Source organism: Neovison vison, chromosome 1 (assembly GCF_020171115.1).
Source record: "Neovison vison isolate M4711 chromosome 1, ASM_NN_V1, whole genome shotgun sequence".
Taxonomy (NCBI): Eukaryota; Metazoa; Chordata; class Mammalia; order Carnivora; family Mustelidae; genus Neogale; species Neogale vison.
The window spans coordinates 67,291,680-67,435,858 of NC_058091.1; the positions used below are offsets into that span (position 1 = coordinate 67,291,680).

At 40.4% G+C, this 144,179-nt stretch overlaps 3 protein-coding genes across 8 annotated transcripts; 1 reads left to right on the top strand and 2 right to left on the bottom strand.

Annotated features, from left to right (window-relative positions):
- The first annotated feature begins 1,888 nt into the window (after positions 1–1,888).
- SLC2A12 (solute carrier family 2 member 12) lies at positions 1,889–55,278 on the top strand. 5 transcript variants are annotated; one of them, XM_044248486.1, is made up of 5 exons: positions 1,889–2,157; positions 20,596–21,927; positions 40,348–40,470; positions 44,275–44,407; positions 54,262–55,278. In XM_044248486.1, exons 1-5 carry the CDS (start codon positions 2,043–2,045, stop codon positions 54,362–54,364), a joined length of 1,806 nt encoding a protein of 601 aa, XP_044104421.1. In that variant the 5' UTR covers positions 1,889–2,042; the 3' UTR covers positions 54,365–55,278. The 5 variants fall into 5 exon arrangements, with proteins under 5 accessions (XP_044104421.1, XP_044104403.1, XP_044104430.1 ...); XM_044248468.1 differs by having other exon boundaries at positions 53,087–54,341; XM_044248495.1 differs by lacking the exon at positions 54,262–55,278 and adding an exon at positions 47,177–48,537.
- Positions 55,279–57,072: 1,794 nt separating this feature from the next.
- On the bottom strand, positions 57,073–92,047 carry TBPL1 (TATA-box binding protein like 1). 2 transcript variants are annotated; one of them, XM_044248525.1, is made up of 8 exons: positions 91,718–92,047; positions 86,347–86,429; positions 66,305–66,483; positions 63,802–63,884; positions 63,584–63,647; positions 59,795–59,898; positions 59,594–59,688; positions 57,073–57,603 (listed from the first exon to the last, which is right to left on the bottom strand). In XM_044248525.1, exons 3-8 carry the CDS (start codon positions 66,437–66,439, stop codon positions 57,524–57,526), a joined length of 561 nt encoding a protein of 186 aa, XP_044104460.1. In that variant the 5' UTR covers positions 66,440–66,483; positions 86,347–86,429; positions 91,718–92,047; the 3' UTR covers positions 57,073–57,523. The 2 variants fall into 2 exon arrangements, with proteins under 2 accessions (XP_044104460.1, XP_044104451.1); XM_044248516.1 differs by lacking the exon at positions 86,347–86,429.
- Positions 92,048–139,176: 47,129 nt separating this feature from the next.
- Positions 139,177–142,263, bottom strand: TCF21 (transcription factor 21). Its single transcript, XM_044236712.1, has 2 exons — positions 141,530–142,263; positions 139,177–139,740 (listed from the first exon to the last, which is right to left on the bottom strand). The coding sequence occupies exons 1-2, from the start codon at positions 141,977–141,979 to the stop codon at positions 139,651–139,653; spliced, it is 540 nt and encodes a 179-aa protein (XP_044092647.1). The 5' UTR covers positions 141,980–142,263; the 3' UTR covers positions 139,177–139,650.
- Between the last annotated feature and the right edge of the window lie 1,916 nt (positions 142,264–144,179).

Here is a 144,179-nt window from a genome sequence, read left to right on the forward strand (position 1 = left end):
AACCTGCTGGAGGAGACACAGGGTCTGGGATCCTTAAATGAAGCAATTACACGATTGACCTACTGCAAGGACATTTTCCCTGCACCCCAGCTGAGATCACTGGCTCTGAGCAGAAAAGGTAGCAGCAAAGAGAACATGAAGAACTGATGAAAGGTATATGTGTGTCACAAAAATTGCTGCTCCTACAATCATAAAACATTCTGGGAGCAAATAAACACTAAAACATCGTCACACTATACATTCTTCTGTGGGGACAGGCTGATCTAGGGGATTCCGAACCACTCATCTCTGAACCAGGAAGGGGCTGGGCTATGTTTGCAGAACTTCCCTTTCCCAGCACCATCCACAGACATACAACAGGTGCGCAACCAATACTAGTTGAATTACTCTAGGTTTCTTTGCATTTGCTCCCCGATTTCCTGGACGGAAAAGAAAAATATAGAAGTACCCAGGATGAGCAAAGGAAATGTACAAATGATACGTTCATTTAGAGCTGTGTTTTGATCCAGCCAAGAAGTCAAAATAGGTCCTGAATGGTTCAGGTTCTGCCTACAGTGCAAATCTGCCTCTCTGTCCAGGGAAATGACTAGGACGGAAGGGCATGTTTCATGGCATCCTCTTAAAATCAAGAAGGGCTGAACGGGAACAAAGTCAAGAAAATCAAAGAAGAACAAGGCTGGGAAGTTAGGCTGTAGGAGAGCTATGGCATTAGACTGCCTTAGCTTCACACTCTCATCCCCTCCACTAACTGCCAAGCTATGACACTTAGGCAAGCTACTCAGCCTCCATGGTCTCTTCTGTATTATGGGAACCTGCTCACAAGTGGTTTTTGTTTGTTTGTTTGTTTGTTTTTGTTTTTGTTTTTAATGCCGAAGAATCATCTTTTTAAAAAAATCATCTGAGTTACTGCCCTCAGCACAATTTCTGGCACATAATAAGTACTCCATAAATTTTAGTTTTCACTCCTAATGATTTTCTAAAATAATTTCAACTTCCTCTCTAAGGTTTTTCACTAAACATGATTTGTTAACTATATAACTAGAGGTAAAAATGTCACAAATCTCAAAGAGCTTTTGTATAAATATATTCACAAATCGGGGGAAAAAATTCTATTTCTCACTCCCTGATTTGTGAATATCTAGGGGCCCTCACGCCCACATAATGGGGTCATTAGTCTGGTCTCTCTGAGTTGGAAGTAGCCTCCTCCCAAAGGCTATCAGGCTATCGTACACCCTGACAGTAGTTTGAGACAACAATGCACAGATAAACTGGATTACTTTGCTGTAAAAAGCCAAAGAATCTCATCTGTCTGGGGCTGTGCATGCTTGGTTTCTGGCCTGGATTGGTCCGCCAGGCCTTGCAGAGAGAGAGGGAGGAAGAAAGAGAGAGAGAGAGAGAGGACAGACCTCATCCACCTAAAACAAATCAGGCTGACACAGGAAAGATGGCTTATGCTTTGTTTAAAGGCAAGTGGAATAAAGACTTTTGGAATAACAGTCGTGCTGAAAAACTGACACACTTTTCCTCCTGGTATGGCTTTGCATAAATTGTTCCCCTCGCTGCAGGAGTAACCGATACCATCTGTGAGCGTTCTGGACCCGTCACTCTCCTGATTCCCTTTCAAGCTGCATGTTTCTCTTCTCTGCCTCTTTTCAAAGGTGTAGTTACACAAGAGTGTCCCCCGCCACCCCAACCCCCCACCCCCTACCCCCAGCTCTCGGCCAAACACTGGATCTGAGCGCCTTCCCCAAGCCTTTTAACCCCTTGCCTCCAGCCCGGCATCTGAAGGCGAAAACAGTCCCCGGAGCCCGGCCCTCCCACTGCCTGTGATAGGCTGCCTGAAATAGCAACAGCCCGTGTCACCGAAAAGGGCAAAGCCTTCGGAAATAGAAACAAAGTTGGTTACAAATCACACTGGTGGTTATTTTTTTTTTTTTTCACCCTTCTTTAGCAGGCGACCATGGGGAAAGTGACCACTGCCGTCAGAGCGGGCAGCCCGGGTGGCTCGGGGCCGCGGGGGCGCCTGTAACTTCTCCGCGACCATGGTACCTGTTGAAAACAGCGAGGGCCCCGGGCTGCTGAGCCCCGGGAGGACGGCGGCGGAGACCGAGGGCAGCGGCGCAGCCAGCGGCAGCCGGCATCCTCCCTGGGCCAGAGGTAAAGGGAGGCACGGGCCGGCGGCGGTACTCGGCTCTCGCGTGCGTGTGTGTGTGTGTGTGTGTGTGTTTGTGTGTGTACACACGTGAGCCGGCGAGGTGCGTGGAGAGAAGGGGACAGGATCCGGTGGGAGCAGGAATGACAAGGAGTTGAAGTGTGAAGATCCAGGTCCCACTCCTGGCGGGATGGGTCCATCGGTTGTATTGGCGGAGTGGAGAACTCTTACATTTTGGGAAAACTGACCAACCAGAGAGTCCCGTGTGTAAACACACACACACGCACACACTTTTTCATTTATTGGCCCAAATGGGCAATCTGTAACAAGTGGACATTTAGAAACCCCATGTTTTACATCAGTGTTTTCAGGAGGCTTCTGAGAAGTATTAGTTACGTAATTAATGAACACAACTTTCTTTTTTACATTCCCAGCCTCCGTTTGTTAAGAAGACTTTGTAATGAATTCAAGCCTGAAACCGCTGCTTGATTTGCTCCTGCTCTCTTTCCAACAGGCCTTTCAAACTGAGGTGCCTTTAATACTCTTTCCTTTCTGAGGTGAAATCTGAAAAAGTTTTAATTCATTTCAGTGATCTTGGCTCTGCGGAATGCTGTTCTTCACCTCCACGTTGACAAATCCCACAAACACGCTGCAAGCTCTTGGCTGTCCTTTCCTACTCTTCCAGTTGGTTCCCAAAGGAATAGAAACCAATCATGATAGGAATAGAAGCAAACACAAATAATTCTCTCTCTAAGGTTTTCCTCAGCTCTTCTCCCCTTCACCATGCGATAGGTTCCCAGGCCAGACATTGGAATTTCATGAATAATCCAGAACACTAAACGATACAAAAAGCATGTACCTTTCACCTTGCAATGGATCTATAAAGTTATGCTTGCATCCTGGGTTAGTCTGATCTTGGATTTGAATCCACCACCCCTCTGTTGGAGGCGTGGATTGGGTCCTCGGCAATGAGAAGCTACCGGCCTTCCCTTCCCTGCTCCCTGCTCAGCTTTTCTCCTGCTTTCCCACTTCTGGTCAAGAATGAAGGTCTGGGGTCGTCCTTCAGGATGGCTGAGTCCCTCTCTGAAGCAGAGCTGCCCCTTCCTCCACATGTGTTCTCTGGCTCATTAGACTCAGAGCAGCCCAGGGAAGCTTGTATTTGAGGGTTCAGGGAAAGAATCGCAATGTTCTCTCCGAGTTTCTGAAAGATTGAGCTGCAGTGTTTGCTGAGGTGGCCAAATCAACAAAAGAGTTCACTAAATAGTCCGTGATAATGTCACAAAGAAGAAAAGAAACTTTGTCCTGAGGGGGCCTCGGCAGCAACAATTTAAAGAAATGCACTATTTAATTTTGATACTGCTTTGAAAGCACGGTGTACTCTTAATAGGTTAAATTGTGCAAGTATCCTGAAATAAGGTCACAAGTATGTGTGTTTGGAAAGATTGAATATATTCACAAAATGAATTTAAAGTACAACTGTTTGTGTTCTAAAGAAATGATAAGTGGATAAGTACCATAAGTTATTTTTTAAATTTAATTCTAAATGAATCTTTGTTATATAGAAAAGGAAGCCGAAATGTTTCCCCCAAATCTTAAATAAATACAACTGATTTGTGCTATAGTTTACATTTAGATGAATACATATATTTTAGTGTCACTTGTAAATTTACCCAAGTTGTCTGATACATCTCTTGGTCCCCAAAGGCAATTATATGTCTACCGAATTCCTAATGCAGGCTCGCTGTGTGGTTTGGGATGATACTTTAGTCTGTTTTATGAAGATGTTGAGGCGTCATACAATAATGCTTGCAAAATACCTCTTTTGACATCTTTATATTTCAAACTTTCATAGTTTCATTCAGGAAACTCAGAGTATTTAAATATGATCAATAATGATCATTCTAATCCTACCTTTGACTATTGAAGTTTTTGTATATTCCTAGATGGGAAAATTAAAGCACAAGGAGGAACTAGTCATACAACCCAGGGGAAGATAATTAAGTCATTCGAGAGACCGAAAAACAAATCAAAACAAAAATTCCCATGGTTGCACATCCAAATGCTTTTCTGCCCAATGAAGAGTGTTAACCGATCTTGTTTGGCCATCCCTCCTTCAGCTGGTAAGAATGCTTTGTTCCAGTGATTAGATTCATTTTCAAGAAGTTATGACACAAAGTGCATATATTTTCAGTAAATTTTTTAGTTTATTTATCTACAGACATGTTATAATTGACCTCATAGGAAGGGTTGAGCTCAATCCTGGTGCCGACCCTAACATACATGATATTAGAAAAGTGCAGTACAGAACATCTCACACAAGAGAGCGAAGATGTGCAGTTGGCTTGAGTTCACTCAGTGCTGGTGCACAACTGAGTGTGGTGTTTCTGGCTCAGGAGGCCAGATGCCTGCTCTTCCATCTCAGGAGATGGGTCTCCCAGGCTCTTCTAATTTCATGTTTTGAATGAATGGCTGAGGGGATGGTTTCCTTAAGGCCCCCTCTACCCCAGCAGCAACTGCCCCAATATTCCGAAACCAAGAACAATATTCATTATATGAATGCAGGTTCTCAGCACGTTAGATCCAGCTGTCGAATGCGCTGGAATTCAGGTCACTAGACCTGGACTCACTGACCCAGCTGAAAGGTCTGGGCTCCATCCTCCTAAGACCCTTCTCAATCCAAAATGCCACAGCCTGAGACATAAGAAATGCATACTTGGGCTAATCAGATGAGTGTCCGAAGGCAGTTTTCTCAAACTTGTTTAAATCTGTGAAACTCCTTTTGATAAAGGAGAAGCTGAAGAGGTGATCGATATGTAAGAGGAGTCATCATGTTGCTTCTCTAGAGATAAGAAGGGAGGTAGAGAAAGGAAAAACTTGAGGCCGGTGGCTCCCTGCTCCCTTCCCACCCCTTGTACCCCCGAGCAGACTCCTGGGTGGGACCACATTAGCAAACCACAAGTCCATCACCTCTCTGCTCATGCAGGCCATGCTTAAAGAGGTCAGGGCATTCTTACTACGCTCCCACTGAGTCTTGGAGTCCCATGGTTAACCTAAACCAGGCCTCCTTAAATTCAGTCAGGCCTAGTTTTCTCAGGCTTCTTTACACAGCCCCATAGGAAGTCCACTTTTCAGAGAGCTGAGGAGACTTTTAGAAGCAAGCTTATCCCCAGGGAAGAGTAAGTCAGACCAACCAGCTTGACCTCATAACAGAGCCTTGGTTGTGAGAGGAACAGTTCTAACAATGAACCAGTCATTTTGGGAAGACCCAGAGCCTTAGCCATTACCATTCCTCCAGGCCTTCCATGTATCAAAGAATGACAAAACCTCTGACAAAAATTATTGTGTTTTAAAAACACACGTATTTAATAAATTAATGGCTGATAACAACAAAAAGTTATTGTATGAAGCTTGATATTGCCAAGGGAGGGCCAGGATTTACAGACATGTGAATCTATGAGGTGCTGTAGACTCTTTTGTCTGAAAATAAGACCAGATTTAAAGATAACCACCTCTCTTTTCACTTCAGTCAACTTTTCTCTATGATTGTGTATAACACATCACTTGGAAATGACATCAAAAGCTTAATTTGAGGCTTTTTGTGACTGTGAGGCTCCAGCAGGGGGCTTCTCCAAGATCTAGAAAGAGAGAAGGCTCTAAACAAACATGGCGGCATGGTGTTTCACCACAAACACTGGGTGGTGTGTCGCTCACACAGCAGGGCTCTTGTTTCCTCTGGTGATCAGTCTGACCTAGAGAGGGCAGAGAGGTTGCCACTTGCAACAGACTAGCTCCCAGGGGCCACTGTGCAGCAGACACACATTGGTGGGAGTCGGTGGGTGGCAAGGCCTGACAGTCACCGACAGAGCCTTTATGCAATGTGGCTGACCTGGGGGGACTGAAATTAATCAGTAGGCACCAGTGTGCCCGAGCTGGTTTTACAGCTCATGACTGTTCCAATAGGTCAGTGCCCCTTTCCCAGCTGTTAAATATTTGTAATATCACCCTTCCTTCTGGTAGGACTGCTGTCGGGAGCCAAGGTCTCTGAGATCCCTGGAACAGGTCTAGTGGTAGCCCTTCACTTACGATGTTTGTGAATTTTCAACGGGGTACTTTTTAGTGGGCTGGATCTTCTATTAGCTGGTTAAACAAGCAAAAAGAACAACCAGTCCCAACAAAGAATGACTCCACCCTGGAGCTGCCTAAGGAAACTCCAACTGACATGTGGAAATCAAAGGTGATTTGGCCAATATTAAAATGTTATTTTTAATTGCTGTAGATATGTGGGATTCTATTTTTCATTCAAAAATAGTTCTTGAATATGGTTTTGTAGGTAGCATTTTTTCAATAGTAGGAACCTAGGTAATACTTAGCCTAAGGGTGTAAAACGTTCTAAGAGCTCCCAGTGGCCCTCCATTAGTGTGCAGTTGGCTTGTGCCTCTAAGCATTGAAATGGCTCTTTACTCAGACTGGGTGGGAAAGCACCGGTTGTATGCGATTCTTAAAGATTCAGAGTTGGGGCTCCCTAGTTCGTTTTTCTTCTCATGCACAGTCTTCCCCAAGAAAATGAATTATTGAATAAAATAGGGGATGAAAGCCACGTAAAAAGACACCGAGTTTTGGTGGGGAGGAAGGGGGAAAGTCGACATAGACTTCTTCCCAAGGAGCTATTTGACCAAACTCCAAATAAAGATGTTTTCTCATCCATCTTCCTTCAGAAAGTACCCAGTCTCTGTTAAAGGCAAAACTTGAAATCACCCCAGATATTTCCCAGCTGAAACTTGGAGTCAAATACATAATCTTTGTAGTAAATCATGAATTCATAGGGTTCTTTTCAATTTATGTTTGGTTTGTTTTGGCTCATTGGTATCATTTTAACCTCCTATGTCACAAGAACAGTCATTTATGCATTTGCTAAACGGCTATGCCTTGGTGATATACGAATATTTTATACAATTTAGTAGAAGTAATAAGATGACTCAGATAAATGATCACATAATTTTAGTTTTAGTAGCATTCATTCTTTTTTGAACAATTTCTCACATTATAGTGTTCTGCCAAAATACGAGGGAGAAAAATGCCATCCTTTGTTTGACTTTTAGGAGTATTTTTTTTTTCAAAGATTTTATTTATTTATTTGACAGACAGAGATCGCAAGTAGGCAGAGAGGCAGGCAGAGAGAGAGAGGAAGAGAAGCAGGTTTCCCGCTGAGCAGAGAGCCCGGTGTGGGGCTCCATCCCAGGACCCTGGGATTATGACCTGAGCTGAAGGCAGAGGCTTTAACCCACTGAACCATCCAGGCACCCCAGGAGTATTTTTTACCTGGAGTAAATCAAGTGTAACTCACCTTGAAGCTGTTATCTGGTGCTTCCCCTGGAAGTAATTGTTTCTCAGGAACACTCATGACTCAGGTCTGCCTGGCATAATGAGGGTCTGGGGGCTGTTGGTTACATCCATATTATTTGCTTCAAAATGTTATGCTCCTGCCTGCACCTGCTTCCACACTTTGTGGAAGTCGGAGTTGGTAGCAATGTGCAGTGCTAATTTAGAAACCTGCCCAAAATGATATTTCAGCCTCAGATGTGCAAGACTTTTACGAATGGAGAGAAAAGTTGTGATTAAGATCAATTTGTAAAGTGAGAGAGCATTCCCAAACTAATGAAATATTTCAATTCCACTGGGAAACAAAATTGTTGAAACCCCAAGGCAAAACTACGGGAAGAATTTTTCACGGTACTGCCAAAAAAGAAGGGATTCAAGAATTTATGGAAAGGCATAACTGTTATGCTGGGATCAAGGTATCATTTTACTTCCTGCACTATCGGTAAGGGAGACTGTTTCCAAGTTTTACTTCCGTGTTATGGCGATTTTACCCCACAGATTCAGGCTAAACAAATCTTTATTGAACGATTATTGTGGGTCAAAGGCTTCTATTACAATTATCGCTTCTTGTCTTTGCAACAACCTCAATGAGGTATTATCCTCAGTTCACAGATAAGCAAACTGAGGCTAAGAGAATAACAGCAAACATTACCATGCCCAATGCAGTTTTCATTCTCATGGATTCTCGTAACAACTTTATCAAGTTGGTAATGTTATTATCTACATCTTGGGAGTGAGGACACAGAGGAACAGAAAGGTTAAGGGACATGTCACAAGCTAGCTGGTAACTTGTCAGGCACTCTGACTCCTGACTGTACCTTCACCGTTCGGCCCGGCACCTCCTAGGGGGAAGAAAGGGATGCTCTCCAGGAAGCATGGGTAACGTGTGCCAGAGTCTCAGTATCGTAAGATCCAGTCCAGGGCTTTGCCCGCCTGACCATTAATACCATCCAGCACTGATGTCTCTACTTCCTGCTCTGTTCTATGATCTGATCTGGGATTTGGGGTCTCTGTTACACTCATTTCAGAACTTTATTGCTTTTTTATTATAGCTACTTCCCTAATTTTCCATGCAACATGTCTTTGGCTATAAGGTTATGGGTTTCTGGGTAAAATATATATTCTGGTACCTATCAGAGTTCTGATTGCAGGTACTGTGAGCTTGGGCAACTCATGAGAAGTAGGAACTACGTCTTTCCTCTGTATTTCCATCAGGGGTCACAAGCATGTAGGACAAGGAAGCACCATCTTGAGCCATCAAATCCAGACATAAGGTAGGAAATCTCCCAGCGCAGTGCTCGCGGTGACCACCGTGCCGATCGCACTATTTATCCAGATGAACCTCTCTCCATCTGTGCCCAACACAGTGCCGGCCTGTGGTCCATCCTTCATCGTTACATGGGTAAATGAATTAAGGGTTTGTTCAGCTAAACTAAAGAACATTTTCCTTCAGCAAGACTAATTGAGCTGGATACTTCAGAGTGAAAAAGGACACAGAAAACCTTACCCATGGTTACAGATTTTTCCAACTCATCAGAAAGATAAGAATCTAAGTAATTACAAGATGATTGCTTAGTCAATGTTGAGTCCACTAAAACTCAGATATGATGCTAGACCCTGGGTCCAGTGGTGAATAAGAGACAATCATGTGATGTAGATGCTTATTACCAACTGGTGGAGAGAGAAAAGAGATCGGGGAGCCCAAGATGGAGAAGGTAGCCGGATGAATGATACTCTGCTAGGACCCAGGTGGGGGGCGGGGTGGGCAGCTCTACCAGCTTTTAACGGATTCTGGGAGATAGGAGAGCGAAGCTGAGTTAAGAAAGCATAACTGAGGTCAATGCATTTGCAGAGAGCATTAGAAGCAGAGAAAATAGCTTGTGCGCCAGTTCTCAGAAGAGAGAATGGCACATTCAGGGACCTACGGATATTTCTGTATGACGAGAACACAGAGTTCATCCAAGGGCCAGAGTATGGCAGAGGAATCTGAAGATGTAAGCAGGGACCATATCAGGAAACCTTCGTGCTAAGCACCACGAGAGGAAGGATTCTTTGGAAGAGGCTCTATCAGTTTAGAGAAACCAAGCCAGTCTCCGCACGTGATCACAGTGGGGACAGCATTAGGGAGCCCCCAGAGAGCCTCACCTGCATGTTGAAATCCGCTTCCTGGGGTCACCGTTCTTTTAATATTTCAACAGACAGAGCTCCAGCCCCTCTAAGGTTAGATCCACATGCCTCCTTGCTCCCCACCCCTCTCTGCCCATCCTCAAACTCACACTGTCTCCCTTAGGAGCCTTGTGGTCCTTCTGATCACTTTTTATGCCAACTTCCCGCCTCTACTGATTGTTAACTTTCACCTTGTGCAGCGAGTCCTTTCCTCATGTCCTTGCTCTGATCCACGTGTGGATCACCACCCCTTTTCCTTCCCATTCTCAAATCCCATTCATAGGAGCTCTTTGTGGATCGCTATAGGACAATTAAATATTTGATGGGCCCATTAAAATTCTCCTGTCAAATCCACCGTAGGAAATTTCTTGTAAACTGACATATGTAAAACACATATGCCTGTGACCCTGTTGTTTCCTTATGTGGCTTTACAGCCTCCCAGTCCCCAAAACCCGACAACGTGTCCGTTCTTTTTCTTCCATTTTTCCTCTTTCTGGACATTCTTCTCCATTCTTTCTTGAGCTGTCTTTCTCTTGCTCTCTCTGTTTCTTTCTGTCTGTCTGTCTGTCTGTCTCTCTCTCACACACACACATCAGAATTTGTCCTTTATATTATATGAAACCTCTTGACTATTTTTTTGTTCTCTCCCTTTCCCATAGTCCACCTGTGTATCATTGACGTGTCCCATGCTCCTCTCCCTTAACACCAAGGGAGCCATCCAGGTATTTACGTTTGGTAAATAAAGTGCCCTTCCTCAGAGTTTTGCATCCATAGGGTTTACAATCTTATTTGTTTCTTCCCATTGTATTTCCCTAATTTAAAAATTTTAGATGCACTAAGGGTTATTTGCTGTCATTTTCAAGTACGTAGACTCCTTTAACAACTTCTTCAACAACTTTAAATACTCACATCATAGTCTTTGAAGTTTTATATTTATTGATTTGAAAATATGGGCTGACGGAAACTTACTGTGAAATCAGGGGAACTTTGCTTTTTTTTATTTTTAATTTTTCATCATATCTGCATACATCTGAAATCTTAAAGTTCAGGTACGTGTGTTACTATTTTCTTTCCAACATCCACTAATCATTGATGGGATGAAGACCCTTTTTAAACATTTTATTAATCCTCCAAGGTCCCTAGCTCACCCCAGCTTGCACACGTTGAGAGCCCCACCCAGGAAGCCTCAGAGGTCTCTAGGTAAGATTGTCTGCTGGTTTGTTTTCCTCATTCATCCCCCCACCCCAACTGTCTGTTAAAAATATCCATAAAAACATGGAAAAGATGGAAAGAGATGCAAAATCACAAAAGCATGAAAGCCAGATATAGTCTCAGTTAGTTAGGATTTAACCCTAAATAAGATGCAGGCATGGGCTTAATTCATAAAAGGCAGTGAAATTTTAGCTTTGCACAAACTCCCACGAGCCATCCCTAATTGAAAGACTGTGTCAGGAACCAGCTAAAGGGCAGTCATCTCCACAGACCCCTGCAGCTGTGCTGGCAGAGGGTCGAAGTTTTTCTCCACAGCTTGATCTTCCCAGCCATCTTGTTACCGTTCCTTCTCTTTCTCTCTCAGGAACTACAGCTTCCAAGATGTCCACACCTCCAGTCAGGTAGGAAGGACAGTGGCTGATTGAATTCAGGGACATGAAATCAGTGTTAAGAAGGGACAAAGCCCGGAGGAGCCACTGGAATGGTGCCTTTCAGAAGTTGTAGTTTGGCAGGTACTTGTTTTGACAAGCGAAGGACTATGGGCCTCTTTAAACCAAGCAGGAATGATACCTCTTATTTCTAGTCAGGGGCCCAAAAACTGGAAGCAAAAAAAATTCCTTTCTCAATCCAATGGAGTCACACCAGAAGAATAACTAACAGATATCAGAAATTTGGCTAGCAGCTACAATGTAGTTTTGAATGTTGGTGAGGTCCAGAGTTGACAGCCAAGAAAGAGTTCTTGAGACATCTTTGGTGTAAAAAGGTGGTTTTATTAAAGCACGGGGACAGGACCCAGGGGCAGAAAGAGCTGCTGCATCTGGGTCATGAGGGGTGACCGATTGTATACTTGGGAGTTGGGGATGCAAAGAAAAGGGTGGTTTTCTAACAAACTTTTGTATGCTGAAGATGACCTACAAGACACTGGAGGCCTTGCCATTGTCAAGTTAAGCATTAACTTGAAGATAGTTGGGAGTTTCCTTCTGGAAGTTAGGTTATGGATAAGAATACAGTTTTCTTGTAAATCACAAGGACACTTTGAAAATTGATAGAGGCTTCTGTCTTTTTTGACTATGATCTTTAGTAGTTAACATTTGGGTTTTTTTTTTTTTTTTTCCTTCCTTCCCTTAGTTTTAGGGCAGCCAGGAGTGTCTGAGGAATGTCACATAGATCCCATCTGGGGCCATGGGGTGTCAGTTCATGCTTGGCCCTCAGCTGGCCTTCTGCTCCCCCATCAACATTGCGCCTCCTGGCCTAGCTAAGAGGGAAGTAGTGGCTAAAATGAGGTGCGTCAGACACTAAAAACCCACTCATTCTCACTCTCTTCTCATTTTCGGCCTTTCCTAGCTGCGGAACTAAAATATTCCAATGCTTGCATCTCATTCTCTCTTGCCAAGATGGACCATGGAACCCACTGGTTCTGGCCAATGAGACATTTGGGTGAGTCTTCAGCTGGGTCTGAAAATGAAGCTGCCAGAGACAGATTAGAGAGAAAAGCATCCAAATGTATTTAATGTAGGTTCTGCATGTCATGGGAACCTTCACTAGGAAATAAAAACTGTAAGAAACGGCTAAGTGTGTGTACGCTCGGTCTGATGATGAGTGGACAGGCATGGAGTAACATGGCAGGTCAAGCTGTATGAGGTTAAGCATAGGAAGCTAGGGGACGCTTGGCAAGGCCTGTTTGTTCAGATCCTTCGTGGCCTCTCTGTGTCTTCAGAGATAAGATTGCTCCCTTCCTCTGGGTGTAGGGAGGGCATCTCTCATGTGAGGGTTTGCTACCTGCTTCCAGGGAGAAGGGCAAGCGGAAGGTCAGAGGGATCTTCCTGCTTCTGCTATTTTCTCAAACTCCTTCAGATTAAAATACTCAATAAACCAAGGTACCATTTAGGGGTAGCATATCCTGAAATCCATCATCTTCCGTGGTGCTTCTAGACAGTTTCCTCCCTGATAAAAGCAAAACGGCCTTGCCCCATGCCTTCTTCCATTGTCACCTGCCTTTGACTTTGGCTTTTTATGTGTGGAGCTGCGGCAGCCATCTTGCACATATGGTGGCAAATCGGGGACAAAAGCCAATCCTCTGAGGAGGCAGGAACAGAAGGATGGATAGAGTGTGAATCCTTGGAAACACCAAACTCAACTTGGTCTTCTCACTAATTAAACAGTAAATGCCATAATGTTTTTAATCCTTGTTTTTTAGGTTTTGGTTTCTCACAGTCAAAAATATCATAACTGATCTGGGGGCTGGGTAAAGAGAAGGCAGCAAATCTGGCCATTGGCAAGTCGATTCTAAAAACAAAGGCAAGGAAGGGATGCATTTTGAGATTTCTTTTTTAAGGGACCATTTGTAAGTTTTGGAAAGCATCTGATTTCTGTTCTCTGTAATTTTGTAAAAGCGGACTCTGAAAAAAGAGATTAGGACAATGTCTGACAATGAGAATAAATTGAGGTGATGACGGCGCTGAGGTTGGAGGTGCAGACAGACCCTTCTGAAACTGTAACGAGTGTGAGGACGAGAAAAACCGCAGGCGTAGAATCATCTGGAATCTGTGACATGGAGGATAAATGGGAGATACTTCTCTAGGTGTACATAGAGAGCACAAGAAGATGGAGACCGGAAATGAGATGAATATATACAATGAACACCTACATAATTATCACTAAACAAATAAGGGAAGCAAGAGCCAGGGACAGACGAAGAAGCCCACGTAAGCAGTGTCCCCTCTGTGCACCTGCCCAGACCACAGAAGTCAGAGAAGATTGGTTTCAGGAAAGCGTGTCCGTACAAGTCCTACTGAATCAAACCTGAGATTTGAAAAATGAAAAAGAAAGCAAAGTTCCTATCTTTCTGTTTTAGAAAGGTCAGACCCTAGCAGGTGTAGAGGGAGGCCAAATTTTCCACTGGGCTGAGTCTCATTGTATGCTAAAGAGGATTAGGGGGCCGAGCAGGGGGTGAGGGGTTAGAAGAAGGCTAGGGTTTGCCACCACAGGGGGGCCCTCACATGGCCTGGGGCTGAGAGGCAGCATCTGGGACCTTTTTGGAACCAGCTCAGCTCTCATGGGTCTGCGGGAGCTCTCTGGTCAAGCTAGTGCTCCTCCATGCGACATCCAGTAAGCCTAACGAGCTCTCGTGTCAGGCCCTGGGTGGGTCTCTTGAGGGTGATACTCCTACTCTCAAGGCACTCCGGATCCAAAGTGACTGGCATAACTGAATGAAATGCAGGGTACTGTGAGGCCACAGGAGGAAAGGCGAGGGAGAGGAGAGAGAGCAATGCTAACCAAAGAGAGGCCGTCTGGAAAGGTTTTACAGAGAAGGGGAGTTTCAGACTGTATCTTCAGAGATGACTCAGATCTCCCTAAGCTCCGAAGTTAGGGGAGAGACATGCCATGGGGGGGAGCAGCTCCAAGAGAAGCACAAGCCCGGGAATGTGCATGGCGTTTTCCAGAAACAGCAAGTGGTGGGGTTGGGCTGAAGAGCTGGTGCCTGGAGACCACTGTGGGGCCTGCAAAACTGAGTCCTGGATGGGGCTGCTGCATACAGTCTGAACATCTAGAGAACAAGGCCGTGCACAGGGCTGCCATTTCATAAAGCAGAAAGATATGAGCGATAATGAAACAATTTATGGTCTCTACCGCGGTGCTGTATTAACAGGCTAGTAACAGTGCTGAAAGCTTTCTAGAAATGCTAATGCTGTGCTGCTCAGATGCTAAGTATTTGTGTAAATACAGAGTTGTATATGCTCACTGTTCCAGAATATTGCGCATTCATCTTTTAGTCTACTGATGGGAACTTGGGGGGAGAGGACCAAGGATCCGTATTCTGGAGTGCTGTTATCATTCATTCATTTATTCAGTCACTCAAGGAACATTCACTGAGTATTTATGTACCTTGTGCCAAAGACCAGAGATGAGAATACAGAGATAAAGAAAGCTGAGTTCTTGGCTTTAAGGCCTTTCAGTTGAACAGAAGACAAATGAATAAATAAATGAGCCCCTTGAATGACAAGGCGCCCTAGAAACACATTCTTTGGACAGGAGGACCACCCAGGGCTTAAGGGTGAGGCTGCAGAATAAGGCAGAGCTGGGTGACTTTACTGGGAGAGATGGCACTTGAGATGACTCTTGAAAGACGAGTTGGGATGAAAGATATTCAGAAGGAGTGGAGAAAGGGGGAGACCACATCTGCAAGGCCATTTGGGGGTCACTGCAAGTTTTTCTTGAGCAAGCCATGAAGTAGGGGGTCTTCTCCATTTCTGAGACCTTAGCACGGGGCCAAGTGGTCTAATCCCTTGGCTGCCTGCCAGGAGGACTTGCGTGCCCATGCTCTGCCGGGTGTGGTAGGGCTTGGTGAGCGGGCAGGTGTTCACTGTGTGTCCATTATGTGCATAGGCTGTAGTCGGCGTACGGGAAGAAAGGAAAGCAGAGAGCCGGCAGCAACTCAAATATTATGGAAAACTGAGTGTCTCGTGTGCGAGCCAGTTAGAACGTGGCTTCCTGTGAGTCACCGTGAACAGCAGACAATGCAGCCTTTGTGACCTCACCAAGGCAGCAGAGGTTCCTGCCCTCTGTGTCTTCCGTGTGGGTCTCGGGCGTTCGTGTGAAGCACCTTGCTTGTGAGTGCCTCTCCTGTGAGCGGTTTTACCTTCTTACCTTGTTATAGAATCCTCATGACACCAGAAGGCACACAGCTGGTTTTCCGGCAAAGCAGCCAGACGCAGGGGGAGGCACGAGCCAAGGGATGGCGGGTGCCTCTTGCATGTGGTTTCTGTGATGTCTGAAAAAGGCAGAGACGTCTCTGTGGCCCTTTTGGGGAAAATGAATGAAGGAAGGACCCCTGTGAAGCAAGGCCATGAACAAAACGGATAGAGATGCTCAATTTCACCAAGAACGTAAAGTGCAAAGTGTTTGACTTCATGGCTGGATGTTCTTTGAAAAGACATTCATTGGAATTCCTTGTCCTGCCCTCTCCTTTAGCTCTGGCTGCTTTTTCTGGGCACAGCGAGCTGCCTAAATTCTCCCATCAGTGTTCAGGCAAACATAAAGCCCACCTTCCTGCCACATGTTCTTTCATTGTTCGTGCCCAGATCTCTTGGAAAAGCGATTTCTGCTTTCTGATGCCCATAGGATAATGCCTTGCTTTTATCATCATCAACCAAAAGTAGGTAGGGGGCAAAAGGCCCACTTTTTATGTTTCTCTTCATTGTCTTTATATGATCAAATAACTCCAGGAAATTGTCCTGTGGTGGAAGTCCCACAGTGGCACAGGGCCACAATCCTAGGAGCATTAGGCACTAACCTTCTACAGGCTGCTGGAATTCAAAATCCCAAATGGGCATCGTTAAACTTGTACAGGAACATCAGCAGTACTAAGTAGCAGTATCGAGATAAGTGGAAGTTGTTTTGGTCGGTATCCCTTAAAGCATATCACAAGGAAGACAAACCCCTCAAATAAGATGCAGACAGTGAAGACCTTAGCCTAATTCTGTGGCATATAACACATGTTGGTAGGCCCCTCGTGTGGGAATAAGGCCACAGAATGTCTTAGTGTACATTTTTAGGCTTTTAAAAGCCAACTCCCTAGATAGATGATACGTAGATCGATCGATCAATCGATAGATGTGTTATGTAAAATTATTTTAGAACTTGTAATTTTATTAAAATAATTTTTAGTAATTCATATAGAAATAACTTTATTTTTTTTTAATTTTATTATATTTTAAAAGAATTTTTATTATCATATTTTTAAAGGTTCTCATCCTTGTGCATGATAGTTTATTATCATATTTTTAAAACTCTTAGCTGCTGGGTCTCCAGAGGGACATTGACAAACCACGATGGGTTCCAGACCCTTTGCACACATCCCAATTCGTCAGTGTCCTGTGAACACTGACAGAAAGAACAAGGCATATGAACCTGAGTCCAGGAAATGGACAAAGAAGCAGGGTCTCTCCCCTGTCAGGAGCATGTCCCCCACAATACAAGAAGCAGGCTTGTGACTTGCCCCTCGCCTCACACCCACTCCTCCTTAATTCACTACCTCAGACTCTGTCTGAAGTAGAATGATAGAGCATCAAAGGAAGGGATTCTTGTATCTCAACGGGTCTTTCTTTTGGTAGGGAAACCCTATTTCCCACCCAGCAAAGTGGGAAAACTAGGAAGGTGAAGGAGAAGGGCAGAGTGGCAAGGACAGTCTTCTGCTATTCAAGCGGCCCCAGCATCTGTTCTGCCATGTTCTTGACTCCGTATCCCCATGCTGCCCTGTGTCACTCAAAATCCCCTCCTGGGTTGCCTCCCTTTAAACTACCTTTTAGGGGCGCCTGGGTGGCTCAGTGGGTTAAGCCGCTGCCTTCGGCTCAGGTCATGATCTCAGGGTCCTGGGATCGAGTCCCACATCGGGCTCTCTGCTCAGCAGGGAGCCTGCTTCCTCCTCTCTCTCTCTGCCTGCCTCTCTGCCTACTTGTGATCTCTGTCTGTCAAATAAATAAATAAAATCTTTAAAAAAAAAAAAATAAATAAACTACCTTTTAAGTGTTTCATTCTCCAATGTTACTTATTTCTTTAATCTGAATATCGGTGACCAGTTGCCCAAACACATAGAAGCTAATCAATATGGCAGACAGAGATAAAATGAATGACAAGTAGAGATACAAAGTAATAGGATATTCTTATCCAAATGTGAGAATTTGACCCGAGTCTCCTTGTGGTAGAGAAATATGTTGTTTTAGCACTAATTTTGGTGTGTGTGTCTATGTGTGTTTGTGTATAGTGAAATATGAGGATATTAAGACCACAATGGGGAAAATATGTGGAAATTTAGGACATGAATGAACCTGTAAGAGAGTGCTTTCAAGTCATTTTACAAGTAAAGATTAAAGCAGTGCATAATAAATGATAGATAATAGAGATATCACCAGAATGTTAAGTTTCTTGGGGGGCAACTACTAACTACATCTGGTTTCTTTCGTTGCTACAGATATGCCTCTCAGTACCTAGGAAAATGTCTGCTGTGTACTGGTACTAAATATTTGTTTTCTAATTCGCTAGATAAACCACTGATTTAATTTTCATTTAATGGTTTGTGTTCACTATGCTCATGAATTAAATCCTATATTATTGTGGATTCTCGCATTTTTATTTGTTCCTCCCTCTAAATAGTCGATCTTTTTTAGATTATTTTTTTGAAGTCACCTATGTCCCAGGATCCTGGAAATGTAAAATGCGTTGGATATTTCTTATGGGAGGAAATTCAGACCAACTTTACTTGACCTGCTCTTTTTCCTAACCCTCTACAATGGCAGGGTTAAATGGCCCTTGCTCAGCCTATGATAAAAATGTGTCTGCATACATGTCTAGTCCAGTCTATACACATCTCAGGTCTTTTCTTCTCCATCTCCCTTGCTGTTTTCTCCTCTTGTAAATGTTGGCATTCCCTAGGTCCCAGTCCTAGTCCTGCTTCTCCTGCTCCTGATCCTCTGTTTATTCTCCTTAAGTGATCTCATTCATTCCCATGATTTTAAATCCCAGATGCGTGCTGCTGAATCCCAAATACGTATCTCCAGCCTGGACTTTTAAACTCCAAATCTGTATATTAGTCTGAATTGACATTTTTAAAAAGATTTTATTTATTTATTTGACAGAGAGATAGAGAACACAAGCAGGGAGAGGGAGAGGGAGAAGCAGGCTCTCCACTGAGCAGAGAGCCTGATATGGGGCTCGATCCCAGGACTCTGGGATCATGACCTAAGCCGAAGGCAGCTGCTTGACTGACTAACCCACCCAGGCACCATGAATTGACATTTTTTTTTAAAGATTTTATTTATTTATTTATTTGACAGACAGAGATCACAAGTAGGCAGAGAGGCAGGCAGAGAGAGAGAGAGGAGGAGGAAGCAGGCTCTCTGCTCTGCAGAGCAGAGAGCCCGATGCGGGACTCGATCCCAGGACCCCGAGATCATGACCTGAGCTGCAGGCAGAGGCTTTAACCCACTGAACCACCCAGGTGCCCCTGAATTGACATTTTAAACTGAAGGTCTTATAGATAAAACAACTAAAACATTTCAGTAAATCTAAAACAGAGATCTTCTGATTTCTACTCCTTCTTTTACCCCCACTTAGAACCACTTGCTCAGTCTTCCTTTGGTCAGTATATTTCCCTGAACAATATATAGGCCCGTACATAGGGTATTGAATGTTGTAAAATCACCCAGCCAACAGCTCAAACCTTGGAGGCATCTTAGGTTCTGACCCACCTCTTTACATTCTAACTCCAATGCATGAACAAGTGTAGTCATTTTTACCTCCAAATTCCCTTGAATCTGTCTACTGTCTCCAGGTCTACTCTGAACATCCAAGTCTAAGCTACCATCATCTCTTGTTAACTTTAAGGCAACATACTACTCTTTGTTATCAGTCTTGCTCCTGGAAGAACCAGTCTGCAGCCAGCAGCAAGGAACTCTGAAGTCAATGCCCCCATACCGCTCAGTGTGCATCAACCCCTTTATACTTGGAAAACCATAAAAAGTTGTCACTGTGACTTGCAGAACCCTGTCTGAAGCATCCCCTCTGCACCTCTCCAAATGTAGTGGATCCTATTTACCTCTCCAAGCAGCTGTGCCCCACATATGATGTGCTGGCTGTCCAACAGTTCCAGAAACATGCTTTCCTGTGTTACACCTTGCAAACTATTGTTTCCTGTTGCCGCAATGCTCTTCTGTTGGTTAGTTTTTGTTTCGTTTTGTTTCTTTCTTGACAAGTTACAAATATATAACAGACATCCACATACCTCTTTCTGAAAATTAATGACTGTCTACCTTTTGTTATTTTTCCTCAGTTTTTAACATTAAATTATAAAACAATATGAAGTCCCTTTTGTTCTTCTTCCCCCTAAGTTCCATTCCCCTGCCTCCTTATTCAGAGCAAGTAATGGGTGCTATTAGTTCCCTCCCTTGCATCCATTTCTTTCTTCTTTCTGGTGCAACTTTAACTTTGTTAAGTCACACACGCATGCACACACAACCAATATCCTCATATGTTTAACAAGAGCCAACTGTGGCCGGATGTGGCCAAGGAGATATGAGGTCAGGTTTCCTGGAGGCTCTGCTTCATTTTTCCCCAGGTTATACCAGGGGACACCTGTAGCACTTCTTGAGGGTCCTACCCTCTCTACTCTGCCTCAGAGGTTTGCCTTTAGAGGACAGCCTGCAGCAGGGCCTGAGGAATTGGGCTGTCTGAATTTCTGATCCAACGCCAAAGCAGGAAATAAACAGTGTTCTTGTTTGCTCAGTCTTCATATCTGTCATCTGCTTATCTTGTGCAGTTCTCTACTAGTAACTAAAAACAGCATCAGCAACACGAACAGAAGGAAGTGACTTCCTAAATGTATCCCCTCTCCTCCCAAAAATGAAAGAAAAGGATTTTTCTTTTTACATCTGATCATTTTTGTTAATATATTATTTTATTATACCATGTTTTAATACATTCCTTATATATTTATTATTTTATTATTATATATTTATTATTTTGATATACTTTAATATATTTATCTTATTTTTATTATATATATTTATGTGTGTGTTTCTACTCAGTGCTCCGAGAAACTTCCTTATATAAGGTTAAGTCTCCATTCAGACATAAAGTGTTTAAAATAACAGTGCAGAACTGACCTCTCTGTCTCTCCTCTCTGCCTGTAGGTTGCGGCATGTTTACTCTCCTGTCATCTGCCACAGCTGCTGTCAGTGGCCTCCTGGTGGGTTATGAACTTGGGCTCATCTCTGGGGCCCTTCTTCAGATAAGAACCTTATTAAACCTAACCTGCCATGAGCAGGAGATGGTTGTGAGCTCCCTCCTCATCGGGGCCCTTCTGGCTTCCCTCACTGGAGGGGTCCTGATTGACAGGTCTGGAAGAAAGGCTGCCATCATCTTGTCATCCTGCCTCCTTGGCCTCGGAAGCCTAGTCTTGATCCTGAGTTTATCTTACACAGTTCTCATAGTAGGCCGCATTGCTATAGGGGTTTCCATTTCACTCTCTTCGATCGCCACGTGTGTTTACATCGCAGAGATTGCTCCACAACACAGAAGAGGTTTTCTCGTGTCCCTGAATGAGCTGATGATTGTCACTGGCATACTTTTCGCCTACATTTCAAACTACGTGTTTGCCAGTGTTACCCATGGATGGAAATACATGTTTGGCCTTGTTATTCCCTTGGGAGTTTTGCAGGCAATTGCAATGTATTTTCTTCCTCCAAGTCCCCGGTTTCTGGTGATGAAAGGACACGAGGAAGCTGCTAGCAAGGTTCTCAGAAAGTTGAGAGGCGTCTCGGATGCAACGGAGGAACTCACTATAATAAAATCTTCCCTGAAAGATGAGCATCAGTATAGATTTAGGGATCTGTTTCGATCAAAGGACAACATGAGGACCCGGATAATGATAGGCTTGACACTGGTATTTTTTGTGCAAGTCACTGGTCAGCCAAACATACTATTCTATGCATCAACTGTTTTGAAGTCTGTTGGTTTCCAAAGCAATGAGGCAGCCAGTCTCGCCTCCACAGGGGTTGGAATCGTCAAGGTCATCAGCACCATTCCTGCCACTGTCCTTGTAGACCACATTGGGAGCAAAACCTTCCTCTGTATCGGCTCCTCGGTGATGGTAGCTTCACTGGTGACCATGGGCATCGTGAATCTCAACATCCCCATAAACTTCACCAGTATCTGTAGAAGCCATAGCCCTATCAACAAGTCCCTGGATGAGTCTGTGTTTTATGGGCCAGGAAATCTGTCAGCCCGTGATGACTCTCTTAGAGAACTCTTTAAGGGGATGACTGCCCACACCAGAAACTCCCTAATGCCCACAAAAAATGATGTGGATAAGAGAGGGGTGACGACCTTTCCAAGTGCTGGACTGAGCCAAGCTGAATACCAGACAGTCACAGACCCTGCGGACGTCCCAGCTTTCTTGAAATGGCTTTCCTTAGCCAGCTTGCTTGTTTATGTTGCTGCTTTTTCAATTGGTCTAGGACCAAGTAAGTATTTTATTTTTTTATTCCTTCCTTCTTTGCCCTTATGAATGTTAACAGATTGCTTTTGACCATCAGAGCATCTTACGGCTATGGTACATTTTACATAAAACTACTAGAAGTAAGATGGGGATAATACTGGCCACCTGATGTTTCTACTAATGTGGAAAGTATGCTTGGCTCATACCTCCTTTGTGAAATGTGCAGGGCTGGTATTCAACACAAAGATTAGTTTTCCATTATCTGTCACATGAGGATAATTTAAGAGCAATTGATTGGAGTAAACCAGACCTCGAAAGATTCATATTGCCCAAGAGAATATATTGTTTTGTGGAAGCAGTTTACTGGGATAACATTTTCTTCTGTATCATTCCTGAGTTCTTTATAAATGGAAGAAAAAAATCCATCATTCAGATTTTCTTAAAGGCACAGTCCGGGAGGCATTCAGTAAAGAATGAGGAACAGGAAACAATGAGCTGGGAAGGAAGGTGGATTATTCCTTTAAGTACCATGTGTTTTATCACCAGAGTAACCTCCCTGAGCACTCTACTCATTAAGCAGGAGAATGGGCGTCAAGGTACTCCCATTCAATACAATATAAACAATTTACAGGGAGATAGCTACACTGTGGTCTTATTTTATACAGCGGTCTACTCCAATGACGAAGTTTAAACACTTCTCTTGCGCAAAGAGTTTGTTCTAGAGGGGCACGTGGGTGGCTCAGTGGGTTAAGCCGCTGCCTTCGGCTCAGGTCATGATCTCAGGGTCCTGGGATTGAGTCCCGCATCGGGCTCTCTGCTCAGCAGGGGGCCTGCTTCCCTCTCTCTCTCTCTCTCTGCCTGCCTCTCCACCTACTTGTGATTTCTCTCTGTCAAATAAATAAATAAAATCTTAAAAAAAAAAAAAGAGTTTGTTCTAGAGTTCTCTTGTTCTAGAGTTTTCTAGAACAGGTTGTTCAGTTCCTTGTCTCGCAGCCTCTTACCCAATCTAAAACTCTCTTTAGCGAAGGAAAGGAAAGTGCACCTCTTACACCTTTCCTTTATTCTCTCAGACTTCTCTCCCCTTCTCCCTTTCTTCCCTCCTCCCTCACACAAAGTCTTGTTGTTGTTTACGAGGATCAAGGACCAAACAAATGTGCTCAAATAAAAGGAAGTAGTGGAGCTTGGGAACATGAGAAGACATAGGTTATGCTGAAGGAGAAGGAATCTCACGGACAAATTTTGGTTTCTGGTGTTAGTGTTTCCAGAAAGAAGGTCACTTTCGGGCTTGCTCTGGTGATGGACGGTTAAGTCATTAACTCTTCATTCAGGTGATATGTATCAAGTGGCTAGTTTTTCCCAAGAACAAAGAACTATGCCAGATGTTGGGGAAATAGTAATGAACAGACAGACACTGTCCCTGTCTTCAAGGAGATTACACCTGACTTCCCTCAGCTATATTCCCTCTGTCTGCCGCTTTCTGGTCGGGGACTGGTGGGTTTGGCCTGCTTAATCTCAGTTAATGAATAACTGGATTTGCACAAGGCGGATCCAGCCTCTCCTGCAGCTCTGTTTCCTCACCATGCAGTGGGCTGTGAGATCAGCCTCTGGATATTGACTCTTTCAAATTCCAGAATGAGAGAAGGAATCTCATTGATTCTTCTCTTTGCTATGCAGAGTCATAATTGGTTGTTCAGGGACACCTCTAGGCCACATAGTCCGAACTATGCATGACCAGAGCTGGCCCTTCCTCTGGTATTAAGAATAGACGGGTCTGCTTACGAGACCTGTACATGGTGTACATGGACAGATAGAGTAAATACTACAATACCATCAGCTTCTCATCTCTCTGACTTGTTTCTGAACCCTGGCCCACCTTGTTAGGACTTAACAAAGATAAGTATTATTAATGAACAGTTTCCTAGAAACAGGTTTCTACTATATTTCAGGATTTAGTTATCTTGGGTGTGTACCTGGGAGACATTTGTCTTAATCAATTTGGGTTGCTATAACAAATCACCAAAGACCATGGCTTAGACAACAAAGATTTATTTCTCACAGTCTAGAGGCTGGCAAGTCCAAAATCAAGGTGCTGGCAGATTTGGTTGTTGGTGAGGGCCCCCCTCCTGGTTTGTAGCTGGCCATCACTTTCTTGGTGTGTCCTCACATGGCAGAGGGATGGAGAGAGAGAGAGACCTAGCTAGCTTTATTATGTCTCTTCTCATAAGGGCATTAACCCCATCATAGAGCTCTACTTGATGACCTAATGACCTTCTATAGGCCTTACCTCCAAATATCACATGGGGAATCAGGACAACAACATATGAGTTGGAGAGAGGACACAAACATGTAGTCCAGACAAATACTTATGTCGTTACTCTGGTACATGAAGCTAATGAACTTTGAAAAAGCATCTTATACTTTTATTTTTAGAAACTCTTTAAAGTCTACCAGAAGGGCAAGAAAGAAGTGTTAATTTGTACCAAGGAACAACTTAACCTTCTTTGTGAACTTTACTGTTTTAATAAGTACAGTCAGTTTTGCTCATATGATAAACATCAGGTGATATTGTCCTCACTGATTTCCTTTGCCAGCATCTTTTTTTCTATAGATTTATTATAAAACAAAATATTTTTACATCAATTTTCTTGATATGATTTTTTGAAATATCAAGAATCAACTAAGAATCTAAGGAAAGCTTAGCAAAAAGAAAAGGATGCTTTCTTTGTTTTAAGTCAGAGACGTTGATCTTAAACTTCAGAACCCACCCATTCATGGTCAGAGTTTTCCCCAGCTCATACTACCCTTCTCCCTTTAGTTTTTGGGTGACTTTGAAAAAATGCAGCAAATTCTCAGCACTAATGTATCATTTGATGCATGATTTTATTAGAACAAGAATTCCCCTTTTCAGGAAACTTAGTTTGATTTTGGAAAAAAATATTGGGGGCTGTTTGTTATGTGCCTTTTAGGATCCTTTAAATAGTATTCTATGCTAATTTTTTAAAATGTGATTTGGGCTTTAGATTTGACTAATATTTATTGACACTTCTTACATCAGATACATAAGAGGAAGGCTTTTCATGCTTTGGAGCATTTCATTTTACTTTCACCACAAGCCTGTGAAGAAAGAGTATTCACCAAATTTTATAAATGGTGGCACTCTATCTCAGAGAGGCTGAATAACTTTCTCAAATAATTGAAAATATCTCCTGTCTTCTGAAATTCAGTGGTAATGCCTCGTCGAGGACACGAATAGACAGTCCAGTGTTGGTCTTGTTAGTAAATGTTAATTCCTTTTAGTTCCCTCTGCCATGAAAATTCATTAGAAGTAAGAATGAATGGAAATAGTGAATCCCTGTCCACTGTGCTTTGGGCCACTCTGCATTTTATGCAAGAAAGAGAGATAGTCTCTCTTTTCTGAAAATCTGCTCTGTAAGCGAGCATGTCTGTTTATGAGGCTGAGCTATATTGGATAAGAGAGGGAGGATAATGGTAAGTTTTGATGTGTCTTCACTTGAATAACTGAACTTGATTCAGATAATGTTTTATGTGTATTTGGGTAGAATTCAAGCTCAGCCATAACAGAGACCAAAGTAACAGTGGGTGAACTAAGGTAGGAGTTTGTTTATCTCTCATTTAGCACCTGGGTAGTTCTGGGGGCTGTGGAGGCTTCCAGGGTCAAGTGCCAGAAGCCTATAGATGGTGTTCCCAAATCTCCCTGTAGCCAGTGCTTTCCTGTTGGTTCTCTATCATGATGACTACTTAGAAATACTAAGATGCATTTTAAAATTTCATCACCCTTTTCTGATGGCTAATGGGCCCTTGGGAATAAGCGAAAGGCAAGACGTACAGTCAGTGAAAGGGGGGCTGGGTGTAGAAGGGCCTGGATAATAAGGCACTGTGAGCAATTCCATCAGGGAAGCAGAACCACTGTGAGGGATGGGGGCAAGGAATTTCCTACTAGGGTTGCGCCTCACACTGGGGAAGATGAGAAGGGAAGACAAAGGGGACGGTGAGAGGAAAAGGAGAAGGTTGTTTCTCAGGGTCACAAAGGGAAACTGGTGAAGAAGCCTGTGGAAGCCTGTTGCCTCTGCCTCAGGCTGTGGCCTGAGGTCTCTGCAGGTCAGCAGGGTACAGGGAAGAAAAGCTGGACTCAAAGCCAGGACAAACTGGAATCTGTGAGAAGCAACTGGAGCCCATACCTGTCTCTCACCGCATCAACTCTGAGGACACTGGTCACCTTCAGAAAAACAAGTGTCCTTCTCCACAGAATCCTGACTGTGTGCCTGGTCTAGTAGTAGGAAAGGCTAGAGGAGGGGACCCATTCACTGGCGCTTCCCCAGACCAGCGAGGAGAGGCAGCATGTCACAGCAATGTGATAAACTGCCGTGATGTCTAGGACCCAGCACAAGGCTGATGTGTCACTTTGGCCTTCCAAGTTTCTTGTAAATATATTTTCCCACCAGCCCTCACCAAAAACTACACAGAGGAGGGAACTCTGGGAAATGTAGTTCCAGCTCTGCTAAATGGACACAGTGTAGAACCGCCCAAGTAAGAAACTCTGGACTCAGAAAGAATAGCTGTAAATATGGAAAAAAAATATTCCAGAAGGTCAACGGCCCTGAATTCTCTCTTCAAATGCTGTGATAGGTATTTATTTCTTTTAATTAAAACATTAATTGTTAAAATGGATGACTAGCTTCCATTCCATCTCTTTCTGAAAAGAGATGAGGTCATTAAATTAATGTCTCTTGGCTTTTGTTTCTCTAGCTATAAAACCAAAAAACACTCATTTGCTAATGCACTGTAAAAGCCTCCACATTTATTTTCTCAGGGGAGTTCATGATCTCCCTTGAGCTGATGACTCTCACTTATCTCTCCACTTCTATCGTGTCATATGGCTTCTAGTTCCTTTTCTCCTAATGAATACTGGATTTTTCTACTTTTATGCTTTACTATCAGCCCAAGGTGAGAAGCCCAAATGTTGAATTATTTTCTTCCTTATGCCAGGGGAATGTCCCTTGCTGTCCTTCAGTCTGGTGTCCTGGGCCTTTTCTCAATCCAGTCAATGACCAAATGTTCTTGCATTTCCCCTCACAAATAGCTCCTGTGTGTATCTTTTCCTTTCCATTTCTGCCAACCTAGTCTACCCCATATAAGCTCATGCCTAGATTCCTGGAAGACCCTTCCTGTAGTTCTCTAAACACTGCAGGTCCTTCCCATGTTCACCATGCTGCCATGGGGGAGCACCTTTGTTACCATGTTCCTCATGTCAGCACGGCTCTCGAATCTTCCATAGCCTCCTACTTTCTACCAAATCAGAGAAGTCAAATACCTTTCAAGATGAAACTAAGATGAGAAATGATCTAGCCCAACATATTCCTTTTGTAGAAAAGAAAGAAGTCCAAGAAAAAGAGGTGACACGGATTTAGGACTAGAACCCCAGGCATCTGGAGCCCCATTCCATCCTCTTTCTACAACTATCTGACCCATCTCTGAGGGAAAGATGGTGTGATTTTCAAGGCCCACCATCATCTTACTCAGCTCTGTCTGCATGCCTGCACATCTCTGGGGACACCATTTACCTTGTAGTCATTGGCTTTGTGCTCTGGGGCTACCATTCGTACAGAAGTACATGTCAGCGCCTCATGCCAGGAACTGCAAAGTGAGGGACGCTACCTGCCCATGTGCAGTGCTCTCTGTGCTTCTTTATCTCCACTGCTCCACACCCCAGTCAAGGTCAAGGGACACAGGCCCTGGTGGCCCTTCTCATTCCCTTCTACTCTACCCAAATCCTTCCTATCTTTAAGATTTAGTAGAAGTCTTGGGGCGCCTGGGTGGCTCAGTGGGTTGAGGCCTCTGCCTTCAGCTCAGGTCATGATCCCAGGGTTTAGGGTCCTGGGATCGAGCCCCGCATCAGGCTCTCTCCTCAGCAGGGAACCTGCTTCCTCCTCTCTCTGCCTGCTTCTCTCCCTACTTGTGATCTCTGTCTGTCAAATAAATAAATAAAATCTTAAAAAAAAAAAAAAGATTTAGTAGAAGTCTTAATCTCCTTTATGAATTCACCCTGTTTCTTAGAGATCTTTATTTGTATGAACTAGGAAGTATTTCTAGTGTAACGTAGTTCAAGTCTGGGAGACCAAGAGCCTGAATTTAGAATCAGAAAAGTTGGGTACAATTCCAGCCTTCCTGCCTACCGGCTGTGTGATCTTTAAGTTAGCTATCGTCTCTGAAGCTGTTTCACATCTATGAATTGTGCATAATAATGCTTGTTCCATCTCATGGGGTGTAGTGAGTGTCCTATGAGCTGAAGCACGGGTGTGTTGGGGTTGCTGTTGCATATGGTGGGAGTAGAAGTCACAACAGGTGTGATAACACGGCTTAGTCCTTCACGATGAAATATATTTCTTCTGTATGTTTGTTGTGGCTTATTAAACAAATATAGTTATTAGAATAAGCTCTTTAATAGAAGAAATGACATCTCATATGTTCTTCCTTCTCTGCCTCTAAGTGAGCATTGCCTAAGTCTGTTTGGAAACCACGAAGGAATACATTACTCTTTCTAAGAGGGAGGTTGGGGAAGAAGGGGTTTAAAAACAAGATACGAAAATAAGAAAGATCTCGAAGTGTGTTTTTACGTGAGTCAAGCTGTCCAGGGCAGGCCGAGTGCCACATCAGCTGGAAATGAGAAGTTTCTGCACACACTACTGTCCCTGCCAGTCACTGTCATGAGGCTTTGGCAGAAAAATCCATCACTTGGCCATAGTTCCAAAAATCTCTTTCTAGTTTTGCTCCAAAGATAAAATGTTGGGAAGTCAGGAGTGCTCAGAAATAGGGCTTTTCTTCATTAAGTTGTGAGGAGTTCTTTGGGAATTTCAGACTCAGAGTATCTAAATGTAGCTCTGGGTTTGTCTTGGATACCTCTGCTTTTTCCTGCTGTATGGACAGTTCTTTTTTGCAAATGAGATGGAGAATCTCATGGTTGAAGGAAGCTTGGGTATGGGAAAAAGAAATGACCCTTCATCTCATGGTTTCTCCAACTTATAACTGCAGTTCCAAGGACTGAGCTGGGTTACATGTAAGTAACAAGGTATGGGTTCAATTTTTTAGAAAAGGGAAAGCATAGACTTTGAAGCAGAGCACCTCCCAGAGTCGAATCTCAGCAATGCCACTTGCCAGCTGTGCAACCTTAGGGAAGTTAGTTAACTTCTCTGTGCCTTATCTTGCATCACTTATAAATGTGGTTACAATTCATGGTTATCTTATAGTATTGTGAGGAGTAAGTCAGCTCATAACAAAGTCCTTAAAGACTGGCCCTAAAAAGTGCCATATAAGCACTTGTTGAGTAAAATAAACAGGACTAAAGAGTTGTGTATTTACATGGGAGATGGGGAGGCATGAGTCGGAAACAGAATCCCAAATCTTCCCCTCTAAAGAGAACAAGCAATTATTTCGCACCCATAGTTTGGGGCTGTTGATTCTTCTAGAGTTTTTAGAAGGGATCTGGTAATTGTCCTTGTTTTTCTTGCCAAGAGTCAGTCGTTTATGTCCGTACTTATGCAGTTTTTCTATTGTAAAAGAAAACACATTTTGGGAATTCCAATCCAGTCACCAAAATTGTATTCTCGAGTATTGGTATAAACTGCACAAACTAGAGTTTAAAGAAGGTTTTTATTAGAAGCAAGGTTTTCATACCAGATCTTGGGTGCATTATAAAACTTATAAACCTGAAGTGATTATTGCCCAGGTATTTCATTTACAGCGTTTATTGCTTGTAACAGATGCAAATCCTTTGCATAAATAGTAGTATAAAGGGAGAAGTACTTGCTTTTCTAAAGTAAAATTGAAAGCAAGACTAAGACCATTTTTATTAAACCTTCTTAAATACAGGTTGGCTTAGAACAACATTCCTTCATCATATTAGATCACAACATAGTTTCTACAGCCAAAAAAAGTGTTTCTACTTTTAGGTTAAAGCCTATGTCCTACATCATTTTACTTTCTGGTCCTCTGGTTCCCTAACTGTAAAATAATAAGGTTGCTTTAGAATCTAAATCCAGGAGGAGCCATGAATTTGACTGGTACCAAGTAATCTCACATTATTTTATTTTATGCATTTAAAATGTTATTCAAAGGAATCCATAGTCTTCGCCAGCTTGCCGAAGGGTTCATGACCTAAGGAAGTTAAGAGCCTCTGCCCTCCATTTGTCAGTCACTAATACAAAAACTCCTCCATCAAGGGAAATCAAGACATAGACGCCATTGTTTTTATTAGAGACCTTCCTTTATTTGACTTTCCATACTTCCTTTTTCACTTTAAAATATGTTCAAAATCTTAACCTTACCCTCCACTGTGTTTCTGGGGGGCTCCTGATCATCAGTTAGCTCCTTTTACTAGCTAAATATTTGTCCATGATGGTTCAAACTTCAGGGTAGAACCAAAAATTCCTGACATTGTGGGTACATGGAGCTACACGAAGATTTCTCTTCTACTCATGCTTCAAAAGTAAGACACAGAGGAGCCCAAACCCAAGGCATGCAATTATTTTCTCATGAGTTCATCTGAGGTGATATTTGTGGAGAAACCCAGCCCTCCTTAAGTTAATCACTGTGACATAGAAAAAGTGTGTGGTTATTCTTTTCACAATAATTAGGGCTTTTCAAAATCCAAACATTCTTATGTTCATAAATTAATTAACCAACCTCCTCTTCCATCTCATGACTGGAATCTCTTCATGAAAGCAGATGGAAGGAATTTGTCCAACGTCACATGTCAAGTTCAGTAATGAGACCATGACGATTATCTTTTAACTACCTTTGTATTCACTCATTCAAGCAGAACCTCACCCTGGAGGCTGAGAGACAGGTACCACCAAATCACCTCCCTGAGTTCTTCTACCAAACAGACAGGAGTTCCAGCAAGAAAGCAATGTGGGGGGGGACCAACAGGAGAGGGAGGAAGTGGTGGGGATTTGTTCATTCACTCGTGTATGCAGCGTGTGTGTATTGCTGGCCCCAGTGCTCAGTGTAGCGATTCAGGGACAGGTGAGCGGGGTCCACAACTTGCCCTCATGGAGCCAGTGGTGAGAACAGGCAAGAAGCAAGAACATGAATACCTGTACAATACAGTGTCAGGAGGGGCGAAGTGTTCAAATCTAGGTGGAGGTAAGAGTGGTAAAGAAACAATGGAAGGATAAATGAAGGGGCACCTGTGGAGGAAGTCAAATGGTCACAGGCCTTTCTAGGGTGGTGACATTGGGCCATGGCTTGTATAGAGAAAGCAAAGTGAAGATCTGGGAGCAGGGAGTTTTAAGCAAGGGTGATGGCAGGTCAGGTGGCATTGAGGGGACATGAGCTTGAAAGTTTAGAGGCACAGTAAGAAAGCCCCTGTTGAGGCTGTGACACAGAATGCTTGAATTCTGATCAGGCTTTGGCATCTGGCTGCCTGGCCTTGAGTCCCAGCTCCAGTGTGTAGAACTTTGGGCAAGTGAATGCCTCTTTCGAGTTTTCAGTTTCCTTACTAGAAAATGGGGAAATCCTGTCCGCTTCACAGAATAATTGTGGGGACAAGTGAGGCAATCTGTATAAAACATTCCTAGTTCATTGCCTCGTGTGTGGTATGGACTCTGTTCAGTTAGTTATTAGTGCTAATAAATGTCAAACTTGAGTCTACACATGACATGAATAGTTCTGATAATGCCAACCCTGACCTCAGCAAGCATTTTGCTTAAGCCGTGTCTGGACACGTGGGAAGTGCTGCATGGCCCCAAGTTGAATTATGATGCCGTAGTCTTCCTCACCTCCTTCCCATACACTATTCCATACTTCCCATACACTATATCCAAAGAATAGATTTGTGCTTTGAAATATAGGCTAATTCTGGATTACTTACAGTCAGGAGATCTTCCTAGAAAATCAGACAGATTTTACAGAAAGCCCTGAGGCGTTGAGGAAGGATGAAAGGTGTCATATAGCTGAGAAACACTCTAATGTCCACCCTTCTAAGTTGGTGCAACTGGTTTAGTTGTCCTGTGTGTCCTATGTGCACACAAACTCTGCCTTTTTATTATTATTATTATTATTATTATTATAAACAGAGATCTCAAGTAGGCAGAGAGGCAGGCAAAGAAGAGAGAGGAGGAAACAGGTTCCCTGCTGAGCAGAGAGCCTGACTCGGGGCTCGATCCCAGGACCCTAGGATCATGACCTGAGCTGAAGGCAGAGGCTTTAACCCACTGAGCCACCCAGGTGCCCCCAAACTCTGCTTTTTTTTACTGCTGTTTCCTCCAGCCCAACCTAGAGCCTGGCCCACAACAGAGGCTCAATGGGTATGTGTTGGATGAGTCAAAAAAGTGTTTCTGGGACTCTCTCAGCTTCTTGACTAGTGATTGATATATCTTGATCCCCCGGTATATATCTGAGTCAGTATATAGGGAATTAGAGATAAATGTATGGTGTGGAGAACTCCATGTACATTTGACCAAAAGTTGTAGCTAATAAAGTTACTCCATTAAGGACACAAGGCTATCTCTAGTATTTGATGACCTAAAATTTGTGTGTTTTAAATTTCCTAAAATTAAAGCCATTTTTAAAAGTTTATAGTGTTAAACAAGATCCATTTCCAGATTTCTATTTTATTTCTCCAAATACAAAACCCAGCCCTTCCCTTGAACACAAAGATTAAGATTAGCAATATCATGGGTTAATTTTTCATCCCTTGGTTTAGTAATTAGATGTATTTGAACTGACTCTTTACAAAAGAAGACTTGAGACCATTTCTTCACAGTTTTCCTAAGAGAAATATGTGAAAATCTGAACCTGACATTTGGAGTTTGTTTTTGCTTATTTAATTAATATTAGAGTTTTAGAAATATTTCAGTGGATTATCTCAGGCTTACCAAGCCCATCAAATCCCTCAAATGTAAATGGGCACCCTGTAGTTAATAACGATAATAAAGGATCTTTGCAGGAAAATCATACCATAGCCACAAGTAATCAAACTCTCAAGAACTGCAAACTGGCTAATATTTTAGCTCACTTGCAAGCTAACAAGTTATCCTGTCATAGTTTTATGGATTTTGGAAAACAATAGAAGAGTTCTTGATCAGAGACAGAGAAAATTTATTACCCCCCAGAAGAGCAATGGCCAAAATATCAGCATTGCCCTGTACCAATAGGGCAACATGAAGGGAACCAGATGACATCTGCACATACACTGGGTCACTTTTGAGAAGAGGAGCCCCAAGTCTAGGGAACCCAAATGTTTTAAAATAGACACTAAGCCACCCTGATTTCCTCTGTGGAAGAAGATACTAATTTACTGGATAGTAAATAAGCCTTTGCTCCAGAGGAGAACTGTCTCTGTCTTCCAAGGCAGTTTGTTCTACAAACATCCTTAGAAAAAGAGCCCAGAAAAAAACAGTCCCTGTTTTTGTTCCTAAGACATGCAGAACTGCAGGAGAGCCATGGAGAATTGTCTCACAAGTTGAGCATCCTAAAAAGGTCACTCTTCCTATTTTAAATAAAAAACTAGCATTTTTTCAAGGCTCAAAAACTGTAGAATCTAACTTTTTGTTTGGTTTAGATTTATGGAATTTAGTCAGCTTTTTGGAGGATGGGTTATCAGTAGGAATCAGAAGACTCATCTGCCATAACATTTAAATTTAGATTTTATACCCAAATAATTCTAGCTCTTCAAAAAGAAACTGTTTGTGTGATGGTAGTACAGCTAAAGATTTTGACAATTCCCAGGGATGTGAAACAGCAGGTTCTAATTTAGAGGTTTACTTAGCTGCTTTACTCCAAGATATGCTGGGTTTACAACGGAGAAGCTTACAGACCAGAAGTACACCCAATGTTTCAAAAAAGATTTTGATATTCTCCATATTTTTTTCCTAGAATCTAGGTCTTTAATTTTAAGAATCATCACAGTTGAAGTCACTTTTTGTGATCATCGTTTTTACCCCCCTGCCATTCCTATGGGATAATTACATTCCTTTAGAGAAAAGGCATACTACATAAATTATTATGCTTTAAATATGAGAGTTTCAGTATAAACTGTAGCCATTAAACAATCACATTCATACACTGGTTTGTGTTAAGGATAAGTTAAGTGTGTAAGTTTAAGATCTTTCACATTTTTTCTTTTAAATTTTAGGTTTTAGTTATCACCCACATTCCCATCCATATTGTTTCTGTTTTCCAATTAATGAAGTTAAAATCCATTTTCATTGATTAAAGAGATGAGTTATTCAGTCCTCTGATGTTAACCATTAAAATAATGTGAAGTAAATAAAAATTAGTGTCTGAATAGTTTTACACTAAGTTTGTATCCAGGCAAAAAAGGAAAACTTAAAGACATATGTGCCCTTACCTAGCTAAATCCTCTTTTCCTCTTTTGAGTTAGATGATGGAGCCGGCCACTACCTAAGAGAACCAGTCTAAAAATTGCATTTTTGTATCCTGAGCACAACTCAACACACAGTGAAATGACACCATCAATTCTGTTACCATGGGCAACTGTTCACATAAAACAACAGTGTTGAACTTTCCTCTCAGTCCTGTGCCCTTGAGAACTGTGAATATCAGACAGTAAAGACATTAAAGAAACAGACAAAGGTTTAAAACACTATGGTAATAAACACAAGCATTCCTTTTTTACTTTATTGTTTTCCAGAACACAGTGTTAAGAATTTTTCCAGGGAACATTTCTAACACTAAAAATTGTAATACCTTTCTGATTAAAGTGAAACATCAATCATCAAAAAAGCACAACATAACATACCTGAAGCATGACATTCCAGTTATAGTTTAAATAAGAGAAGGTTAATTTCTTGGAAGACATTTATTTTTCCATTTTGAATCCAAGTTCAGTGGTCTGAAAATTCAGATATTTATGCTCCTGGGGTTGCAGAGTACTGCCTCAAGGATATGTCAAAGAAAATCAGCTTCTTGATTTTTAGGAAAAATCTGTTTCCTACAATTTCTTCTTCCTCATCTCCCTAGTGATAACTGTCCTTCCACTTAAAGTGGAAGAAAGCACACCTACTATCCATTAGAAAACTTACAATGATACATGTCCCAAATTATAAAAACCTCAGGAACAATAATCAAAAAGATAATTGGAAATATTAGTGTAGGTGTGGTATTGAAGAATGATTCTAATGACTAGATAATAATCCTTTCAGAGGCCTACATATTGCCAACAATTTGCTTTCAGCAAAATTAAAGGATGACCTAACCAAGTGATCAGCTGATAGATCATTACAAATAACTTTTTTTGTTAATTCAAAGAACTGAATGATTCTTGTATCATAAAATTTCTTCAACTCCCTGTCTTTTTTCATTATTCTTGAGAATAATAAATTTCATCTAAAGAGTAGAAATATATCCTGTTATTCTAGAAGTTACATTCCACCCACACATACATAATAAAGAAAAAACTCCCTGTCAAGAGAGGTTTCTTTCAATAAATTTCTCTTTTCATATCTCACAGTTAATTCCAAAGATTTATAATATATTTCTATAATTTTGACCCATTTTGTGTTAATTATTGTGTTAATAGTTGAGAAAAATTACCTAAAAGTTTTTATGGAACATTAAAAAAAACCCTAAAATTTCAGTTTATGTTAATTTTTGTCAGAGCACTTATGATGGAGTGATCAAAAGACTTTGAGTTTAAAAATGCATTGAAAAAGGATAAAATACTGAGTTCAAGTGAAAAACAATATAAAATCTACTTTAAATACCTTATTCCTGTATTTTTTAAATGGATGATGATGAATATCAGATAGGTATTGTGTTTCAATTCTACCGGAAATATTTAGAAGAGTGAAAAGTGCTCTCTTTTATATGTTAGAGCTTATAATAAAATAGAAATTGCATTATTTGATGTCATTTAAATTTACAGTGAGAAGAAAATTTGATGTTGACTTATAAATGAGAGAAAGTACTTAGTTTTTCAAATTATTTTAAAGCTACACAGTAAGAAAATTTAAAGACCAACACCAAAAGCTTTTACTTATTCCCAACAGGTACTTGTTCACAAAAGAGTTTCATGATCAATTCTGACATTTTTAAAAATTGAGAGTTATTCCATTGAGTTCAATTTTCCCTAAAATGTTTTCAAAAAATTATTTCAGTTAGTGTTAACTAGAAGTCATTAAGATAGAAAGACTGGGGAAGATTGAGGCTTTATTTTGTTGCTTTTCTTGGTTTATTTAAGTAATACAAGACAATATTGTTGAATGAAATATTTACTTTAGAAGGGGCCAGGCATGAGCCCAACTCAGAGTAATTGAGAGAAAGGGGAATATGAGAAATAAAAATAAGAACAAATGAAAGCTACCACATCATAGCTGATGTTGGAGATGGTGGTCCATGGTAGAGTGTCTTTTATTAAAGAGCATCCCTTTGCCACTTAGAGAACTTAATGAAGCCAGGATTTAAACATCTGTTTGGAAGGAAATGGGCCTATGTCCCTTTCATACTCACATTTAAAGGATCTCTTGGCAGACAGAGAGCTGGGTGTGCCGTGTACTGCTTGCCTAGGCAATAAAAGCCATGGGATTTGGCTTCACTTTGGCAAAGTATCGGAACACCGACTCCTCTTCAAATCAAGTTGCTGAAAATTCTTCCTCCAGAATTGCTAGGAATTCCCTGGCAAGAGTTTAAGACCGCCGTGAATCTTTCGTACTTGGAGCTAGCATGCCAGGAGGCTGAGGAAGACTTAAACCAAGGCAAGACAAGGGCTTAAGTGACAGCCTCAGTGGCTTATAAGGAGGGGCCGAGGATGAGCGTGGCATGTTACCTACCTGTTGACAGGCGAGGTCTTCTGCATGGATTGCCCCTACTAAAGCAAAGCCATGCCTTCCACATCACATGGAGACACCTCAACATATTTGTCCTTCACATCTTTTCGTGATGCTCTGTGTGTCTATAAGCGCTGTCTGCAGATTTGATCTGGATCAGGCAAGTTCTGACGGGTGGCCCTGGTGATTTAATACCATGTGAAGGAAAGTGCCAATATCTGTGGGCAACTTGTGTCCTGGCAAGTCCAAAATGTCCTCTATCCTTGCAGCACAGGGGAGGCCTTAACGACATGTGTGGACTCTGACATTTACAGAGGGGCATGCTGTTGAGCTCATTTTGGAGTGCCAAGGTAAAATGTGGAAGGATGGAGGTCAAGGGGCATTGTTCCAGGGCCAGCTAAACAGTTGTGGTGGCCCTCCCTGTAGAAGAGGTCACTGGGTCTCTGAATACTCCATGGATTCCTTACAAACAAATAGCGCAAGCATTCCCTGTGGGTCTGTCATCAGGGCAGCAGAGAACGAGGACACCCAGAGAGAGCCACCACTTCTTCACCGTGGCGGTGGAGATAGGTTGATTTTCTCTGGGGGAGAAATGAGACCACCTCATTGGAAAAACCCGCAGTAATTTGCAGAAGTCTTCCACTTGTCCCTGCAAATGTCAACATATGAAATCTCCATGTGATGGTTTCCATCTCTGTGCTCTTGACTTATGAGTTGAAAGAGAGCTGCTGCATTTTTTCTACATTGGACATTCCCAGCACCTTTCCAGGGACCATGGACGCCTGTCAGATTCTGGCCTCATCTTGTTCCTAAGACGGCCCTGGGAAGACTCTTTCAGTCAGTTTTATCTTGTTATCTTGTTGCAGGAGCCATTTCAGAACTTCATTTCACTTTCTGGATTTGGCAATCTGTGATTTGGGGCTGCTGAAATCATCGTTAAATAATATTCTCTTTATTTTTGACTTGACAAACTCCTTTTTGGGAGCTTGGACCATTCCCGTCAAAACCCTTGTCAACGGCTACAACACCCAGTTTGTCAATATTAGATAAACCAAAACATCAATTCTTGAATTCTTTCTATTAGATCAAGAAACAAGTAGAAGCTTTCAGCAATGATATATTATTTTTAGAAACATCAGGTGCAAGGTTTGCCTGACAATGTCTCATCAAAGATGGAGGGAAGTCTCTCTTTCGACGTCCAGCTCATGGCTCACTGGCTGGTTCGAGTGCCCAGTTGAATGCATGCCTAGGACGGGCTTTGAGTGTAGACTGTGGGTCCTTTTAGGCAAGACTTTGACAGTTCAAACTGAGTGCTTGTAACTCGAGATTTGTGATACAGTCCCATCTTCTTGTGGGTGAGCTCCACCACTTTCTGTGATGGTAAGATCAGCACATTCTCATCTGATGCCAACATGGGTCTCATGACCCCAGCAATGATTTTCCAAGATCCCACCAAGTAATTCCAAAAGGTGGTCACGGTGAAAGGTGGGGAAGGGAGAAAGAGGTTTAGGAGCTAATGAAGTGGGAATGGAAGTAGGTTAAGAAAACCTCTATGAACTCATCTAGAAAAGAAAGAGTGACACTTCCCCCACCTCCTCCTCATGGCTGCTAGAGTAAAAGGTGATGAGGGATTCCCCACAACACTGTGACAGACACCAATGGCAGAAAGGGGCACAGGGCACTGGTCAGTGGCATAGACTATTTAACTTCAAAACATTGGATTTACATAATTTTATCTTGCGTTTGTCCAATAGCAGGTCATTACAAAGTCTTCAACAGAACTATACGGCTGTCATTCTACTCAGACAGAACCAGATCCCCAGTTTCACAAAACTCAAAGACAAATTTACCTGAGCACTGCATGGGTCTCATTAAGAGCAAAGTGATCCTACCAAGGATATAATCTGCAAGAACCTAATATGGTTTGGGTGGTAGGAAGTGGAGCGGAGGGATACAGAATTTTCTTTTCTTTTTTTTTTTAAGATTTTATTTATTTGACAGAGAGAGATAACAAGAACGCAGAGAGGCAGACAGAGAGAGAGGGGGAAGCAGGCTCCCCGCTGATCAGAGAGCCTCATGCAGGGCTCAATCCCAAGACCCTGTGATCATGACCTGAGCCGAAGGCAGAGGCTTTAACCCACTGAGCCACCCAGGTGCCCCTGGGATACAGATTTTTCATTTTGAATTCCCTGTCAATTAGAATAGTAATAAACATGTTCCTTTTGTTACAGTTATCTTCCGTGCCCTAATGATAACCCTATGGTGGATTCACTTGGAAAAAGATAATCTAGAAAAAATGTTTATTCAACTCTCTGCTATAATTAATTTATTTTCCTTACTTTAAAAGAGCAAATTTAGTATGAGCAGATGTTTTCTGTCCGGAGTCTGGTCTTGTCAGGGGAGGTGAGTTGTTAAATTTGAGGCACATCTGACAGCCCCATACCCACAAAGGCCCATACCCACAAATGAGTGGTGGCTGGCATTGGGGGGGTCCTCCCCCACTGCCTCCGGTGGGCTAGGACACTGCAGCTGGTCTGTAACTGCTGGCTTTCCAGCACAAGGTGACTTCACCAGCAGTGAACGAGGGCTGGGACAGCTCCTACGTCCGTCCTTTCTGCAGAACCAAATGCTTATGTTCTGCATTTACTTATTCATTAACAAATATTTATTGAGCTACCACCAAGAGAGCACCATGATTAAAAAGCATGAGTTTCATGGACTGAGTGCCAGGACTCAGTGCCCCCTCAGCCACTTCCGAGCTCCGTTGACCTTGGCAAATGATTAACTCTTGAAGCCCGAGTTTCTTCTCCTCTAAAGAGGGATAATAATAGTTCCTGACTTGTAAGATTTGGGGAGGATCACTGAAGGTAAGGTTCATAAAACACTGTACCCCTTGTAAGAATGTGTAGCTCTTTTATTAGGGTGATTTGGGCTTGATGGGCTGGAAGCAGAAGACAAGTGAGTTCTTGATCCCATCGGGCAAGTCCTGTAATGTCCCCTGTCACTCTCCGATAATGAGAAGTGCTCTGATCAGTTTCGGTGCCAACGACAGTCTCCTTTCAGAAATTCAAACATTCCATCAAGTATCATAATCAAATTTTAGAGCTCTGTTTAATTCAGAGCTACAGTCCACTCAGCTTGACCCCCCAGGAAGACCAAGTGGGAGAAGAGAGAGCCGTGGGCCTCCTTCCCCCTGCCTTCCTGGCTCCATCTCCTACCCACTCATTAACTGTGATGTTGGACTTCTCCATGGGAAGGGTGGGGACACACAGCAGGGGGAGCCCTGGCCTGGTGTGGGCTCTGAGCCGGGCAGAGGTCCAGTGCTGCCCCTCTCGCTGCTCCCCAGCGGGTGACCCAGCCACCACAGAACTTGCATTCTCAGACCCGTGTCCCACACCCCGCCTTCCAGAATTATTGTCAGGCTCTGTCAGTGTCCCTCCCGAATCCTTTCTCACTGGGCTGGAGATGAGATGGAAGCACATTTCCTCTCCCCTCCTGCTGAGGAAGGACCCAGCCCGGCTCTCCAGCCACAAACCACGAAGGCCTGGGGCAGAGGGCGGAGGACAGAGGGCTGGCCCTTAGTTTCTACGGGTTTTTATCATTTTGCTGCCCCACACCCACTCTTTCCTTTCTTCTAGTGCACTGGCTGCTCCTGAGCGAGATTTTTCCCGGTGGAATTAGAGGACGAGCCATGGCTTTAACTTCTAGCATGAACTGGGGCATCAATCTTCTCATCTCTCTGACATTTTTGACTCTGACCGGTAAGGACTTGTTGTTTTCCTCTAACACCTTTTGTGCTCCTAGGACAAATATGAGGGAAGCAGACTCACCTAAAGATCATTTTACTGTGGACGAATTCAGAACATTCCAAAGTAAAAGAAGGTACCTGATGCACCGACCACCCAGTTTAAAGTTATGACTCTTAATTCATTTTTAACCGCACCTGTTCTTTCCCCAAATTATTTTGAGTCACATCTTGAATATGATGTCATCCCAAACATGATTTTGTCTATAAAATTTCCACATGGACGTCTGAAAGATAAGACATTTAAAAACTCTACCTGTCATATCATGATCAAGACCCAAAATATTAATAGTCATCCCTTGGTATCAAATATCCAATCTGTCTTCCCATTCTTCCAATTGTCTGATAATTATTTTTTTTTATACTTTGCTTGAATCATGATCCAAAAACGTAACTTACAATTGATTGTTTCTTATAATTTGTAGGTTTTGTCTTCATCTCTCCCTCTTCTTCCCCACCTTTATGTTTTTAATGAAAAAACAGAGTTATCTGTATCATAGAGTTTTTCCCATCCTGGGTTTTGCTGATTATAATCCTATCACATGACCTTCTGTCCTTTGTGTTTCCAGTGAACTACTATCTAGATCTGGAGGGTTGAACAGATTAAGATTTTCTCCCTTGCTTGTTTGTAAACTCCTTCACAGACGATGGCGTGCATCCTGCCCTAAGGACACAACCTCTCGGTCTGTCTCCCACTTTGTCATGTAGGCTTCCGTGAGGATCATCGCCCAGATCCGTTATTTTTATTCCATCATCACTTCTAAATTTTGATCATAGCTACTTCTTCTCCTTATTTATTTGCCTGACCTTGAAGTGTGAATCAAAGGAAAAAGGCAAGAAAATTGCTTGAAACTTTCTCTTTATTTTCTAGTTTTCCAAATAATGAGGTAGTTCCCCAGAAGTCTCCAAAATTGACTGATGAGCTCTTTCCTTTCTTTCCTCTTTCCTTCATATATGCATGTGATATGAATATTAAGTAATACATATAATATATAAATTAGGAAAAGTGGATATATACTCAAAAAGGTATAGTACTTCTGAATTTTATCAACCGCTTCTTCTTTTTTTTTTTTTAGTACATCTACTTTGGGAAATAAACTTTCAGAGTTATTAATTAAGTATGGCTTGGGTTCTTACATAAAATTTCAAATGTTTATGTCCTACATTTTTAGAAATAGACCCAGATTAAAGGAAATGAAGGAATTGGTTATTAGCACCAACCATACCGATATTACTGCGATCACATGCATAGACCTGTACATTTTACTCTCTCTTTCTCTCTCTCTCTCTCACACACACACACACCTTTATCTGCTCTTTGATATGGAAAAAGAGAAATATAAGAGAAAAAAATGGATGGAGCACAGCATAATGTATAAACCTGACAAATCTCTATGCTGTATATCTGAAGCCAACGTAACATTGTGTGTCAACTATGCTTAAAAAATTTTTTTAATTAAAAAATAGAAGAAAGAATGGAAATGATCAGGGGTGGAAAAAGAGGACACAAATCCCCAGGAAGGATCACTAATCTACAGGAGAGTTCATGCACATTGAAAAGCACTTCTGCGTTTAGAGCAAATTTTCAGAAAACACGTTCACCTAAAAATCCTGGAATGAACCTGTAGATGACATTTCACTAGACCAAACTTGAAATTCAGTACAGGTTTCTCTCATTGTCTGAAACTAGAGCGTGTCTAGGAAGCTTTTCAGAAGCCAAGAGGGTGTGATGCAGAGGAGCAACTACCACTTTCCGACAGCGAAAATCCTCTTGGGATTTCCCTCAGTTAGCAAAAACAGATACTAATGTGATCTTTGAGAAAAGCAAAGTGGCATAACGCAAACTTGCCGAGAGCAGGGAAACCTGTACTTACTTTCAAAAAATCAATTACCCAAGTAGAAGACGTGAGGCTTCTGCTTGGCAGCAAGCCTTTGGACACCAGCCTTTTCAGGGCAACTTCAGTCGTATCAATAAAAGCAGTGTGTTCTGGGGAAACTGACCCACTGGGTGGTGGTCAGGATGCAGCTGCATTACACTCAGCTCTGAGTAAACTATCCTAAGAGGATTGCTTAGAGATTTTCAGAGTGTTGCCCTGTGTCCACCATGGGGAGCGGGGGTGCACCTGAATGGGTGTGGGACCTGTGGTCTGTGCAGGGGTGGGGGGGTTTGCAAGAGTTCAGGGTGTTTGGCTGTGGGGAGAAGGTGCTCAGGGAAGGGAGCGGGGCAGGCAGGGATTTGCATGGCTGTGGGCTGTCCTGCTGTCATGAAGAAGGGATGGAGAGCAGACCCAAGTGCAAAGCAGAACCTCTGAGCTAAAGCTCCTGAAGGGGAGACTTGGGCTTCTGAATCAGGGAGGAGGACCTTTGTAAGAGGCGGGGCCAACCCACCATGCAGTGAGAATTTCCAAAGGGGTAAGCTCCTTGTTACTGAAAGTACTCAAATGGACCAGAGGGCAGGTTTGATGAGGTGAACTTTTGTTTTGTTTGGATTTTTTCTCTGTCTGTATCCTGGTTTCCTGTCCCAGAGAGGAAAGGAGGACCCTTTCTACAAGCACTTTATTAAGCACTCACTGGGGCAAAAACCTGTGCCCGCAACAAGAGAAGCACAGAGGGACGGGGCTTTCATTAAAACCACCCTAAGAGCTGTCCTGCAGTCCCTTCTTCCCGCTTTGCCTCACCTCAGCACAACTGACGGACAGGTGGCTAATATGCTTAGATATTTCCAGGCTGTATCTGCCATGCCGTCTCACTACAGACCTGCTCGGTCAGTTCTCCTGGCCTCCAGGGGGGATCGGTGGGTGCAGCTGTGAAGGGCTGTTTGCCCTGTTTCTGGCTGTGGTCAGTCAGAGTCTGTGCTTGTAAAGACCCGGCTTCTTCCCCGCTGCTCCCCCAGGCTTGGCTTCCTGCTCCTGAGCCCCCGGGGTGGGGCACCATGCACACGGCAGGCTCCCGGTGCACGGGGGCCTGGGAAGGGGGGTTACTTCTCGCCACTTCATGTGATTTGACCGGGGTCAGGAACCGCCAAGGGACTGTACCTGTCGCCAGCAGCGGTCAGAGGCCACTCTAGGCTGTCAGGCCAGATAGGACAGCACCTGAGGGTGTGACTGCTTGCAGATGGCTCTTAGCAAGTGAGTGCCTTTCCTTAGAACTGTTCCCACTTTTTCCTCAAACCAGGAGGAGGCACTAAAACCCACTGCCAGCTACTAAGAGGAAATACTGCCAACATGAAATGATTTATTTGAATAATAAGGGTAAAGAAGGGTGAGCTCATTTCAAGAAAAGTGCATCTGTATCAGTGTCTTTAAAAATATCCACCGCATAGAAACCCAATTGCCACAGTCGTTTCTCCTGAGAGGGGGACATGCGAGGGTAAGGAGCCAGAGGAGATATTTGACCTTCTGCTTTCGATGTTTCTGCATCCCTTGAGGTTATTTTATTTTTTTTATTTTATTTTATTTGTTTACAATGATCAGGCATATTACCATTTCGAAAAAGAAAGGCATGCTCACGAAGAAGATGATGTTGGGTTTAAATTGTGATCGTCACAAGGCTGTAAGAGAGAAAGCTGGGGTAGTCTGTAAAAAGGAAACTTACAGAGATTGGCTATATTTTCAGCTTGTGGTTGCTACTTCCCAGGATACTACTAGCATGTTTGAAAATACACGTGTTTTTATTTATACCCCAAGAAGCAGCTTGTCCACAAAATGGGGTCAAAGCAAGGCAAAGCACATTTTTAATCAGTCTCTCTTGTCCCTTATAGAGCTCATTGGCTTGCCGTGGGTTTGCTTTATATATGCAATCATGAGCCTCGCATGCCTGGCTTTTGTCGTTGTGTTTATCCCCGAGACAAAGGGACGCTCTTTGGAACAAATATCAGCGGAGCTGGCAAAAGCGTAAGTATTATGTTTATGCTCTCTGAACAATGCTCCAGTAAAAAAAAAAAAAAAAAAAAAAAAAAAATGAAGCTTTTATATACAACCAAATGATTACCCAACATCTGAAATTATTTCAGGATATTCCCTTTGGCCTGAAACCATATCTTAAAGCACAATTTCAGTTGTTTTTTTTTTTTTTTTAAGATTTTATTTATTTACTTGACAGAGATCACAAGGAGGCAGAAAGGCAGGCAAAGAGAGAGAGGAGGAAACAGGCTCCCTGCTGAGCAGGGACCCTGAGATCATGACCTGAGCCAAAGGCAGAGGCTTTAACCCACTGAGCCACTCAGGTGCCCCCACAATTTCAGTTTTTGTGCTGTGTGATGAATCTAGGTGACTAAGCTAAGGAATATGAATAACCAGTGTTTTCTAGCAGGTGTACCTTTCGAACTTCTTTTCAGTAAAGCCCGAAGAACTTCTTCTCATCTCCCTAGGTGCCCCACGAAGGAGGGGATTTTTTTGTTTGGGGTTTCAGGTAAATCTTGGAATGTCATGCCCCCCCACCCTCATGCCAGAACCATGGGCCTCCTTCCGCTCTCAAACGTGTAGGTCATCTTGAAGCCCTAACCACCTGTGAAGGCTGAGATGACCAGGAACACCCTTGGGTTCAAATGACTGCATTTATTCCAAATACGGCACAATCAAGATGAATTTCAGAAAGCTGAAGAGTTTCTCCTGCGGATGGCAGCTGGAAGATGGTTAATACATCTCACAGAGAGAGATTGTTTAAGCAGCTTAACTGTAGAAAACTCTTTCCTTTTGAGTAACAGAGCTCAGATCTCTAAGTGGTGAACTGCAGGGAAGGAGGGGATGCTCAGGGGCCCGGAATGAAGCAGAACTTGTTCTTCTTCCTAGCAATGAATCATTACACTCAGCAACGTAGGGATCCTTGTTCTTGGGTTTTAATGGGAGGGTGCTGTTTATCTACAGTTTGGGAATTTCTTCTAAAAACACTCTCAGTGGGCCCAACAGAAGTGATTGGTACGGGAATCTGATGGAAGAATGAACCTGCGAGGTGATTTCATGGTCACTCTACATGGACATATTTATTCAGAGTAGGATTTGGAAAACTTCTGCTTTGTATTTTATGCACTTAGACGTGGTTTGCATTTTTTAAATATTTCTCTTTAGCAGGCAGAAAGACCTCTCTTAATTCAAGCTGTGAGTTAAATATCAAATTGTAGAGTTAATTTTTAATATAGATAAAGCCCTGTTTTTTAAAAAATACAATGAAAATGAAAGTTATTCATTTATGGGGAAATCTAATTGTCAGAAGGCTGGCTAGACCCTTGGCCTGATCAGCACATTGCCTGGCTCTATGCAAGTTGAAGCCAACTGAGTTTCTTGGGGGAGCACAGCATCTGAACAAGACTATGAACTACTGATACACGATTCAAATAACTGAGAACCCCATTTCTTATGCATCCATTTGGGGCCTTGATTTAGATTCTAGGCCTTTCCCAGAATTAAGACGCCAGGACACTGAAAACTTCCAAACCTACTGGCCGGTCTTCATTTCTCATTCTGCTCTATCTGTGTTTCCCATCAGTTGTCTGTTGAAGTGTAGCACACCATCCCCACATGTCATGACTTAAAATATACTACTCCCATTTCCCAGGATGCTTTGGCTTGTCTGGGCAGTGCTCCTGCTCGTTTTCCTCCGGGGCGCCCTCATGGGTCGACATGGCAGGAGGGCCAATCAGTCTGGACGGTGTAAGAAAGCCTCACCAAGGTGGATGAGAGTGGGTGCTGATTCGCTGGGGTGGTTCTGTTGTCCTCCGCAGGGTCTCGCTCCCCAAAAGGCTGATATGGCTTCCTCACACGGCAGATTCTGGGCAACGTTCCAAGGCAGTGGAAGCAGGAGCTGTAAGGCCTGTGAAGTGTACATTCTAGAAGTCACACTGCAGCACTCCAATTTTTTTTCCAACACCCTACAAGTCCCGAGACCGGTCCAGAAGGAAGGGGTGTAGAAATTGACTTAAGCTTTTGGTGGGATAAAGGAAACAGAATTTTTTTTAAACCACATTAATCTACCACCCCTACTCTTTCTTGAAATTCTCTTTTCGCTCCCGTGAAACGATTTTCTTTCCAGGAATTTACCTCACACACACTTATCTCTCTATCTCTCCTTCTATTACGACATTCTGTATATCATTGACGATTTAACTCGACATCCTTATGCCTTAAAATACAACGCAAATCCTCGTCGTTGAAGTCCTGCATAAACTTAGCCCTGGAGCATATTTCTTTCTCCTGGATTTTTAATATTTTCTCGTTCCATTTTCTTCTCTACTGCCTTAGCTAAGACCCTGTCGGTTTCACCTCCTTAACGAAGTTGTAACATATTGCTTTCCAGGAATGGTTTCTGCTCATTATCCTTCCTATGAAACCTCTCTGTGCAGTGCCTAGTGTAATACTGATTCCTAGCAGAGGATCAAAAAGTATCCACTGACCAATTTGATAACTTGTAAACAAGGCCGGTGCTAAATTCCTTATTGGGGCGGGGGGGTGGGGGTGGGATTCCATCATGGATAACGGTGTAAAAGCACAACACATTTTGATCCAGTCTCAGGATATGAGTTAATCTATAGTCTAATATAGCCTGTGCAATGGGAGGAGGAAGAGGCATGTGGGCAGATTAAGTGAGACAGTCTGGCTTTTCCATACCTCTCCCTTCCCCTCCACTTCAGATATTGTTTAACCAGTTCTTTTTTGATCATGCGTTAGGCGCCCAGCACTGTACTAGGAAAGAATTGAGGACATAGGAGACGAGGAGTCCCCAGCTTCTTCCGTCGAGGAGGCAGGCAAGAAAATACAGAGCATCACAAATATTTCTCATTGTTGGCAAGCACAAAGGAAAATCACATATATTAGAGGATGTCATTTATAACATCTTCCTGAGAGAGAGAATACCGAAGCAGAATCCTGAAGGAGTGATCTGGGCCAAGAGGAGTACGTGGGAGTCAGAGGAGAATCGCACTCAGAGGCCAGTGTGCTCACTGGTGGGGTCTGAAGAGGACAAGTTCTGGGTTGGGGATCGAGAGATGAGTCCAGAGCACAGGGCAGAGAGGAGTCAGGAAGGGTCTCGTCCGTCTTGGTAAAGAATTTGAATTTCATGCTGAAGGCAGTGGGGTATATTTAAAACAATAGGGCAGGGGATAAAAAAGTTACCTGATTTTTTACGGAGGACTCTGGCAAAATACTGAGATTGGAAGGGGGCTGCTGAGTGAGGGAGACCAATGGGAGTCTTGTGAAGAAATGGGGTAGAAAACTATGGGGCTGGATGGTGTGCACGGATGAAATTAGATGACTTGGAGCTGGATTGGAAAAGACAGTTGAGGGAAAGGAGAAAATCAGGATCTTTCTCGAGAATAGAGAACTAACCCATTTGGGGACATCCACCGAAGTAAGACGAGGAGGAGGAAGAGCAGCTTGGGAGGCTGAAGTCTGGCGGGGGCTCCCATACCACACTGAGTTCAGTTTGTGCGTACTGTCTGTGGGTTCCTATAGGACACACGAGGGGAAGGAAGAAAAGAACAGTGTGCGTTGGAAGCTGGTCCTGGACATATCAGTGTTTAGAAAGAAGTGCGTATAAAATCCGGGGCAGACCCACATTTTGTGAAGCCTAAGCTTTTCAGGGCCTTGTTGAAGGAAAAAAAAGATACAAATTATGAATGTAAAATTAGGTATGACTGTGTGTGTCTTAGAAGAAAGAGGCTGTGAAGTGAGCGGCCCCGGGGTTGAAGTGTCATTGCCCTTATGGTAGGTCCATCTTGAGCCTTTCTAACTTTTGCACTTTTTAACTACCTGTTTATTAGCTGGGGGAGTGAAATAAAGGTTTGCTAAACAACACTAATTACAAAGTTGAGCTGGAGAGAAAGCTATTATGAATGAGCTGAACAAAAAAGGACCTACTTACTCTGCTATCACTCCCTATTACATTCTTTTTTTTAAAAAAAAAAGTCTAACTCGAAACTGGAATGAATAAATAATTTGGAATTAAGGTTAAGAAATTTTCAGGTCTATTTTTCATATGGGGTTGTTGGAATGTATCAAATTGCCAACCAAATAAAAATATGAGGACAAAACTTGAGAAAAGCCAATCTTTCTATCTAGTAGACCCCCAGAATAAGACATTCCTTAGCAACCTATCATTTGGCTACCTAAAAACGCAGCAAAACTTATTCAGAAATAGGGTGGGGAAGGACTCTGTCTAAATTCGTAAAACTCTGAGTTATGAAATGTTTTTGAAAGAATCACATTTCTGTGACTTTTGAGTCATGCGGTTACCCAAATTTAAATCCAAACCTTCAGTGATAAATTGCAAAGTAAGGGAAATCCGAAAGCCCAAATCCTGGTCACCCTAGATGTACCACACTGGTGCTAGGTGTTGAAGAATAAGAGTAGATACGAGGTCTGATATAGAGAATATATTATAAAGGGTAGGGGATGTAGAGTAATACTGCAGGTGAAATTCCCAGTGGCAGTGAAGGCATCTATCAGGGTGTGAATTGTGGAGCAGAGAGGAAACTGTTGCTCTCAGAAACCTTGTCTGACTCCTATTTCTGTAGTACTATAGAATACATTTTTTTTTTTTTTAGATTTTATTTGAGAGAGAGAGAAAGCATAAGTAGATAGAGGGCAGGGAGAGAAGGAGAAGCAGGCTCTCTGCTGAGGCTTGATTCCCAGGACCCTGATATCGTAACCAGAGCCGAAGGCAGACGCTTAACCCAGGTGCCCAGCAAATTTTTCTTTTAGATTGGAAATGTAAGTAGCCTGAATTTTGTCAGCTGCCTAAAGTACGTATGGAGTATGTATGTTAAACCCGGTTCCCAGCAGGAAAATGTCAGAGACAAAAATAAAAAGAAGATAAAATCCGTGATGGTATTGAGAAGTTATGTAATCAGCTCAGTGCACTCAGGTGGGCGGGAAGCCCAGGGAGCTCACTGGCAGGCGGGAGCTGAAGTGAGCTCAGAGACGTGCTAAGGGAGTCTTCTCAAATTTAGGAGTTAATGAAGAAAATGAGTCCAATTTTGTCACCAGGGAAAGAGAGTGTCCTGACATGTATAGCCCAACGAATCCCTAAGGAGGAAGAAAGGAAACGATTTCTAATGTGAAAATAACTTCAAAGGTGATATTACAGTGTTGCTTAACATTTTCCTTTCTCATTCAGTATTTTTATGGGGCATCTGGGTGGCTCAGTGCATTAAGCCTCTGCCTTCATCTCTGGTCATGATCTCGGGGTCCTGGGATCAAGCCCCGAATTGGGCTCTCTGCTCAGCGGGGAGCCTGCTTCCCCTCCTCCCTCTCTGCCTGCCTCTCTGCCTGCTTGTGATCTCTGTCTGTCAAATAAATAAATAAAATCTTAAAAAAAATTTTTTTTTCCTTTCTCCTATTTGGCGTTCAGTTCTTTTACTTCCATTTCTGCAAGGCTGAGAAAACAAATATTCTTCCAAGGTTATTAGGTTTCTTATAAAATAAACAGTGATTCAGCTGAGAGGTCAGAAAAGATTTCAGCAATAATGTAATTTGAAAGGATTTTATTCTGAACTTCTGCCCTGCCAGCGACCAACTCAAGATGGGGTGTTGGCTGTATTTGCTATTTCAGCTGTGACTTTTATGCTTTTCCTTAGTTTAAGTGGAAACAGAGAGAAAATTAACAAGTTGACGTTTTGGAAATATATTCATTCTGAGACTTGTTATTTTCCCTTCTAGCAAATTTATTGTATGTGGTCATTCTTTCCTTCATCCAAACTCACTTGTTCGAGAAATATTTACTGAGCATCTAATATGTGCCAGGCACTCGCTGTTCAAGGTGCCAGAGCACAGTACTCAGTGAGCAAAAATGCCTTGAGAATGAAAACATGTTGATAAGAGAGGGAGTGAGTGTGGGGCTACTTTTGATCCGGTGATCCGAGAAGGTTACCTGAGAGGTAACACTTAGGATAAAATCTGGGTGATGATGAGGAGTCGACAAAGAAAGGACAAAGGAGAACTGGAGCAGAGAGAACAGCTAGCACAAAGGCTAATCCGAACACACTTGACCTGTTCCAGGGACAGCAAGAAGGCCACGAGGTTGAAATTTGTGAGATTCATTTAGAAAGTCAGTGGAGCCCTGCAGGCCCAGCAAGTTTGGATTTCTTTTTTCTTTTCTTTTCTTTCTTTTTTTTTTAAAGATGTTTATTTACTTATTTGAGAGCACAGTAGCTGGGGTGGGGGGGGTGGGGACAGAAGGAGGGCAGGGGAGAAGGAGAGGGAGAAGCAGACTCCCCCAGGAGCAGGGAGCCTGGATCATGACCTGAGTGGAAGGCAGACGGTTAACCTTAACCGACTGAGCCACCCAGGTTCCCCTTGGATTTCATGCTAAGTGCCATGGGAAGGTACTAAAATATTTTCACGGGGTGATGTGAGCTGATTTACATTTTGAGGTGTGCCAACTGAGCCTCTGCGGTCACACAACTGAACATAGCTGAGAAAGCATGTAAACCCGGTGTTGGGTTTTTCTCACTTTAAATCATGATCCTCGGGGGTGCCTGGGTGGCTCAGTCAGTTAAGAGTCTGTCCTGGGCTCAGGTCATGATCCCAGGGGCCTGGCATCGGGTTCCTTGCTCGGTGGGGAGCCAGCTTCTCCTTCTCCCTGTGGCCCTCTCCACCTCCTGCTTATGCTTTCTCTCTCTGTCAAATAAGTTAATTAAAAAAAAATCACGATCATTGACCTCAAGTGGCCTTCAGTGCTGCCTGACAGTCACATATGTCCCAGGCCTATGGACTGGAAACCTCCCCACCTCCTTAGCCCTGTTCACTCCCACTGATGACCTTGTCTCTGACTTCACTGAAGAAGTGAACACAATCAGAAGGCAACTTCTGTACACAACAACCCACATAGTAGTGTTTGTATCTAAATACACCATCATCCTTCCGGTTTCTGTTAGTTCTGTCATTCCTGTGTGAGGCCAAGCACTTCACGCTCTCCTCCATCCCTTTTCCAGGACATTATCCAACAGTTGTCTCTGTTCAGTCTTGCATCATGAACATTTTACCTCTCGACTGGATCCGACTTCTCACCAGAAACTGTGTGATTTTTTTCCCCCTGTCTTAAAAAAATGGTCTTGATTCCATTTTCCTCTTTAGCTTGTGCTGTTCCTTTGAAACCATTTATAGCAAAGTTCTGGAATAGTCACTGACATCAATTTCTCTTTCTCCATTCTCTCATGAACCTGCCCCAATGAGCTTTTAAGGCTACCACCCTAGCGAAATTGCTCTAACATCCCAGTGACCTCTACATTGCTAAACCCGGTGATCAGTCTCATTCCTAGACGCTTAGGATTCATCCATGATCATCCTTACACCACACATCTGCCCTAAGTCTCGTTAAATCTGTTAACAAAACATACCGTGAACCTGACCCTTTCGATGAGTGCCATGCTGCATCCCAACCACCACCTTTTCCTTGGACTAGACTAACCTCTACACTGTCTTCCAGCCCCTGCCCTCCTCCGTCTATCCTCGAACCAGCAGTTTGATTGAACTTCTAAAGATGTCATTCCTCAGCTCAAAATTCTGTGGCTCAAATTCCATTTCAAATGAAATGCGCACTTCTGTGGCTGCCACCTACTTCTCTAAGCTCATCTCATCGTTCACGTACTGGCCATGCTCTGACCTTTCTGGAAACACAGTGCTTCCCGTTTTTCACAGGGTTTCCTCCTTACCTTGTCAGTTTCTGATCAAATGTCCCTTCTTTAGAGTGAGGCCAGCACTGTGATAGTCATCTCCCATCTGTTTCCATTTTTTTTCCTGTTTATTTTTCTCACTAACACTTTTACTACTCAAAATTATATGCTTATACACTTGTCTCCTTTATTAAAAGATAAGCTCCTTGAAAGCAGAAGTCTCTATCTGCTCAAGTAACTGGTTCAATGCACAGGGAAAGAGCTTGGAAAGAGGGTCAAAGGTGGCCTTTGTTTCTAAAAAACGTAAACTACCAGGGCATATTTTTATACTGGTGGGAATAATCCCGTAGAAGAGAACTTCTTAATGCAGGAGCAAGCACATAAGACAGAAGGCAGACAACACAGATGCCAATACAGGCATACTGGTAGAGTTTAAGAAGAGGAGGAAAAGAAAATAGGATCTGGGACACTATCTCCATTAGTTCTATGTAATACTATCCTTGGACTTCGCAGGTAGGAATGCCTTGATTTACTGGGAAGTCGCCTTCCCCACCTTACCTTTTGCATGAGCTTGACCAAAGCTTGGGGTAAATCTGAATTTTATGATACATCAAGGCTTTGCAGTAAAAACGTCTTTTCGGGCAGGCTAAAACCTTAAAGCCCCAGGGTGGTTTAAAAAAAAAAAATAATAGGGACGCCTGGGTGGCGCAGTTGGTTGGACGACTGCCTTCGGCTCAGGGCGTGATCCTGGAGTCCCGGGATCGAGTCCCACATCAGGCTCCCAGCTCCATGGGGAGTCTGCTTTGCTCTCTGACCTTCTCCTCGCTCATGCTCTCTCTCACTGTCTCTCTCAAATAAATAAATAAAATCTTTAAAAAAAAAAAAATAATAGCCTGTACTTTTTTTTTTTTTTTTCCCAAGTACTATAAACTACGAGTGACATTTCATTAGTGCCTTTCTCTTTCAGGAACTATGTGAAAAACAACATTTGTTTTATGAGTCATCATCAAGAGGAATTAGTGCCAAAACAGCTTCAAAAAAGAAAACCCCAAGAGCAGCTCTTGGAGTGTAAAAGTCTGTGTGGTAGGGGACAACCAAGGCAGCTTTCTCCAGAGACCTAATGGCCGCAAACCTTGCAAATGTTGGTAAAGTAGGACAACAATTAGAAGGGTGTCTTTGTACCAAGACACATTGGCCACTCCCATGTTTTCTCCCTGGTGTTGTGGAGGTAGTTTTAGAGACACCCTGAAATTATAAAGGCAAACTTTAACCTCCACCTCTTGAAAGGTAAAGGAGGGACAAGATCCCGTGATCCCTTTCTTACTCTGCCTAGGACTCCAGGTGAAACAGATCCTGGCTGGTTCAATACCTCACACCCTTTTCACAGAGCAGCCTTTGAGAAACCATGAACAAGTAATGCGATCAACTTTTGCCTTAAGGTTATGTGTGTGCAGAGGCCAGTTGCGGCTTCATGATCCAGACACCTCAGTGGCCTGAACACGAACTCACAGGTTTTGGCCCACTATGACAGTACTTGCACTGGGCCTTCTGTGAAAAAGAACCAGGACACAACGTGGAGAGTTGCACCTATGTTCTAGATTAGGAGAGGATCCTGGCTAGGATTTCAGTGATAATTCCTAATTATAGTTCAACAAGTACAAAGATAATGCAGCTTATTTTATGAACTACAGTGTAATACAAAATCCCTTCTATGAATTTTATGTATAAAATATTAAAAGAAACAATTCTGCAATAGTTGAGAAAAGTAAACATTTTTTCCATCCATTTGGAAAAACACGACTAGAAAGGGCTATTTCAAAATCCGGGGACCATTTTTACGTAGTTGTACCTGTTACTAAAACTTTAGAAAAGGGTCAGGCCATCAGGTGATTGATCCCAATCTTTATAATCAATTAGGTGTGAGTTATTAAGTCAAGCTTATGAAACTCTCTCCTTGGAAGGCTTTCATGATGACTTACTAGCTATCCATAGCTTCCTGCAATCCTCTGCGCTCCTCAGGACTATCACTACCTCAGGTGATGGCACACGAGCTGTAACCGATGCGGCCTTGCAGACAACGGCAGATGCAGTGAGTGACATTCAGACAGCAGGACAGTTCCCTCATCATGTTTTCTTCTCTAGGATGAAATGGAGGTCACCGACTGTAACAGGAACTTGGGTTCCCCCACACAACAGTGAACTGCTCTCTTCTGTATCTCTCCAGCTGAATATTGGGACTCGGTGAGGTGTTTTTCCCAACTTGGATATGATGACAGAAAATCTAATAAAGAATCTCGATCTATTTAAGTAGTGACCCATTACATTACTATTATAAGCTATGGGAGACACACGAAAATTTAAAGTATGAATAATCTAACTTGAAAAAGAATAAAACATGTATGGCCTGAAGAATAGAGAATCTTAAGAGCCAAAACCCATTTTGTTATTTAGACTGGAGTTTTCCTATTGGCCGCTAACAACCTGTGCCAGTTTGATGAGGGTACATGATCTAGGAACTCCCCTATAAAATTGAAAGACTATAAATCTATGTAAGTAACAGTGACACTGTATTAGCAGAGACTCAGAAGAATGACTTAAAAAGTCCTGATTCTGAAACGTATTACATAATGAGAATTGGCAGAGAGAGTTCTGAGGAAGGGAGATTTGAGATTTTACTTCTACCACAGCACATTTCCTATGCAAGTTGGAGCATGTTTTTTGTGTTTTATTTTGGAAAGAGAAAGAAAAGTGTGTTCTGTAAAGGATCAATTTAAGAAATTTATTATGAATCCTCAGTGGAATTATATGCGGAGATGATTTAAAAAAAATCAAGACAGGTAATTGATACGAATTTTTTTGTCAAGCACCCCAGATTGTAAGATATTTAACAAAACTGTTAAATGTTCTCTTCGAAGTTCAAAACTGTATATATACATTAGCAATTTCTTGTTTTAGCCATTCATCATAAATGGGTAGGAAACTGTTCATAAACTTAGGTTTATCACTAGTGATTTCAACTGCAGTATCTTAAACACTCCTGTATTCTTCTTTTACTGTCCTGAGTATGTAACTAAATAATTCTGTCTTCAAACAAATTTTTACCCAATACACCCTTAACCAGAGATTTTTGATTTCCAAAAATAAAAAAGGGGGAAAACTTATCATTTGTATGTATATATTCACAGTTTTTATTTATAAAAAAAATTTACAGCACTTGTGAAGAGCCAGCAGAAGACATCAGACGCGCTCATTCTTCCCAGCTTTGTTCAGTTTAGCGGGTTATCCATGACACTTCGCCAGGCGATGCTCACACGGCAGCCCTGACACCTGACCCAGTTAGATTGTCTTTCTTCCTTTTTTCTGAGAAAGCATTTTGATGAGCTACTGATTACCTATTTCTCAAGTTACTTGAATACTGAAAATATTATGGTATCTGGATCCGCACCTTGGCCATATAATCATGTCCCCCCCCACCCCCTTTTCTCTTTCTGTGAACATTACCAAACAAGTTACTTATTACTGTTAGTTAAAGCTAAGTGGAAAATCTCAATTTTTAAAGTAGTCTCCCAGAACCTGTGACTTCTTTACTGAATTGTATCTTCTATATTTCATGAGGTTTACCCTATCCTACTGGATCTTAAAATGAAGCAAAAAACACAATGTAAAAAAAAAAAAAAAAAAAAAAAAACCCAAAAAACAAAAAAAACACAAACAAAACAACAACAACAACAAACCAGGAGAGAGAGAGAATAAGAGAAGTTTGAAAATCACAATTAAGTTTTTCACAAGAAAGAAAATATAAAAGCTAGCCTTTGTCCCCTGACTTAAGAGTGAGAGGCACCGCAGGGGAGGGCATCGAGAGAAAAGGGGATAAAAAAATAAATGTAAAAATAAGGTATGTTTTTCAGTGCAGTATGTAAGCTAGGTTTGGAAGACTTTATAATATCGTAAGGAAAATGAACTAGAACATGGAGGATTAGATGTTGTGATTTTTCATGAAACTTCCAAAACATTTTGAAAACTCAGGTTTTAGTGGAAGATTGTGTTGGAATATTGTCTCTATTAAGTTACTACTAGGAAGTTAATTAGACTCTCCACTCAGCTTTATTTCTAAGTGAAATTACTGTTGGTTCTACTAAACTCCTAATCCCAAGTGGTGCTGCACGGGTGCAGCCTGATCGTGTACTACCCCAAGGCTCTTGGGTGAGCCAGAGGGCCAGTGTTTCACAAATGCATATTTATTTTAACTTTAAGAGTAGCAATCCCAAATACTGAATAGTCACTCTTCAGCTCCATTAAATAAGACACAGCAAGGGGAAAGACCTATCTTGTTAAATGGCTTTCAAGTTCAAGTTGAACTGTATTATAATTATACTGTGGCACAGAGGCAGCTTGTGGGCACTTCTTGTTAAAACAGCACAATGTATCAACTCCTGACAAGACTCTTAGTATAGCCTTCAGCACCAACCTAAGATTACTACTTTCCTACAACTAGAGGTGAGTCTTAACCAGAATAACACAAGTATATATGAGGTACAACCCATCACAGCTTCTTTCTCATATCCATCTTGTAGGTAAGAGGTTTTGCTTCTTAAAACTACACCTTTATAACTTTTAAAAGATATTTAACATTTTCTATCATATTAAATTAGCAACATAAAACATTATGCTTAATCTATAAATTTCTACTCCGGTTTGCTCCCTAGAGTTTATATACATACTTTTATTTCTAATCTGCAAGAAAAAAAAATCCTATTTAATATTTGGTAACAAGAGCAGTAAAAGATACTATACACATGTGGCATATATATATTTACAAAATACACTTCAAAAAGAAGCCAACACACTTTAGCAAAAGTCTAAGCTTGCATAGATTAAAAAGAAAAAAGAATTATGAATACAATTTTTGTTAAAATAGAAAATGGGGAGTAAAAGTTACAGAATGAAGAGAGATCTTTTCCAAACTTTTATTTGTGCACATTCAATTGAAAAAGATAACTTTTACAGGTTCTTTGGTGCCCATATTCAGCATACAAAAATGTAAAAGACTATTCACAAATAAAACACATTAGCTCAAACTGGGAAGAAATAATGACAATAACGAAACAATTTAAGGTAGTGCACACTGTGACAGCTCTGCTTACGGGGACATGAGAATTACTGCGAAAATAAATAGAATGTCCTTTTGTAAAAGCAGCAATGTCATGTCTTGTAAACTTCCTTTTTATATTACAGCAAGGTTTGAAATAAAATCCAAAGGGCTTGGAGCTTACACTGTAGCCGTGAATGAATAAAAGAGTCTATTTCCTCAATTACTGTTGGTCCAGTTTTCCTTTTGTTTTGAGTCCAATGTGCAGGTTTTAAAAGGTGCTCAGTTAGGAATTCTAACCAATTACATGATGAATTATAAAATTTCTTTCCTGCTTTCAAACACAAATGGGTAAATCTGTTCCACAGCAGTTGCAACAGCCTTTACGTTGGGCCCTGTAACGGAAAAGGGGGTGAAAGAGCGCTGGAACTTGCATTTCCCAGAAGGGAAGACATTCACATAGTTTAACTATCATAACTATCGGACTGACTGTTTAAAAAAAAGATCTGCACTTTACATAATTATACAGCCAGAACACAAGCCAACAGAATAACATTTTTTTCTGGACAATTCAAGGAAATCTGAAACACAAAATGCTGCTATTCACCTCGTTTTAGGGCAGTGTGAAGACAGTATATATAAAAATACAAAAATCTGACAGCGCTGTTAAATGCTGATTAAAAAAGAAATGATGAAAGGGACTGACATTTTGGTCACTATCCTCTTGGTCATTGTAGCCTGGCTTTTGGTTAGGATACTGCTGATGCTCACAGCTCGCAGGAGTACTGAGGAACCCAGTAAAGAAGACAAAGCTGCTTCCAAAGTATTGGGAAACCAGAGAGCTGTTATTAACTAAGTGGTCTAAACTGTCCCCCCACCCAGATTTACTAGTCCTCATTACCCACCACCTGTTTAATATTCATCTGGCCACTCATCGTCACAGCTTACTCAGTAAATTAGGGAAACACACATGCAGGAAGGAGGTGAGGGTATATGTGAATTAATCCATATAATGCTTGGGATAGCTTTTTAAAAAGGTAACCTTCCATTTAAATAGCTAAAAAGAAACATAAAAAGAGACAATGGAAATATTTTCATAAAACTTATTTTGAATAAAAGCAGTTTCACTAAAGTACACTTAATTCTTTTGAAAGATGCTGAAAACGTACATATTATACCCACTATGAACTCTCTGAAGGTACTGACCACGTGTTATCCAGGTCTGTTCCTTCCTGATTCCCCTCGCCTCCCCCACACAGGATGGTGCTTTCCCTGTGGGAACTACTCAGAATCTGTTCACTGACTTGTTAATGTTTCATAGGATGTTACAGATGTAAATATGTAATGTATACTAATTAATCCAATTATCCTCTTTGTTATTATATTAATTATCTATTAACTCAGTAAATATAGATTTATAGGTACTTATTGATAGACTTTGGGGCTTCTCCGAAGTCTGGGCTCCAAAAGAAAGAGAGAGTTGAAAGAAGGGGACACATGGATTTATTCCCTGTCACTCCATTTTAAGATTCAGATGCTGGCAGTAGGCTTTAAAAGTTTCCAAGGAAGATGTGAAAACCCACAGGATGAGTCAAAACTAAGCTTACCTGCTGAGAGTCTAAAGGTGTCAATAATGTGTATTTTCCTCTAAGGACTAAAGGAGTACAAAGAAAATTCAAGAACCCCAAAGAAAATGTCCTGAACTTATTTTAGCCAAAGATTGGGCCTGACTCCTAAGTGATGTTTCTATACCATTTATAAATACAGTACCTTTAAAGCCATCCTGTGTGCTAATGCTCTCTATGCCTAGTTGCTTGAAACCACCACTTCTAAATACTTAGACTCAAGAGATATAGAACAAAATACATATGAAACATGACAAACAGTTACCAATGATATTTGACTATTTTACTTACGTAAAACCTCTTCTCTATTAAGTTTATAAAATGGGTTTCTCTTGAATATTTTAAATGCAAGATACCACAAATCAAAAAAAAAAAAAATCACACTATGAAAATATATACTGAAATATTCTTAATAGCTCCAAACTGGGAACTATCCAAATGCTTATGGACAGTGTAATTCAGATCCTGGATACTACACGGTAATAAGAATGAATGATCTCTAACTATATAGAATAATATGGATGAATCTCACACTAAAATAATAATGAGTGGAAGAATACTGACCTAAAATAGCATCTATACAATTTTAAAACTGTATATAAAAGTAGGGAAAACTACAGTGTTAAAAGTTCAGAGACTGGTTTCCCTTGAGGAGCAGAAGTGACTGAAGGGGACAAACGAGACATTATTTCCATTTTGATATAGGCACCTCATTCAAACCATAACTGACCATAAGCTTGGGTTCAATATCATAAAATACCTGTTACTGTGATACTTCCTGTTGAAAAAATCTGTAATGTAGCTCTTAGAGATTTTATCCGATAGCACACAGCAGGATGAAGTTCAGGTTCATAACTATACCAAAAAAAAAAAAAAAAAAAAATCACAATGAATATAAATATTTGCAGGCTGACAAGTCATTACAAATTTGGTAAGTTGTCTTGACTCGGCAAAGACCCACCTGGCATGAGGTCTGTTGTTCTTCGTGAATTCCGGCAAACGGATTTCAAATGGCATGTTACACACCGCCAAAACATTCACAACCTTAAAATCTGTAAATATTACCTGCAGGAGAGAAGGACAACTCAATGAATTGTTTTGAAACAAACAAAAAAAATTATCAGGAAAAAAAAAAAACAAAAACCCCTGCTCATCAGGGCAACTATAAATAACTGCCTCAATCCTCTAGCTTCCTGCTCAGCAGGGAATAGGCTTCTCTCTCCTTCTAACCCTCCCCACCAGTAGTTCTGTCTCTCTCTCTCCAATAAATAACAAAATCTTAAAACAAAACAAAACAAAACAATTAGAGCACATGAATAAGTGCTCCACATCACTCCGCATCAGGGAAATACAAATCAAAACCACAGTGGGACACAACCTCACAACGGTCAGAATGGCTAAAGTTAACAAGTCAGGAAATGACAGATGTTGGCAAGGATGCAGAGAAAGGGGAACCCTCCTACATTGTTGGTGGGAATGCAAGGTGGTGCAGCTACTCTGGAAAACAGTGTGGAGATTCCTCAAAAAGTTGAAAATAGAACTACCCTACGACCTAGCAATCGCACTACTGGGTATTTATCCTAAAGATACAAACGTAGTGATCCGAGGGGGCACGTGCATCTGAATGTTTACAGCAGCAGTGTCCACAACAGCCAAACTATGGAAAGAACCTAGATGTCCATCAACAGATGAATGGATAAAGAAGATGTGGTATAGATATCTACAGTGGAATATTATGCAGCCATCAAAAAAAGAAACCTTGCCATTTGTGATATGGATGGAACTAGAGGGTGTTATGCTGAGTGAAATAAGTTAATCAGAGAAAGACAATTATCATATCTTAGTGATATGTGGAATTTGAGAAACAAGGCAGAGGATCATAGGGGAATGGAGGGAAAAATGAAACAAGATGAAACCAGAGAGGGAGACAAACCATAAGAGACTCTTAATCTTGGAAAACAAACTGAGGGCTGCTGGAGTGGAGGGTGTGGACTGGAGTGGAGTGGGGTGGCTGGGTGATGGACACTGGGGAGGGAATGTGCTATGCTGAGTGCTGTGAAGTGTGTAAGACTAATGAATCAGAGACCTGTATCCCTGAAACAAATAATACATTATATGTTAATAAATAAATAAATAAATATTAAAAGACAGTGGGGGGGAGAATTAGAGCACACAAGAAAGAACAAGCACATCTTAAACATCGATATGATATAGTATTTTAGATTACGAGTGATTTCTTAATGCCATGCAGTTGACTCTGAACAACAGAGGGATTAGTACCCCGACCAGTCAGAAGTCCACCTGTAACTTCTGACTCCCCCAAAACTCAACTACTCATAGCCTACAGTTGACTGGCAGACTTACCCATAAAACAATTAATACATACTTTGCATCTTATATTATATATTGTATTCTTACAATAAGGCTAGAGAAAATAAAATGGTATTAAAATTTTAAGGAATGGGGCGCCTGGGTGGCTCAGTAGGTTAAACCTCCGCCTTCGGCTCAGGTCGTGATCTCAGGGTCCTGGGATCGAGTCCCGCATTGGGCTCTCTGCACAGCAGGGAGCCTGCTTCCTCGTCTCTCTCTGCCTGCCTCTCTGCCTACTTGTGATCTCTCTCTCTGTGTTGAATAAATAAATACAATCTTTAAAAAATAATAAAATTGTAAGAAAGAGAACATATATTATACTATGTTTATGGAAAAACATCTGCATATATGTGGATACACATAGTTCAAGCCTGTGTTATTCAAGGGTCAACTGTAATTAAAGGGAAATAAAAGGCCAAAAACTTAATCAAAAAATTAAATGAAACCTGAGATAGCTGCATGATTAAAACACCTGGGTATCTGAATCTTATGTTTAATTTTTTTAATACTTTAGTATATGTGCTGCCGAAGCGAGCACTAATTTTTTTAATACTTTAAATGGGATATTTAATCTACAAGGATAGGATAAAGAAGAGTGATTAAAAATTTAAAGCAGAGTTCTCTTTCTAGAGTCAAAATGGAAAAGCTGCCACTCAAAAGTCAATAAATACTGAGTGTACTCTGAGCTCCAAAGGTCATTTTCTTATATGCAGTAGAATAGAATGATATTTCTATGAGTTTAGTTAGTTTATGTTTGTTTTTTTGGGGGGGGCAGGGTGAGAAAACTGTGTTTTTAACTGGGATTTTCCTCAACACTTCCAATGTTATGCTAAGACAAGAAGTTCCAAGGCTAAAAAGTAACTTCAGCCACTCCTACCAATAACTTGAATACCATAATATCCTACTATGTTTTGAAATGTTCCCAGTAAAACCACACTTCTGGATTAACTGTTCTCCAGCGGAGTACCTGCACAAGGCAGTTGATGAGTCACAAAACTGTCCAAAAGGGCACCACCATCAGTCAAGACTCTCAATATCATCACTTTCCTCAAGCACCAACCCTCCCCCTACCCACTAGAACTTTGGTACCTTTCTAGCACCTGCCACCTCAAGGAAGATTGAAGAAGTCAGACAGAAACTCAACTTTTCATCAGTGTTCATTCCATCCAGCCTGGACCCACCTCTTTGGGGACCACGGCTCATCTTTTTCTTTCATTTACTCATCACTTGCAAGCGATGTAAGAAGTCCATAATACGTACTAAGTTTACTCAAATTTATGCCTCCATAAAATTATATTTGATAAAGTTAACCTGCTAGCAACAGTCACTTTACATGTGAGAGCCCGCCAACCAGTGTGTACTTTTTGTGGATCAAACCACAGATTTGACACAGCAAGCCAATCTTATAAATGTCCTTTTTATACAATGTGCATTTTGTTTAGAATTTATGTCATTTTTAATACCTCTGATTTTTACAGAATGCAGGCTTTTCTGACTCCTTATATACAGGTGTATAGCTGGAATTAGTTATTCATGTGAATTCTTTTCAACTTATAATGTAGCTGTTTCTAAAGCACAGATTACTTAAGTTTGGCATATTTTAAATAATCACAATATCCTATTATAATGGTAATGTTCCTACTATAATGGTAATGTTCTCACTAACCATAATACAAGGAACACTTTACTCTTAGCCATCAAATGCCTAAATCTATGCAGGTTCCATTCTAGTATCTTTTTTCTTCTTTATAATTTATGTGATAGCTATCTACAAATAAAAACAAATACACTTTAACTTTTTACACATATGCCCTACTCTCTACTCTCACCATCCCGACATACCAGTCTTGAGATGATCAAAAACAAGATCTTTTTGGTGAGAAGTGAACAGCCTAGAAGAATTGAAAAGGCAGTTGATTTGTAAGGCAGTAAGTCTCTCAGTGAGCAAGGGGTTAGCGAAAATGCCAAGGTCCTTTACAAGTACTCACATGGTTTAGAGTTTGCTACTAAATTTTTGTACTGAAGGACAGTAAGAAAAAGGTCAATCATGAAAAGAGTTATCTGTGTGATTTCTTTTTTTTCCTTTAAAATTTTTATTTATTTGAGAGAGAGAGAGGGGAGAGTTGAGAGCATGCACAATCAGGGGGAGTGGCAGAGGTCTCAGAGGGAGAAGCAGGCCATCCCCAAGCAGGGAGCCCCGAGGCAGGGCTCAATCCCAGGACTCTGAGATCCCAAACTGAGCCAAAGTCAGACATTTAACTGACTGAGCCACCCAGGTCCCCATCTGTGTGATTTCCTTAGTCTATCAAATTAAAAAGTTTATCTCTATAAATTAAATCCTTTAATATTTGTAGTTTGGATTTTTTAAAAAAAATGTTACCTGAAAACCTAGTTTCTGAAGACTACGGGCTAAACGTCTGGCACCAAATTTAGCTTCTTCTTCACTATGGTTTTAAGGAAAGAAAAAGATTGTCAGTTACACAGGAAATAAATTTTATACTGACAAATATGACAAACTGTACACATGATTTCAAGTCTAGGAAAATATCCTTTCCATGAAGGAAAAATTTTAAAGTAAGATATCCAATTAAAATTTACCTTGTTGCTCCAGTGCAAATAATTTTTCCTGAGGACCAAATTGTAGCTGTAATTCTAGGTTTTCTCAGCTTCATTAATACTTTCTGCAAAAGAACAAAATAAAACACACGTTTACATACTAAGCATTAATTTTCACTTACGCTCCTGCTCCATATGGCCATTTCAATAAAAGTGTATCTAGTACTCGATGCTTACCCAAGACTGAAATAAGTAATTGCTCTCCAAATCACCCATTCTGAATTTAAGTACCACACTGAACACAAAGGACATATTAATTAAAAAAGAAAATTAATTAAAAATACAAGGTCTATATCAACCTCTTACTATATACTTGAAATCTTATACTACAAGCAGGCAAACTTTTCAACTCTCATTCCACCCTGGCCACGTAACTGGAATTTGCAATTTGCATGGATCCTTAAAGATGCCAAACGTATTCAAACCTCAGGGGTTTTGCAGTAATTGTTAATATTTTCATGTGGCATAGTCTTCCCTCAATATTCTCACTTTCATTCAAGTCTCTCATCAGATGTCAGATAAAGAGGTCTTCCCTGACCAACGAAGCACCCATCCCCTCACTGCTCTCACCTCGGACCCTACTTTATTCTGCTTCATGGTACTCATCATTGTATTGTATCTTACAGTTGAGAGGACTACTACAGATTCAAGTTCAATATACAAATCTTGAGCATAGGACAAATGTTGGAGCTAGAGATGTAATTTTCCTTAGATATGAAAGGCATCTGAAGGCTGTGGGTTTGAATGAAATCATCTACAGAGTGAGTATAAATCAATCAAGGACTAAGGTCCAAGAGAACAACGTGAATTTAAATTTTTATTACCATTTTTCATTTATGGAAAATATCATATGCCCATTATGCATAAGAGATAAATGTTTACTGAATACTGTAACATATAAATGAATTGGATAATTCTCCTTAAAACTTCTGTTACTTTTCAAGTTTCACCCTTTCTCTGTCATATGTCACATTATCAAATGAGAAAGCTATAATGTCTGGAAGGATAAAATTTAACAAAGAGCCAAATTAAACTTCAATTAAAAGATATTATCAAATTTCATACACAAGTGGCTGAGAAACACTAAACTGAGTTTATTCTGCATTTAACTGTCTTTCACCACCACCACCTTATCCATCAATTCAGCTTTTTCAATTAACCTCCTATGAAAAATGACTTCCCTATCACATGGCATGCTCAAGTTCCAAAGCAGTATTAGGCACTTTATTAACCTTCTTAGCAGGTATCTTCATTCCTTTATTTAGGTGACGATGGCAAGACTGATGAACTTGAAAATCTTTAATTGTAGGTCATTGCAATTTTTAATTGAATTTAATTCATCTTAACTTAGTTTCTAGAACTAAGAGCTAATGATAATTTACTGAGGTATACTGGCATCGAATTTTTAGAGCTTAGAGACTTCATATACATTCATAATTTTAATAATAAATGTATAAGATCTATATCTCAACATCATTTGGTTTATAAAAGCCAGTGAAAACACACTGTCCTTTGTAATATTAATCTCAATAAGGTTAAAAGCAAGTTATCAATGCTTCTATTTTAAATAATACAGGTCTAACAAAAACTAAAATTAATACTGTCCAGGTTGGGATATGAACCATATTATTTTCAGCAATTTATTCATAAAGAATACCAACTATTTTGGCTAAATAAAGAGGGGTATTAACATATATTACAAAAATCACAACATATATATTATAGCATCATACATGTCATACATCATTCATGTAACCAAGAAACTATATATATGAATATTTTTAAAGATTTATTTATTTATTTATTATTATTATTATTTTTAAAGATTTTATTTATTTACCTGACAGAGATCACAAGTAGGCAGAGAGGCAGGCAGAGAGAGAGGAGGAAGCAGGCTCCCCGCTGAGCAGAGAGCCCGACGCGGGACTCGATCCCAGAACCCCGAGATCACGACCCGAGCTGAAGGCAGCGGCCCAACCCACTGAGCCACCCAGGTATTCGAGAGAGAGAAAGTGAGAGAGAGTGGGGGGAGGGCTAAAGGGAGAGAGGAACTTAAGCAGACTCCAAGCTGAAAGCAGAGTCTGACGCGGGGCTCAATCTCAAGACCCTGAGACCATGACTTGAGCTGAAACCGAGAGTCTGACACTTAACCAAATGTGCCACCCAGCAGCCCCTAAAAAATTATATTTGAATAAGTATACACCAAGTATAAATGTCTCCTTCTTCATTTAAAATAAATTGAAAGAACAATCAAATTCTAGTAGCCTGTGAATTCTTTGCTGAGTCCTGGAGATGGGGAATATCCAAAAGCTGACACTTCAGGGGAGGAGGGGCCACTTCTACAAGGCTCAGGGTTGTATTCAGTACAACTGGCACATGGTAAGGTGCTCATAAACTATCTGTATAGAGAATATGTTTTAGTATATGATTCATAGCACTATAAAATTAGTCTATGCAGCATACATACCAAAATTTAGATACTTACTCCAACATCACGCTTATAAATTACATTTGCTCCCTCCAAAGCAATCTTCCTTAAGTTCAAATGACATCTTGTTCTAAAAACACAGACTACATTTGTAATTAGAATGTCCAATGCAACATCACTGTCTGCATCCATTGGGGTAGTTTAAAAACTTAGCTTCCCACCACGAAGATCACATCCTGAGAAATAAAACAAAATAAAGTAATTAAATATTCTGTTAATTTATTTTTCACAAATAATCCTGAAAATAAAAATATAAGAAATTATTTATTTTTTAAATGCTACTCAAAGCAAATCATGTTCCTTTTGTTCCCCATTAAAGTCATTTTTAAAAAGATAACAAACATGTCATATAAGATCTTTCAAAATTTGGGACTAACTTGTATTCCTTACAATTAATAAGGAACTTTTACATGCCAGGAGCCTACCAGACTCATCTCCTGCTCCTTGCCTTTACAACAACTATGTTTCAGGTGTAGCACATTTATGGCAATTCTCCAAATATACCAAGTTCAAGGGCTGGACTTTGTGGTCCCAATGTCCAATCATTAATGGTACTATAAACCACCTCATACAACTTGCAAGGGTTAAAAAAAAAAAAAAAAAAAAAAGGACCCACTTTTCCTCTATTTTAGGTAATTGGCTTACTTAAAGGAGAAATATTAATTACATTTGTTAACAGATTTTTCTCATTTACCAGTCATTCATTCATTATTTACTTATCAAATATCTTCCATACACCGAGGACACCAGAGGATGAAAACGAGTAAGACAAAATCTTTTGTCTTCAAGGAGCTCTGGCAAACAGCACAACACAATTTTTGTCAAGATTTCAGTCTTCCAAAATGTACCTTTCAAAACTATGAGATGAGCATTTCTATAAACAATCAAAAGTGAGCCATAGTTTTTACTAAGTATACGACCCTTATCCAGCTAAAAAACGCTCTTGGACTAGGATTCTATGTTTATTTATTTATTTGAGACAGTGTACATGCACGCACATGGGAGGGGCAGAGAGACAGAGAGGCAGAGTCTCAAGCAGATCCCGCAGAGCCTATGTGGGACTCAATCTCACAACACTGAGATCATGACCTAAGCCCAAACCAAGAGTCCAAAGCTCAAGTGACTGAGCCATGCAGGTGTCCTTGGTTTCCACTTCTTACAAAATAAAGTAACAGTAATTCAGCTTAACTAACACGCAAAGAGAAAACCGGAAAATACTAATATTACCATTATAATGACCTTTAAAGAGTCGTTGAAACTGCAATATGAAAAACCAGTATTCTTTATAAGGATTCAAATTATTATACGATGAAAATAATGCAGATGCCCAGAGTCCCAACGAAGAAAATTCAAGCTTGTTTTCCTGTCTTTTAGTATCTGATAGAACACAAGTCAGACCCAGCCTTCCAGCACCTCTCTGGGACGACGGAGCATTCAGCTCTGTGGACCACTTCTATCTAAGCCTTATCAGGTTCTCTCATGATTATGTTCCCTTCAATCTGCTTATCTTCTTATTTTGTTGTTTTCTGTGTGTCTGGGCAACCTCAAATAATTTTTATGTGCCAGGATGGGGCAGGGGTAGCAGTGGATAGCTAGATGGGTAGACAGATGCATAAAGAGGACAGAGTCAGTTATCAATACTGATCTTAAACCGTGGGATCAATAACTGACTCATCACTTAACCAGTTATGAGAACGCGACAAGTTATGCAATCTCTCCGGGCCTCGGTCTTCTCATTTGCGGCATGAAATACAGTGCCCTACCACAAAGTGTTGTAGGGATTACAGAGAAGGTATAAAAAGTACCTAGCGCACATATCTGATAACATTAACACAAAAGTGATGTTACTATAGATCAAGTAAGTTTAAATCAGCAGGCAGAGCAGAGATACCTTAGTATCGTTTCCCATTATTCTATTAGAACCCAGATATTGAGCCACCTAGACCTCACCATGTCTCCTATATTGCTATAAAAACTCTGCACTAACCGTGAGGTGAAGAAGCTCTTAGTTGCTCACCTCAACACCCATCCCATCCTTCCTTCACAGTGAACAGAACCCAACAGAATCTAGCTGGGTACACTGTGGGAGAAATGAATACTCAACATACTTCCAAGGCTCCCTGCTAACGGATATAGCCCAGAGGCCACATGGCGCTGTCATGGTTAATGAAATGTAAAATGAAATGGTTTTGTGTCTTTTGGGAAGAAAAGACTGCTTAGAGTGATCAAACTAAGCCAGCAAAGACCCCGTTGTGCTTTTCCACCCTTCTTCACTTTTATTGCCTGGAGTATGGATGTGAGAGGTGGAGCTCAAACAGGCATCTGGGATCATGAAACTATGTGATAAGGACAGTGGAACAGGAAGAAAGACAGAAGATGCCCGAATGGCCGATACAGTGAGACTCCTTATTATCACTGCACTTCCTAATTCCAGACTTGATGACTGTGAGAGAAAAATCAATTTCCATACCGCCCACCACACGTTAGACTTTTGTTATATGCTGCCAAACCTAATCCTAATGGATATACATCCCATGAGAGAGGCTACAGAAAGCACTACTTAAAGAGAAACTATGAAGACACTATGTCAAATTTACTGTTTCACACAGATTTTTTTTTTACATCAAACAGGTTAAAACAAATTAAGGGGAGAATACAAAGGCAATATATAGGGTAAAAATAAGACTGGGTATAAAACAAATCTTGGTGAATGCAAAGGAATCTCAAAATTAATACAAATAGAGGATTATGTCTATACTTTAGCAACTTAGATTCTAAAAATGAGGTTGCAGGCATAGTTCATCTTAAGCTGTTCAATGTTCATATTTTATGTGACTATAATCTGGCAAGAAGCCTCAGAAAATACTATTGCTCTCATAGGTTTTAAATCAAGGATATAACATGAAGTCAGTACTTAAAAAAAGAAAGCAACATCCTACATTTTTGAAGCATTACAAACAACTGAATGGTGAAAAGCTCAAAGCTTTCCCTCAGATCACTCTGAGATCAAGAATCAAGGATGCGTACTCTCACAACTTGTATTCAACACAGTATTGGAAATCCTAGCAAGAATAATTAGGCAAGAAAAAGAAAATGCATCCAAAATGGAAAGGAAAGAAGTAAAATTGTCACTTCTGGTGGATGACAGGATGTTAAATACAGAAAACCCTAAAAAGACTCCACCAAAACAGCTATAACTAATAAACGGATTCAATAAAGTTGCAAGACACAAAATCAATATATAAAATCTGTTCTGTTTCTATACGTTAGCAATAAGCTATCAGAAAGAGAAATTTTTAAAAACTCACTTTATAACTGCATCAAAAAGAATAAAATACCCAGGAATAAATTTAAGCAAGGAGGTGAAAGACCAATACACTGAAAACTGTAAGACACTGATGAAAGAAACTGAAAAATAAATAAGTAAATGGATATACCATACTCAATTGAAAGAATTAATATTATTAAAATGTCTATGCTGCCACAAATCAATCTACAGATTCAATGCAATCTCTATCAAAACTCTATTGGTATTTTTCAAAGAAATAGAACGAACAGTTCTAAAATTTGTATGGAGCCATAAAAGCAATCTTGAGAAAGAACAAAGCTGGAATCTGATTTCAAACTATATTACAAAGCTACAGTAATCAAAATAAAATGATACTGGCATAAAAACAACAAAACAAAATAGAGTTTGGAAATAAAACTCATGCCTATATAGTCCACTGATTTATGAAAAAGGAGATAAAAATATACAACGGGGAAAAGACAGTCTCTTCAATAAGTAGTGTTAGGAAAACTGGACAGCCATATTCAAAAGAATAAAACTACACTATCATATACCATACACAAAAATTAATTCAAAACGGATTAGAGACTTAAATGCAAAAGTGGGAATTATAATACTAGAGGAAAACAGGTGGTAAACTCCTTGATGCCAGTCTTTGCACTGAATTTTTGGATCTAACTTTATTATTTTAAGTTTATTTATTTATCTATTTACTTATTTGATAGAGCGGGAGAGAGACAGAGACTGTGCCCACAAGCTGGGGAAGGGGCAGAGCGAGTGGGAGAAGCAGACTCCCTCTGAGCAAGGAGCTGGGCCTGGGGCTCAATTCCAGGACCCCAAGATCAGGACCTGAGCCAAAGTCAAATGCTTAACCAACTGAGCCCCTGATTTTTGGATCTAACTTTATAAGCAAAGGCAACAAAAGCAAAAATAAACAAGTGGGAGATACACCAACCTAAAGAGCTTTTGCTTGCAAACAAAATGGAAAGGCAACCTACAGAATGGAAGAAAACTGTTGCAAATCATATACCCAATAAGAGGTCAATATCCAAAAAATATAAAGAACTCCTATAACTCAACAGTAAAAACCAGACAAAAATTTCATTTATATGAAATCTAAAAAAACAAAACAAATAACTAAAAAATACAGAGAAGAAACTGGTAGTTGTCAGAAGGGAAGGCAGGGGTTGGGATGGGTGATATGCAAGGGGATTAAAAGGTACAAACGTCCAGGTATAAAATAAATAATTCACTGGGGTTAAAAGTACAGCACAGAGAGTATTAGTCAATAATACTGCAGTAACTTTGTATGGTGACAGATGGTCACTACATTTATCATCATAAGCAATTTGTAATGCATATAAATGGGGAATCACTATGTTGTACACCTCAAACTAATATAATATTGTATATGTCAACTATACTGCAATTAAAGAGGAGGTTAAAAACAAGAAATACCTATTGGAAAATAAGAAAGAAAACATAAATGACTTAAGCATTTGATCCAAGAAATCAAGTAAATAACAATCACAAACATATAAGGAAGAAAATAATAAAACTAAAAAAGTAAACATGGTAGAAATAAAAATTCAACTCAAATCTCAAGATTCTAATAGTTTTTTAGAGTATTGATAATTTTCCATTTTTTGTACAGTGTAGTAAAACACATATATTAGTTACTATAAGAAAAATAAAGCTAATTCTATTTTGATTTCAATTATTATCAGTAACTTTCTCACTGCCCATTGTTTAATCAGGTGTTCTGTCCTGTGTCTCAGGTAAATGCCTACTATGAGTTGTCAAATATTTTCTTCTAATAAAAAGCAAAGTTCAAAACTGCACCTGTCTTAACTTCAGGAAATGTTATATTTTTAGCTTTTTATTAAATGCATTATAATTGTGGTCGAAAGTACAAACTTCTGGTAAATAAGTAAGTCCTGAGGATATAATGTACACCCTGGTGACTAGAGTTAATACTACTGTATCCTGTATTTAAAAGCTGATAAGAGATTTTAAAACTTCTCATGACAAGAAAACAAGTTTGCAAGTATGTGTGGTGATGGATGTTAATGACATAGTGTGGTGATTATTCTGCAACTCATACATACATAGAATCATTAAGTTGTATACCCGAAACATAATGTTACATGTCAATTGTATCTCAATAAAAACTTTTAAGTCAGTCTTAGAAAAAAATGCATCATAGAAGTGGAAGCAGCTTCCTCCTCACTCAACGATTTTAGGGATAAGAACAAATTTATGTTTTAGGTTTTCTGACTTTCAAGCGGTATTTAAAAACAGTACTCAGCGAACCATCACAAACTGCAACCTTAAAGCATTACTTGGAAAACACCGCCACCTCCTGGCTCTTAAGACAAAGTGCATCAAAGACTACAGGTACACCTTGCCAATATTGTGGATTCGGTTCCAGACCACCATAATAAAGTGAAGAACTCAATAAAAAAAGCCAAAAAAATTATCTGGTTCCTCAGTGTATATAAAAGTTGTGTTTGCACCATACTGTAGTCTATTAAGTGTGCAACAGCATTATGTTTACAAAAATCACTATATGTACCTTATTTAAAAAGTACTTTATTGCTAAAAAATGCTAACCATCATTTGAGCTTTTAGCAAGTCAATCTTTTTCCTGGTGGAGGGTCTTGCCTTGATGTTGAAGGCTGCTGACTGATCTGGTGGTGACTGCAGAAGGTTGGAGGTTGTGGCAATTTCTTAAAATAAGACACTAATGAAATTTGCCAGATGGATTGGATCTTGCTTTTACAAAGAGTTTCTCTATAGCATGGGATACTGTTAGACAGCACTGGGCCACTGTTAGAACTTCTTTCAAAATTGAGAGTCAATCCTCTCAATCTACAAACCTACTATTTCATCAACTAAGTATATGTAATATCCTAAGTCCTTTGCTGTCGCTTCAAAATCTTCATAGCCTCTTTGCCAGGTATAGACTGCATCTCAAGAAAACTTTTTTGCTCATCTGTAAGAAGCAACTCCTCATCCATTCAAGTTTGCTCATAAGGTTGCAGCAATTCAGTCCCATCTTCAGGCTCCACTTCTAATTCTCATTTCTCTGGCTTTTCCTACCACAGCTGCAATCACTTCCTCCATGGAAGTCCTGAGCCCCTTATCATCCATGAGGGTGGACAAACAGGGTCTTCCGAACTCCTGTTAATCTGGGTATTTTGATCTCTTCCCACAAATCACAAATGTTCTTAATGGCATCTAGAATGGTGAGTCCTTTCCAGAAGGTTTTCAATTTCGTTTGCCCAGATCTACCAGAGGGATCAGTATCTGTGGCAGCTTTAACCCTATGGAAATGTATTTCTTGAAAAGTAAGACGTGCAAGTTGAAATGAGTCCTTGATCCATGGTCTGCAGAACGGCTGCTGTGTTAGCAGGCATGAGAATAAAATTAATTTCATTGTATGTCTCCATCAGAACTCTTGGGTGACCAGGTGCATTGTCAATGAGCAGTAATATTTTGAAAGGGATCTTTCTTTCTGATTCCTCAACAGCGGGCATAAAATAGTCAGTAAACCATGTTGTAAATAGATGTGCTGTCAGCCAAGTTTTGCTGCTACATTTCTAGAGCACAGGCAGAGTAGCTTTAGCGTAATTCTTAAGGGCTCTCGGACAATCAGAATAGTGAATGAGCACTGGCTTCAACTTCAAGTCACTAGCTGCATTAGCCCCTAACAAAAGAGCCTGTTTTTTGAAGCCAGGCATGGACTTCTCCTCTCCAGCTATGAAAGCCTTAGATGGCATTTTCTTCAATCTAAAGCTGTTGTGTCTCTATTTAAAATCTGTTGTCCAGTACAGCCAGCCTCATGAGTGAGGTCAGCCGGATCTTCCGGGGAGCACGTTGAGCTTCTCCACCAGCACCTGCTGCTTCACCCTGCACTTCTCTGTCATGGAGACGGTGTCTTCCCTTAAACCTCATGCACTGACCTCTACGAGCTTCAGACTTCCTTCAGCAGCTTCCTCAGCTCTCTAGTCTTCACAGGCCTGAAGAGAGTTAGGGCCTTGCTCTGAATTAGTCTTTGGCTTAAGGGAATCTGGTGCCTGGTTTGATCTATCCAGACCACTTGAATTTTCTCCATATCAGAATGCACACATTCATTCCTGTGTTTACTGGAGTAGTACCCTTAATTTCCTTCAAGAACTTTTCCTTTGCATCCACAACTTGACTACCTGGCACAAGAGAACTAACTTTTGGCTTACCTCAGCTTTTGACATGCCTTTCTCACTAAGTGTAATCCTATCTGGCTTTTGATTTAAAGTGAGAGCTGTGTATTTCTTCCCTTCACTTGAACACTTAAAGGCCTAGTTTCAATATTGTTGTGTTTCAGGGAATGAGGGGTGTGAGGAGAGAGAGGAAAGACCAGTGGGTGGAACAGTCGGACATGCACAATATTTCCCAAGTCTGCTGTCTTACATGGGTACATTTTGTGGTGCCCCAAAACAATTATGGAGGGACATCCAAGATCACTGATCAACATAACAAATATAGTAATATTTGTTATGTTGATCAGTGATCTTGGATTAATAATGAGTTAAGTCTGAAATACTGAGAGACTTATCAGAGTGCTGGAAAGATGGTGCCACTAGATTTGCTTGGTGCAGGGCTGTCAGAGCCTTCCGCTTGCCAAACACACAGTATCTGTGAAGTGCAATAAATCCAGTTATGTCTGCACTACATTTTATATCTTCTACGCCAGGAAAGATATTTAAGCTGAAAAGGCTACAATAAACATTGTCATCAAAACAAGGCAAAAATACCCCTAAAATCCAGTAAAAAGCCAAAAGAACAAAACCAAATAAACCTGAGGATATAGAAAAGTAGATTCTAGCCACTTCAAGTGTATTCGAGTGGCATCTGAGGTTACTGAGGGAGGGGCCTCCAATGCTCTAACCACAAAATTACCATCCATGATTTGAGGAATGGCAGAAGTAGGGGAAGAATGAATATAGAGCAATTTGCAAACAACACGAACCCTCATGGTCTCCTGGAAATTGGTCTTTTCTACAAGCGAAGCATGCCATCCAAGTAATCTCTTATTCTTTATGAAGCTCTCAAAATAGCACATTAGGAAATAGATATTTTGTGCCCAGATTCAAACAGATTACTTGACAGTGTCTCAACACATGTCTGTGACCAAGCTAACATTTGCCTTCTAAAAGACTGTTTTTTCACATCTCTTTAATAGCACAGGAGATCCCTTAATTATTTTCCTCTTCTGGAAATCGGTGGTATCATTGCAACCTCTCAAGGTGCTTTTAGGATTAAATACAGTTATCTATGTCCAGTACATAGCATACAGTATATGTTCATTAAATGGTAGCTATTACTGTTTGATGGATTCACAGGTAGTTGAATTTTATGGTCAGATAGTATTATTTAATGAAGTGACACAAAACCTTAGAACAGTCAAATTAACAGATGGAAAGAGTTGAGATCTCAACAGATTAGGCAGGGATCAGCAAACTATGGCCAATGGGCCAGTGGCTATTTTGTAAAAAATAGTTTTATTGGAACATGCCATGCTCAAGTATTTACCTGATGGCTATGTGACACAGCTGAGCAGTTATGAGGAAGACCAAATGACCCGCAAGTCTAAAATAGATACTGTCTAGGCCTTAAAAAAAAAAAAAAAAAAAAAAAAAAAGTTTCTCAATTCCTGGGCTAGCACAATGAGGCAGTATCAATAAAATAAAATGTAACACTGACAAATTTTAAAGCCCACATTTTTATTAAGATAAACAAAATATCTGCTTGTCATGGTCCTTGACTGAAGGCTGGTTTGAACAAACCAGCTGGAAGAAATATCTGAGAGCAACCAGAATGGATCTGAGTGGTAGATGATATTGGGGCATTACTATTCACTTTGTTACATAGAATGATAGAGTGCTTATGGAGACAAATATGCTTATAATTTAAAGATGCATACTAAAATATTCATGGAAGCATGCCATGTATATAATTTACATTAAAATACAAGAATTTTTCATTGTCTGAACTATGAGTAACACTAGATTTGGGTATGGTTTCAGATGGCCCCCTAGATGTTGGCACCTTCCCACAGGAATCAAACAAATTGGGACGAACTACTCTGGGGTACAGAACATATATGGATAGTAGATATAATTGTATTTTAGGACCAAAAAATGCTGTGCTACTATTTAATCTCAACAATTATTAAAACTAGGGGATAGATATGGGGGTACCCGTTATAATATTCTCCCTACAATTCTATCTGAAAAGTCTTTAATAAAAATACTTTAAATCACACTAGGTCATACTAAGCCAACATGAAATTGTAATTACTTAGAAAACAAACAAATGAAAGAGGGGTTAGATAGGAGTGTCCAGAGCAAAGGACACGCGATAGCCTTTTTTTGGTGACTGAAACATCTACAATGTCCTAACATTATCATTTAAAGAGGGCAATGATAACCAGATATCCAGAGGAAAGTAGGATGGTATGAAATATAAAAATAGTGTGTGAGGGGGCACCTGGGTGGCTCAGTGGGTTAAGCCGCTGCCTTCGGCTCAGGTCATGATCTCAGGGTCCTGGGATCGAGTCCCGCATCGGCCTCTCTGCTCGGCAGGGGGCCTGCTTCCCTTCCTTTCTCTCTGCCTGCCTCTCTGTCTACTTGTGATCTCTCTCTGTCAAATAAATAAATAAAATCTTTAAAAAAAAAAAGTGTGTGAGGAAAGTCTCAGGACATTTAGCACAGGAAAGAAAAGACAGCAGTTGTTCTCAAATACCTGAATAAAAAGGAACCTGAGAGAACCAGTTAAAGTCACATAGAAGATCTATCAAAGCTACACCAATAAACAAGTACCTGCAAAGCAGTAGGCTCTGCAGAACAGAAGTGTCGAGAAAAGGGGCAATGGGGCTAGAGAATTAACCAACAGTTAGGAATGTTACAGGAGTCTTCCATTCAGTGGATGAAAAGATTAGGTGGTTTCTAAAATCCCATCTAATTTTAAAATCCCAGATTCTAACATCGTAGAAGCAGACATGCTATAGACACACTTAGGAATTATATACTAAATTCCGATTTTAGTTCTAAAGCTATTATGTTAGTTTAGTTAAATTAACATCCCAATTCTCAACTTACCATTTTCCCTTCAACATTCATTTGTGTTCAAAGGGGCACTAAGGAAGACAGGTGTTAGTTAGCAGCACTAAGGGGCAAAGCATAGGCACATGACCCAAACCCCAGTCCTTCACTCGTGTGGCAGCGTGCCATTCCATCAGAAGGACATCATCACGCATGGCACAAAAGCTTAGATTTTAGGGGGCCATCCTTAGGGTTGGCATTTTTGTGTTCTATCCGCAGGAAGAAAATTTTACTAACAGTAGTCCTGGCCTCAAAAACGCTTGTACTTTCCAAAGGAAAGGATTATGTATTACGCCACCTGTATTACATAAAACATTTAACAAATACTCAAGTATGAAACAAAAAGTATCTGATATACAAAACCATGATCACATTAAGTTAAACAGAGAGTTAAAGCATCTTCATTACTTTTGCCTCCACCTACTATCTATGTCTTAGTCTAAATACCAATTCTGAAGACCAGTAAGCAGGTAGCATTCATGTAAACAGCTTGCATCAAAATGAACTGTTAAAATTTTTTAAATCCATATTAAGAAAACTAAAAAAATACTGTTTTTTGTTTTTTTTTTCCTGGAAATTAACTAACAACAACTGGGGCTTTGTCAGCAACTATCTACTTTAAAAAATAGTTAAGGAAAAAATATTATGCTTCGGTCAACAAAAATATTTGTAATGGTGCCTAAAAGGTAGTGGAAGAAAATTTAAACAATGCTGATTTTCTGAATGAGTGCTTAGTAAAAGATATGCCAATGGTTTACATTCTTGTGAAAAAGTTTCAGTTAAAAGGATATTTTGTGATTTAAGAATACTGGGGCGTCTGGGTGGTGCAGTTGGTTAAGCGTCCAACCCTTTGGTTTCAGCTCAGGTCCTGATCTCAGGGTTGTAAGATCGAGCACCAAACTGGGTTCTACATTTAGTGCAGAGTCGGCTTGAGATTCTCTCCCCCTCACCCTCTACCCCTCCTGCTCATTCTCGCTCTCAGTCTCTAAAATATATACCATGATCCCAGGGTCCTGGGATGGAGCCCTGCTCAGTGGGGAGCCTGCTTCTCCCTCTTCCTCTGGCCCTCCCTCTGCTTGTGCAGTCTCTCTAATAAATAAAAACTTTAAAAAATATATATGTATATAAATACATCTTTAAAAAATAATCTAATATCCATCTCATATTAATGTTTAAACAGTAGCCTGCTGAATTTCACTATTTCATTATGTACTAAAACCTACTTATAAAGAAAACCTGGATCCTCGTGGAAGCTATGTGACAGTGGACTCGCTCTGAACTGTTCTACACTTATTTGTAAAATGTACACAACACCATTTACTCATCACATGATTGTTTTGAGGAATTAATGAGCACCTCGCAAATCATAATAAGCTCAATTAAAATAATGCCATGAGTCAATGCTAATATTAACTTATGTATTATTACAGAAAAGAAGAGAAATAATGTATTTTACTGAATACAACTTGAAATTTGGGGAATCAAACTCAAAAGATGAGATATCAGGTGCATCAATTCCTTATTTTAGATCCATTTCTTTCTTTCTTTCAGATTTATTTGAGAGAGAGAGAGAGAAAGAGAAAGAGAAAGGCATACAAGCAGGGGGAGAGGCGGGGGAGAGAATTCAAGACTCTCCACTGAGCGTGGAGCCCTACGGCAGGGCACTGGGCTCGAACTCAGGATCTGTGAGATCATGACCTGCACCCAAACTGAGTCAGATGCTTAACCGACTAAGCCACCCAGGCACCCACTGGAAAGATTTCTTAGTATTTCAAATAAATGGTCTTAATGCATGATTTTTAGGTAAGATAGCATGTCATTTTCTGATTACATAAAAAATACTCAAAGAAAAGTCATTCACCGTCCTACCAAAGTGATCATTTTTTTTTCCTATGCTCGTATAGGCACATTTCTAGGCTGCTGAATCCTTTTACTTATCTGCATATTAAACAAGATTGAGATCACATGTATATGTGGTCATGTCTACTGAACAAAGTATTTTGTCAAAGTCTTTGGCAATCTGAGATATGAGACAAAGCAAAATTAAATTAACTGGTGAGGGTGAACTTAAATACCAATGAGGATGAACTTATAAAGTATTGCTCCTCATATTTACTCTGTGTTAACTGTCTCGGATCCCTTGTTCATTTTCCTTCTGAGATTCCTTACTGATTTATGCAAGCTCTTACATGTTAAAGAATATTAACCTTTTGCCTGCTTATACGATTTCTTCTGCTAAAATTCTATTTGTTCTATAGCTCAGCATCACCTTCAATCAATTCTATAACAATGAACTAGAAATCTAAGCATTAGGTCTCCTGCTAGGGGACAGGGCTCCAGCAAGAAACAAGACCTTGTAGAGGGAATAGCAGGTATTCTCAGCTGTGAAGTGAGCTGAGAGTATGAACTATTCATACATGAAGAAAGGCCGGCATGGCTAGAGTGGAAAGTGTGGCACAAGATCAGGCTGCGAATGTAGGGAGGGGTCAAATCATGCCTTCTGGGCTATATTAAGGATTTTCACATTCATCCCAAGAGTAATGGGGAACTGGAAAGAAGCAAGAAATGACATGACGTATTTGCTTTTTAAAAATGTATCACTGGCACTTTTGTAATGGAAGAATGGACTGGATGATAAGAATGGGCAGGAAACTCAGTCAGGGTCTAGTGGAGCAGTCCTGCTGAGAGGACAGCAGTGGAGAACAGGATGGATGAAGATGAAAAGTAGACATAAGACTGACATTTTGGGAGATGAGGGAACAGAGCTTTGTGGCTGATATGGGGAAAAGGAAACGGGAAACGGAGGATGACTCCAGGTTTGTGGCCTAAGATACTATGTACTGAGACAGAAACATTAGAGGGAGAGTAGGCTGCAGGAGATGGGACAGGAGGAGGAGTAGGGATTCTTTTGAAGAAATGCTGAATTGAAGGAACCTATGAGACATTCAAAGGGAGGTCCAGAGCAGACAACCAGATAAGAGATCATCACTCAGGACAGTTCAGTCCAGATTACAGGTAAAAATTGGAAAACCCTAGTACAGAAGGTAATTAAAACCATGATGGGTAAAAAAAGAAATTAAAGGAACTAAGACATCTGATCCCTAAGACTAAGCGAGGATATCCCTACTCTGGAGTCCCATTACCATGTTGCTGTGTAAAACACTATCCCAGCATTTTCCCACACTACAATAAAATTTCTTATTTATTTATGTTTCCTTGATAGACAACAGACTCCTCAGAGACATGATCAAATCTCATTTATTTTTGTACCAAGCCTTAGCACAGGTCCTGAGATACTAAACACATTCCAAAAAATGTCTGTAAGAGCTTAACAGTTTGAGATCAAAAAGCAGTATACACACACTCACTCATTCTCTCTCTCTCTCTCACACACCCTAAAGTTTAAGAGCTTAGATTCTGCAGTAGATCACTTGGGTTAAATCCAGACTCTAACATTTACCAGTAGTGTCATGTTAGGCAAGTTATTTAATGCCTCTGTGCTTCAATGTCCTGATCTATAAAAAAGAGGTAGGTAATAGAACCTATCACAGAGTGTTGCAAAAGATGATGTTTCATGCATAACACTTAGTACAGTACTTGCACATGGTAAGCATTCATATTTAGCTATTCTCATTGCTACAATTATAATCTCCTTGCTTCATCTTCCATGAATAGAGAAATGCTCAAAAATGGAAAGGATTTCCAATTATTCGTTGTGGTCCTGAAGCTCTGGAACACAAAAACAGATCATGTTCCTTCAAGTCTAAAAGCAAGGGGATAAAAACAAGGAATATAATTTTGATGTTATCTAGTAAGCAAAATTAGTATTTCAAAAAATAAATTTAGCACTTTTTAAATCCCCAGTAATTACAAAACCATTTCAAACCAAGTGTTGACTGTGTGGGGTTTGGGGCAGAGGGAGAGGGATCAGGAGAGAAAGGGAATAGGAAGAGAGAGGGAAAAAGAAACTGACCAAGTTTATTATGTATAGGTAGGTCTAGCTGTTCCTTGTGTTAGCTAGGTACAGCAAAAACAGAAGAGTGATATTTAAAAATCAAATTGTAACACAACTGTTTATCATATTCATTCCTAAGTGTAAATTTATTATGTTCATTTCATTTTATTTGTAAGGCATCAATTTTCTCTAGCAGGTCTTATATGTCTGTATTTTCCTATATTATGGGCTATCATTTTAAAAACTAGTTTATCACTTTATAGAGAATCTTGATATTTGTCCTAACTCATACCCATAAATAGCTATAATTTCTGAGACTAATTAAGCCATTACCTGATAATAAGCTAATAAAAGTGCATACTTTTAAAAAGGTTATTTTTTTCTTTCTAACTGTACGTGTTAACTCACCAGGTAGCTAACAAACCAAATAACCCCTCTTTCGGCTTCTGGTTGGTATTAGGGTTGACAACACATCAAGTTCAAACTTCTCTGTATTCTGCTTTTTATTCAGGGGTGTGAATACAGGGTGCAAACTCGAATGCTGACAGCTCTTCAAGAATTTAATCAAGAGAAAGAACGGCAAGGTGAAAACACAACATGTAGAATTTTCTATTTTGGCAGTTTCCTTGCAACTGCTTTTACAGGTTTACCCCTCATGTAAACCATGTGCTCTTACGCAGACAACCTACTTAAGGTCTATGCCGTGCATGACCACCATTTTAAGAAAAGAAAGGTAAGTCAGCTGGTGGGAAAATAGTATACAGAGTGCAAACTTTCTGGCTAAAAAATAGTTTTTACTATTTAGTAAAAAAAAAAAAAGTAACATACTTATATAAAAGCAAACAGGATTAGAGAATGAATACTCATTTCACATGTAAGCACCATTAAGAATTCCTTATTTTTCTCAGAGCTGTCAGGTTTTGTTTTGTTTTGTTTTTCCTTAAATTTATTTGACAGACAGAGATCACAAGTAGGCAGAGAGGCAGGCAGAGAGAGAGGAAGGAAAGCAGGCTCCCTGCTGAACAGAGAGCACGATGCAGGGCTCGATCCTAGGACCCTGGGATCATGACCTGAGCCGAAAGCAGAGGCTTTAACCCACTGAGCCACCCAGGCATCCCAGCTGTCAGGTTTTTAATTAATGGGGGGCCGCATCACTCACAAACAGTATGGAGAATGGAGCTGAAGAGTAAAAGAAAATTCTAACTTTTTTAAACTGGAAATTAAGATCTTTGAGAAAGTAAAAAAAAATTTTGAAACAGCACAATAGTAAAGCTGAGTAATTAGATAACATACAAGTAAAAGAAAGGATTCTTATATAGAACATAAAACAAGAGTGATAACGAAGTTTTCTGATTGGAACACCAGTTCTTAACTATTAAGAAGAAGATAAAACAAACAAAATGAAAACTATGAAAAGCCTCAATCCCCTGAGATATTGTTTAACTAACCTTCATGGGGCTCTAATTTTTTAAAACATTTCTGAGTTGTTTTTAATGGGCAGCCAGTAGAGAGCCACTGGGCTGAAACGCCACAATAGGTCATCAAAATAATGGAATTTCCCTTTCAGCAGGTCCTTAAAATGGGCTCTATTCTCAGATCAGGACTGTTTATCATTAAAGAACATCAAGACTTCTGCACACTGTTTACCGTGCATTGTTTCCTTAACTGGATTCACGCATGAAACCTTTACAGTCTGCCTTGTCCTCTGCATGCTATGAGATGTTTACGAATGTGTGGCTCACCTCTGAATCTGATGTCACAGCTGAAACTCCCTCCTACTGGACCTCTCCAGAAAATAAAACACTGGGCACTCCTGATTCTCAAAATTCTCCTTCACCATCCCCTATTTTTTGGCTTCTGAGGCACCTTTCCTACATTCTCCTTCCATCTCAAATACTTCTGTCTCCTCCTTAAACTTGAAGACCTTAATTGAAATCCACGACAGTCCTGAAAAGCTCATCAACAGGTTCCAGAGGTGAGGAACCCCTTGAAATTGTATACATACAAATTTGGGTGCATATATGAGGAGGCCATTCCCCCCCCCCCATATTCTCAATGGGTTTAAGATCCCTGAAGGTTATAAACCACTCCCATAAATCCTTTTTTTCTTTAAGCTTTCCAGGCTTCAACTGCTATCTCTGAGCTTACTGCTCCTACATCAATCCTAACCTATCAGAGATCTGAATCCATATTTCTAACTGGCTGTTCAGCATATTCATTAAATTAAACCAACACATGCGAAATTAATCAGTCCCCTCAGAAATACCTGGGGTCTCTTAACTCCCACTTTCAGTCAATGGAGCCACCCTCCAACACTCACACACCTGAGTCAGAGATTTCAGAATCATCTTTCAGCTCTTCTTTTTCTCTTCCACCCCATCAATTTTTCATCTAGCTTCTTTTCTGCATCCAAAGCATTGGCACTTTATTTTAGGCTTTCTCATGTTCTTATGGCTACAGCCTTCTAACGGAGCTCTGCCTGCAATCCCCGTGATCCAGTCCATCTACCAAATAAGCTGCCAGAATTATCTTCCTAATTGTGCCACACCCCTGCTTAAAAAGTCTCTTGTTTCTCTTGCACGGACAAAACAGAACCTAGCTTGGTTGGCTTGGAATGCAGTGAGCTCCAAGTCCCCAATTTACATTTACAAAATTAATTACATTTTGTAATTAATCTTCCACTTCCAACACCCCTTAACAATCTCAACTTTCTACCATTTCTCCTGCAATAGCAGACCTTTTCCTAATGCCGATGCCCTTTCCTCACTGCTTCAACAGACTCATACTTTTAATTGGATTCACTGAACATGCAACTGATGTGAACCAAGCACCGTGGTTAGACACTGGAATTACAACTTGGAACAAAACGGTCAGGTAAGGCACCTTCACAGCAGCTGCAGAATCTGACAACAAACAGACACGCAACTAAAACAATGAGAGAATGTGATTTAAGTTATGAAAGAAATAAGATGACAAAAGAGAAACTCTATGGGGAATGATGCAGGCAGGCTTCTTACCTTACTCAGAGAAGACAAAATTATTAAAATGAGATCTTGCGGAATAAGGAGCCAGTCATGAAACTCTGAGAGAAGGAATCCAAGCAGAGGGTGCTGCAAAGGTACTGTCTGTATCATACACTGTGTGCAAGACTGTAGGCACCACTCTCCTTGAAGACAACCATTTAATACAAACATGTGTCCTTAGAATTTGGCTTCGCTGGCAAATGGTCATCGACTCAATAAAGAGTTGCTAAATTAAATGAATAAGAACAACTGAAAGAGAGAATGGTGGGGCTGGGGAATAAGTAGGAAGGGCAGACATCTTCCATGATTACAAGTAAGATCTTAGTCTCCCCCAAACCACTCCAGTTCTCTGGCAGCATCCTATTATTTCCTTATTTAACTTGTCGGTATGTTCTGCTTAGTGCTCATACAGCTAGCTAACAAGTTATTCTTGGTTTTCGTTTAGATCCCTAAATCCTGAAAGGTAATTGTGTTTTAGGAGCTTTTACAAATACAGGAACATGTTTCTGATGTTAAGGAAAGAATTGTTTTAATTGAAACATACATAAGGATCCGCAGCGCTTTTGATATATATATTCCCTTCCCTTTCACCCGAGAGTTACATTCTCCATTGTAACCCCAAGGGTCCTTACTCATCCGTATCCTAAATTCATTCCAGGATAGCTGGTCAGAGACTAGCTAACAGGTCAGTTACTTTAACACACATCAATTATCAATTGAATGGGTATGGGTATGATGATGAAGCCATCCTTCCTCTCTTTAGGAAGTGAGAGTAAGGATATGTAACACAAGACAACTTAAGAATGTAACTTCAGGGGCACCTGTGTAGCTCAGTGCGTTAAGCCTCTGCCTTAGTTAGGTCGTGATCTCAGGGACCTGGGATTGAGCCCCATATAGGGCTCTCTGCTCAGCAGGGAGTCTGCTTCTCCCCGCTCTCTGCCTACCTCTCTGCCTACTTGTGATCTCTGTTTGTCAAATAAATAAACAAAATCTTTTTAAAAAAAAGAATTAACTTCAAACATTTGATACTCTTTCAATTTAACAGGCCCCAAACAAAAAGACTAGGAAGAGTGAATTAAAAGGCACACTTTCTTAATGGACACACGAATTAAACAATTATCCAAGCAGTACTGTATTATGCACTAAAGCAGAAATTTCAAGATCACTAGTCAGCCAAAGGTTTTTTCCGCTATACTGACATAAAGATTTACATTAACAATATGCTGCTGAGAAGCTGATAAACATATTATTCACATGGCTTTATAAGTTATACACTGTTGAGCTCTGTCACATACATTACTCTAGGTCCCCCATTAAAAAAAAGGAGTAGAGAACTGCATTAGGAAATCTGGTGTACCTTTGAGATTAGCATACCAAGTTCATGCTGAGGAAGGTCTAATGAACAGGTGAATATGCCTTCATCTTGATTGTGCCTTCCACATCTACCCTAATGTGACACCAGCAGGGATCCTGGGATATGGTCAACCCATAAGCAATTAAAGGATGCTCATTACAACATCACTAGGTTACACATGCATATAATAACTGGAAATAGCCAAGAAGCTCACTGTAGCCATAAGCTGGTAAGGGAGAGGGGAAAAAAAAAGGCTTTGTTGCTCAAAAAAAGTATGTGGGAAATTAAAAAAAATGAGAGGGTTCTTTTTCCGTAAAGCTTCAGGTTTCATGGGTCTTAGCTAAGGTTCAAATAATGATAGGTTCTATAAATGTTGACCATAGTCAAAAACCAAATTCCCATCTTCATATTTGAACCTCTGGATCACACATTAGCTTTATTGTCTTTGTATCTCAAGGGCAGCAACACCTATCCCTGAGAAAGTTTGGTAGAAAGAACTCTAAGGAAACATTAACAATGTGTCAGTCAAACTTTTATTTCAAAACAGGCTTTTATTCTGGGCAATACTGACACCTTAGAGACCTGTTTTTGTAAAAATTTCCCACTTTCGTCCTTCGAGTATCTAAAGCTAAAGGATATAGGTTAAGAGTGTATGTATACATCAATATATCTATATCCATATCTATAAAGATATCAGTAAAATAGCCATGACCATTTCTTTGCTTATTTTTCAGATCCACAATTCATGATGGCTATAGGAATAATGTTAACAGTACTCTATCAATACAAAATCTATCTGGCCAATGTAGTGACTACGCAACTAAATCAGCAAGATCAACTAAACTTCATTCTCTTTAAAAAGGAAAACAAAAGCCACATCTCCAAATACAAGCATACTGGCCAATTTTCTTAGTATAAAACCCAACTAAAACAAACAAAAACAGCACAGCATGGAAGAAAGAGTTATAAAACTCTACTCCTGTACATTTGAAGTAAAACACATTTTTAATAGCATGTTTCTGTAAGACACATTTTATAAAAATATTCTATCAACTAAATCCAAGAGCTGGATATTAGCCAGAATGGGAAAGAACAGTTTGCCATTCAGTGTATAAATGAAACTGTCAGCAGTTTCAAATGCCCACATAACTGAACTAAAACACTTGGATTTAACTATGAAAAGTTAACCTTTCTGATAACCCCCTAAACAAAGCCACCATGATCAAGTTATTCCCCTGATTAGGTAAGCCTCAATATATGGTGCCAGCCTTACCATAAACAAATACTGCTCCAATCGTATGCAGTCACTCTTGAGCCACCTGAATCACTGGAGCAGAGCAGCAGTTTCAGCTACTTCTAAAATTACAAGAAAGCTACTATGTAGAACATTTATGGTGACACAGAAAACTCAAGTTAAATGGCTTGACAAAGACACCAACAAGTTTCAAGTTTACCACCATTTCAGGTTATACGAGCAAAAATAGTGTCCTCTAAAGAAAGACGAATTCTGCTAAATGAAACCATTGGGTCTATTCCCTTTATTCAGAAGCACCATACAGCAAAATAAGCGGTCAAGTCCACAGGGTAATAGCATTTCAATAGCTGCAAAGTGGTGCCAGACCAGGCTTTGTTGGCCTGCCTTTTCCAAGAAACAGAGATGTCTCTTTTTACTTAGTTCATCTGCCCTAAGTGATAACCAGATGCCTGTGTGATACTTCAAAATTTAAAACGTGCTTTCTTCCCCCCCCAAACCGAATGGCAGAGATGAGTCCAACAGTCAGTGATTGCAAATCAAGAATTCCAGTGCTTTAACAGAAAGTCCCCAGAGGGAAGAAACAAAGCATACAGCCGGTTCATCTTTAATGTGCTGCCTAGTACCGCTGCTGGGAGCACCAGCTCATAGTTTTTTAGCTCACTATGCTGAGCATTGTTCTGGTACTTTACACTTAGCTCTCACAGCAACCCCCACAGGCATGGTGCTAGTATTAACCCCATACCGCGGTTGAGGTTTTTGATAAAAAAATGTTCTGCCTCACAATGAAAAGACCTCTAATTTATGGGCAAAAGGAGGTTAGCACATGATTTTTTGGAACTATTTAACTAATAAAAAATTTCCGACTTAAAATACTAAGGGTCACCCACACATGTCCTGAGAAAACACAACATTGACTCTGATTTGCAGTACTCTTGCTTGAATGAATTCTGTGTGGTCAAAGTTGCCAGCCAAACTTTTGTGCTGCATTTTCTTGGTGAAATTTCAAACAGTTTCACTATTGACTCCTACATGAAGGCCAATTTGAACTGTCCCCAAAATCACCTTAGTGTATTTTTTTAAACATTTAATGGGATCCCTAGCAGCATGTCCCACATACAATACAAGCTATTTAAACCAAACTTTGAATTTTATCACCAGTTGCAAGATGAAACCAGATGAATACAATTTCTGATATAACCTGATTATTTTTCATTAATGACATACCTCTGGAATCGTGGTTTTTCCACAATTACACATACATACACTCCATCTCCCTACCTAATAAAAGGCTGTATCAAAAGTCAAATTTGCATCCATGGCCTGGAAAGACCTCAAACATGCATATACTCTTTCTCCTTTTTGAAACTTCCCAAGGTGGTATTCAGGGGACAAGAGAAAAGACTGCATCTACTCAAAAGAAAAGACTGCATCTACTCAAGGCAGTAAACCATTATTTTTATTGTCTGAATTGGTTTAAAAAAAAAAAAAAACAAACCAAAAAACATACCCTAATCATGTCAGAGAAATTTTTGCTGCTTTTAACTTGTAGCCAGCATAAAAAAGTAGAAATTTTAGGCATCAAGAATTAGATTACTAATTAGATTAGATGTCTGAAAGACTGCCCTCATCTACCAGAGAGCTTCCTGAAGTGAAAGATAAATAAATAAATAAATAAATATCCTTTTATTAGCATGTTAATCTTCAAACATGCACACACACTTGCATGACATTAATACACAACAGAATGCCAACTCACAGTCCTGATCCTCAACAAACCTCCAATTTAGCAGGCATGACGAAATCTGTACACCAACAGCACCAGGCAGTACGTAACAAAGGATTTAAAATTCAGATTTGTGTGTCATGTTTTGGTATTCAGGTACAGTGTTTCTCTGCTATCTACAAGGTCACAAAAAACACCTGAAGAGAAACATCTTTCATCCTGGTGTCCATACCTGATTTGGTATCAGGCATCTTGAAGGTGTAACAGATATGAATATAAATTTCAGGAAATCCTTGTTTTTCAATTCAAATGTCACAACACAGCTAAATTTTCAAAGCACTACAAGTTTTCAGTTAGAGACACTGTGGAAATACTCTACTATAAATTCTTCTAAAATCAATATAATTTTATTTTCAAAGCAATAATAATTTCATCACATGGTCGATGATGCAACAGAAGGAAATCAATCACCAGATTATTACAGACCTCCTTCACCTAAAAACACGGATACCTACTCAACTAGATTATACAATATTTATTTTAAATGATGTGATAGATCCGTAAGAAGTAACACTCTCAAAAATTCAGTTGCATATTTCACATGTATTTGTTCTACTTTAAAGCAAATTCTGCACATTTTATACATGTATATAGTAGTGCTCCTTCATCTGCGGCAGATATGTTCCAAGACCCCTAGTGGGTGCCTGAAACTGTAATACCAAACCTTATATATACTAAGTTTTCCTACAGACTTATGATAAAGTTTAATTTATAAATTAGGCACAGAAAGGGATTAACAACAATAATAAAACAGAACTGTAACAATATACTGCAATAAAAGCTATGTAAATGTAGTCTTTCTCTCTCCCAAAATATCTTCATGTACTGTACTCACCCTTCTTTTTGTGATAATGTGAGATGATAAAATGTCTGTGTGTTGAGATGAAGTGAGATGAATGATGTAGGTACTATGACCTAGTGTTAAGCTACTATTAACATTTTGAGGACCATCTGCTTCCAGACCATGGTTGACCAAGGATAACTGAAACCATGGGAAGCAAAACCACAGATAAACAGGGAACTACCATATATCCACAAAAATTTTGAGACAAAAATTTTCCACATAAAGAAAAACTTGTGGAAATCACTGAAATTGTTTCCTCAAATTTGGGAAAATGTAATTTTAGTCTAATATTCACATGCAAAATAATCAGAAATGACTGATGTTAAGGAAACTTTTTTAGAATAAGAATTATGAAAATCCTAGGTTCAATTAAAAGCACACAGTAAAATCTACAATACTGTCTTACCTTTAAAAAAGTGACTATATCTAGAGTTTTAATACTACCCTTTGAACTTCTAAAAACACCTTTAATTTGCAAAGTTACAACATTTTGTACATGCCTTATTTCAATACAGTCTTTTGAGTCTCAGCATGAGGCTCTTAACCTGTTGTATTGCACAAATAGAATGAATACAGACATGTGACATGACCACTCCAATTCTCCAAATAAAGGGGAGGGATACAGAAGGAAAATACAACAAAGTAACATTAATGAAAAAGATATATAGGCGAACCACATATGTTGAAAAATCCTTAAGAAACAAATAATACAAATAGCACAAAAATTATTTTGATTGAGACATGATTAAATAAGGAGAGAAACTAAAACACCACCGAACACTGAAAATGTTACAGTAAAGAGCAGGGGATGCAGAAACTGGGACTGTTACTAAAGATGGAAGATAGGGCTTGACCCCCCCCACTCTAACACAGAAGGGACAGAGGTGAACACAAATAGGTCTGGGTTAAGTCAGCATGATGGCAACCCTGAGATTGAGGAAATATACTAAGTTTCATAGGCACTATAAAAATCTTGGGACACAACAGCCAACAGCCTCGAGTGTGGTCATCCCCAAGGATATCCTTCACAGAAGAACAGCTTTGTGAAAAGATTAAACAACAATCCTTGATTCTTTAACCTAAAGGTGACAATACTGCGTTTTTCCACTGAGGAGTCCTAAAATGCAATTTTAAGTTTCCCAATGTTTATACTTCCCATTAAAGGAAACTGCCCACCTCTTTGCACATCTGTGAACTTCCTTTAACAAGAGACACTGAACCTCAATTCATCTCAATTCCATGAAAATGCCTGAGTTAAAAGCTCTATTCTGGTACCAACAAACCAATCAAGAACACTCAGTAGCAGACCATTACAGTTTGTGATTTTGAAGGCAGAGAATATGAAAAGAGGGGGCTGACGATAAGGATGACACATTTTAAGACAAGCCAGACTTAACAAAAAAAAAAAAAAAAAAGTGGGAGACAAACAGAGGCTGTGGTTGACATAATTGCTTCTATGACTTATCAGTTTTATTTTCATCTTTAATCCTCGATTTAATAAAAAGAGCTTTATTCTCACTGGACACAAAAATTATATTCTCTAATAGGTATATGTAGCCTTTTCAGTATGCCATAGGGAAACCTCAGTTACTGACCTGGAATGATTTGGGAAGGTATAAAACGATTAAACAGAGATGTAAAGCATAAAGAGGTAATATAAGCTGATAAATATGTAACTGGACTAGCCGACTGTGAATAATTCATCAGAACAGATAGCGATAAAAGTCCCTTCTCCATTTTTATGAACTGCCATTTTCTCAAACTTTAAGAGCAGATTATGCTCCAATAGCTGAAATTTTTCCTTATATTTCTCTTTTTCAATTTTCTTAGGGATTCTGTAATTGGGTCTTCACACAAAAATCACACCAAGCTTGTTTCCTTTTTCTTTTTTTTTTCCTCGAGCCCATTTTAAAGCACTGTTCTTAACCCTAAATACACAAGCCCACGCTGGTTAACTGCCGGTGTCGCTTTGGAACTGCAGGTGACAGATGCAGCCAGAGAGCTCACAGATGTGGACTGGCTGCACTGTGAGTCTTATTGCAATGAGCACACTGACAGAGCCCGCAGATGCACATCTCCGCAGAAGGAGTCTGAAAAACCGTCATTCCGAAACACATTTACTTTTAGGGCTCTTACTGGCTATCATTAAGCGCTTATCCTAATTCTCATCCTTGCTTAGCCCTACCCACAATTCATTTTTCTTCCTCAGCTCCAGACCCTTCATCAAACCTAATTTGGTTAATAACAACAATAATAAAGCGGGGCTGTGGGCATTGCCAGCACCAGGAACCGGCGAAGGTGCTACTCGGGAGCCTTCCCGCCGCGGCACAGGCCGCTGGGAAGTTTTCCGGGAAGCAATGGACCCCCTAGCATCTCTGCACGATCCTTCTTCCTCCGGGTGAGAGCTTCACAGAGGCAGATGGGGAAATCACCCTTCTCCTGCCTTCCCTGAGGTGGCTAACCCGAAAAATAAAAATACCTCTTTTCTTATGCTACACCCTGCCTGATAACGCTCGAAGGCACGGACGCCCCGCCCCCACGCCGTTATCCCTGATGAGCTCCCCAAATATCACCCTGTCCTCCTAAGAAGTGGACCCTCCCTCGGCCCCGGGACCAAGTGCCCCCACCTTAGTTCCTCTCCTCCGGTCGTCCGCCCCCTCACCTCCCACCCGCAGCACGGCCGGGCTCGCACACACCAGCCCCGGCACTCAGGCCGCCCAGTCGCCCGCGCTCCCCCCGCCCAGGGTCGCCTCCGGGGTTACCGTGGGAAGAGGGGGCGGCGGCAGAGAACGCGGCGGCAGCGCTGCTGCCGGTTACGTCGGACGCGAAGGATAAGCTGGAGGACAAGGATGATGATGAGGCGGGCGCGCTCCCCAGTCTCCATGGAACTCCCGCCCCGGCCCGTTGCTAGGAGCCCCCGAGGCTCGGGCTCCGTCTTTCTCGCTTTGTTGTTCCGGGTACTGGGCGGCCGCTTCTTCCCCGCGACAATAAATAGACCAGACGCAGGGGGAGCATAGAGACAGCGCGCGGGAGCTAGAGCGCCGCCGGACAGGGTGCCCCTGGGTTCCTCGCTAGCCAGTCATTTCCGGCTCTCACTGCTCCCGTCACTTTCCCCCCCGCCCCTTTCCCTACTTTCCCTTCCTCCTTCCTGGTCTCCTCAAAGCAGGCCCCTCCCGCTCCTGGGCTTGGCGACGTCCGGGGACAGGGACTGCTATTGGGCTAGACTTTTTTTTTTTTTTCTTGAGGACCACCTAAAAAGATTTTGGAAAACAAAACAAAACTGCGTGACCTTTGTACCTTTTTAGCTGATATTTAAACATGAGTACGTAATACCCGCCATACAGTGTAATATAAAAGGACTTTAGTTTTTTTGTCAAAACCACGGAACTTTCTCGTTAGCTCATTCAACTTAAAGGTCCACTATTTAACATAGTTAGCAAAACTAGTTCTCAACAACCGAATTTATTTTCTAAGATATTTTCTGTCTGAAAAAGTCCTATTGCGTTTTTTCCGTTAGACGCGTTCCGGTACGACGTCGCGATAAAGGTTTCATTAAGGACTTCTAATTGTGGTCCCAAAATACAGCGATCGGCGGTGATGGCGGACGGAGGGGTGGGTAGGTGGATGGATGGATGGACAGACAGAAAGATAGGGCAGGGAGTTTAGGTCACACTTCCGTCGCCTCTCCCTTCGCTATTCCTTACTCAACTTGGGGTTGTGGTCGGGGCTCCGCCTTGGAGCCCGAGCACTTCAGAGTCTTTCACGCGGTGCAGCCAGATCCGGGAAGGATGGACGGGGAGGAGCGCGGCTTCAGGCTAGGGCTGGAGCGTGGGTCCAGCCGAGGCTCAGACCAGCGGGCGTAGGAGGGCGCTCACTCGCAAGCTGGGCCCCTGGGGGCTGAGACCCTTCCACGGCTCTGCGCCCAAGCAGCCCTGGGATGATCCGGGGACCCCGGGAGGCGCACACCCGCCAGTTTGAACGGCCGCGCTGGGGCCAGATGAGCTCTCGGGGGTGGCCTGAGAGACGCTGCCGGCGGGAGCGAGACTCGAGTAACGGCCTGGGGAGCGCCAGGCAGTGCAGAACCCTGAGCCGCCCCCGGAGCCCTACTCTCAGGCAGGCACGGGCCTCCGTTCCCGAGCTCAGCTGCTGTAGTCAGAAGCCTTGGCCCCTGGTTGAGGCCGGGGGCAGCTCTGATTTAATAAAAGGCCGCAAGGCGGGATCATGGGGTACCTGGCCTCTGATTGGTGTGACTCTTGGATGAAAAATGGTAAAGCCACCGTCCTTTTGGGAGAAAAGAGGAGGGCTGATTTCAGGGGATTTGGGAGTATGCGACCATTTAGGTATTTTATTATTTACTGGGTCTCAAAGAATGCCTTTTGATCTTTTGCTTCCCACTCTGTTCAGAACACTAGCTGAGCATTTGAAAGCCCTGTAGATCTATGGAATTTCCATTTTGTTTCAATTTCTGTACTAACTTATTTTAGGATAATATAAAATAATTGTAGCTTGTGTTACGTGTAAGTGAAGAAAATAAACAAGAAGCTTGATTGGAAAGTTATGTCTGTGTGTTAGTACGGAGACGACTTTTTGGAGGTAACATCAGCGGTTACCGGGAAGGGATGGGAGTGAAAGGGATGTTCATAGTGCTACCGGCAGAGGGAGCAAGAGGCTAAAAGTTTGCTATGCTGGAGCATTAGGGTGGAGGGGCATCCTGATCAAATCCAGGGAAAGAGTGACATGAAATAAAATTGGAGAGAGACTAAGGCATTAAACCTTCAGTGCCATGTAGACATGGAAGAGAGATTGGACTTTCTCCCAAGTGCTGGGAGAAGTGAAGCGTTTTAATGTGCAGCATAACGTGATTTACCAAGGGAATGGCAAGGGAAATGCCGTAATCCGATGATCAGTGCCATTGCTGTAAAGTCAATTTTCCTGCAACAGTGACCAATTTTAAGGTCTTTATGAGGCAACTTTCTCTCAGGGGACTAGCAGGCGACCTGGTATAAAGCATGTCTATTACTTTGGAATCCCTTTTGTCATACATTAGTCAACGATTTGTCTTACTACAACGGTTCCACATTCTGGAAATGGATTTTGGTTTTGCTGCGAGCACCATTCTCCATAGTCCTATTGAATGTCTGTACACTGCCACCTTAGCCCATACACTCTTCCTCTGACCAAGAAATTCACAAGATAAAAGAAGTAAGGCAATGAGATACAGTCTGTGGGCTTCATTGGTCTTAGAATATGCTCCATTATTTAGGTGCCCAGTAAGATTATAATATCATTCATTATTCAGGTGGCAGGTGGGGTTAGAATATACAGTACATGTTCCAAACCAAGACTCTCCATTAACACAGAAATTGATAACTTGGCTGGAAAAATAGTGAGATTTATCTGTTAGATCAGTACTACTTAAAATGTGGTGTATGGACCAACGCCAGTTTGCAAACTGCAGTGAAATCAGCAATGAAATAGCTATAGAAATTGAGAGGAGACTTTCAAAACTTCTAGTAATTTGAACTAACATGGAATCTAAGCATGCAGTTTTATATTTACGAAAGCATTTGCCTGCATTGGGTTGCTAACTAAAAACAATCAGACAAACAGTGATCCTTCACAACAGTTAGCTATGCCCACTAAGGCTTCTAGCTTTATTAATTTGGTTTTTAAAAAATCAACCTATTGGAATATATTGACTACTTCTTGTTCCCTTAGTGCTATGATACAGACAAATGGTTTAGTAGAGCCGTTCTGAAAAAGATGAGCAGTGATACAGGATGATACTTAAGTAGCTGTTAAGAGGCTGTTCTGCCAGCGGATTTACTGATGATGATTATATAGTATCTTCTCTGCCAATTGAAACAACTAAAATTTCTGCCCCCATAAGATTCATACACTAACCAGAACTGTAGATCCCCAGTAAGGCAGTGGAGTCAGGGATATCTCATTCCTCACGACTCTTCTCAAATATCTTCCACTATGCCCCTCTTACCAACTAAAAGTAATTTCTCCCATTATTCCAATTGAATGGTGCACAAATTAGGGGATAGAGTCTGAAGCTGTAACCTGCCTTTACAATCCCAGCCTGTTTCTCTCCCTGTCATGGATAGAGTCTGTGGCAAAGACAGTGAACTAAGATGCAGGGTGATTGACAGAGTTGCTAGGCCAGTTTCCAAGAGATAGAAACAAGAAAGGCAAAGTACCTACTCAAGCTTACAGTCTCAATGAGATTTCTGATAACAATCAAATGAATTTCCCCCAAATGACATTGACAGACAGCCAAGGAAATTTTAAGGGATTGCCAGAAAGCCTTTGTCCTTGCAAAAGGCCTCTACTGGTGTGCTTGTCTAAGACAACATCCCAGTCTCGGTATCAGCAAAGAGATGACAACAGTTGCTGGAGCTGTCCCTGGAAACTCCTTGTCGCTACTCCTGTAAGGAAGGGTCTTTGAGGATAATAGATAAAGGAAATCTCGACACTTAGAGTGGCTAACCAAAGATCGTAGTTCTCTGCTGGAGAAGAAAAGCCCTTCTTACCCTTATTCTTGTCCAACAGGATGCAGTATATGCTCAACTTTTGCACAGTGAGTCTCATTTTTGCCCTTTCTTTTTAGTTTTTGTTATCCTTTTCCCCATCCCCTTATTATATATTTGTGCTATGGGGAAAAATGCATTATTTATTGTTTAGCTAGATGGGGACCTTATCAAGACTGACTACACTTAAAGATCCTGAATTGGGGCTGGATGTGACTTTGAGTTTTCCCCTCCCACTGCACAGGAATTAAGCACATTTTCAATTACATAAGGTATAGTTGCTTTATGTTAAGAGAAACTATAGGTATATAAAAACCAGCGTGTGTGTGTGTGTGTGTGTGTGCGTGTGCGTATGCATACGTGCACTGAACATCCAAAGGATATGTAATGTAAGAAACATGTATACTTTTGTCAGCTCAGAACACCTCTCTTCCTTTGGGAAGAGTACTCTCACCTCTTATTTGGGGAACTATGCATACTCTTTACCTTTCTCCAATCCAATGTGCATCCTAATGGGAGTTGCCATAGTGATAATGATTGGCAGAGAGGCGGATTTCTGAGCTAAGCTGGGGCAACTGTATTGAAATGGAGTTGTCACTCTCACTGCCAAATTCACCTTGTGTCTGCTCTGTGAAGATGGATCTTGATCCTAAATATTCTTGTTTGCTAGCTATCAGAATGTTAAGTTTTATCAATAGAAAAGGCTGGAGAGATACTGAAGTAGGAAAGTGTTTTGCTTCCTGGTTCCAGCGTTATCCCCCAGACAGGCTCCTGAAGCACGGAAGTCTTCTCTAGAATCTGCCTCCTACAGCACAGATGGATCTCCTTGTCCACTCAGGGGTCTGAAGGACAGTCAGTGGTAAAGGAAAATCTTCCAAGGGGGCATAATTAGAACAGTATATTTGTTTGTGCACCATGTCTAGAGTGAGGGGTGACCAGAATGAGCAATTGCTAACAGTGTTTCTAGATGTACAGGGACTTGGAAGGAATAAGATTGGAAGACTGGTGACAAGGAAGTGTAGGGAAGAGATATATAGATCAATTTCTCTAAATGGGCACACATTGGGAAGGTATCTGTGTCGCATTCTGCTGCACGCTAAATGTATCCATTGCAGGAGAGACTGCTAATAATCAGGAGAACAAAATGGCTATCTGTGGCTGCCAACCAGCCTCTTACCCAGTCATCCAGGGCTTGTTCAACGGGCCCTTGAACAAAATGGCCATGGCAATAAGGATGCAGGCTCTGCATGTGCTCAACAATCTGGGCGTCTCCTTAACCAAAGCTCATCTCGACACTACTGTTAAGTGCCTAATTTGCCAAGAGTAGAAAACAACATTGAGATCTTGATATGGCCCACTCTCCCAGGGTTTGAACCAGCTGTCTCATGGAAAACTGGTTCTACTGGACCTCTTCCATCGTGGAGGGGGCGAAGTTTCATCCATATTGGAATAATCACATATTCTGAAAATAGATTAGCCTTTACCCCTTATAATGTTTCTGCCAGCACCACTATCTGTGAACTCACAGAACGGTCTATCTGCCAGCAGCGCTTCCCACACAATGCGGCATCCAATCAGGGAACTCATTTCCCAGCAAAGGGAAGGCAGCAACGGGTCCATGTCTATGAAATTAACAGATCTTCCCACAACTGCAATCACTTGGAAGCAGCTGGCTTAACTGAAGAGTGAAATGACTTACTGAAGACTCAGCAATAGCCTTCTTGGGAGGCAACACCCTGGAAAAATGAAATTCCTACAGGATATATTTTGAATCAGAGAGCATCACATGGTACCCTCTCTTCCATTGCCAGAATAAATTTGAATCAAGGTATGCCAGTAGGAGGGGCTCTCCTCACAATTTCACCTAATAAACCACTCAGAATTTTTCTTCCCTTATCTGGAAACTTTGACTGCTGCTGGTGTAGAGAATTTAGTCCTCACGGGGAGAATGCTTCTTTCATGAGTCGTGTCAGTGGTTCTGCTAAATCAGAGGATAAGACTACCACCCGGCCATTTTGGGTTCCTTATGCCCCTGCAACAAAAAAACAAAAACAGGAGGTAATTTACTGGCTGGAGTGATTTTTTTTTTTTTTTTACTTCCACCAAACACTTACTGCATAAATATCATATAAATGTATAAAGAATCCATTAAGACATTTATTTCTATAAATAAAGTATACAGAAAATTTACACACAAATTAGAGCAATTTTGAACTCTTACGCTTAACTAAATTAACAACAAGTGAAATCCCTACCCAAAGCTGTAAACAGTTAGTGAAATGATATACTTTTTTTCTCTTTTTTTTTTGAATATAGGCTCCCTTGCCCAATAGGGGTCCAAATTCATGACCCTGAGATCAAAACCTGAGCAGAGATCAAGAGCTGGACGCTCACTGACTGAGTGACCCAGGCTCCCCTGAAATGATATATTTCAAGAGTGATACTGTTTGAGAAATTGGCTTACTTACACAGTAAGTAAGCAAGAAAGACAGTCTAGAACCCAGAAGATTCTCTGGGGTCCCCTTAGTACTTAATATTATGTCTCATATTTAAGTTAATGAAAACTTATAGCAACTGAAAAGAAATGGTAGGGTATTTGAGGACTCAGATCTTCTAGAATTGAAGGTTTGGGCCACTCCAGAAAGCCAAGAATCCCAGGCAGCTGAGTTTCCAGCTGATGGTAGAGGAAATACAAGATGGGTAGAAGAAGAGGAAAGCTGTAGATACTAACCATGACCTTGTGAACAATTACAGAAATGAGGACTATAGTATCTTTGCATGTTTTCTGTTGGCTTATTATATCTATGTATTTATTTGTGTTTACTAATCCTTTTCTTCCTTAATCTCCTTCCTAGCTTTATATTCAAGTTGTTGGAAGTTGTATTAGTTTCCTAAGTCTGCTGTAACAAAATACCACAAATGTGATAGCTTAAAATGACAGAAATTTGTCCTCTTACAGGCCTGGAAGCCAGAATTCCAAAATCAAGGTGTTGGCAGTGTTGATTTCTTTTGGAGGCTCTTAGGGAGAATGTGTTCCATGTTTTTCTCCTAGTTTCTGATGGCATCCTGGAAACACCTGGCATTCCTTGGCCTGTAAATGCATCTTCATACTGTCTTCTCTGTGTGCATCTAGGTCTCAAATTCCCCTCTTCTCTCTCTTATAAGGACACCAAGCTTTGGATTTAGAGCCCACTATAAATCCAGGATGACTTCATCTGAAGATTCTTAATTTAATTACATCTGCAAAGACTTTATTTCCCAACAAGGACACATTCACAGGTACTGGGCACCAGAATTTAAACGTACCTTCTGAGGCCGCAGTGCAACTAACTATAGAAGTTAATTTTACAATTGGTCTTTTTTTTTTTAACTTCCTTAAATATTTTACTTTTTAAAAGATGTTATTTTTTTGATACAGAGAGAAAGAGAGAAATTGCACAACCAAGAGGAGAGGCAGAGGGAGAAGCAGTCTCCCCACTAAGCAGGGAGCCCACAAGGGGCTCAATTCCAGGATGCAGGGCTCCATACCAGGACCTGGGTTCATGACCTGAGCAGAAGGCAGACACTTAACAGACTGAGGCACCAAGGGGTCCCTATAACTGGTCTTTAAGTAATAGAATATTCAGTGGAACAATGGCTGAATTTGGAGATTCATATAGCTAGCAATGGATACAATGTGTCTGAAGACTCTGTTTCTCCTTATTTGGGGAAAAGATGAGAATTTCACTTCTAAGAATAGCAGTGTTTTATGACACAGAAATACAGCATTGCTTTGTTGTCGGGAGGTGCCTCTGGAAGTTCCGCAGTCAGGCATTCCCGTTAGTGTCAGCAGTTTCTCTAGGGTCTGCCTCCTACAACACATGTAGCTTCCTCTCCTGCAGCTCACCCCTAAAACCTACTCCCTAACCTGAGCTTTTGTAGGAGAGCCCCTCCAGGGAGACAGCTCCCAGTGACCTACTATCCCCAGCAGTTAGAGCGGGGATTTCCTGTGACTTCTGCGCTTGATCTTAGCCAAAAGGTCAAGAAGCGATTCCCTGTGACTTCTGTCTGGGAAATATCCTAGTAAATTTCAGGGAGTCCTGGCCACGCCCTATCCAACAAGGTCGGCAGCTCAGAGGTACTGGGGCCGGTGGGGTGGGCTGTGCACAAGGCTGTTCTTGGCGCTTCACCTCCGCCCCAGGAGTAGTGCCTGCTCCTGAAATGAGAGGTTTTTATATTCTTTCCAGGTTTCTTGGTTTCATGCTAGCCAACCCCTTAAAAAATTCTTTACATTACACTGTCTCTACTCAAAATACTGTGCAGTTTACCTCTCCTGATTGGACTCACTACCTCACTTTCATGGCTCCAGTGATGGGTGAGGAAAAGGATATGTGACCAAGTCAAGCCAGAGAGTGTCCTACCCCAGGATTTATTGAGGTGAAGCTGGGAGAAAAAAAGCAATTTCCTTTTCTAGTAGTAATACTGGGAAAGTGTGAACTGAGGGCAAAGACTGACATAATCTCTTCTGTAAGAAGGACGAGTTAACAAAGCTGATAAAGAAAGAGAAGCCAAGACAGAAGATGGAGAAAAAAGATGGAAAAGCTCAATGGTTTAAAGAAGTCGATCCTCCTCAAATGTCTTTATAACTTTAATATTATCCCTATCAATAGCTAATGGTAATTTTTAATACAGTTAATCAAATTCTAAATTTCATCTGAAAAAGAAAATGCAAGAGCATGACATAGATACCTTTGCAAATATATATGTATAGATATATATCCATGTATACATATATAAATATACATGTATATATATGTATATATATGACTGCCAGATCTAAAAACACATTAAAAAGCAACAATAATTAATATAGTATAGAACTGGGACAGGGATGGACAGAAAATGAATGAAAAAGAACAGAAAACAAAGGTCCATGTATTTAAAGAACCTACTAAACGATAAAGGTACGTTTCAATTCTGTTAGAAAAGGGTAATCAATCAATAAATGAAATTAAGACAGTTAGCTATCTACTAGAAAAAGTATATATATACAGTCAGATCTTTATTTTGTAACAAAAATACATACCATGTGGATTAAAGAGCTCCATTGTCTCCAATTTTAACCCCCTTTTGGTGGAGTTCTTGGGACATTTGTCAAAGATGCTCTGCTTTGTTAGGATTTATCATCAAATCTTGATCCATATAGTTTATTCACAAATGACTATGTAACCTTTTTTTTTTTTTTATCCTACAGAAATAACACATGAGTACATTTTCTTTGTAGAAATTCAGACAACACAAACATACACGCACGAAATGAAGTTTCTTCTGTTCCTCCTCCTGTCATCCCACTCCCCACCTCAGATTTAACACTGTTGTGAGTCACCTACTTTATAAGATTCAGAAACTCTCCGCTGTTCTGGTATTCTGGTGGCACCTCAGAGTCTTTTTTTTTTTTTTTTGTGCTGCTATGAATTAAATTTTATGTTTATATTTATTCTGTTAATGGAGTTGAATCTTGAAAAGCTAGAGATATAAGTATTTTTAAGTTACCGACTTGAAACAAAGGTTCCTTTGGTCATTTAATCAATAATTCAATCACCACTACCATAAAGAGCATTATTTTGAAATATATAAAATCATTTCGAAAATGCATCTCGCCCTCTAGTGGTGGGAAAGTTATCTACTTAATTTTCACTTTGGAAAAATTTTCCCTGGGGCACTTAACAACTCATTAACTTGGGGGGAACAGGGTGGAGATTGATGCGGGGAAGGTATCCTTAGATATTTATTGTTTGAAAGAAGTTACAGTACGATCCATTTTAGATCTTGTTGGATTGTTCTATAAGATTACTAAAATACTAGTACTATTATAAAGAGAATTTTAAAAATAGGCTGTATACATTTCCATCTAGTAGAAGACAAAAATTAAATAAGAAAACAAATAAAAAATTAAACAGGTAAAAGAAAGTTAAGAGAGAGAGAAAAAACACAGAAAAAGTGGAACAGGGGAGCTTGCGGGGCTCTGTTGGTTAAGCCTCTGCCTTCGGCTCAGGTCATGATCTCAGGGTCCTGGGATGGAGACCTACACTGGTCTCCCTCTGCAGCTCCCCCTGCTTGTGCTCTCTCTCTCACATACTGTCTCTCTCTCCCAAATAAAAGAATAAAATCTTAAAAAGAAAAAAAAAGAAACAGAAAAAGTGGAACAAAAAGAAAGCATAAAGATAGTGGAAATAAGTTATAAATTTCTACTAACCATGACACATGTAAATAGATTAAACTCACATGCAAAAAATGCCAGAAAAATATAATAGTAGATTAGAAATAATTTAACTATAATCTGTGTATAAATATGTTGAGTTCAAAAACAGAGATTGTTCTGGTGGATTACAAAGATAAACAAAAAGAATATATAAGATTTCCAAAGATTCTTCTAAATTTAAAGAGTAAAAATTATGAAAACTAAAAATGAAAACGACTCCGGGTGGGGGGGTAGGGCAACTGGATGGTGGGCATTAAGGAGGGTATGTGATGTGATGAGCACTGGGTGTTACATGCAATTGATGAATTATTGAACTCTACATGGGAAACTAATGATGTACTATATGTTGATTAATTGAATTTAAACAAAAAAAAGATTCCAGAAAAATAGTAATCATAAAAAACTGGTAGCTATATTAATATCAGCAAAATAAAAGTAAAAATTAGTAGATACATGTTTAAAATTTGACAAATTTATATCAGAGTAAATATGCCAATAAATCTCTGAATTATTAATAGGTAAAGCAGATAAAAATAATAGAGATTAATATAATTCATAAGATTTTTATTTCATTTAAAGAACAAAGCCTGAAAATTCATGAGCTAAGTATCCAACTTGAGAAGTTAGAGAAAGAAAAGCAGAAGAAATTTGAAGAAAATAGAAAAACACATGATAAAGACAGAAATTAATGAAATAGAAAAACACAAAATACAGAAGATTATACTGATTTTTAAAAAAGGATAATAAAGTAGACAACCATTGTATGAATCTAACCAAGGAAAACAAGAGATAAAGCTTAAATAAAACAATTAGAAATAAAAAATAAAGTCTTAGCTTCAAATAAAGACCAAAAAGATAAATAAAGAACACTATGAGCAACCAATTTCCTAAAACTGATAACAGCAAAAATGACTCAAGAAAAAAGGAATGAATCTTTGGATTCTGGTAATTGACCAATTATCTTACAGAAAACTACTGAAACTTGTGGGAGAAAAATCTAGAAGACTTTCTTAAAAGCAAATGCTGAGAAGAGAATAAGAAGGCCAAAATTAAGAACAAGGAAGAACTGAGAAAGGTAAATGATCATTAGAAGGTGTTCTTGGCTCAAGGAGCTTTGGCCGGTCCTGAGAACTGGGACTTGCATTCACTCAGTGAAGGGCACAGCAATAGCCCAGTGATCGCACTAAGTGGGAAGTTGAAGAAGGTCTTCCTGACACCAAAGTGAGACACAAGAGCTATATCCGGAGGGTAAGAATGTACCTGAAGTAAACAAGTTTTCTCATGGCTGTTTCCATCACCTCAGTGGGGCAGAAAACTTCAAACTTCGAACTTATATTAAGATGATTTCAGATGGATAGGTTTCCCTAGATACCTAGCAGAAACACAGACCTCTCCATAAGAAGGTAAATTTCTATTACGTTTCAAATGATCCCTATTAATAGGTTTTCTTTCTTTTTTTTAAGACTGTATTTATTCATTTAAAAGAGAGAGAGAGAGAATGTGTGTACAACATGGGGAGCAGCAGAGGGAGAGGGAGAAGCAGGTTGTCTACTGAGCAGGGAGCTGGAGGCAGGGCTCAACCCTAGGACCCTGGACTCATGACCTGAGTCAAAGGCAGATGCTTAAACAATTGAGTCACCCAGGCGACCCCCTATATATAGGTTTTCAAGTCCTATTCCCCACACATATATAGTTCAACTTACACAGGCACTTAGAGAAAGAAGACAACAGGAGCAAGAACCAAAAGAAGCAAGAGATAACAGAAATAGAGCCATAAATATTTAATATTTGGATTTAGGTTATCAGATAGGTAATAAAACAACTATGCTTACTATTTAATAAATTAAAAGCTATATTTGAAATACCTTTAGGAAAAAATTACATAGCAGATTTGAAAAAGGTCGAGATGAAATTGCAAGAACCAAAACGATATTATAACTGAAATGAAAAACTTGATTGATTTTTTTAAAAGATTTTATTTATTTATTTGACACAGAGAGAGAGATCACAAGTAAGAGAGGCAGGCAGAGAGAGAGGGGGAAGCAGGCTCCCTGCTGAGCAGAGAGCCCGATGTGGGGCTTGATTCCAGGACCTCGAGATCTTGACTTGAGCTGAAGGCAGACACTGAACCCACTGATCCACCCAGATGCCCCTTGATTGATATTTTTAACAGCAGAGCAAACACAACTGAAAGGGGGGATTTGTGAACTAGAAGATAAATTAGACAAAATGTTCTGAAAATGAAACAGAGACAAAAAGAAAATACAGAAGAAAAGGTATTGACATAAAGGATGGGGAGAAATGATTAATATACATTTAATCAGAATCCATGAAGTAGAGGAGAGGGAAAACAGGCAAAGGTAATATCTAAAGAGATAATGGCTGATACATGTGTGATTAATAAGCATTACAAATATTTGTAGTTGAGATTAAGTAAGAAAAAGAGTACAGTTACTATCATGAATATGAATGTGGACATCATTACAGATACTATAGACATTAAAAAATGATCAGAGGATGTTATAAACATTCATATATAGATAGCAATGGATTTGATAATGGATTTGACAGATTCTTAGGAAGACATATTTTGCCACACCTAAGAACTTAAATTAACAGCCAAATTTTTCTACAAAGAAAATTTCAGGCCCAGATGGCTTTTGTGGATACCAAATATTCTGGTATCAAGCATTCAAAGAAGACAAGCAGTTCTGACCTTATATAAAATGTTCCAAAGAATAGAAAAATAGGAAATATTCACATATTTATTTATGAAGCTAGAATGACTTGTTACCAAACATGACAAAGAGAGTCTGAGATCTGAAAATACTGGTCAGTTTTAATCATTAGGCAAAATTCTTGAACAAAAAAATTCAGAAATGATAGTCTTCTCAGACCAAATGGGAAAAAAGAAAGAACTTCCATCCATTTCTTGAGGCATATATAGAAACTAATTCAAAATAGATGCTACACCTAAAGGTAAAGCCTGAAACTATGAAACTTCTTGAAGAAAACACAAGGGAAAACTTGATGACCTCAAATTGGGCAAATATTTCTTATATATGATATCAAAAGTATACTTGTTAAGGTATGAATACATTGGATTTCATCAAAATTTAAAACTTCTACAGTTTTTTTTTTAAAAAAGATTTATTTATTTATTTTATAGAGTGGGTGAGGGATGGAGGAAGAGGGAGAGAGAATCTCAAGCAGACTCCCCCCGCCCACCCTCTGCTAACAGGGACTAAATTTCACAACCTTGAGATCAATGACCCTGAGTCATCACCTGAGCTGAAATCAGGAGTTCAAGGTTTGACCTAGTGAGTTACCTACATGTCCCACAAACTTCTACTCTTCAAAAGGCATGTGCCGAGAATGAAATGGTAAGCCATAGACTTGGAGAAAATACTTGCAAATCATGTATCTTATAAAAACTCAAAAAAATTAAAAAAACACAATTATAGCAACATAAGTCAATAAAACACAGAGCAAAAGACTTTGACACTTTGTCAAAGAAAATATACAGGTGGCAAATAAGCATAGGTAAAGATACTCAACATCATTAGTCATTAGAGCAATGCAAATAAGCCACAATAAGATATCACTTCTGATGGAAATGTGAAAGGGTAATTCATGCAAAGACTTGTACACAAATGTTCACGACAGCTTTGTTTTTAATAGCCCAAAACTACAAGCAATGCAAATATCCAGTAACAGGTCAATGGGTAAACAAATGGTGGTATTTTCATAGAATGGAGACATGAGAAATGCCAGAATTTCTACTCAGAAGTAAAAAGGAACAAAATATTGCTATAGGAGTGAACAACATTGATGAATCTCAAAATAATTATGCTGAGTAAAAAATGATGTCAGTAAAATGAGTACATACTGTATTATTCCATCTGCAGAACATCCCAGAAATTCAAACTACTATATAGTGACATATATCATATGTCGTATATCAGTGTTATATATCATATATGTCATATATCAGTGGTTCTCTGAGGATGCAGGAGAGGGGTGAGAGGAAGAGATTATAAAAAGGAGCATGAGGAAACTTTTCAAATTGACAAAAATGTTCATTATCTTGATTGTGATGATGGTTTTTTGAGTGTATGTATATATCAAAACTTACAAAATTATACACTTAAAATATATGCAATTTATTATATGTCAATTTTACTTCAATAAACTGTTCAACCTACTAGCCAAAATGTAAAAAGGGAAATATACCATGACCAAGTGAGTTTATCCCAGGAATGCAAGGTTACTTTCATATATGAAAGTAAATAAATAGAGACACCTGGGTGGCTTAGTTCATTAAATATCTGACTCTTTTTTATTTATTTTTTATTTTCAGCACAACAGTATTCATTAAACATCTGATTCTTAATCTCAGCTCAGGTCTTGATCTTGGGGTTGTGAGTTCAAGCCCCATGTTGGGCTCCACCCTGGGTGTGGAGGCTATTTTTTAAAAAAAGTAAGTAATTATAATTCACTAAATGAATAGATTAAAATAGAAAATCAGATGAATATTTCAATAAGAAAGCATCTGATGAATTTCAATATGCACTTATGACTTAAAATGTAACTTTTATAAGGTCAGGAATAAAAGTAAATTTCTTGAACTGATAAGAAGTATCTACAAATAATAATAATAACTTTATTGCAGATATCATACCTAATGGTGAAACACCAAACACTTTCCCTTTAAGAATGGGACTTAGACAAAGAAAAATGCTGTCAAACTTCATTTTGTTTCAACCAGCTCTCTAGTGGAGTACTAGCCAGGTGAGTATGGCAAGAAAAACAAATTAAAGATACAAGGATTTAAAAAAAAAAAAAGAATGGTTATTTCTAGAAGATGAAGTGATTATATAAAAAGGAAACAATAAAAATGGAGTTTAGCAAGGTTGTTAAATAAAAAATAAAAATACAAAAATGACTGGCATGTGGGGCACCTGGATGTCTCAGTTGGTTAAGCCTCTGCCTTCAGCTCAGGTCATCATGATCTCCGGGTCCTGGAATCGAGCCTCACATTGGGCTCTCTTCTAAGCGAGGAGTCTGCTTCTCTCTCTCTGCTTCTCCCTCCCACCCCACTTGCTCTCTCTTTCAAATAAATAAAAATTTTTTAAAGAATTAGTTGCATTTCTATAAATCAACTAACAACAAGGAACTAGAAGCCACTCTAAGTACTTCAAACAGAAAGAAATTGAATAGATGAAATTAGAGGAATATGAAATCACTGGGAGAGTTGAACTTCCAGATATGGACCTCAGAATAGCAGAGAAGCATCCTCCAAAGAAGACCACAAAAAGTAAAAACGTCAGGTGACTGCATTGAGTAACATACCACCAATGCTGCAATTCAGGAACCTGAAATGAGAGAGCCACTTCCCCGCTGCCTCTCAACTCAAGGACTGCGAAATGTGACTGGATTCTAGAACATGGCTACATACAAACTTCATACCTTGGTGACCTTGCCTCCTAGCCAAAAACCGAAAGATGACTTCTGCCTTACTTTTGTCTCCCACATTGCCTGTAAATGTATATAATTGGTGGGAACTAATTCACAAAGATAAAATTAGCTTCAAGGAGATTCTGCAAGATGTAGATTTTAGCTTTCCAGACTCTGCTGCAAGTGTCAGTGACAACATAGCATTGACCCTAGAAAAGAGTAGGAATGAAAACTGAAGGTCAACCACATGCACTTCAGTTAGCAACAAAGAGTTCCAAGAATGTAAGAAAAATACATAATATTTATAGAATCCTCAAAACAAAGCATGGATGAATACTTATAGTAGGATATGCAAGACCTTTATGTACAAATTATGTTATTGAATTAAATTGAAGAACACTTACACAAATGCAGAGATATACCATCTTTACAGGGAGGAAAACTCAGTATCTAAAAGTAACTTCTTGGGTGCCTGGGTAGCTCAGGGGGTTGAGCCACTGCCTTTGGCTCAGGCCCTGATCTCAGGGTCCTGGGATCAAGTCCCGCATCGGGCTCTCTGTTCAGTGGGGAGCTTGCTTCCCCCTACCCTCTGCCTGCCTCTTACTTGTGATCTCTGTCTGTAAATAAATAAATAAAATCTTTAAAAAAATTTTTTTAAAAATAAAAGTAATTTCTTTCTAAATTGGTCTATAGATTCAATAGAATTCCAGTCTAGATCCCCAGAAGACTTTTAGAGGAACTTCACAAACAAGCCTGAAGAGTAAGGTTGGGAGAAAAGAGTGATACTTGCTCTATCACTTAGCATAATTTATTATAAAGCTGTATGATTAAATTATGAACTATTGGTGCAGGATTAGAGCAATTGACTTGTGAAACAGAATAAGGAGCCATAGTCAGACTCATATAGGGAAACATGATATATATCGGAGGTCATGTTGTAATTCCAGTGAGGAAAGAATGGACTAATCAATTATCAGTGTTAGGAAAATGGGTTATAAAATAGGACCCCTACCTCACACCACATAGGAAAATCAATTCCAGCATGATTAAGGACTTAAATGTGAAGGGAAAATTTTCAAAACTGTAAAAAGAAAAAATGGAAGAAAAAAAAATCTATGATTTCAGGATTGGGAAATGTTTCTTGAACAAGATACAAAAAGCAATAATCATAGAACAGTTCAAGTTTACAACATTAAAATGAATGTCCTCCCTCCATGAAGAAACATGGAAAGAACAGAGGAACTTACTGCAAATCAGTAAGAAAAAGTCAGACAACCCAGTTGAAAAAACAGGGTGAGCATAAAACATAAAGAGCGTTTCACAGAAAAAAACCATGATAATATGAATAAAAATGTGAGTCAAACATAGGGAAAGATGCTCAATTTCATCTTGTTAGTAATTATAAGGATAGCTCTTGCACTGAGATACATGCACAAAAATATTCAAAGCCACATTGCTAATAGCAAAGTGATTAAAAAAAAAATCCAAACGTTTCCTGAAAATAGAATGGATAAATTGTGGTGTATTTATGTAAGGGAATATTATATAGCAGTTAAAATGAATAAAATTAGAAGTGATCACAGAGTTTAATCAATTGAAAATTGAGTGTTATGAACAAAGACTACATAGAGTATGATACCAGCTCAAAGATGAGCAAAATTAAACAAACGTAAAAAGCTCTTTTGAAGAAACACTTAAAAAAAACTAATAAAAATATTTTTTTTCTATAAGTAAGGGTACTATAAACAAAAAATTCAGTGAAGTGATAACCTTATTGGGAGGAAGACAGGAAGGCTGAAAAGTCAAACTTTGAACATTTTAATGTCTTTTGTGTTTATATCATTGGTCATCACCATAATTTTCTCCTCTTTGTTCTCGAAGTTCTAGCAAACAAAATGAGATAAGAAAAAGAAATAATGGTAATAAAGTCAGAGTAAAATGATTTTTATTTGCAAATGATGGTGTTATCTGGGGACCCCAATAAAATCAAATAAAAAATTTACCCAGACTAATAAAACCCTTAATGAAGGGACCTGTTTCTACAATGCTGCCATTTGTTGGTATCAACTATGTGTCAGAAGCTCTGCTTGACACTGTACATTCATTGTCTCAATTATTCCTCACATACAACCGTCTGAGGTATCCTGGGATCTCTTCAAAGATGAGGAAAAGGGTTAGGTTGAGTAACTTACTCAAGGGGCAGGACAATTTGAAATTTGCATGGTCTAATTCCAAAGCTTGCGCTCTAAAACACTTTGCTATATTGTCTCCAAGTAAATGCTGAAAGTAAGATACTTTCTGTATAATAGAAATAACCAGTCATCAGGACACTTGCTCAAGGAAGAATACTTGGATACTTTTAATGGCAAGCATTATCAAACTAGGATAGTAAATGTCTTACCTAAAAGTGCATAGACCAAATACATAATGATGGAATATATATAATGCAGTATGATCAAGACTCTCCTGAACAATGGTGCAGAAGACATCTTTTTGTTTATTAACATATAGTGTATTATTTGCCCCGGGAGTACAGGTCTGTGAATCATCAGACTTACACATTTCACAGCCCTCGTGATAGCACATACCCTCCCCAATTTCCATCACCCAGCCACCCTATCCCTACCCCCCACTTCCAGCAACCCTGTTTGTTTCATGAGTTTAGGAGTCTCTTAGGGTTTGTCTCCCTCCGGATCCCATCTTGTTTCATTTTTTTTCCCTCTCCACACCCCACGACCGCCACCCAGTGGCGAAGACATCTTAAATTCTTCTGTCTTCCCTTTAAAGACAGCATGTAGAGTGCTATCTTTCTGTTAATTTGTTTTTTCTTCAGAAGAGTTACAATAATATTACTGATCAGTTAATGATTATCCTCTCTGAAACTATACCTTGATTGGCTTGGGATCGTTCTTGTATTTCTCCTCTAGACTTACTTCCACTAGCAATGATTTTTTTTTCTAACTTCCATCTGAGATAGTAGTTTTATACATAAGGATTGATTTTAGGATATTTTCTAGATCGTGGAAACGGAATACTTATAAGTAGTGTTTCCTAGCTCATTTATAACTTGCATCAGAATATTCATTAATTCCGTTTGTCCTGTAGACTCTCAAACGTTCAGAGAGGTTTACTGAGCTGCTTGCTTTCATACCTTCTGGATTTGAAAATGCTGGGAACACCCTCACCTCGTGCCCTCCCTCACCTCTTTCCCCATCTGGTGCATTCTTGTTCAGCTTGCCCCTGAAGATTCTGTCCCACCATCCCCTTCTCACAATCTTAGATTCAAGTTCAGTTTCAAGTCAGTTTTGGAATCATAAATTAGAGCTAGAAAGGTCTTGGGAGATAATTTCGTTTTATAAGTAAGGAAACAAAGGTCCACACTATTCTTCCTACTCATTTCCTCCAGAATGTGGTTCTCCATCAGTTGGTTTCTACTGAGAAACAATACCCATTCAGTAACAATGAGGATCCCTGTTGTGAAAATACAGAACTAGAAATGAGAAACAAGGCTGCCACCCTGTGGTATGAACTTGAACAGAGAGGAGGGATTTATACAGAGAACCGTGAGAACTGAGGAAATTATGCATGGTGAATTCTCATTAACTAGAACGGTAATGACCAACTTTTGTAATCGTCATTGATTCATTTTGTGAGATTTACAAGAACCTGAAATTCTCTTTAGGCGACATCTGGAAGTTCTGGGACAGCCATTAGACCAGAAGCTAAAGTCCCGGGAAGATATAATAATTGACTGATCGAAAAATTATGGAGGATGCAAATGTAGCCAATAATATGCTCATCTGAAAATGAAATGAAAAGATAGTACTTCTCTTTATATCCTATTTTAAGAGCAGCATACAGATCTAATTTCTCCAACTTTTTTATAATGAAGGTTTGCAAACCTACAGAGAAGTTGAAAAGATTTTCACAATGAACACTTATGTACCTTTCACGTAGATTAATGATTGTTAACATTTTGCCACATTTATTTTCTCTCTTTTCTCTCTTTGAGTGCATGTGTGTATAAAACATTTTATATATAAATACATTTTTTTTTGCTAAACCATTTGGCAATAAGTTGCAGATGTTGTGATACTTTTTTTATGTTACACCTCAACATTGCCCAAGAATAAAGACCTTTTGTATATAAAAAAAAGACTCTCACAGACTGAGAGATCTATGGAAGGAATATATATATATATATATATATGCATATACATACATATGCATGTATGTACATATGTATATATGGATATATGTATATATATATGCATATATGTCTTACATATCATATACATTATATATCTTACCATATATATATGTTATCTTAAAAGTAGGTCTAGATAACACAATTTTATTTTATAAAACCAAATTAAGTAAAATGATGTGCTATAGATCATTAAATTCTTAAAATTCTTTGTCCCTACCTTTTCTCACAATCAAATGCTTTTGGCATGATAATCATGTTATATAAATGAGATAATTTAATGAAATAGAATTAAATGAAGTCTAAGTGAAGCAAATACTTAAATATGAAATATTTAAATGAATTTGGTTTCACTACTTATGTAAGTGTTGCTCTAGTTTGAGCATCACAGAAATGGCCACTAAGATCTATTTTGGGCTAAACATAGAAGTGGAAGCCTAAGGAGACTCATTAGTTGAGTTGCACAAGGGTCCCCTTGGTAGATGTGATGCTTTCAGCCAGCAGACACAGGGTAAGAAAGGGGGCCATGAAACATCGGTTTGCCAAAAATATTTACTATATCAGTAACTACTTTCATCCTAGACAATCGCTAATTGCTTGTTTCAAGTACGCATGCGTCTGCCCGGTCTCCCCTAGAATTCATGAGAATGGACAAGGGTGCCACATCAGTAACTCTGAGATGGGGCTGCTCACCGTAAGACAGCCTAACATTATTAAAGGAGCTAAATAATTTCAAGGCAGCAATTTCTTTAATTAATTGAATGTAGCTAAAAATACATGAACCTCATTTTATATTTTTAAAACTTTATTTTTTTAAATTTTATTTTAAATTTTTTTTAAAAAAGATTTTATTTATTTATTTGACAGAGAGAGATCACAAGTACACGGAGAGGCAGGCAGAGAGAGAGGGAAGCAGGCTCCCTTCTGAGCAGAGAGCCCGATGCGGGACTTGATCCCAGGACCCTGAGATCATGACCTGAGCCGAAGGCACAGCTTAACCCACTGAGCCACCCAGGCGCCCTTATTTTTAAAACTTTAAAAATCAGGAAAGTTTGAAATGAATCCTATTTGGGTTCCAATCTTACCGCCTCTACTACTTAGGTGCTAACTTCGGTCAAGTTATATTTAATCTCTCCAGCCTTTAGCTTCTCATCTGGAAAATGGGGCTGGTTATATCTACCCAGTGGACTGTAGCAAGGGTTAGGCAGGAAAAGGAATTCGCAGCACATAGTGCCAAGCTTAACACTTAGTGCTCCATAAACACTAGACTGCTAGAATCTTCCAACAGTGGAGCTGTTGGTGCAACCGGACTCTAGGTGTGCTTACAACGAAGCTATCAAATTTCATAGAGAAAACCCTAACTTTTATTTCATTTTTTAGGCATTCAAAGCAAAGATATGTCAGACAAAAATACACGGATTGCCAGTTGGTTTTCTCAAAGTCAGGGCACTGCGTTTTCAGCGTGGTGCCTGAAAGTTCTTGGTATATCAATAGTAATAATAATAATAATAATAATAATAATAAATAATCTCTTGGTAAGAAATTCAGGCTGAGTTTGGGACAAAAAGTGCTGAATTTCTAACCAGATGGTCTCGGGTCCATATTTTTACATATATCTCTTACTGGCTATGTATTCTTGGACTTGTTTCTCATGTGTTAAAATAGAATAATACCATGTACTTACATAGTGCTTATAGTTTAATGTAGTGGCTATTATAGTATCCTACATCAGGAGATAATGTATGTAAGCATCCTTTCTACAAGTCTCAATAATTTGTTGTTGTTGTTCCCTTGAGATTCTTTGATGATTGTAGTAATAGAGAAATCCTGAGATTCAAGTACTTGGGAAATTGATTTACAAATCCATTTTTTCCCGATGAATAGAAAAATAAAAACAGGAGGAGAACGGTTTTGGGGCAGTGTTCCAGTTATCACTGTATTGCCTCTCAGCCCCAAATGACCTATTTTGCAGCTGGATTTTACACGCATTTCTCCTTTGCAACTGGCACAATGCTAAACTTTGTCAGTAGAGGGCGCTAGAGGGACATTGCAGGAGAAAGGGGCTCCTTTTTCAAAATCACTTTCTGTGCTTCTTCCAAGCAGGGTCCTTTGAGCTGCCAGCTTCTGCAGGCCAGGTCCTATGGCACTCTGGTTGCAAGCAGTGTCTGGTGGCCAACATAAACAGGTCCTGGGGGGACCTGTAACCAGTATCTTCTCTCGTGGCCTTACAATGACTTCTGAGGTGTGGCACCTTTGGTGGATGGCTTTCTCTTGCAGAATTCCCAGAGGGCAAATTCCCAGTGAATCCCAGCCATGGCTCCCAATTTGCCAGCCTCTGTTTGCCTTCAGCCCGAAAGAGTCTTCCGTGAGTCTGGCTTGGCTGGAATTCATTGCTTGCTAGTCTGTGCTCCAGTTGATATGGACCAGCTCTGGCCTGGAACTATCAGGGAACTTCTCTGTCCAGTAGACTTCTCCAATGACGCTCAAGTCCTAGCCTTGGGAAGAGGGTCCCTTTTCCAGGTTTGCTCCCTTTGAGGGTATACTTTCTCAGCCCCAGTTCTTCTTTCTACTTAATCCTCTGCTATAGTTAATTTTTAAATTTTCCTTATTTTTCCCTTTTGCGGTTAACCTTTTAAATTAAACCTCCATTGTTCAGATTACTGTATGGTTTCTGATTGGATACCGACGACAAAAGTGGGTCCTTCATCCAACCTCCGTGAAAACTCAATTAACTCTATTTCACCACAGAAGTAACTGTCTTGTGACAAAACATCCTCTGCCCCTCATATCTTCCTGTAAAGTTAGGAATATAGAATGGAGATTTCTGTTTCCTTATGTCAATCACATCCCTTTTGTCAATTCATCTTTGCCTCAAGATGTATAAATTTCAGTAAAAGGTCAAATCGATATTGATGAGAACCTGCAAATGTTAGACTTCTCCGGGTTATTAGTTGATTTAATTAGGCAGATGTGTACTGTTCTAGAATCCACCTTCCTCACACGGCAGCTGAACCTTCAAACTGAGGCAATTGGGAAAGGCTTCACGGAGTTGGCAGCATTTGAATTGGACGTTGAAGGAAGGATGGGATTTCACAAAACTGAAATATAGCCCCCGTCATGGGACTTTTCAAGAATAAAGAAAAAAAATGCAAAGGCATACCTGTTTACCAGGAACAAACACACTGGATAGGGAAGAAGCAGGAGTAGAGTTGAGAAGATGGTAGAGTCAGTTTGTGGAGGACCTTGAATGCTAGGCAAAGAAGCCTAGAGAGATATTGTATTTTCATGTCAATTTGGCTTCAGTGTAGAATAGTTGAATTGGAAAGTAATCCTAAGACCTAATCAAGGACACTAATGAGAAAACTATTATAGGAGCCAAGATAGGAGTCCATCTGGACCCATAATGATGGAACAAGGGAGAGTAGGGAAAATGGAAAGGGAAGAACAGAGGTATAAAAACTATAGGGGTGCCTGGGTGGCTCAGTTGTTAAGAGTCTGCCTTCGGCTCAGGTCTTGATCTCAGGATCCTGGGTTCCAGCCCTGCATTGGGCTCTCTGCTCCTCTCCCACTCCCCCTGCTTGTGTTCCCTCTCTCGCTATGTCTCTCTGTCAAATAACAAATAAAATCTTAAAAAAAAAAAAAAAAACCCACACACTATGTACAAGAAGACTCCATTAGAGACTGAACGGGTAGATGTAAGAGAGGAAATCTTGATGATTCTAGGAGTCCAGTTGATGTGCCACACAGAAGCAGGGGATCATGGGAAGACAGAGCTCTTGATTTTCCAACCTAGCTGGAATATGCCGTGAGAAATGGAAAGTCCCTATAATAAATAAAACTGCTATGCTGATGTAATTCAAACACCAAATTCACTTACTTATCCATCCATTCTCCTACTGTTGCTTTAAACAGTGTTCAGTGGGGGAATGAATGAAAAGTTGACAAGCCTTCTCACTTTTGTGTTCCTTCTTAGGTAGGAGACAGTGCTAAGTGTCAGGGAGTCTCAATCCAGTAATTAGAATATCCAACCCATGATGTTAATAAAAATTCTGGACTATATTATGTGCTAAGTCTTAAACCCCCAGCACAGGCCAACCTGGGGCCACAAGAGAAAAGGGGCCATAGGGTTGGCCTCATCTCAGTTTCTCCTCCCTTTTTATTTCTTCCTTTACCCTCACCCTCCCAGTTCCCCACCTTGAAAAGTTGAAACAGGAAGGAGCTGTTCCAGAGACTCACAAGGGGCAAGGAAGGAGCTCACAAGAACAGGGCGTCATTACAATCTGACTCTGTGTGATCTGGACCCGGCAGACATTTAGCACCAACTTTTCTCTTACGGGCACTGTCCTTTGCTTCAGACGGATGCATCTCCACATCTGGAGGCCAGTTGAGGATTTATTGTGGAATACTTACTGCTTGAGACTCTTTGCCCCACCAGGTTGTGTGCTTAGACTTGGTCCACTGTCCCCTCATGCCTATTCTCTCTCTCCTGTAGGGGACAAGCCCTGGGTATATAGATCCCAGCACACTTTTGGCTTCACCAAAGAAGCAGCCAACCCTCCCGCACCCCCCTCAAGCAGAAATAAAACGTTGAGCTGCATTCACCCAAATAATGCAGGCTAATCCCCCTATCTTAAAGTCAGCTGCAGCTGATCAGCAAGCATAATTCTGTCTGTGGACTTCATTCTCTTTTGGCCTTTATTCCAATCAAGCTTCAACCAGAGAAGCAGAATCAGTAGGAGATATATATTAAGAGATTTATTGCAATGAATTGGTTTATGTAATTGTAGGGTCTGATTAGAGAAGTCAGGGAGGGCAGCTGGATGTCTTGGGCATGGGCCGAAATTGCTGTCTGCAGGTGGAATTTCTTTTCCTTCAAGGAAGCCTCAACTCTGCTTATAAGGCCCATCAAATGATTGAATGAGGCTCATACAAATTATGCAAGAAAATCACTCTTACTTAAAGTCAAATTTAACTGATTACGGACTTTTGATTTAATAACTGGGACTATAGCCTAGGCAAGTTGACATATCAATTAGACCATTACTGTTCATTCTGTTAGCTCCATACACACAACTCTGTCAGTCTGAACACACCTCTGTAAATGATAAATTACCCTCCAAATAAAGGCAACAATGAAGTCACCCTTCCACCTGACATCACACATCCTGCATACAACCAAAACACACTAACTCTTTTCCTCAGAACAGGATGCAAAGTGCTGAGGTGATATCCTGGCTGAATTGGATTGTTGCAGTTTTCCATTTACTTTATTACAGGGTCAATGCCTAATTTTATGTGTTGATTTGACTGGACCATGGGGTGTCCAGATCATTGGTTAATCATTATTTCTAGATGTATCTGTCAGGGTGTTTCGAAATTACATTAACATTTGAATTGGTAGACTGAGTGAAAGAGATTACTCTCCCAAATGTGGATGGGCACCATCCAATCCATTGAGGGCAATGGTTAGAAGAAAAGGGCAGAAGAAAGGAGACCTTAATCTCCCTGCCTGACTGCTTGAAATGAGATGTAGGTCTTCTTCCTGTTCTCAAATGTAGACTAACACCATTAGGTCCACTGGTTCTCACGCCTTTGGACTTGGACCAGAACTTATACCACTGGGGGTCCTGGTTCTCAGGATTTTGGACTCAGATTGGAACATCATTGGCTTTCCTGGATCTGCAGTGTGAAAATGACAGATCATGAGACATCTTAGCTCCATAATTATAGAAGCTAATTTCTTACAATATCTATCTATGTATCTATCCTATCTAATTGGTTCTATTTCTATTAAGAACCCTGACTAATACACAGGGCAAGATAGGTCAACCCTCACTTTTCAAGATTCAATATTTGCAAATTCACCTATACTAAAATTTGTCTATGATCCCAAAAGCAATACTGGAAGGCTTTTATGTTTATTCTCAAATGCACAAAGAAAAATCCGAGTTGTTACTGGGCTCATTTCTAGGTGAGCTTACCAACAAGGATATGCTCTGCTTTCCGGCTTCAGTACCCATACAGAGATGACCAGAGAATGGAGCAAGTAGGAGATAGAACAGTGTAGTGCATGAAATTCCAACTCCAGGACCAGTGGGCAGTGTTTAAATCCCAGATCTGGCACCTGCTAGTGAAGCAGACTCAGGTAAGTCACTTAACACTTCGGAACTTCATTTTCACTTTAAAAAAAAATAAACACTTTCTTTTGATATGGTTGTAACATTTTCACTTATGTAAAACAAAGAAAATAGAATCTACCAAGATGAGTCATTTTAGGATTTTAAATTGCAATCTATGTTAGAAATGTGTATATATATGTATATATATGAAATATAGACATCTTCCCCCAAAAAGCAACAGTTCAATATTTGCTAACTCTATTAACAGTGGCTTTGTAGAACATAACTACCAGAAATAAGGATAATTGATTGTACTAACAGATGCCCTAGGATATTGCCTGGATATTCTTCTTTACTTCCATTGTATGGCAGTAGCCCAGTTTCATTGTTAACCGGGTCAAATCAGTCCACCAAATATAGTAACCACCTTTTTTTGCCTGTTATTTCAGAGACATGGGACCCCAAAGTGGCTGAATGACAGTCTCAGCTTCCAGCTCAGTAGAATAATTTTTATATCTCCTGGTAGAAACATTCCTCCCTTTGGGACTAAGAGTTCTAGACTGGCAGAGTGTGTAAAGGTCATATAGATGAGTAGCAAAAATTTTGATAATGAACCACTAGGGATAATAGTGACTGGAACATTCCTATTTCCACACTTTGATTCTTGGGCCTGAGAACACTGGCTAAGGGAGGCACAACATGTATTAGATGCTGACTGAGAGCATGTGAAGACTCTTGGAGGACATTGTCCCAGCTCAGCAAGATATTGGCACTTAGCTAGGGTTATAACTGTCTTCAAAAGGCTGTTTTACTATTCTGTAAAGCTAGCTGGTTCAGGATAGTGGGGTACATGGTAAGACCAGTGATTTCCATGAATTTGGGCCCACTGCTACATTTATTTGCTGTGAAGTGAGTTCCTTGTTTGGAAGCAATGCTGTGTGGAATCCCAACCGTAGATAAAGGCTTCATTCTGTAAGTGTACTCTTGGGCACAGAGGACTCTGTTGCCCACAGGTGAAATTTCTTCTTCATCAAGAAAATCTCAACTCTGATTTTAAGGGCTTTAAACTGATTGGCTCAGGCCTACCCAGATTATCCGGACTATCTTTCTTCAAGTTAACTGATAACGGCCTTCAGTCACATCTACAAAAGATGTTTATTCACACCAACATCTAGATTAATGATTGAATAACTAGGGACTTTAGCCAAATAGGCATGTCAAAAAGATCATCGCATCATGTAACATGACGTTTCTACAGCTCCTAGGGATTAGGAAGTGGTCATCTTTGGGAAGTCATTATTCTGCTTACTAAAAATGGATAATATAGGGCAGGATAAAAATGAAAAGTAAGAGAATATGATAAAAGAATAATGGGAGTGAAAAAAAAAAACCAAGATGAATCCTCTGGTGGAGTCAGTACATCACATTAGCTACATGACTCTGAATATTTGCTATGATTTTTCTACTGATGATTTGTCTATGACCTTTCAAGCATCTACGTAAAAGAAGACGTATCATTTCAGTCACAGTATTAAGAAGAGAAACAAACTAGTTGACAGGATAGGTACAACCATGCCTGGTATTCTGGAACATTAGTGAAATTGGTGGGCATACTCTTTTAGGTTCTCAACAACACCCTTAAAATGAAAGCAGTAGCAGATGACAGAACTCTATTTTATATAATATTTAGTATGAAACCAATACAGTTGAGTAAACGAAGCTTACCCACAGATAATTTGAAGTGGCCCACAACCAGCTCTCTACTGTTTCACTGTACGAGTAGGGTCAAGTTTTAGGGTACTTGACAGTTGGGATGGATTGTGCATGCTTCTGGCTGTTCTCTCTCTTTGTTCATTATCATCGCTGAAATTTACATAGAGAATACTTTGTGTTGTCCTTTAAGTTAAAAAAATTGATTTAACAGTCAGCTGAGCTAGAGCAAAAATAACGCATTTTTATACACAAGAAGTTGGATGTAGATATATTATTAAAAAGAAACCACCTCACTTTGTCATACAGGACAGTAGACAGTTCAAAAACAGGTCCAAGTATATGTGGGAATTGTGTATATGATAAAGTTGACATTTTAAGTTAATTGGCAGAGAATGAATTATTTAATAAATTATTTTGTAAAAAATCACTATTCACTTGGAAAAAATAAGTTAAATCACTTATTTATAATAAGCAGAAATAAATTCCAAGGTTAACCAAGATTTTAGAAAATTTTAACAGAAGAAACACTTTCTTTAGAACCTGTTAAAGTTCTATACCCTTACTTGATTTCAGTCTGGTTGTTCTACCAAATGTTGAATGAGGGGTGTTGAATTCTCTAACCATAATTGTGGATTTGTTTCTTTTTCCTTTCAGTTCCATTAATTTCTGCTTCACATATTCTTCACCTATTTTGATTGGTGCACACACATTTAAAATTGTTATATTTTCCTGGTGGACAAACCATTTTGTAATTGCATTAATATACCTCTCTATCTCTGTAATTTCTTGTGCTCTGAAACTTTTTTTATGATATTGATATAGTCACTCCTTCTTTTTTGGATTGTTTGCATGATACATCTTTTTCCATCCTTTTACTTTCAATTTATCTATATTGTTATAGTTGAAGAGAATTCACGTAGACATCATATATTTTGACCATTCACTCTGGCTATCTCTGTCTTTAATTTATATATTTAGATCAGTTATAGTCAATGTAACTATTGATGTGTTGGGCTTATGCCTGCCACTTTGTTTTTATTTATCTCTGTTTTTGTTTCTGTTTTTATTTCTCCTGTGTTACTGTGGGTTATTTGAATGTTTTCAGAATTCCATTTTGTGATTTATAGTGTTTTTCAGTGCATTTCTTTGTATAGTTTTATCAATGGGTTCTCTAGGCATTACCTTGTGTGTGTCTGTGTGTGTGTATATATTTTATATATAATACATTTTATATATGTAAAATGTATCTTTTATATATAAAATGTATTATAGTCTATTGGTAAATTATTTAATTAGTTCAAAATATATATAGAAATCCTACCTCTCTTTATGTTCATTCACCCTGTCCCATTTGTAATATAATTGTCTGTCATAAATATTTCCTTTACATACATTTAGAACCACATCTGACAGTGTTACAGTAATTTTGCTTCAATTGTCAATCACAAATTAGAAAACTCAAGAAGAGACTGAAAATCTTTTGTGTTTTAACCATATTTTTCCTTGCCTTGCTCTTTCTTCCTCCTTGCTGTTCCAGAGTTTCTTCTTATATAATTTCCTATTTAAGAAATTCCATTAGCCATTTTTTTTAAAGGTTAGTCTGTTGATGACAAATTGCCATAGCTTTCTTTAACCCAATCTAGTCTTGATTTTCCTTTCATTCCTGAAAAAAATTTTATAGGCCTAGGATTCTGCCTTGACAATTCTTACTTTTAGCCCCTAAAGAGTATTATTTCACTTCTTATCAATCCCTATTGTTTCTGGATGAAAAATTCACTGTCATTTTAATTGCTTTACTCACATAGCTAAGGTATCATTTTTCTCTGATTTCTTCCAAGATAACTTTTTTCTGTCTAAAGATTTCAGAATTCTAATTATGCTGTATCTTAGCCTTGATTTGGGAGAAAGATGTTATGTTTAAGGTTCATTCAACTTCTTGAATCTGTAGGTCTATATATTTGCCAAATTTAGGAAGCTTCCAATATATCTTTGCATCCTCTTTCATTCCTGCTCTCTTTTCCTCTGTTTCTAAAACTCTGATGATACAAATGTCAGGGTTTTTGTTTTGTTTTTGTTTTTATTTTTAATAATCCAATAGGACCCTGCAGACCTAACAAACTTTTTTCAGCATACTTTTTTCTCTTCTGTTCAGATTGAGTAATTTCTACTGTCTTATCTTCCAGCTCACTGATTCTTTCCTCTGTGTCCTCCATTCTGCCATTGGGCTCATCCATTGAGTTTTTAGTTTGGTTATTATATTTTTCAGTTCTAAAAGTTTCATTTAATCCTTTATATCTTCTTTCTCCCCCTTTTCCTCTGTCCTTTTTTTTCCTCTTCCTCTTCCCCTTTCTCCTCCTCCTCCTTCCTGGGTAAGACTGTCTATTTCTGTGTTAATGTTTGTATTTTATAATTTGTTTCAGCATGTTTGTAACTGCTTATTTAAACATTTTTATCATAGGTGCTTTAAAATATCTGTTGGATAATTCTAATATCTTTGTCATCTCAGTGTTGGCATCTATTGATTGTTATTCTTTTAAAAAGAGACTTTTAATTTTTTAAGAGCAATTTTAAGTCCACAGTCAAATTGAGAAAAAAGTACAGAGATTTCCCTATACCCTCTTCCCCCACACATGAATAACCTTCCCCATTATGAACACCCCACACCAAAGTAATACATTTGTTATAGTTGATGAACCTATATCAATACATCATTATTATTCAACATCCATAGTTTACTCTAGGTCTCACTTTTTTTTTTTTAAAGATTTTATTTATTTATTTGACAGACGGAGATCACAAGCAGACAGAGAGGCAGGCAGAGAGAGAGGAGGAAGCAGGCTCCCTGCTGAGAAGAGAGCCCGATGCGGGGCTCGATGCGGGGCTCGATCCCAGGACTCTGAGATCATGACCTGAGCTGAAGGCAGTGGCTTAACCCACTGAGCCACCCAGGCGCCCCTAGGTCTCACTTTTGATGTTACACATTATAAGGGTTAGGACAAATGTATAATGACATATGTTGACTATTCTATCATGCACAGTATTTTCACAGCCCTAAAAATTCTCTGTGCTCTACCTATTCATTCCTCCACCTCCTACACAAACTCCTAGCAACCGCTGATCTTTTTACTGTCTCCATAATTTTGCCTTTTCTGTAAAAGTCTTGACTTTCCAGTAGACCTTCTCTAATACCACTCCAACAGGGATGGGATGGGCCTCCCACTTAGTGACACATGGGGATGGAAGTCCAGTTTCCTCACATCATCTTCACTGACTCTGTAGGGGGTGGGGTTTTTTCCATGTTTTTCCTTCATTGTATGTTCACTTTATATAAAATGTCTAGAGTTTTTAATTGTACATAGCAGTCAGAATAGAGAAAAGTATATCTGCTTCAACTTCTTGGAAGCAGAAGTCCTCAGCAAAAATTTGAAGAATTTGATAACATTGAATACCGTCAAGGATGTGAGGCAATTGGTACTGGGATTATGAACTTCTTAAAATTTTGGTGAGAGTAATTTGATAGTAGATATCCAAAAATTTTAACAAGATTAGCAATCCTGCTTGTGAGAATCTATTCTACACAACTACTAACATGAATACATAAATAATAAAGATGCTTATCTTAGCATTATTTGTAAAAGTGAAAATAATTAGAAATAATTCATCAACAAATAGAAAAATGGTTAAAAATATTGTGGTACACAAAAAATAAAATTACATGCACCCATCACTTTTTTATAAAGTAAGCTGCAAAAAATATGTATAGCATGTTCTCATTTCTCATACAAAAATTGTTGGGGTGCCTGGATGGCTCAGTTGGTTGGGTGACTGCCTTTAGCTCAGGTCATGATCCTGGAGTCCCGGAATCGAGTCCCACATTGGGGGCTTCCTGCTCAGCAGGGAGTCTGCTTCTCCCTCTGACCTCTCTCCTCTCATGCGCTCTCTCTCTCTCAAATAAATAAATAAAATCTTAAAAAAAAAAATTGTTGAGTGGCTTTTTTCCTATTGCTTAGCATTGGAAACTAAGGCTATAAGGGATAAAGGGACATCAAGTATGTTATTCTATAGTGACACCCTCTAAAAAAACTCAAATATCTGTAGGCTAACACCTCTATTAGATCTTAAAACAATTGGGCAGATTAGCCTTCTTGCCTCCAATCATTAGCCCAGGACATCACCCATTGCCTTCCTTCAACCTCATTTATCACCCCAAGACTTCCTACAGTCCTCTAAAACAAAAGACCTGGGGAGAGTGATAGAGTAGGGGAAAAGTCTTTGGAGTCAGATATTGTTGGCTTAGGTGGGACCTCTGCTTATTTTCCACTGGGTTCCCATGGGAAAAGTAAGAGGGCTGCTTATCCCCCTCCACAAATCAGGTAAAGGAGGGAGAGTCAGGGTAATTGTTTAAAGACCTTAAGAATACCTTATAAACTATGAGACTGACATTTCGTTCCCCAAAGGAGTTTTTGGTATTTTAGCTTAAGCAGTTGAGTCACCAACTGCTTGGGTAATTATATAAACAGTGAAAAGCAGAACTGGAGAGAGATGACAGACTGATGAGTGTTGATCACAGGATACGGGGACACCAGTGGCAAGAAGGCAGGAGCTGAAGGCATTGAGAAAGCTAGACAGGAAGATATAGAGACAAACTCTTGTCAGGAAACAATGCAGAAGGTAGTGGCTTCATGGCACTCTCTCCCCCACAGTGCACTGCCCTCCAGAAAAGAGACTGAAGAATGGGGACGTCTGGGTGGCTCAGTTGGTTAAGCAGCTGCCTTCGGCTCAGGTCATGATCCCAGCATCCTGGGATCGAGTCCCCTCATAGGGCTCCTTGCTTGGCAGGGAGCCTGCTTCTCCCTTTGCCTCTGCCTGCCATTCTGTCTGCCTGTGTTCACTCTCTCGCTGACAAATAAATAAAATCTTTAAAAAAAAAAAGATTCTTTAAAAAAAAAAAAGAAGAAGAAGAGACTGAAGAACATAGTCTTGGGCCCAGGTGAAAAAGCATATTTGAACCCTTGCCTCATAGAGGGCAGCCAGGGCAAGCAAGAAGCAAATCACAGAGGACCACCACAGAGGGCAGTCCATAAAGAATCCTGTCTCATACTCTCTTTCAATACCTACTACCAGAGAAATAAATTCCTGAATAATATAGAGGAAGAAATGAGCCAAACTTCTTTGCCTTCACTTCAACCCAAGTCAGTGACTTGATGGAAGAGCCAAAGGGCAAACCCACTGCAGGTCCCTGGAGCCATGGACCACAGCTAGCAGAAGAGATGAATTTTACATCAGATGTGAGATCTGAGTTTTAAACTGGACAATACTGAATTTGTCTTTTTTTTTAATATTTTCTTTATTTATTTGAAAGAGAGAGAGATCACAAGTAGGCAGAAAGAGAGAGGAGGAAGCAGGTTTCCTTCCAAGCAGAGAGCCCGATGCGGGCCTCCATCCCAGGACCCCGAGATCATCACCAGAGCCGAAGGCAGAGGCTCAGCCCACTGAGCCACCCAGGTGCCCCTGAATTTGTCTTTTACTAACAAAGTGTTGGAAGTGCTGTGGTATCTGCTCAGGATATCATTAGAGATCATGCTCCCTGCTAGGAAAAGGAGATTCAACATACACATTAATAGTGGGGAAATAAAAGTGGCTTGTGTTTCTATCCTTAGGTAGTTAAAACTGTTAATCAACATGTGAAAGGCACATGTATGTATTTGGTATTACGTGTGTGTGTGTGTGTGTGTGTTTTCTCTAAGCAAAGAAAACTGAAAGAATCTGTACCCCATTATTAACAATCACACATTGGCATATATAAAGATGGAATTTATAATAACCAATAAGTTTCTAACTTGAGAAATACAAAGGTTTTCTTTATAAGTAATAGATGAACACATTAGATTCCAGTCAGATGAAACTATGTGCATAAGCTTCATAACAATAAAAAAAAGAGCTCACCAATTGATAAATAAATCTTTCATATCTGTACCCCACACATCCCAATGCTCAGAGTCCCGTCATCTTGCTTCACAAGCTGTGGTGTTTTGCTTAATGAATTCCTAGAACTATATGGGTCATTTTCAATGTTGGAATCTCTGGAAGACTGGTTGTGGGCATAGGAGCTGGGTTGAAGTGGTGGTGGGCTTTTCTCTCAAGCTAATGAGAGCGGGGTTCTCTGGCTCCTTAAGCCTGTGTCAGCTCCTCTCCCCCTCCTGCTCAGTTGATAGCTGTGGTTCTTCTGCTGGAAGGAAAATCAGTTGCTTTGGGACAGCTGACCCTCCCTTCCCATGGATTTCTGCCAATCTTGGGGCAGTTTCTTGGTGGTTTTTTTCACACTAACTATAGGAAATCTATTTCTGATGTCCTGCTTTTAAAAAGGGTCTACCACAGCCCAGCAATTTGCTTTCCTGGGATACTATTCCTTCATCCTTCAGTGACTGGTTCAGAGGATAGCTGGGCCCAGGTTCTCGCTCTCCCTGGAACAAGTGTCCTTTTCAACATCCACACCTTACTGCACATTTAAGCCCGCTCCACTCCACTCCTCCTCACTCAAGTTGGTATTTTTGATTCAGCCTTCACTGTTCTCCCTTTACTCTAGATTACTTTGGGGACCTGCAGGTTATCAACAGAGCTCAAGTTATGTCTCACAGGACTTCTGAGCTCATGCAAAACAGGGGATATGACCTGGCAGCTATTCTACATCTCCCTTAATATTTCATAACAGTGAAGTTAATTGTGAAGCAAATGAAACCAGACCATAAAGGGAATCTCAAGGGGGGTGGTGGGACCTAATTCCAACTGACCACATAACTCAGCAGCTCTCTCAACCCTAATGCTATAAAGGAAAATAACTTGGTTTCCAGAGCAATCCTTGAAAAATTCCGAGGACAAAAACTCTACCATCTCTCTCCCTCTGTCTCTCCCTCCCTCACTCTCCCTCCCTCTATCCTTCCCCTGACTTGGGTATATGCCATATAAGTAAACTAGTAAAGTTACCAAGATGTGGTTTGGAAGCAACCTGGAGAAAAATAATGAGATGTTTTTAACAAAAATATAGAAATAATATTCAGGGCTCATAACTACTCATTGTAATGTATCTTCTTATACATTGTTGGTGAGATTTTGAATGAGTATAGACTCTGCAAAGCAATTTTATACTCTTTATTTTTTTAAAAAAAAGTTACTTCTAGGGTGCCTGAATGGCTCAGTCATTAAGTGGCTGCCTTGAGCTCAGGTCATGATCCCAGGGTCCTGGGACTAAGGTCCAGATTGGCTCCCTGATCAGCAGGAAGCCTGCTTCTCCCTCTTCCACTTCCCCTGCTTGTGTTCCCATTCTCACTGTGTCTCTCTCTGTCAAGTAAATAAATAAAATCTTACCCCCCACAAAAACCTTTAAAAAGTTACTTCCAGTAATCCATCCTAAGGAATAATCTGAGAAATAATGAAATATTTGCAAGGACGTATAAGGATCATCAATGTAGTATCATTTATAATAGGAGAAATTCGAAACAACCTAAATGTATAAAATAAGTTACAGTTTTTCATGAAATGGAATATTGCCCTATCTTTAAAAATCATGTTTCCAAAAAATAATTGTATGATATGATAAAAAGCTTAGTTTATAATATTGAGACGAAAAGAATAAAAACTGTATATACAATATTAACCTCATTTTATTATGTTTATCAATCTCTCTGGAAGTAAATCTTTACTTTTCAAATGCTTTGAAATAATCAAAGATTATTTTTATTTTGAGAAAAAGTTTAGTTAACAAAATCTATTTTAATTTGGCAACAATCTCTTTTGGGGTATTCTGGTTGCGGGGTTAGACCTTTCCTGTGAGACATACAAGATAGAATTTTTTGGGAAGGTATTTGGGAAAGAAATGGAAAGACAAGAATTTAGAAACCAGCTTACTCTTTTCCCCAATAGCTGTACAATTTTAATATTTTTATCATTTCATGTTCTCCTTGAGCCGTGCCCATGAACAAATACTATTATTTTTTTTTAAGTTGTATTTCTATCCAAGGGAGTGGTAGTGTGAATTAGTGTCAAAGAAAGAAACTCACTAATCTTAACCCATTATTCTTTTTATCTGCTCAGGTGTTTAACCTCCTTATGTGGGAAAGGGAAAAAAATAGTTAAATTTAAAATTTAGTCTGAGTAGTCACCTAGAAATTGCTGTTCTGAAACAAAATAAGTAGCATTTTGGCAATATAGATGAAAAACCTAAAATTAGTCCCATTTTATGGCTCAGAATTCTACTTCCGGAAGATGCAGACCAAGATCCAAAATGGGCATCATGGCCTAGAATGAAATAGTAAAAAATCGTGGGATGGTTAGCTCAACTGTGGATGGGATAAACAAAATATTTTTAAAAAATTAAATCTTCTGTAGGTTTAGTAAATCTTCAGAGATTGCCATATCTTTGGGCCATCCCTGTCTTCTTAGCCCCATTTTGATTGTCCAGCCATTGGTGGAAATGAACCTCAGACCAGGATCAGAATCGTAACTAAATAGATGTGAACATATAACTTGTTTTATGTAGAACTTGTTCTCTAAATGGTATGTAACTTGTGGGAAAGGAAATCATTCTAATGATTCTTAGAAGAAATCTCGTGCCCTTTTCTGATAGTCAGGACAAGCCAAGATTTCAAAACTAATCATGTACCAATGATTTCTGGGATTTTCTAAAACATACAGTTAAGACTGGGTGGGCCTTTAACTGGCAAAATATGAGTAGTCTGGCTCAAAATCACAGGAAGTTTTCTCTACAGTCATGACTTTTTTTTTTTTTTTTTAATGCTGGAAAGAACTTTAGAAATCTCACTACTGGTGAAGAAACCAAAGCACCGAAAGATTAAATGATTAGGTTAGGGCCAGAGCAACTTAGTGGCTGAGCCCCCTATTTATGAAGCCTTAGAAGTACCATTTTTTTAAGAAACTTTATTCTAGTAAATTAGAATATACCTGATAAAAAATATTGAGAAAGATAGTGGGATTCAGTACCACATAATCTGATCTGTGAGTTGATTTATAAAATACAAAGAGAAGAAAAAGCAAAAGACAGAGTTGAAGACAAAAAGTATTCAGGGAATTTATAAATTGTTTGAGCAGAAGGCCTCTGAGATGATTCAGAATGCTTGTCAGGTGGGGAATGAAAAGTTAAGCTCAGCTAACATGGGGCCTAAGTGACTCTGGAGATCTATATCATTCATAGTTTTGATGTCTGTTGATTTTCCAGTAATGAAGAGAAGTTTCTGCTAATGCACCCATCATATCCTGAATTTTTTTTTTTATGCTTTGAACCAAGAGTATTTATTTGCAAAATGTCTTCCTACATCAGTGTAGTATAATGATGGCCCATCTTATATAGCCCATCTCCAAATGGCTTGAGATCCAGTTTTAGCTTTAGGAAAATAAAGGCCTCCAGGACAAGCCCCTTGGATGCAGAAAGGGACCTTTTGAAATCACATCCCCAGATATTTGCCCACTACTGGGAGACTGGTTAGTGTAGGGTAGAAGCAGCTGGAAGCACTCCATGTTGACCTAACTTCATGAATGACAGGCTGAGTGCCTATAGCCTAGTGGCTAGAGTATGTCGGGGAAGCCAGCATTTATCAGTGGCCTGTTCTTCCAGAAACTGGCATAGGTGGTGTTTTTCTTTTTTTTTCTTTTAAAGATTTTATTTATTTATTTGACAGACACAGATCACAATTAGACAGAGAGGCAGGCAGAGAGAGAGAAGGGGAAGCAGGCTCCCCGCTAAGCAGAGAGCCTGATGTGGGGCTCGATCCCAGGACTCCAGGATCATGACCTGAGCTGAAGGTAAAGGCTTTAACCCACTGAGCCACCCAGGCACCCCAGTGGTGTTTTTCAGAATACAAGGCTGCCTTGCTCTTCTTGGTCCTTGAAGAGAAGAGATTATTCTACGATTGCTCAAGAGAAGACCTAAGCTAGAGATGAGGAAGGTGTTATCTATTTCCAGGGTGTAACACAGGATCCTGGACATTCAATGATGATGCATGGAATGCAATGAGCTACTGTATATCATCATTCTAAGACACATTATTTTTCACATTTTCATATTTCTAAAATTAAGATGCATCTTAACATATGTCTGAATTTTCTATATTGTTGGTATTATCCATGCTAGGTTCAACTGCTGTTAAAAATGCTTTTAAAGTGAGAAGCCATTCTGACTGGTGTGAGGTGATATCTCATTGTGGTTTTGATTTGTATTTCCCTGATGCCGCGTGATATGGAGCACTTTTTCATGTCAGGAAATGACAGATGCTGGCGAGGATGTGGAGAAAGGGGAACCCTCCTACACTGTTGGTGGGAATGCAAGCTGGTGCAACCACTCTGGAAAACAGCATGGAGGTTCCTCAAAATGTTGAAAATAGAACTGCCCTATGACCTAGCAATTGCACTACTGGGTATTTACCCTAAAGATACAAACATAGTGATCCAAAGGGGGCATGTGCACCCGAATGTTTATAGCAGCAATGTCCACAATAGCCAAACTATGGAAAGAACCTAGATGTCCATCAACAGATGAATGGATCAAGAAGATGTGGTATATATACACAATGGAATACTATGCAGCCATCAAAAGAAATGAAATCTTGCCATTTGCGACAACATGGATGGAACTAGAGCATATCATGCTTAGCGAAATAAGTCAAGCTGAGAAAGACAACTATCATATGATCTCCCTGATATGAGGAAGTGGTGATGCAACATGGGGGCTTAAGTGGGTAGGAGAAGAATAAATGAAACAAGATGGGATTGGGAGGGAGACAAACCATAAGTGACTCTTAATCTCACACAAAAAACTGAGGGTTACTGGGGGGAGGGGGGTTGGGAGAAGGGGGGTGGGGTTATGGACATTGGGGAGGGTATGTGCTTTGGAGAGTGCTGTGAAGTGTGTAAACCTGGCGATTCACAGACCTGTACCCCTGGGGATAAAAATATATGTTTATAAAAAATTAAAAATTAAAAAAAAGTGAGAAGCAAAATTTATTTTGTTATATAAATAATAAATACGAATATTATTATCTCATACACCCAAAGGCATGAAAATAGAAAAGTAATGTGTAGGAACAAAGGTATTTGTCATTGTATTTTCCTACAAAGCAATATCCAAGTGCCTTACAGAACTTAAGAAAGGAAGTAATCCATGAGCCGATAACCCTGTTACATTTTTGTTACTGAGATACATTGAGGGATTGCCTATCACACGCTGTATTAATTTCCTCTGGCTACTGTAACAAAGGCCACAAACTTAGTGCTTGACCCAACAGAAACTTATTCATCCTTAGTTGGTGGCCAGAATCTTAACATCAGTTTCACTGGCTTGAAATCAAGGTGGGTATTGCCCTGCTTCCTCTGGAAATTCTGGAAGGGAATCCATTCCTTGCCTCTTCCAGCCTCTGGTGACTACATCACTCTGATCTCTACCTCTGTCTTTACATCACCTTATCCCCTTCCCTGTATCAAATCTCCCTCTCCCATTCTCTTAAAAACACACTTAAAAGTGGCATTAGGGCCCACATAAATAATCAAGGATAATCTCTCAATCTCAGTATCCTTAACTTAATACATCTGCAAAGACCCTGTTCCAAATAAGATAACATGTACAGTTTTCAGGGATTAGAATTTGAGATCTTTGGGACCACCATTCAGCCCACTACACATACCAAGCAATACAACCAGAGTCAGAAACAAACAAACAAACAGAAAAACAAACAACAACAACAAAAGAAACAAAACCCAGACTTCTCAGAATAAGTAAAAAGTTGGTGTGATTAATTAATAGTGATATTTTATTTATGTTTCCTTCTGATAAAATCAGAAAATCATTAAAACTTGCAGAACTGGTATCAGTGGCTTGGAAGAATAACTCAGTGACAACAAAGAACTCTTCTAAGGAATGTTCATAATGGTCCAGGGAACACAACTAGATAGCAAATGTCTGGATATTGGCCATGTGATGTGGAAAGTGATTCAGAAGGGCTAGACTCTGAACATGAAGAAGTTTTAGGATAAATTTAATATAACAGATTAATTATAAAAATGTTTCAAATATCCACTCTTCCCTGATCCACACTCTATACAATATGACATTGCAGCTTCTCCCATCTAGAGATAGAATCTATTTCCTCACTCCTGTGATCTATGATGTCCTGTGACTGGTGTTAGCCATAGAACACAGCTGAAGGATGTTATGTAGCTCTAAGAGGCCTTGTTTCTGTTTTCTCTAGTCACCATGAGAGCAAGTACAAACTGGCCTACTGGGTGATGAGAGACATGTGGTTCAGTCCCTCTCATCACTCCAGCCAATAAAATAGCCGCCTGCCACCAGACCTGTGAGTGAGGCCATCCCTAACCAGCTAGCTCTCAGATAAATTGCCAACCAACCACAGATAAATGAACAAGTTCAGTGAGCCCAGCAGGGCCCTGCCCAGACCAGCAGAACTGCCCAAGTGACCTGCAGACTCTGAACAACAATAATAAATGTTTATTTTTTTAAGCCATTAGGTTCTAGTATGGTTTATTATATGATTTAAAACTAACTAACACATCATGGGTAGAAAATCACCAGATTTTAATAACAGAATAAATAAATATTTTGGAATGAATTAGATTCTGAATGTAAAACATATTTTTGGAATATTTTAATGAATTTATTTTGTTTATAATTTCTTTTTTATATCCCTGATAGTGATATAGGATAAAAGTATATTCACTAAGACATCTGAGAGATCTTTAAATAAGTACAAAATAAAAATTTGAATTGAAAAAAGCATCATGTCATGATTTTATTGGAGGTATTCCTTTTTTTAGGGTTATAACCATCCTTAATTTCTTTTATCTTGGGAACTCTCCTATGTTTAAGACAGAAGCCCATTTCAGCTTAAATACAATAATTCTATGCTTAGCTTTCTGCCACTTCTTCACTATATAACTTCAGGTGATATAATCCCCTCTCTGAGTGTCAGTTGTCCTATATGAGAAGTGAGGATGATAATACCTCCTGGTTAGGGTTATTCTGAAGATAAAATATGATAATGCATACGAATGTGCTCTGTGTAATGCAAATGGATGAAAACATTAAGAAAGCTGAATCTATGCTAATTAGCATATTTCTAAAAATGTTCAGTAACATTTTATTGGCTGAAGAGTGATGGTGATTTTTTCAATAAAACTTTTCTATTCCATAAAGTAGATCATTTGGTTTTGTGACTATATCTTTTCTTGCTGTGGTTATCCCCACTCTTTCCCACAACATAGATATAATGAGATCTGTGAACATGACCTTTTTCCCATCACATGTTGCTCACTGTTGCTGTAACAGAATAAAACCAGGTGGCTCATATGCAGACATCCCAGTCCTGACTGCATTAGATCACATTTGTAGCAAGGAGATTTGAGATTCTTGCCTCACCTAGAACCTCTCTCTCAAAAAATCTGCCTCAGTCAATAGCCAACCTATCCATCCATCCCCAGCCAACCAAAGTTGATGGGACAAGAGGCATACAACTGATCTGGGGAATTTAATTAGAGCTTCTTAGAACAACTCTGTAGTGGTCCTGGTCTTGAGAATTCAAATTAAGACATGCTGAGATTAAAATTTTGGAGAGTGGAGTCTAACTGAATATACACATAGAACTGGTACCACAGTCAGTAACCTAACAGATCAACCACATATGAAAGAGAAAGTTCCGGAAGAATAGAAAGCAAGTTAGCACAGAAAATCAGAGGAGAAAATGCAGAACACTGGCAGAAAAAGCAGAGCTAAGGTCTCAGAGAGAAAGAGAGGGTGTTTCACTCCAGACTTTCCGTTTTCCAGTAGATTTTCTTTACTGTTTATTTTATGCCTGGAGATGTCAGCCAGACTCCTTGGACTATCTTTACAATGCCTCATTCCCCTTTTTATTTGAGCCAGTTTGGAGGGATTTTTGTTCCTTGTAACCAAATGACCCCTGCTGGTTTGAAAAATTCTCCTGGGTTTAGTGATCTCTTGGACTTCTTTTTAGTTCTTGGTGGGGAAAAAAAAAAGCCTATTGAGGAAAAAAGAGAAATGATGGAGGAAGGAGCTATTGAGTGGGTGACAGATGCCTGAAAGTAAGAGACTGGGGAAGCCACAGAAGGTGATAGTATTCATTCACATAAAGTGTGGAGAAGAAAAGTGATTCTAATGAGATTCATTTGTGAAAGACCCCAGGAACCAACCAGAACAGTTTAGACCTGAGGACTCCCCAGCGATGGTAAAAATTTTGAAGGGAGACCCACAGTGTTTTGAAAGACAAAATACTTAATAAAGACCCCTTTCTTGGCTTTGGTATTCAAAAAAAAAAAAATCCATACGTAATGAGAACTCATGTTTTAGGTTAATTCCCCTTTGATAGACTTGATGGTGATTTTTTCATCATAGATTTATTTTTATTATAGAGTAAATTTCATCACAAATTCTAACATTAAGATTAGGCAATATATTTGAAACAGCCTGGGGTTATAGCAATGCTACAGGAACTTACCCAGCAGACAGAGACATCTCTAACAAGCTTATTATTATTATTTTTAAAGATTTTACTTATTTATTTGACACGGGGGGGCAGAGGAGAGCACACAAGTAGGGTGGAGCAGCAAGCAGAGGCAGAGGGAGAAAGGAGCTTCCCGGGTTGCCTGGGTGGCTCAGTGGGTTAAGCCGCTGCCTTCCGCTCAGGTCATGATCTCAGGGTCCTGGGATCGAGTCCCGCATCGGGCTCTCTGCTCGGCAGGGAGCCTGCTTCCTCCTCTGCCTCTCTGCCTACTTGTAATCTTTCTCTGTCAAATAAATAAATAAAATCTTAAAAATTAAAAAAAAGAAAGAAAGGAGCTTCCCGCTGAGCAAGCACCCCATGTGGGTTATAAGAAAGACAAAAGCTGAATGTAACTTGTTTTAAACACTTTTAAGACAACCAGAGCAATGAGATTATCATAAGAATTTACTATTGTTTTCTATTGGTTAGAAAACTACTTAGGGGAAATGTATATCATTCTTTGAAGCACTTTTATAATTCAGCGAAGAGAAGAAAGGGAGAAGAGAGAAGGAAAACCAATCTTAATTAGTGTCTAACATGTTCCAGGCATTATGTCACCAAAGGAGTCATTATTACATGTAGAGGAACCAAGGTCTGAATGGTCAAGTATTCAAAAGCTCCTTCCATTACACTATACACTAGACATAGATCTAACTTCATCTGTAAAAGCCAACAGGCTACTTCCTTATTACCAACTTGGTTAATTTTAAAATAAGGTCCTGTAAACATTTTATTTTTACAAAGTGTCTTATATTATTTCTCCTATTTAAAGCACCTGTTAAGCTAATAATTCTGACCTAAGGGCCGGATAAATTCATAACTAAGAATGTCATCTCTGGGAAGGGAAAAAGCAGATTTCATCTGAGTTGGGGGGAGGGGCAGTTGAAACATCCCACGCCCGGACGGTGCCACCCAGTCCCATCCTGTGTGTTCGCTTTGTGCTTTTCTCAAATACGCACTGAGACGTCAGGGCAAGAGTTGAGTTTCCATTTAAGCACAGCAACGATCTCACAATTTCTTCCGTCGAGCTTCCTTCACCGTCGTCTCAGAGAGTCATTGATTCAAATTCATTCTTGATTCAACATTCATGGAGGTGTGGGGCACTACGCTGACTTCTGGGGACAAGGGTGATGATGGCGCTGTGAAGAAGTCTGGTCTCCGCAAAGTTCTAAACGCCAGTTCCCTCCGCCCTTTTCAAGTTTTTCTCCTCCTTCTGCTCGGGGAGGGGATTTTAAGCCTGGTCCCCGGGGTGGAGAATCCTGTGAATCCGCAGGACGGTGGACCTGCGGAGCGGGCCCAGCCCAGAAGACCAAAGTCCAGTCGACCCCAGCCGCCCGGAGGAAGCCAGACGAGCTCTCAACAATGCAGCAGGCAGCACGCGAGCTTCCAGGGGCACAGCCAGCGTTTGGAGGGAAGGATGCAAAGCTAGCAAAGGAAGTTCGGCAAGCCAACTGCGTGGGGAGGGCGACTTCCCTCCGCGGTTGTGCGGAGTCCTAATCCTAGAACCTTCCGGGGTGGTGTCTGCGCGCCAGGCGGTTCGCACGCGGACCCGGCCGTCTCGGGGGCGGTGCTCAGAAAAGGCCGTGGACCCAGGAGACTGTGTAGGCTAGAGCTCAGAACTCGGAGCCTTGTCTCTCCTCCTCCAGCCTACTTCCATCAACACTTGGGAGTAGAAAAGCCGCCAATGAAAACCTGTGGTTCCTTACTCTGCCTCTGGGCTCGGGTCTCTGACCTGCCCGCCAGCCGCAGCCCAAGCTCGCTCTGCGATCACCATCACCTCCGGAGCCCCTCCACCCAAACCTAGGCCCACTTCCCATAGGACTGACGGGGCCCCAGCCCAAAGCCAACACACCCACTCCTACTGGAGTGAAAGGGAAATCTTTGCTGGACCCTCTGCGCAATCGGTGATTCGCGGGGGCGGTGGGGGGGCGTGAGTCCTGGTGCCCATTTTTTCCTATCCCTTTAGGGGTCGCAAAGGAACCAAAAGCAGAAGGGCCCTAATCCATCCAGGGTTGTAATTCATCTGATGACTGAAATCTGTCTCGAGGACAGGAGATGCGCGCACAACATTAGATACATGAGGGCCACACAAATCTTTTATTTTCTGAGGATGAATGATTTGATTTCCCGACAGGCATTTAAACGTTAATGTGGAACTGGGGTAGGGGATGAAGCCTGATCATGGACTTCCACCAGCCACCTAGGTAATTCTCCTGGCTTAAAAGCCTCTTTGGGCAGAATTTCCCACTGATCACCGAATATAATCAGAGGTACCAGATTCTGTTTTTAGAAAGTCTTTACCACTTCTCTTTTTAGAAAGTCTCCAATTTGGGGGCACCTGGATGGCTCAGTAGGTTAAAGCCTCTGCCTTCCACTCAGGTCATGATCTCAGGGTCCTGGGATCATGCCCCACATTGGGTTCTCTGCTCAGCGGGGAGCCTCCTTCTCCCTCTCTCTCTGCCTGCTCTCTGCCTACTTGTGATCTCTGTCTGTCAAATAAATAAATAAAGTCTTTAAAAAAAAAAAAAAGGAAAGTCTCCAATTTGGCAGCAGAAAAACCTGGTAGAAACACAATGATTTGCTTTTAAGAAGTCATACAAGGAATCAGAGAGAGAGAAAGAGCGAGAAGGGGGACTTCCTGCACTACAGGGCAGTTTTACTATCTGTCTACTGCTCCTGAGGACTCACAGACATGTTTATTTTCCAAGCTTCTGCAGTCTGATTTCCTTGTTCTCCTAGGTTTTGTTTTGTGTTTCGTTTGTTTTTGTTTTGTTTTGTTTTTCCTGAAAGCACCTTCTAAGACAGTTTTTATAAGGAAGAGGCCAGGGGCAAGTCACACCCTACCCCTCAGCCTCATCTGAGTAGCAGCAGAAGAGGTCCTCATTCTTTCCCCAACAACCACTTGCCTCCTTTTCAAATCAAGGCACACCAGGTACCTGGACAGGGCAAGGGTAGGATGGCTGTCCCAGGACTACAGACATTGGAAAGAAGGGCATGGTGGATGGGGGAGAGCTGGCTGGCCTAAGAGAAGGGTCCATGGGGAAGAAGTGTTTAGACTGTAGATGTTTGTATGAAGGTGTTTGGGGTGGTCACATTGCCACATTTCTGTGCCTAGTGGGAGTCATTACCCAGTCATTCCTATAGCGTTGCCTGCTCCTTTCAGTGAGCAAAACTGGTATCCCAAGTACACCCTTGCCTTGTGGCTGAGGTCCCTGTTAGCAGGCTTTCCTGAGAGCAGGACCCCAGGGTAGCCCTTCTGTTTACTAATCTCGGGCCCTGTATTTGCTCTCTGAACTCTGGGTTCTAGATTTTCAAGAAGTAGTCACACTGGTAGAAAGCTCTAGACAAATTTGGAGAACACTGGGGAGAGGTAAACTCATGTGTGTGAGAGAGAAAAAAATTATAACCTTCAGCACTGCATCAAAGACAGAAAGGTATTTTGTTTGGGCAATAGAAAGACTATCACCTGTGCCTTATGAACACACACCCTTCTAGTTTCCCGTTGGAGACACTTTGAGGTCAGGTCAAGCATGGACAGCTCATCTCTGGCTACTTTGTGAAAGTAACTGATACTTGCACTGATCTTTCATAAAGTGATTACATAAATATAATCTCATTTGTGTCCCACTGAGGTTTTGTGAGGCAAAAGCAGAAAAGTACCAGTAAGATTATTCTAACTTTCATCTCCATTTTCAGAGATGAGAAAACGGAGGATCCAACCCCTTTCAGGGAGAACCTAGAGGTGGAACCCGGGCTTAACTCACATGTTCCCTATTCATAGCCTCATGCCTTACGCTGAAAGCAAAGGCTTCAAATTATAGGAAGGAGGTATAGGACTTTTAAAAAGTCCGTTTGCAGTTTGGGGGGTCCCCAGAATGAGCAAACAGAAATTTCTTCTCTGTGGGCCACCTGAGTAGGGTGCTCAGAATTTTGAGCATTTGGTTTATAAGAACGTGAGTGGGAGCTTGGAAATCTTGTTGAACATGAACAGCAAACAACTGAATCACTCTGGGACTCATTTCTGAATTGGATTCTGAATCCCGGAGCCAGGGACACTGGCCCTATGGTTGAAGTGACCAAATGCAGGAATTTGGAGAGGGTGGAGGTGGTCAGGGCTTGAATTGCACTCCTAAAAGTCAAGTGGGGGATGGGGGAGTGGTAGGAAAGCCAGACACCAGGAGAGGTTCTCTGACGAGCAAAAGACAGGCAGGCAGGTTTAGGAGTGAGCAAAGTTCCCAGCCATCGGAGAGGAGAGATTTGCACTTGATAATGTGGTAGCCTTCACGGGCAGAGAACCTCCCCGTTCACCTGTCAGGACCAGTGTCACCGGCTCCTTCCCAGAAGGCCAGGGCCAGGCTTCTACCCACTAAGCAGACTAGGGGTTGGTTGTAGATGCACAGGATGGACCGAGAACTCTTACTCCAGGTACCAAACTGAGCAGAGAAAAAGAGGGAAAAAAAAAAAATCGAAAAGAAAGAGCAAATGAAGCGGAAGTTTCAAGGCCCTCTGCGAGGAATAACAGTATAAATAACCGAAGACGTCTTGTAAACACTGCGGTCATAACCCCGAACATTAAACAGCCCCGGTGGCATCTGGCGCATTGGCCGCTGCGGGCTGCTCTGGGGCAGCGAGTGAACCCGGTTCCAGGCTCCTCAGCCTCGCCTCTCTGTTTATCTCAACTTAATCTTCCCCCAACGAGCTGTTCCGTAGCATGGAAGATGTTTAAATTAAAACCCAGTCCGCCGGAAGTCGTGGCCGGGAGCTGAAGGCGACGGCTAACTGTGACCGATAGGCAGGCAGGAACAATGTTAGAAGTAATTCATTAATTACTAAGAAGAAGTATGTAGTGTATGTTGTCGCACTTCCTAAAGGTTATGGAATTTACACTTTTCATAGGTCCCATTATTTCTTCACAGTTTGGTACTACGGGTTGCTCAGGTTCACGTCTGCGCCCAGAAAGCTAACAAAAAGTGAAATTTATCTTCCTGCTCCTGTCATCAATTTTACTGCGAAATACTTGAAAATCGGATTTTCCTTTTGGTGTGTTCTTCCCTGGAATCATGTAACTGTTAGTAACGTTATCCCACAACTTTTTTTTTTTTTTTTGGTTCACGGTTACATTATTTATAATTATGTTAAAAGTAACCTGCAAACCTGAACCCCGAGTTGCTTTTTGAGGTTTCATTGCAAAATATGAGCTGCACCTTCCCCGTGGAAATTGTGTTTAATCTTTCCCATTTCTAGAAGTCTGGATTGAGGTTCAAACAAATCACTTGTATTATCAGGCTTTCCCATATTCTCCCACTTTTCTAAGGTATCCATCTCTCTACCTATCTATCTATATTTTGTAAAAATCACACCAATGTCAGGGCTTTTAGCAATATAAAGAAAGATTTATTTTCGAAAGTAGCAAAACTTGTTTGAAAAAATATATATATCTTTAAGTGAATTACTTTATAAATGTGACTGTCAAAGTCAGCTATTCTATGATCTACATTTTACAACATATTGTACAAAAGATACACGTTGATAGGCTCTTATTATCTATTTATATATTTATAATTACATATTGCACTTGGACCAGCAAGGCTCGCAGAGTCATTCACGGTAGAAGTTAATAAAGTTAAATAGATGGGAATCTTTGTAAGTACAGTTGATCTCCTCAGGTCTGGAAACGAATCTCCTCGTCGTTGTAAAGTGTTGTCGCGGGGGTGGGGGCGGGGGCGGACAGGGAGAGGAGCGTTGCGAGGGGGAAGCACACACAGAGAGCAGGGAGGGCAGGGGTCGCCTTCCCGGGGCCCGCTCCCCCCTGGGAGCGCGCCTTTCCCAGACTCGCACCTCCAGGGTCAAGACGCTGTGGTTCCACATAAGCGGCTCGCGGTCACCACTTCTTTCAGGTCATTCTCGGGTTTCCCGGCCACCATAAAGGGCCACGTCTGCAGGAGAGAAGAGGGTGGAGGAGGTAAGTGGCCTTGGAGAAGGAGTAGGGTGGGCTCCGAGCCTGAGACCAAAGGAGAAGGCGAGTTGGAGGCAGGCAGTTGGAGAGACCCGTTATCGCTGCAATTTGATAGGTGTTCTAGTGCGCCTGTGGCTGAATAATGAAAAAGAGTTGGTGCCTGAGCCGTAGCTCGGGGTGACAGAGCAAAGGGGTTCATCCTAGTTGTAAAACAAGTCCTTGGAAAGCCTAAAGGTGCTGGGACCGTGGCACAGTCTGGAGGCCCCTGTCCCCGTGAGCCTAATCAGGGAAGTCCAGAAGGTCCTCGTAGCAAGTGGACACCAGGTTCCAGGCGAAGTGCCTTCGGGCCCATCTTCTGAGGCTCTGGCCAGGTTTCCGACCGCTTGCTTTCCTCCCCGTCTGTTTTTCTACTGCCAGCTTTCATTTCCTCCCTCACAAACCCGGGCTTTTGAACACACTTCCTAAATTAATCGGTGGTTCTTAAGGGAGGGGGGGATAATGCTAATAAAATAATATACTCATATTTTATTTAAGATCATCTTTTTACTGGGCTAAGCGAGCATTGCCTTTTCTCCTTTCCGAGGTGTTTTAGAATAAAGCTCACTTACGTTTCTTTATTGAAAGACGAGCGCAGCAGCAACTGTAAACGAAGTGATTACTTTCATTTTAGCTCCAGATTTCTAAAAGCTATTTACTCATTTTTTTTTTCGAAAAAGAATAAACTTTTAATTAGAGGGAGAAATATTTACCAAGGCAAAATGTCGTTTTGGATCCCCTCCCCCAATTCCTGAAACCAATTCAGTGAGAAGACAATTCAAAGCTTCAAACCTCTCCCACTAGTGCTGGCCGATAAGACGACTTTTAAGAGGAAAACCTCTCATTCTTATCATATATAAACAAAGGTGCTAGTAAGTTGTGGTCCTTGTTTTTCTTTAGAGCCTGGAAGTCTTAAAATTAAATCAAATAGAAAAAGGAATTAACCTATACTTCTTATACAGCAAAATACATTTGAAAGAAAATTCGCCTCAACCAGCATTACTTTTTTTTTTAATTTTAAAAGACAGACTGACTAGGCATACTTTTTAACATAAAATATATCACGTTTTTAAATCTTCGATGAGAGTGACCTATTTTAGTGTTATTTATTATAGTCTAGTATCATTTATTACACTAATATTTGTGAGAATTTACTGATTATGCTGATACTTGTTAGAACTTCTGGGAATTAAAAATGTTAACCTACCTGTAAGAGAAGAGCCGAATATTTAAGTACTTGGGAACTTATATGACAATTATGCGGGCACGAATTTGTCTGTATCTAATGGTTCCAAATATGCTTGGGAAAGAAGCAGAGTTGGGTGTTTTTACGTACAAAAAATGAGAAAGAGAAAAAACCCAAGTTCTTCAGCTCAAAGAAAAATAAAGGGATTAATAAAATGCCTTCTGGGCGTGCAGCAGCTGGTCGGTGCTCCCCATTCCACACCAGCCCTGACGGCGCTGGCGCAGGTTCGGGGATCCCTCCTCTTTGCCAGCTCAATACACTTGCAAACTCTTAATTGGGCTGCCACGTCAAACACTTGCATAAATCATCCCTGCTCCCGCGGCTTGCAGGGCAGCGAGCGAGGGCCGCGTGGGATCTCCTGCAAAGGTCCCCAGGGGCGCGCCGGGCTGGGGGCGGCAGAGGTGCGCGCACACTCACTGGGCACACTCGGCTGCGGGCGCGCTGGGCGGGGGCATTCGGGTCGCCGCAGCGGCACCCGCGGACTTACCAGGTTGACCGGGTGAATGTAACCGTTCTCGTACTTGTCGTTAGCCAGGATCTGCCTCAAGTGCGCAATGTAGCTGGATGCCAGCCTGAGCGTGTCCAGCTTGGAGAGCTTGGTGTCCGGGGGCACCCAGGGCAGGGTGGTCTTGAGCCTGGAGAAGGCCTTGCTCAGCACCCGCATCCGGGCCCGCTCGCGCGCGTTGGCCGCGTTGCGCTGGACCTGCTTCCCCTCCTGGCTGACGCCGCTCAAGGGGCTCTTCTTGGTGGGCGCCTTCCTCCTCTTGCCCAGGCCTCCGCGGCCTTTCTGGGGAGACCCCGCCTCGCAGTTGGAGCTCTCCTCGGTGCTCTCGTTGGAAGTCACAAACTCTTTGCTCGAGTCCATTTTCAGCCCGTCGCAGTCCAGCATCTCCACCTCTTGAAGATCCTCCACATCGCTGAGGGAGCCGGTGGACATGTTTGGGGGAGAGGATGAGAGAGAGTGGGGGGAGAGAGAGAGAGAGCGCGAGAGCGAGCCCCAAACCAGGGGGCCCCCGGGTGTGGAATGTGGAGCAGCCACTTCGTGTTGGGAACTGGAGTTGGGGTCTGGTTGAGTCTCACACCCCTTTCCCCTACGCAGAGCTGTGAGAAGGAACGGAGAGGGCTTCTGTGGGGAGGAACCCGGCTGTTTCCCCACCCCCGGAGTCGTGGCCGCAGAGGAGTGTGAGAGAGCGCTGAGGAATTTGGTGGACACTAGGAATTTATCTGGGGGAATAGAGAGGCGGATCCTTGTAGCCCAGGGGAGGGGCCTACTAGGCCCTAGCGGACTCTTAGACCCCTTTCACAACCGGAGGGGAAACACGGGCAGAGACCCTGATTTCCAACTTGAAATGTAAATCCTCTCAACTGCAACACCCAAATACCAGTTACCTTCCACTTCAGCCCAGGAGGAGAGCGCCCCATCCACAGCCCTCTCCAGGGCCATCTCCTAAGGCCCGCTTTCCCTCTTAAGAGGTCATAGCTGGTGGTTAGTGAGGATTTCAGGAAAATGACCAGATCCTTTTGCTCTTCCTGGGCCTTCCAAACACAAATTTCACAGCATCTCCCTGTCCTCACTTCACCGCAATTACAACACCAACTAAAATCCAGACAGCCATCAACTCCCTCCTGCCTGAGACCGTGGCTTTACCAAGGTATCTTCTCTCCTGAACTGGGGTAAATTAACAAAACAAGCGCTTCACTGAATCTTTAGGATGATGCAGGGAAAGGACCCAAACATCCATCTGCACCTGGTCCCTTTAAAGCTATTAAGGAACTGCCTGTGTGTACACAAACATCCTCGAGGCTCGCACACCCACAGCAATACACACAGTTTAGTGGGAGTGGGGTCCCGGTGAGAGAGAGTCACGCAAGTGTATGGAAAGCATTTTGTTAATTGGTAATCTTTTCGTGACGAAATTAAAACTTTCCCCTAAATTTCTAGAAATGCATTTAAGAATGTCTTAAGAATCTTAGCGGCACTCAGATATTATCTTGCCTGGGATTTGTTTTGTCCCTCCCCCAATGCCTTAGCCTCCTCCTTAGGACCTCTTTGCTACCCGGGTTCCCCACACGAAGTTGATATTGCAGAACACGAAGCATTGCTATCCCTTCAGGAAAGGTTTTTGTTGTTGTTGTTGTTGTTTATTTTGTTTTTCCTTTCCTATCTCTAACTCTAGCCTGGACCCTCTTTTTCCTGGAGCATAAGAAAATCTGGAAAGCTAAGTAGAAAAGCAAAGGGAGCCAGAAACCAAGAGCTTGCACAAAATTCGTGAAATAAAATTGGAGAGATGGAACGCATGGATCTTACTGATTCTTCTCCAGGTTTTCTTTCCTTGCAATTAGGCACCAAAGGTGAGGGCTGGAGCAAAGTGTAAGAGCAGCTTCGGAACTTCTGGCTGGCGGTCTGTACCCCTCTCCTACATTAAGATATCATATCTCTAATCCTGGCTCAGCTGGGAATTCACTAACCTCTAACGTTTTGTTTTGTTAGCAGGGTCTTGTTTGCTTTCCCCCATGCTGTAAACTAAACAGATTGTCAGCAAATCAGTCTTTATTAATGAATTAGTGAGAACCCCTCCCCATAACATCTTTGCCCAGGATCCAAAATTTGTTAATCACCAGTGTAGAGATTTATGAGCTCTCTTATTTTCTGTTGTTTGTGCAGGTGGAGATTTAAATGACCATATCCACCACCAAGATTTATTGTGAGAGTGATTGATGTTATAAACCAGCAACAGGACTCTTCCCACAGCAGGGATGACAGAAATATCAAGTTGAAGTTGCCTTTGTCCTCATGCACAACGGAACCAGTACTACAACACAGAAAAAATATAATAATTTAATCTGAGATCCAAGACAGCATTAAGAGAACACCCAGCAGGCCTGTTAAACATTTCCCCACTCATTCCCAAACTAGTTTCTTCCATTTTCCCTCCCTTTTCTTGCTCTTAGGTAGACATGGAAGTTATTTTTAGGCTAAAAGAGCTATTGTGAAAGAAGGCATTGGTCACACTTTGTGAAATGTATGTTTGCAGCTCCTGAGATATCTGCAAACTAGCCACAATTTATTTATGTATTTATTTAGGCTCCGGAGTGGGATCATAGTTAAGAATAAGGACATGGCCACATACCAAGCT

Bases quoted from the DNA above. Each gene is read 5' to 3' on its own strand.
- SLC2A12 (XM_044248468.1), top strand. From the start codon at position 2,043: ATGGTACCTGTTGAAAACAGCGAGGGCCCCGGGCTGCTGAGCCCCGGG. The intron at 21,928-40,347 runs GTAAGTATTTTA...CCTTTCTTCTAG, and splicing joins TTCAATTGGTCTAGGACCAA to TGCACTGGCTGCTCCTGAGC. The intron at 40,471-44,274 runs GTAAGGACTTGT...TGTCCCTTATAG, and splicing joins GACATTTTTGACTCTGACCG to AGCTCATTGGCTTGCCGTGG.
- TBPL1 (XM_044248516.1), bottom strand. From the start codon at position 66,439: ATGGATGCAGACAGTGATGTTGCATTGGACATTCTAATTACAAATGTA. The intron at 63,648-63,801 runs GTAAATTTTAAT...TTAAAACCATAG, and splicing joins ATTTGCACTGGAGCAACAAG to TGAAGAAGAAGCTAAATTTG. The intron at 57,604-59,593 runs GTATTTTATGAT...TTTCCGTTACAG, and splicing joins AGGAAGTATCACAGTAACAG to GGCCCAACGTAAAGGCTGTT.
- TCF21 (XM_044236712.1), bottom strand. From the start codon at position 141,979: ATGTCCACCGGCTCCCTCAGCGATGTGGAGGATCTTCAAGAGGTGGAG. The intron at 139,741-141,529 runs GTAAGTCCGCGG...TCTCTCCTGCAG, and splicing joins ACATTCACCCGGTCAACCTG to ACGTGGCCCTTTATGGTGGC.